The sequence below is a fragment of the Ochotona curzoniae genome, unplaced genomic scaffold (genome assembly GCF_017591425.1).
Source record: "Ochotona curzoniae isolate NIBS_2020 unplaced genomic scaffold, NIBS_Ocur_1.0 contig_3520, whole genome shotgun sequence".
Classification (NCBI taxonomy): Eukaryota; Metazoa; Chordata; class Mammalia; order Lagomorpha; family Ochotonidae; genus Ochotona; species Ochotona curzoniae.
Genome location: NW_024465894.1, coordinates 3,933,915 through 4,074,947, shown reverse-complemented (window position 1 = coordinate 4,074,947; position 141,033 = coordinate 3,933,915). Strand labels below are relative to the sequence as shown.

The window sequence follows — 141,033 nt, the reverse complement described above, 5'->3', positions numbered from 1 at the left end:
GATGAAGACATCAAAGAACGCCACAACCTAAGTGACATGAACAGCAGCAGTGAAAGTGGTCGTCCCAGACCCAGTGCCCTGGCTGACCTCAGGGCAACTCAGACCCCAGACGTGTTTTGTCTGGTCTTCACAGTCTTTACATGGTTTTCAGTTAATTGTCATTATTTCAAAATTAGGAAATTTCACATTAAAATTCTAGAATTCTGGCTTCTCTTGCAAAACCGGGTGGATGAGTGGCCTGGGAAACAACACTGAGAGAGGCCCAGGTCCCTGGGGCCCATGGCTCTGCCACTCCCTGGTGCATCCTGCAGGGGTCGCTGTCCACTGAGGTCGCAGCGTGCTCCCCTGGGGCTCTCATCATCTCAGGACCAGGGCAGTGAAGAGGGGAGAACCCCAGTGGGAGCGGGGCTGGGGAAGGCGCTCCTCCAAGTGAAGGCTGTAGCTGGGGTTGTAGATGCCCGGGCGCTAGCCCCCAGCCGCCACGTGACACCCTGTGACCTTTCTCTCTCCCGGCTTCCTGGGTCAAGCAGAGATGGTGCCTGTCCTGCTACGCAGGGTGCTCAGAAGCGCCTGCATGCGGCACTCCCTAAGTTAACTTGTCACTGCCCTTGCCCAGTCCCTGGGGCCTACAGCAGAGGTTCTCTGCCAAGGGCTAGTATGCTAAAAAACGAACAAAAGCGATGTCTGGGGACATCTTGGGTGGGCCAGGCATGACCCCCTGGTGGAGGGTGGCTGTGCCCCAGTGTGCATGCTAAGGTCTACAGGAACCCAAGCCCCTGGAGGGACCAGGCTGGGGCCAGGCACCCAGCAGGCCCTGAAGGTTGCTGAAGGTGACTCCCTGAGGGGAGACTGAGGCTGAAGAAGGTCCCCCAGGCGTGGCAGGGCACATGCCTTCTCGTCCCGGGTCACTAGCTTTCAGACCATCAGTTGGAGGATTGTCTCAGCTCCAGAGCTTGGGCAGGAATGTGTCCCTAGCGCTTCCTAGTGGCCTGGACTCTACACTACATGAGCTCTCCAGACCGGGACTTTCCCCATGGCTGTTCTTAAGCCCACACTGGCTGGGGCTACCGCGATGACAGAAAGTGGCAGCAGGGCTTCAGAACACAAACTAACAGGAGTTGGAATCTAAGCTTTTCCACGCTGGGAGAGCCAGGACAATTCCTGTGACTCCGCTGGGCCTAAGTTAGCCTGTCTGCAAAATGGGAGAGTAGGGTGATGGATATTACTCAGCCCAGCAAGCTGCTGGGAGGAGGTGAAGGCAGACCCCAAGGCAGCTGTTCCCTCTGAGAGTCAGCTGCCCTGGGGTCCTCACAGCTATTGTATGTTCCTATTAGACAACAGCAATCAGCATTCAGCAACCTCTAGGACACTCAGAGCCATTCTTAAATGAACCCTGTGGCTGCAGAAGTGTTCTAGCAGACAGGAAGGGGGAGTCACGCCACGTGGTCAAACGGCCATGGGACCCCGAAACACTTTGTGGTGGGACTGCATGTCTGTCTGATGTGTCTGTATCTTTTCAAGTATGTACACATGTTAATATGTGAGAAACAAAGATTTCCTTTTTTTTTTTCAATACATAAAGAGCTCTCGTCAATGAATGAAAAGGCCCTGACCCAATAGAGAAACCATAGGGCTGGCATAGTGAAGTAGCAAGCTGAGCCTCTGACTGCAGCACCAGCATCCCCCATGGGCCCCAGTTCAAGTCCTGGCTGTTCTGCTTTTGATCCAGCTCCCTGTTTGTGACGTGGAAAGGTAATAGAGGATGGTTCAAGTCCTCGGGCCCCTGCATCCATGTGGGAGATTGGAAGCTGCTCCTGGCTCTTGACCAGCCCAATTCCGGCCATTGCGGACATTTGGCAAGTGAACCAGCAGGTAAGGATCTCTCTGCCTCTCCTCTCTCTGTAATTTGTCTTTCACGTAAAAATAATCTAAAAAAAAAAAAAAAGGCCCCAGATATGAATATGGTACCATCAGAAAAGAAACACTGATGGTCTCTGGATATATTTTTTAAACTCCAAACCTCACCTAAGAAGAAAGAATACACAGCCTGTGGCAAACACCCTTTTCCTCTCTTGGCAAGATCAGGCAGTCTGAAACTACTTGGCCTTGGTGGCAGTGTGGGGAAACTGCTCACGTAAGTCACCGGTCTGAACGGCAATCGGCCAGCACCACCTCGGAGAGCATTTAGTCAACCCACGTCACACTGCGGAGTGCACCTGCCCTGGGACCACACAGTTCAGCTGCGAAGAATGCGGCCTACCAAAAACACCCCCACGGCCTGACTGCAACTAATTGCAGCATTGTTTGTCACGGCCAAAGACTGGAAATACCTTCATGGCTATCAGCAGGGAGCTGGTTAGATAAATCATTATATTCAGACAATGGGCTATGCAAAGAATGCTCTCCTGGTGCTGAGCTGGAAAGATCGCCAAGGTGTTTTGCTAAGTGAAGAAACACACACAGCACCACCACCGCGCAGATCGGGTGTGTAGCGCGCTGCTATTTAGAGAACTGAGCACAGGAATCCGTGCACACCGCGGCTTATCTGCCCTCCTAATTTCTCCACAAAGATCCCCGAGCTGCTAGGGAGGGAAGGGGTGAAGGATTAGAGAGACACCCAACACGTGGGCTTGGGGCCGCTGCATGGAAGTATGCTTCCTTATTGATCCCTAAAAAGTTGTGGGGTTTTTTGCTCTGTGTGTTTAAGGCACAGACAGACAGACTTCCTGGAAGCGGTGGACAATGCTCTCTTCCTGGGCAGCTGATCTGCAGAAATGGTGCCTTTCGTTTTCCTCCTTTGACTGAAATGGATCTTCTGATTTTAAAATGATAAAGATTAAGGTCATTAAAAGCATTTCTAAAGTAAAACCTTGATATTTTCTTGGTAGTCGGAGGCAAACCAACTTATCGAGAGAAAATCACAAAAGGACATAGGCTTGCCTATTGGGGCTGGTTACTATCCTGCGAACAGTACGGGGCCTGACGCCAGGTGCCTGGGAAGGGAGGATGCAAGCGGCGCTTCCATTACGCACTTGCTGAGCATCCAGGCTTCCAGCTCGTGTCTGGACTGCAGGGCCGACTCCCCCACAGGCGGAGTGTGTCCCTCTGTGGCCTCGGGTCCTGCCCCTGTCCTACTGGGGAGACAGGAGGGGTTGCAGCCTGCTGTGGGTTGATGCTCCAAAGTATTTAGCGCAGAGTGAATGCAGAGAGGGACTAGGCTCAGGAGGGAAAGACACAAAGATTCTGCATGCCCAAGGGTGCTGGGGTGGCAGGAGGACAGAGTAGGATCTCTGCTTCCCTCAGGATTGGTCAGCAACTAACTGCCTGGACTCAGAGTCCCCAGCACGCGGGCTCAACCTGGCTGCCACTTGGCCTTCCGTGAGTTTGCAGAGAGTGACATCTCGTGGCTGATCGTGAGACTGCACGTCCAGCCTGCATGTTCCTCGGACAGAATCTGGATTTTCTCCACTGCCAAGTGGTGATGGTACTGCCTAGCTGGCTCATCAGAGGTGTGCAGTAACCGGGTTGATCCGAGGAAATGCCCTCTGGAGCCGCTGTATCGTCCACCCTCAGGGACCCCCATTACAGCACCCAGCCATCCAGTGCCCCCTGCCCACTGTCCCTGGCACCTGACTGCTGTCATTTTACCTGCAAATCCCAAGCTGCCTTCCCCACTCCCCACAACCAGGATGATTTGAAAGTGGGGTCCCAAAGCCTAGATGTCGTGCCAGGAGGGTCCCTGGATCTATGTGGTCACACAGCACACCACTGTCCTGTCTTCTCTCCAGCGCCCAGGTGTTATCAACTTGGTGTCCATAGGACTTGCATGTCTTGCTGGTGTTTCTGCTCTGCGTCTGGTTTAACAAGAGTAGCCATCGGCCTTAGTGTCTTCAGAAGGCAAGGCTCGGGGATAGGGGCTCATGCAGTCCCCATTCCCATGGTATTGACATGTCACAGTCATCCGCCCCTGGGAGCAAGCAGTCCTCTTCCTGGCATCTCCCTAGCACCCTCCCTGCTGCATGACTTCTTCAGACAAATAGAATGTGAGGGACACTTCCGGCAGGAGATTCCCCATGTGACTGTGCCATTCACCTCTGCCCCACCCCTCCAGGGCCAGGTGGCACCTCCAGCAGGGATCCGAGAGCAGGAGTGCGGGAGACCTTTGGGCCGGAGCTGCGTGCAAAGTAAGAACTGACCCTTCACAGAGGGCAGCTGCCCCAGATCTGGGCTCAGGCATTACCCGATCACAGACGCAGCAGAAAACGCAAAGGTTTCTTTAAAACCAGACTTCCTCAAGTGAAACCAACGTGTCTGTTTTAACAGAAAATATGCCCGCAACGGTGATGCAGGAAGTAGGAGACACACGTGAAGACCAAGTGCTTGGGTGGAAGATGTTGGAAAAGTCTTCCATTTTTTAACTTGGGAAGTAGGCTCAGGCAGAACGGGGGAGGAGAGAGAGAGAGAGAGACTTCCATCTATTGGGTCACCCCCCAGATGCCATCAACAACCACAGCTAGACCAAGCTGAAGCCAGGAACCCAGACCTTAAGCCACATCTCCAAGATGCATGGCAGGGACCCAAGTTCTTGAGCCACCACTGCTGTCCACCAGGGTCTACATTAGCAGGAGACGAGCCAGAGGAAGGACTTAGACCCAGCTCCTCTGGTATGGCAATGCAGGCGTCTTAACTGGAATCTTAACTGCTCAGCACAACAACACCCATCCCTGGCCCCAGGTTTTCAACGTGGAAGTTGTCCCTCCAGCCCCTGTGTGGCTGATTTCAGAGTCCCCAAAGTACCATCAAAGATACATGTTTCGCTCTCCAGTGTGCCTCTCGCTGGGTAATCTGACTGGGTTTTCCAAACATAAATCTGATCTGCAGGTTCCTCGCCTGCTCTAATTTTGCTCCCTGTGCCCCCAGGGTGAAGCCCATACTCACTATAACCCGTTGGGTCTGTCATTGTCATCTGTCCCCTTCCTAGCTCTTCAGCCTCATTACCCTCCTGTCCTCTGTGTTCTAGCTACCCCGACTTTGCTGTCATTCCTCCCACAAGTGTGCCGCTGCCTCAGTTTTGCATATATTGTTCCATCCATCTGGGATGCTGTTCCCAGTCACAGAAATCTCCTCAGGTGTCTGTGTAAATGATACTCCCTCCGGGGGTCTCTCCAGACTGTCCCGTGCCAGGCAGCGGCCCCATGCCTGTGTCCCCACCGGCAGTGTTGTGTTCTTCCGTGTTTTCCCTGACCTCTGGCTAGCTGATGTATTTGTTTGCAGCCCTGGAGGGAAGGAAGTTGTCAATTTTCTCACACATGTCACCCCTGGCCCTGGAGCTTGGCCTGGCCCTGCAGAGGGTCCAGCCAAGTATTTTCTGAGACTAAATGATGGCCAGGGTGGATAGCAGCAACCCTGGGCTCACATGGTGCCAGCTTCAAGTCCAGTTAGAGAAAGGACAGAGCCCCCTTGGGCTGGACCAGGCAGTCCTGGGTCACAGGCTCACAGTTCGGTGGAGAAGGACATTGGAAAGCTCAGTCCCACGCAAGCCATGTGGATGGATTCAGACCCATGAGGGCTCCCCTGGGAGCTGTCCTGCCATGATGGGCAGGCGAGGAAAAGGCACACTGGGGAGACAGGCACCACGTCAGCTGCCACACAGAGGCCAACCAGCTGCCCTGCCAGCTCCTAGGGTGCTGTCCAATCCCACACACGTGGAGAGCCCATTTTCCTCCTGTCCTAATATGGGGTCAGCTTGTATGGGAAATGGGGACTCTATTAATTCCATATAGAGCTTCTAATGCAGGGCGAGGGACTCGGGTGGCCTCTGGGGACCAATATATCCATGGTGGCAAGACATTGCTGGAAGAAAGTAAAAGCCCAGAACCCAGAGCAATCTTCATTTTCAACAGGCAGTGGATTATTACATAATCAACAGAACACTAATGAATCCCTCTTCTGACATCCGTGACAACACCCCTGCAAAGACAGTAAGAATCAATGCTGTTGGCTTTTGTCTGGTGCTGGTGATCCTGGTGACCTACAGGCTTAAGGCATTCCAGAAACCCAAGACCAGCTAAGTGGGACCCCTGAAGTTGGCAGCCATGGTCAGCTGATATCCTGAAACCATATGGCATGAGGCTATTAATGGAATGAGTAATCTGTGCTGTTCCAAACTCTAAGTTCCTTCCTAGTGCCCTCTGTTGGCCCTGGTTTTCCTCTTCTGTTGTGATAAGAACTCCATGGCAACATGGCTGTTTAGAGGAAGGACTACATTTCCCAGACTTCCCTGCATCAAGGAGAGGTCATGTGACTGAAGTTTGGCTAATGAGATGTGAATATGGGAAAGCAAACTTGGTGCCCAGCCACCTGGGCCTTGGGATTGGGACCTCACACTGGTGACAATGGGATGAGAAGCTAGGGGCCCAAACCCATGAAAATACCCTGATGTAGAGCTACTACCCTCAGCTCAGGCTTCTGTAACGTTCATTTTATTTCTGCCTCTTATTTTATGTCTCTGGACTCCACAGATGAAATTATGTCTATACAACAATATCTGTAAATGAGTGCAGCTGCCAACTCCCTGCTTATGGCCTGGGAAAGCAGTAAAGTATGAGTCAAGCTCCTTGGGACCCTGCACTCATGTGGGAGACCTGGAAGACGCTCCTGGGTTGGCTCTGCTCTGGATGTTGTAGCCATTGGGAAGGTAAACCAGCAGGTGGAAGACATTCTCCCAATCTCCCCTTCTCTCTCTGTAAAATCTGCCTTTCAAATCAAAATGAATCCTTTAAAAAAATCAATGAGTAGATCTGGTTTGGAAGATACCATAAACACACCTCAGGAGTAAATCCTCTTTTGTTGTTCTCAACATAAAGAGGGGAACAGATTTAATTCACTTCCATCAGTTTATTCCAGATCCACAAATTCTTGAGCCTACGTAAAATAGGATGCTTCTCTGCCGGCTCCTCTGCCCTGGTGGCTTGAATAAAAGCCCTCTCTGCCTCCAGAGCCCTGACCGCCATGGCTGCTGGCTCACTGTTGGCAAGAGTTGGTGGAATTTCCAAAGTCGATTCCCGGCCTTTGGGCAGCTGGTTTGAAGAAGTGAGACACAGGGGATCTGTCATTCTGCAACACCCCCTCTAACCAGCGGCATGACTGGGCGAGTTGCTGAACTTCCCTGTGTGGCCATTTCCTCAGCAATGCAGAGGGGGCACTCATAGTTGCCCCCACAGGGGACAGGGGCAGGGAAGTGTGCTGGTTCCCACTGCACCAGCTGTCGGGAGGACAGAGGAGGCAAAGTCCTCGGGGATCCTCCACGCCCTCTGCAAGGCACCATGACATGATGGCCAAACACCCAGCCTATGATCCCTCTGCCTCACCTGCTGTACGCTCCAGTGTGCTCCTGGCGGTAGGTGTGGGCTGTGCAAGGATCAGACAGGCGACTGCTGCAGGATCTGACATGGCAGCAACTGAATACACCAAGCGCTTATTCACCTCTGGCTTTCGTATCACTCACTCTGGGCATCAAGTCCCCCTTTTCCATCACATCGCTGTGATCGCCGGTCTTAGAGCTGGACATGGGAGGCGAACAGACAGCAGGATGGTTACATGGAACTTTGATGCAGGCAAGGCCTGGAAGTAGCTTCCATCACCTCTGCATGCTCTGTTGGCCAGAAATAAGTCATGTGGTTTCCATTCAAGTGGTACACATTACAAATCATCCCATCACCTGAACGGCACATAATCCAATCAACTTGCACCACAGACCAATCAGCTAGCAAGCGTGTTGACAGCAGATAGCTGCACTTAGATATGCTCGAAACCTAGTCAAGGAACCAAAATGGAGTCACCTCGGCTCACTGCTACGTGTGGTTGGCTGCACCCAGCCGCAGGGTGCGGTATCGGGGGCTGGATCCCCGCCAGTCTGAGAGGCGAGCCATGATCTCTCTACGCATGTCTGACTCGCGGTCCTCCTCTCACGGAGGAAGCAGAACTTCCTGCCGGGTGTTTACAAGCTCTCTGGTCTTCCTGCTCTGCGAACTGTGCAGTCCTGCCCCTGGACCAGCCGTTACGGAGTCATTGGATCAGGACGTTGACAAAACAAAACAAAACAAAAACCCACAAAGGGACAGAACAGGATGCTCATCAGGATCATTTCTGTTAGAAGCAAAACAGAATCTTGGCACGCAGGCATAAATATCTTGAATAAGCATAAAATGTCCCAGAAGCAAACGCAACATTGCTAATAGGGGGTTAGACTGGGTTTCATTTTCTGTTTGTAAGTTTGAGAGGTTATTAATTTATTAGTTATTTATTTTGTTATTTTAACTCTCTGACTAGAGGGCTGCTCAGTATCCTGCAGTGACAGCTACTTGGGCATATTCTTAAGATTTCTTTATGTATTTGAAAGGCAAGAGAGAGATCTTCCATCTACTGGTTCACTCCCCAAATGACAATGATGGCCAGGCTGGACAGGCTGAGGCCAGAAACCAGGAACTTCTTATGGGTGCAGGGTTCCAAGCACTTATGCCATCTTCTGCTGCTTTTCTTTTTTCTTTTTTTAAAGATTTTTTTTTTTATTGCAAAGTCAAATATACAGAGAGGAGGAGAGGCAGATGGGAAGATCTTCCATCTGCTGAATCACTCCCCAAGTGACTGCAACAGCCGGTGCTGCGCCAATCCAAAGCAAGGAGCCAGAAACTTCCTCCAGGTCTCCCACACGGGTGCGTGATCCAAGGCCTTGGGCCATCCTTGACTGCTTTCCCAGGCCACAAGCAGGGAGCTGGATGGGAAGTGGGATGGCTGGGATTAGAACCAGCACCCATATGGGATCCTGGTGTGTTCAAGGCAAGGACTTTACTTGATGGGCCACTGCACTGGGCCCTTCTGCTGCTTTTCTAAGCCACTAGGAAGGAAATGGATTAGAAGTAGAGCAGCCAGGACTTGAACTGGTGCCCGTGTGGAATGCCAGTTTCGCAGGCAGTAGGTTTATTTGTTATGCCACAGCATTGAGGGCCCTCTGGAGCACTTTCTAACATGGCACATTTTTCCTTTGATTTTAAAATGTTTATCTCGTTTATTTGAAAAGCAGAATAAAAGATACAGACAGAGCTACAGAGAAATCGTTTCCCTCTCTGAATGGCTACAATAGCTGGGGGCTGGGCTAGGCTGAAGCCAAGAGACGGGAACTCCACCTTGGGTCTCCCATGTCAGGGGCAGGGGGCAAAGCACTTGGGCCATGCCCTGCTGCTTTTCTAGGTCTATTAACAGGGCCTGGGGCAGAGGCAGAACAGCTGGACTCAAACGTGTGCTCACATGTGGCATTGACTGCAATGCCAGCCCCCATAATTTACATCTTTAACATCAATCAGCAAGGGCAATTTGGCCTTTTTGGATTTGTCTGTATATTTCTTACATTTTCAAAACTCTGTCACAACAATTCCAAAAAACGTAGCAGCATATATTTTGAGGTTAGCTCCAAAATTCACCTCACATTTAATAAATTGTAAGTGTTCAAGAAACATTTGTTGGATTGAAAATGGAAACTTCTTTTTAACTGCATCACCAAAGACACCAGCTGTGGGATTACAATCTTTCTTTCATTTTCAAGACCAACAAGGGAGAGGCCCAAGTATCTTTGTCCAGAATTTTTCTCCATTTTTCCCCCTAAGCGGGGAAGGCTGGTTCCTGTGAGCCACTGCAGAGACCACCAGCAGGTGCCTTTCTGGGAGGGGCCTCTCTCTCAGGAACATACCTTAGTGGCAAGACTGTATCTCATTGGCTGAGCTCAGGTCACATGTCCAACTCAGCCACTCACTGTTGACCAGGCCATATGGCAACACAGCCCAAACTCAGTGGAGCTAGCGTGATGGGTATAGAGCTTTGTTCAAAGGGAAATCAATGCTAAAAGAGGCAGGGACACTGGAAGACACAACATATACCATCCCCACCCCAACACCTGTGGATTCCATTGAGGACACAGCAGTGACAGCAAATGTGGTGCACACCTGGTGGGGGCCGGGAGGAACACGAAGGTTGGGGAGAGGCAGATTAACAAATATCTTTTTTTGTAAGGCAAAGTGACTCAGAGACAGTATGAGTGAGTGAGAGAAGGCCTTCCATCTGCTGGTTCACTCCCCCAAATAGTCTCAGCAGCTTGGGCTGGGCCAGGATTAAGCTAGAAGCCAGGAATTCAGTCCAAGTCTCCCATGTGGGTGGAAGGAGCCCAAGCCATTGTGCCATCTTCTGCTGCTTTCCCAGGAGTGTTAGCAGGGAGCTGGATTGGAAATGGAGCAGCCAGGACTTAAACCGGTCCCCATAGGGATGGCAGCATTACACACAGCAGCTTAATATGATGTGCCACAAAGTTGGCACAAAATTATACTTGACAATAAATTCCATGAAAAACACAAATAAAGGACTGAAATGGAAAGTTCTTTGAATAAGGCAGTCTGACAGGTGGTGACATTTACATGGAGACAAGAGAGATCAGAAAGAATAACCAGGAAACCAGGAGAAAAACATCCAGTCATGTCCTTCCTTCCTACTGAACAAGGAAGCCATAGAATGCATAGGACAGTAGAATACAACAGGTGCAGAGTCTGATAACTTCTGGCCCTGAAATGAAAGCCATGCTGACAAAAGTCCTAGGAAGAGGTTGGGGTGAGGCTCACACGACTTCAAGTGCTCATAGCCCTCACACCAGCCATTCTGGTTTTTGGGGATTCATCCCATATCCCTTCACCTCTGAAATGACACACGGGCCTTGTGATACAACAAGGTAAGCCAATACCAGGGACACTGGCATCCGGTAGGAGAGCACTAGTTCGAGGCCTGGCTGCTGTGTTTCTGATCCAGCTCCTTGGATCCTAGCCACCCACACCGGGGGACCAGGATGGAGCTCCTGGCTCTTGGCTTTGGCCTGGCCCAGCCCACACCATTACAGCCACTTGGGGGAGTAAGTCAGTGGGTGAAGCTAGCTGTTGCACTCTCTTTCCCTCCTCTAATCGTTTAAAAAAAAATGGGGGAGGGGGCAGCACAGTAGCATAGCAGCTAAAGTCCTTCCCTTGCACATGCTGGGATCCCATATGGGCACCGGTTCTAATCCCAGTGGCCCCACTTCCCATCCAGCTCCCTGCTTGTGGCCTGGGAAAGTAGTCGAGGACAGCCTAAGGCCTTGGATTCCTGCCCCATCATGGGAGATCCAGAAGAGGCTCCTGGTTTCTGGATTCAGATCAGAGCAGCTCTGGCCATCGCGGCTGCTTGGGGAGTGAATCATCAGACAAAATATCTTCCTCTGTCTCTCCTCCTCTTTGTATTACTGACTTTCCAATAAAAATGAAATAAATCTTTAACATATATATATATATATTTAAAATAAATGACACACAGTTATTTGTTGTCACATGGTTGCTAATAGCAAGCAAATTAGAAGCAGTGCCTCCCAGAGGACTGGGTGAGGGACAGTCCCCTCTGTGAGGGAGGCAGCCTCTGCAGAGCACAGCAACACGCAGGGGACAGGTGTACCAGGAGGAGCTGTGGGAGGAGCTGCCTCGACATTCCTAGCTGTTCACACTGCATAAAGTATCCTGGCAGGACGGATAGAGCTGTCACCTGTGGCTGCTGGAGGGGACAGCTTGTGGCCAAGGCCCAAGAGTCATTTCAGAAATGTGTGGAAGACGAGCAGGGACAGGTGACCAGCAGATGTTCAGGGCACTGCGGACCACCGTCTGGCATCTGGTCCCAAGTCCAGGTGCAGCGGAAGCACATTCAGAAGGACATGAGCTGATCCCTCTCTCCAGAGCATCTTGCTGCCATCTGGGGGATCTCGAAGAGGAAGTGGAAGCAGGGCTCCAGTGTGCAGGCTGGGCAGGGCGCTGCTCCAGACCTGGAAAAAGGAAACTCATGGTGGTGCCAAGGCTGCACATGGCGCTGGAGGGCAGCCTGGGCTGCCGGGGGCTCACTTGACTGTGTTGGTGGGTCTGGTGCGCACTGAGTAGGGGAGATGGAGAGAGAGGCCTTAGTTCCGGTTGGGTACTCCAGGGCGGTGCCCGATACAGTTGGGAGGTCAGGAAGACATGCAAGTGGCAAGGTCAAGTACATGGTGGGTGCCTGCACCTGCAGTAGGGGAGTCGGGAGGAACCAAAGCAGCAACACAACAACCAGGGCAGAGCCTGGGAGAACCCTGGTCCCAGAGGGATGTGACCCTAAGCTCACCCAAGGCACAGACAAGGGTGTGTCCAGCAGCTGCACTCAGAACTGGCAAAATCTGGAAATGGCCTGATGTTCTTTGGTGGCAAACTGGATGAAGATGTACTCGATACACGTACACACACACACATACATGTATGCACATCACACACGTGTGATTGCAAATATATAACACCGCTGACTGTAGTTGTAGTTTTCATGTGTGTGTGTACACATAGCCCATAACACTAGCTGATGGTCAGACTCTGCTCACCCAAGACACCCAGGGTGTGTTGTAGATGACTCTTTTAACAGGGGCCTCTGGAGCAGGGATTACCCCAGTGCATGCTGGGGGCCAGAGCAGAGCAGGAAGGAAGCAGGTGTTTCCAGGGGCCGGACATGCTCTCTGCACCTTCTGCTGAGGCTGCCAGGTATAAATGTGCATGAATAACATTTTACCTTCTTGACTTGAAACAATGTTTTAAGGAATAAATGAATGGGTTTCAGACCCAGCTCTGTCTCCACTGAGGTTGGGAAGCCAGGTGGGCCAGTTCCTGTAGGACCCCTGGAGAGACCTACAGCTTCCTCTCTGGAGAACCAGAGGTGGGCCCACCCTGCATGTAGACCAGTCGGGGATGAGTCACGGGACCAACATGGGACAGGTGGTACCTGGCTAGGGGAACTTCTCTGGGGCCTCCTCACAGAAACAGACAGAAATCCCAGGAGCTCCTGGCATCTGAGACACCTTCAATACGAGATGGACACTGGGGTGAACAGAAAGGAATCGGCACAGAGACAGACAAAGAGGCTGCCTGGTAGGAACCTCCAGGCCAGCAGGAGGACCTGCAGCCCAGTTCTGCTGCTAGCTGGGTTTCCAGATACAGTGGTGTGGGTTGTGGACTGCTCAACTGTAGGGGGCACCCTCCACCCTGAGTAGCGTATAGCTCATATCCAAAGGCCTGAATGGCAACGGATCTCTGGATGAGGGCTCTGGCCCACCACCCTACCCTGGAAAGGAGTAACAATAGAATCTCACTTGGGGAACACTAGTATTTTTGGTTCTTTTCCAACCCACCAAGTCTAACGTTCTATTTGATTTGGCTTAGAAAGAAGAAAGTGATACTGAGAGGAATTGGGTAATTTCTTCAAGATCTTACCCAATTCATTCAACAAATGCCGAATACATGCTGACCGCTTGAGCCAGATGGATGGAATAGGACATGGGGCTCTGCTCTTAGGCCACAAAATCAAGTCATCAAAGGCAGCATGCAGGAGGGAGCCCCATCACCATCAACATCACCACTATCATCACTACCAGCACCACTACCTTCATCATCATCACTATCATCCCCATTGTCACTGTCATCACAATACCATCCCCACCACCACTATCATGACCCCATTGCTACGACCCTGCCTACTGGGCAGACACAACCATGGCCCCTTCCCCTCGCTGCACCATCTCATGTGCAGTGGGTGTCCGCCTTCAGCATGCCCCTTCTCACTCTGCCCTCTCTCACGGCCAGTGTTGAGGTGGCCACTGCCTCTGCAGCTACAGCCCTGTGCTCCCTTGGGGAGAAGTGGATTTGGGAAGCTGCTACCTGATGCCTTCACCTCCTGCTTGCCATCACTGTCAGCTCCGTGGGACTATAGGAAAGCAACACTGTGGGCTCTCTGAGGGCCTTTCTAACACGGGATGGGCTGGCTCTCCAGGGAGAAAGGAGGTTAATTCATATTTTATTCAAGCGATCCCAAGAGAAACCATGTTTCTTGGGGTGGGGGAGGGGGGACAGGGGTGAAACAAAAATTGGACAGGAATACACCTACCTGCTCAGAGTGGTCACAGAGAGTGGGGTGTTGCTGGGCAGCCTTTCAATTGAACCTCAAAAACAGCTTTTGAGCTGCTTGCTGGCAGATTGGGCACTGGCTGGGGAATGTTGCTGGTAGGGAGGGTGCTCCTAAAGAACTCAGGCCCCTTCCCCCCTTGACCTCAAGCTCGTGCAGGCTGCACAGTCATGTTAGCAGCAGGAACAATGCTGTAGAGTGGGATGCAGATGCCCACCCAGCCACAGGTCACCTCCTAATGTAGGAACCACACTGAAAGGCCATGTCCCCTTCTCCCTGCCTGCATCTTTTTGGATGACCAGAAGCTTCTTCCATTTTCCCACCAGCCTTCTGTAAGATCCCCACAGACCACAAGACTGTTGGCATACCGCAGTTTGGAACTCCCCCCAGCAGGCAACCTTGAACCTTAATTTAGATCTTCCTGAATACAGACTCAGAGACCAGCGTCAAAAACAAGCAGTTTGGCAGATGCAAGAAGAGGCAGGTGGCCCAGGGCAGAACTGGAGCATAAGGTAGAGGACACCTCACCCGCTAGACACCAGGCTCACCTTCACCCCAGTGGTGACAACCAAAAATGCCTTCAGACATTGCCAAGTGCTGTGGAGGTGGGTGCGGGAAGAGACAGAATTGCCCTCTGCTGAGAACCACTGTGGTAAACGATAATGCAATGTGGGAGGCGCTATGAGACCATGGAACCAGTTGAAACTGGTCCTATAGAAAGTGACTTTAGGAGACTCAAATGACAGCAAACATTGTCCAGGCCAGGGGAAATGAAGGGATCATGAGCAGGCTAGGCAGCCCGTGCAAGGGGCCTGTGGCCACGACAGAAAAACTGGCGAACAGACAAGGGCCCTGGCAGCAGGGTGGCCAGGACTCAGGTCCCATGGGCCTTGTCATCCGACATGAATTCTTAAGTTTTCTTCATCACTATTTTTGGTTCTAGATTATTTTAGGAATGGATAAAATAAAAGTAAACTAAAACAGCTCACAGCCACTACTGAGAGATGTGCAGTGACTGCAGCCCTGACGCATCGCGGTGGGGAGCCCAAGTGTTTTCTTTGGAGAACGTCGGGGCAGTTTTTAAAATCAAGACCCCATCGCCATATAATCCAATCATCCCACTTGTAGAGACATGTCCAAAGGAAGTGAAAACTGCATGTGAAAATTTACACAAGAACTGTCAGAGTGAGCGGTTTTACTCATAATGGGAAGAGCTAGGGAACTCTCTAAAGGCCTCCTTGCTGGGGACTGAATCAGCCAGTCAGGGTGCATTTAGAGTGGACACTGTTCAAAAGAAGGGCCCTCCTCCTTCATCCACACGATGGTACCAAAGAAGCCCCAGAGTACTGGGGCTGGCTCAGACTCCCAAGCTATATGCTGCAGCACCACAGTACCACAGTACGCTGGCAAAGGCTGGACCACAGCCACAGAAAACACGTGCTTGCCCAAAGTCCAGGGGTGATCCACCAGGGAGCTGGAGGCAGGGGGTGGTGGGCTAGAATAGTTATGTGTCTTGTCTGTGTTGATGGCTCCATGACTGTGTGCCTATGCCAAAGCCTGCTGAATCTGCACTAAATACAGGGTAACTTTCACTGCAGCTAAATCATGCCCAAAGGAAAAAAAAAAAGTGAGACAAATTGTTCAGGAGAAGCCACAGCATAACCATCAGCTTTACTGTTGAAAAACAAGTGAAGCCCAGTGCTGGGTGGATGGACGGGGACACACACACACACACACACACCTGGGAACGACAGGAAGCACATGGACGGAGTGCAGCCATGTGGTGTCAAGGGTGAGGATGGACTGTTCCAAACAGGTGCACACCACAGCCACCTGGGGAAGCACAGCCTACCTCACCCCTGCCTTTGTCAGCCTTGTGCTCAGTCAAGTGCTGGCGAGAGGAAAGGAGAGCAGAATCCTGGGACGTTCCACAAATGTCTCAGCAAAAAACAAGCCCCATCTCAAATCAGGGGAGGCTGACACACGAGTCACAGTTCAGGCCTCAGGCCCATCCTAGTTCAGGCCTCAGGCCCAGGCCCAGAGCAAGCTTCATCTTGGAAAATGAAACCTTTGGTGCCAGCAGCAACAGGAACAGCTGTGTGCGAGGCCACTGACCCCTGCCAAGTGAAACTCGAGGATTTCACTTCAGGGCTGGTGGGGACTTCCACAGAAGTCACCACCTTACTACTGGGAAAACAAAATGATTGAAAAAAAAAAAAGTGGTGAGACAATGAGAGCCTAATGCATGTTCATCGGCCCGAGAAGCCCAGTAAATTCTGAACTGGCGGTCTTCTGTGTGCAGCCATGGGGGCAGGGCCGCTGTGTGTCCCTGCCTCTGCATTTGGCCACCATGGGGCTGGAGGATGTCCCTGGCATGTCTGCACCACAGGAGGTGGCAGTATGTGAAGACTACAGGAGATGAGACGTGCAACATGCCCAGGCAGGGTATATGCTGTGCTGCCCTCCTCAACCTGGTACCTGACAATGGCACCCCAGTGGCACCCTATAGTCCTGGCAGTCAGAAATCCAGTATGTGTTTCTCTTGCATTAACATCAAGGTCTGGCCACATTGTGTTCTCATCAATGTTCTCCAACGGCAGCAGCTGTCCCCTGCCCTGTCCAGACCCTAGAAGCCATGGCATCCCTAATTTAATGTCCACACTTGCCCTTGCAAGCTAGCCACACGGCATCTTCTCATCCCACTCTTAGATCTGCTTCCTGCATCCCAGTACCCTTTCCTGAGGACTCTGCAATGTGCCAGGATCATCTCCCATCTTGAAATCCTTCATTATTCATTTCAGAATGAACCTACCTTCTAAAAAAAAAATTACTCAGAGGCAGAAACACAGAGGGAGCTCCAAGCATGTGGTTTACTTCCCAAGTCACCACAACAGCAGGGTTGGGTCAGTCTGAAGTCAGAGGCCAGGAACTCGGTCCCCCTCCCGCATGGGCAGCAGGGACCTGTCACTTCTGTCTCCCAGGGTGCACAGCAGCAGGGAGCTGGACTTGGAACAGGGACTCAAACCCAGGTGCTCCAGAGTCCCCAGGAAGATGTTAACAACACATCCAACGGCTGCTGCCGCAAGCCTTGATCCAATCGCCATAGGCAGTAACACAGGTCCATGGCAGGAGGGAACAGGCCCCCAGGAGAGGACACCCTCATCTGCCACTACAGATGGAAAGGATGACTAACATAGCTGGTGCTTTACCAAATATCTAGCTAGGAAGCAGGACGGAGTAGGCAGGCACTTTCAATCCCTGCACTAACAACCTCCGTGGGATGAAAAGACTGGACGGATGTACAACTAAAGACTAACGGTGAGGGGACCGGTGCCATGGCGTAGTATGTTAAGCCTCTTCCTGTGGTGCAGGTTTCAGTTCAAGGTGCTCCACTTCCCATCCAGCTCCCCAGGAATGTACCTGGAAAATCAGCAAAAGATGGCCCAAGTCGGGCCCTTGCACCCATGTGGGAGACCCAGAAGAGGTTCCAGGCCATTTAGGAAGTAGACCAGCAGATAGAAGAGCCCCTTCTCTCTCTCTCTATAAATCTGTCTCTCAAATAAATATCTTAACCATGATTGACATTAAGTCCTTGACTCTACTATATCAAGGGGTGGAATTTATTTTCTTTTTTCATAATTCTTTTGTATTAGTTTTATAATAAACATGCTAAAAGATAAGTAAACGTCAATACAGATATTTTATATATACTATATACATATAATTATATAACATATACTAACACTGTTCTATCAATTGCTATGCCCCTCAGTGGTTTCATCATAGCCATTTGTGAGTGCCACTCCTGATTCTGTGGCCTGCCTGGCTCCGGTGAATGGCTCTGGCACCTGCTGGTGCCTGTGGCTTTAGGCAGGAGGTTGCTGCGGATGCTACCACCGTGACTTGGGTGCTCGCCGGTAGAGTAGTCAACAGTACTTCTATGCCAGTTGAGGCACACTGGAGGTGAGGAAGCCCAGAACTGACCTGTTGGTCAAAACAGACCCAGGGTCAAGGGCAAGGATAGGGCATAGGAGGAAACCTCAGGTGTCAAGGGGGTGTGGCATACACACATAGTCTGCCTATGAGGTCCAGCTACTCTGTGTCTCCCTTTTTCTCTGCCCAGCCCTGCCTAGCAGGCTTCCAGCAGGTGACCCCCTCTAACAGGGGCATCAGTCACAGCCCTGTGAGAGGCTGCACCACGGGTCTCAGCTTTTTAGAGAAGTTGAGGTGGGCTTCTCTCTCTGCTGGTTTAACGCCTTCTCTCGCTCCCGGGGCCAACAGCCCACACTGCTGCTTGGGGGACAGTGTTGATGAGCTATAGTACACTGCCTTCTGTCAGCCTTTGAGTGGGCGTGAGGCCCCAGCCAGGCCACACAAACCCTCTCCGAAATCTGAATCCTGGCTAGGATAAAAAGAGTTCAGACTTGCAGTGGAAACTGTGGGTGTCTTCCAGCAGCCCTCCTAGCCCCAGGGCAGGGATGTGCCTGGTTTGTCAAAGCCAAGCTTTCCCAACCACAGCGTCATTGACATTCTACAACAGATAATCCTTTGTAGGGACAGGAGGGGGTGGGGAGGAGCCGGTCTGTGCCTTGTGGGAGAATTGGCTGCCTTCTACCCATGGATGCCACCGTAACCAACTCCCCACGCACCTTTCCATGCTGTGATAGCCCAGAGAATCTTCACATGCTGTCAAAGGTCTCCCAAGCCGGAGAGGAAGGGACAGCAGTGAGTGGGGCAGAAACTCCTGTCGTGCCTGTTGTTGATGACTAGCTCAAAGGGGAGTTGACCCAGGCCAGTTTGGACCAATAAGACACCAGGATACATTACCCAGGGACCTCTGGCAGCAAAGATCCTCAGTTACTGAGAGTGCCCCAGCAAGTCATGCCCCTCTCTTTGCCACACTGGAGATGCTAAACAACTGATCCTACCATCCTTATGAGGACTGCTGGCCTCAAGTGTAGCTTTCACCAAAGCCAGCCTGGCACAGGGTGAGAGTGGCAGGCAGTGAGAAAGAGGGTTCTCCCACATTGTTCAACATCCGAATCAACCAACCTTGGAGTTGTCCTTCCTAGCCCTAATCTTTACGGATGTGAGCTGGGTTTTCTGTGAGTGGCATGTGACACACCCTACATGATACATCTCCAGAATTGAAAACACTAGTCAAATGACACCATCCAGACTCCCCTTTGCCCTCACCCATGGCAGCCTGCTTCCAGGCCTTTCCAAGTTTGGTTCTGGAACTTTCTCTGTCCACTTCTCTCCACAGTGCATCACAACCTTCTAGCAAATTCCTTTTCTATTTCTAAAGGCCAGTACCAGTTTCTGGATGATGCAGTGAGAGAATTCCAGTATCATTGAGGCATTATGGCACAGCACGTTAAGCCATCACCTGCAGTGTCAGCATCCCATTTTGGACTGCTGGTTCACGTTCTGACTGATCTAGCTCCCTGCAAATAGGCCTGAGAAGGCAGGAGAAGACAGCCCCAGTACTTGGGCTCCTGCCATCCACGTGGGAGACCTTGAGGGAGTTCTCAACTCCTCTTCAGCCTGGCCCTGGCCTGACTGTTGTGGCCATGCAGGGAATGAACCAGCAGACAGAAGACCTATCTCTGTCTTCCTCTCTCTTTCTGTTGTTCTGCCACTTTAAGTGATCTTAGAGAAAAACTCATCCACTCTAGCCATTGTCTCCAACACCATGGGCTGACCTTGGAACCTGTTTGCTAAGAGCCATTGACTCACCAGCTCTCTCACAAAGGACTCTAATGAGACCACAAGAAGGATTTATACACAAATGATAAAAAAAAAATCAACACGGAAAATATTTCAGTAAGTCCTGAGGCAGCACAACAGAAGGCGGTCACGCCAAGGATATCACCTTGGGGCCACCCCAGTGTACCCCAAAGTCCATAAGGGCCCTACAGGAGATGAGAAGTAAGTAAAAGGGCAAAGAGAACAGCATGCTTCTGGGGTCCCAGAGCCTGGGGGCTCCAGCACCACCTCGCTCTAAGACCTCGGTTTAGCCACAGTGATCTTACACGTCAAGTGAACATCATACTAACAACTTCTTAGGACTGGTGTGACCTTGAACCAAGATAGCACACATCTGACAATTTATGGAACAGTCACTGAGGGGTGACTATGGGATCATTTCATGCTTATGATAATTACTACTAAATACTGTTGAAATCTCTTTCACCCCTCCAGGTGGTCATAAAAAGAGCAGAGTAGTGGTAGTATTCGTAGTAGAGGCAGCAGCGAGCTGGCAAGCAGTACCTCTGTATGCTGGGCACTGGCAAAGCCTTCTGATCAGAACCTTACAGAACAGACAGCAACAGACAGCAAGTGATTGCCCCAAAGGTGTGGTATCATTAAAGGATGGGCTTTGAGGGGACCAGCCTTGTGGCATAGCTCCTTAAGTTGCCGCTTGCTATGCTGACATTCTATATGGGTGCTACCTACAGTCCCAGATGCTGCTCCCTGTTGGTGCATCTGAGAATAAAATCAGAAAATAGCCAAAGTTCTGGGGCACTGCACCAACATAGGAGACTCAGATGAAGTTTCATGGAAAAATATGCATGGATTTCAATTTTTTTGTATTCTTAAATTCCATTTTTCTACTCACTTGGTGAAGCTCCCGTGTGTGTCTAGCTTTTGAGGGATATGTTTTATAACTCAATATGACTCCCTTAAAAATAACTTCAAAATCAGATTTGATTCAGAGTTCTACCCCACTTCCTCTGCCCTCCTCACCAAAGCTGGACTCCTGGCTCAGGGCCTTGGAGCGGGCTGGAGCGTGGAAGGACAAGGCCTGCTCTCATTCTCATGTAGCCACATTTGGTAGGACTAGGGGTGGGCTGTGATTGGGCTGAAGTGAACCCCAGCCAAGCCCTGCAGGGAAAAGTGGGTGGCCTCCTGGGGGAGGCACTCGGACACTACATGTGGAAATGGCCTGGCACAAAGGGGACAAAGGAGCTGTAAGGGGGAGGTGAGGTGACTCCTGGATGGAAACCCAGTATTGCTGCCACCTCAAAGACTGGGAACTGGGAGGGACTGCTCTTTTCAAGATCCCAGGGGTCTGGATTCCTGGAGGTAAAAGCAGACAGTTCCACCAGGAACTTTCAACCAGACACAAGAAACAGCCCAACACATGTCATCTTTGGCTGAGTTGCTCCAGAGACCAACTGGAAGGGTGTGGATGGGAGCAAATGATTGCAGAGGAGATTCAGAAGGCACCTGCTGAGGGCTGCAGAAGGGACATGCAGGAGCAGGTGTCACCGGGGAAGGGGACTGGACATGGCCTCTGAGTTGTACCACCCAAAGAGCAAGGAGCGGAGGAGGCATTTATGCACCATGTCCACTCCTTCACTGGCTGAAGGATGCCTCTGAACTTGTGGCCTGCCCTGGCCAGGCCCTACAGGAGCTAAGATCACTCCAATGCTGGGGGAATGCTCCACCCGTGAGCCGCAGGGGTGAATGCTGAGGGCTGGCAGGTGTAGCAGGCTGTCAGCACGGCCAGTTCACACCTGTCCCCAGTCTTGTTCTCTGGGGAGAAATCCACTTGGATTTGCTTAAGCTGCTGTTAGGTAGGTTGAATGTTACTTGCAGCCAGAAGCACTTCTGAGACATGAACAAGAGGCAGCTGGAGAGCAGAGTGGAGCCAGGAGAGTTTGAGCACAGGGGCTTCACATTTCTTAGAGGCTACTTCAGAGGCCAGGGAGCTGAGCTTCAGCGGCTTGGCAGATAGGACTGGGCCATGTGGATGGATACTACAGGGAGGGCTGCTCTCTCAGAAGACTTGGAGACATAGAAGCTGGATAGAAAGAGACTAGAAGACTGAGCCAGGGAAAAGCAGACAGAACAAAAGTTTTGGAAGGGATCAGACTTAGCAAAAAATAGAAAACAACAGCAAATGAAAAGCTGTTGACTTAAACCTGAACAGTGACCATTACAAGTGGTGTGGCCCAGAAGGAAGATGTGGCCCTTTCCTACAGTTATGATTAGGAAACAAGAAAACTAAAAGTGCTCTTCTTCCAATTTATATGTCTGCCACTTGATACTGCTCCTCTCTTTAATATGCCCATGTTTCTTGAAGCAGTTTAAATATAATTTCCTTCCTGCCTTCCTTCAAGAAGGGCCAGGTCAGAGGTGGCTGAGCACTGACCCAGAGCCACAGTGGACGCTGAAGGACATGGGCACTTAGGTGCAGCTCTGGAGCTGAGACATGGATTCACCTTGTCTTCCTGGCGTGCTCTCTGCAAGAACTGTCTTGTTAGAGAGTTGCGTGGGAGGGTGGTAGAGTTAGGTATGGGCTGGGGGGAGCAGAAGTTGGTTCTGTTTAGGCAGGAGGCAGAGTCAGATTGGGATGATTCACCTTTTTCACATATTCATTTGACAAGCATGCAGGGAACTCCTCCCCTCACACAGGCCCTGATTTAGGTCCCGCAGAGTCTGCTAATGAATACTGGGCAGTCTACACTCAACAGGGTGCCCAGTTGCTGAAGAACACATACACACACAAACACACATGCACGCATGTGAACCTATACCAAGGTTCAACTTCTGCTTTCATCCCCACGTATAGACGCTGCTCCTAAAAAGAAGACGACAGACGTGACGAGGGAAATCCTGGCTTAGAAAGGCAGTGACAGCAAGGTGACGCAGGTGGCTTTCCAAATATCTGGCCTTTCAAAGCAGCTGGCACTCCTGGGAAGAAATGTGGCTTGACTGGGACCCAGGGGGTTGGCGAAGAGGATGTGATCATGTAGCATTTGCTCGTGTGCTCTTAGCTGCCAAGCCCAGGGGCTCCAACACAGCATGCTTCTCTCTCTGCAAACAAGGCTGGGATGGACGGTGCCAGGGAAGGCTCAATAACTCAGGATGCTGCCCAGCACTTGTATACTTTCTGTCTCTCTGTTCTTCCCTCTTGGCCTGCTGGAAAAAGTCCCCTCTCCCACCACCCAAGTCTCCTTCACAAAAGCGATCTTTCCCAGAAGCTCTCAGGAAGTCTTTGTGTTATATCCCCACCAGCCAGGATGGAGCCCAAGTCTGTGCCCGGACTACAGAGGAGGCTGGGGAAAGGGCCTCATGGTCTCAGGCTCCGCGATCATGCTTGCAGGTCTGGGCTCTGTCGGTTCAGAAGAAGAGGAGAGGGGACTGTGAGTAGAGAGGCAAGCAACAGCGTGGGCCTCAGAAGGGAATTCACGTGCACAGGGCCCTTGTTTGTAACCCCAGCCATCCCCAAAATTTCCAGCTTCCCCTTTAACATCTAACAATAGGATCTCATGACTCTAAGAGAATGAGCAGGGCCTAGGTTCTTTCTGCAGGATATTACTCACAAGCTCTAGGGGATGCTCGCCTGTCCTCCTGACACCTCCCACCCCCAGCCCTGCTGTGGTTGCCTGGCAACCACTATGAGGATAGCAGCAGGGGTCTCTAGAGATACAGAGTTCATGGCATGCACACGCAGGTACATAAAGGAGAATTTTTCAGGAGACTTGGCTCCCATGATCATGGCGGCTGAGAAGGAACACCCAGGCTTCTGCAGGCTGGAGACTCAGTGAGGTCTCAGCACGACTCAGTTCAAGTCCAAGAGCCTCAGAACCAGGAGAGCTGAGGTCATGAATCTCAGCTGGAGGCCAAAAGCCTGGGTGGTGCCAGCAAGGGGGCACAGGTGACAAGTCCCAACTCTGAGGTGAGCAGTTGCTGCCGCCAGCAGGAGTTAAGTGTGGCTCAGCTCTTGGGGCAAGGGACCAGATCACCTGCTCTATTCTGATGGTGTCCATCCACCCACAGGGAGGCCCAGTCTTCCCACTTAGACTGCTCAGAGTCATTTGGAAATACCCTCACAGACTGATCTAGAACAAAGTCTTCCGGTCAAGTTCACACCATGTATTACTAGGCATCCTAGGGAGGAATCTCTCTTTGGGCTCTGACTGTCCTATATTAAGTGGCTGCACTAGCTGCTTGTGTTCCTGATGCCATCATGACCTCGGAGTGGTAACCAGTTCCCCAAAACAAGGCTGCACTGAGTAGAACATGGGTTCAGTTACTGCACCTGAGGGCCAACACACAGTGAATGAAACAAATAAGAAAGAAGTATACTCCTAAGCAGGCCAGGGATACCCACAGCATCCACAGTGGACTACCGACCCCTTTAGTCTTTCACTCCTGTAGCCATCAGTGTATCATCAGTCAGGAGCTGCCAGGGCAGATCCACTGGGCCAGGGTCCAAGGCTGGGGCCCTTGTCTACATAAGTTCAAGTTGATGCCACCATGTCATATTCCAGGCAGATGATGGAAAGTAAAAGAGCCCCCAGCTTCCACTCACCCATTACCCTCCAATCTCCAACACTGTTTTGAAAGGAATGATTTAGAAATGGAATGCTGGACTCAGAACCCTAACCAAGAAAAGACAGAAGACAGAACAAGTCAATCAACCACCTCAGCTATATATTGGCAGCGAAATACTAGGCAAACGGAGACTCTATGATGGACTATGTCAATCAGTTGACTCTTCAACAACCTCATCAATGCTTGGAGTGGCAAGATTGGCAGCGAATCATAACTGGTGAACTATCAAAACCACTTGAGCAAGTATTTTGGAGCATGCCCCACATCTGGGACCTGGGGTGGGTAGGAAACTGGGTGGGGCTTCTCCCTCAATATCCCCCTTTATCTCAGATACATGAAGGAAACAATATGGAAATAATAATCGTATCCACTTTCCTATAACCCTTCAACCTTTTTACCCTAATTAACTATATAAAGATTGTAAAAAAAAAAAAAATGTAATAAGGGCCCGGCGCGGTGGCGCAAGTGGTTAAAGGTCCTCGCCTTGCACGCCCGGGATCCCATATGGGCGCCAGTTCTAATCCCGGCAGCCCCGCTTCCCTTCCAGCTTCCCTGGCCCGGGAAGGCAGTTGAGGACAGCCCAAAGCTTTGGGACCCTGCACCCGCGTGGGAGACCCGGAAGAGGCTCCTGGATTCGGATCGGCATTGTATCGGCCCGTTTCGCTCACTTGGGGAGTGAATCATCGGACGGAAGATCTTCCTCTCTGTCTCTCCTCTCTGAATATCCGCCTTTCCAATAAAAAAATAAAAAAAATAAATCTTTTAAAAAAATGTAATAAAAAAAAGAGAGAGAAAAATGGAACTCACCACTTCCACTTGTGTCCTACTGGTCAGCATGAAGTCACATGGAATAGTCACAGTTGCAAAGGATGCTGGGAAATATAGTTTTCAGCTTGGTAGATGTGTTGAGCTACACTAATGTTCCTATGAAAGAGGAGGACAATGGATATTGGGGACAATCAGTATGTGACCTCCAGCTACAACGAGCCCATACCAGTAAACCAGTAAACATCTTGGAACAGCAGGTAAGAATCACAATGCAATTCACTTGCAGTCTTCAGCCTTTTTCTCCAGTGCCACTGTGCTAGGGATGCCAGCCTATTTCCTCAGATGATGGCCGCCTGACCTTTTCTCCTCAGAACACAGGGCCACCTCCTCTGAGTCCCCAAATAAAGCAGAAGGCCATCCGCTTTCCACAGCAAATCTAGCTCCCTCGCCTACCCTTTAGGCAGTGGGGACATCCACAGCCTTTAGAAGAATGCTCCATCGCCACGTGGTTCCCCACTGCACATTTCCCTAGGGCCTGGGGTGAGCCATTATGAGTGCTGAAAGCACATTCACCCAAGTCTGGGGCCATCTGCTTTCAGTCACCCCAATTGACAGCCCTAGCTGGTGGCTCCCAGCTTTCACTCAGCACAAGGGGACAACAGTTCAAACCAGCAGCCTCCTCTTTGCATCATCAGATCTCAAACACAGGATGGGTTCCATCCCCAAAGTCTGAAGCTACCAGAACAAACACTTCATAGAAAAGGTACATGTCTCCCAAGGACTCCAGGAACACTTCTAGATGCATCTACACTTAGCCACTAGGCCCTGTCCTCCACAGGCTACAGTCTTGCTCCAGATCTACCTAACCCACACACATCACCCTGATGCCATTGTGTGATATGGGCCTCAGTCTGTAAAATGGGCTCAACAACAGCCCTCTCACGGGATCGCCAGAAGATGGGCATGGGTTTCACATACAGCCTGGCTCTTAGTTTATGCCCAAGGCATGTAACTATAGTAATGAATCCACAAGCAACTAGGCTACTCCAATGGGAACCAAAGAAACCCTCCCCACCTCCAATTATGGTTCCCAACGAAGGGCCAGGATCCTTTCCATTTTTTTTAATTGGAAAGGCAGATATAAAGAAGAAGATACAGAGAGAAAAATCTTCTATCAGCTGATTCACTCCCCCCAGGTGGCTGCAATAGCCAGAGCTGAGACGATCTGAAGGCAGGAGCCTAGAGCTTCCTCTAGATCTCCCAGGCAGTGCAGGGTCCCAAAGCTTTGGGTCATCCTCAACTGCTTTCCCCGGCCATAAGCAGGGACCTGAATGGGAAGTGGAGCAGCCAGGATACAAACCAGCATGCATATGGGATCCCAGCAGATGCAGGGCAAAGATTTTAGCCACTAGGCTATTGCCCTGTGCCCCATTGGCGAATTTGAAAATGCCCACCTCCCAGTTCAAAATAAATGAATCAGCAGAACTCCCTATTCAAAACTCATTCAGACTTTCAGGGACAATGAGAGCAGGGCACACTACACTATGTGTTGTGCGCTGTATGAGCACTCAGCTTGTATGTACATCCACCAAGCTGCCCTGCTTACCTCCAGCAGCAGCAGGACAGGGGAACAAAAAGATGTAAGACAGCAGATGGCAACATATATTATGAAAACATCTGGGGACAGAATGGTAGCTTCCTTGTTCCACTCAGTGGCCTGCATGGCTGTATTGGTAACTGCCAATGTACTGAGCACTGGCCTTGAACTACCAAGTTGAGTGCTTCATGCACACCATTTTCTTTAACCATCAGGACTCTGCCTCTTATAGAAGATGGAAAATGGAAGAGGACCAGAGAAGGTAAGCAACTTGCCCAAGGGTACAGAGCCTGAGTCAGCCAGACTCCCACACCACATCAGACCACTGTGAAACAACCAAATTCTCCCCACCTCCCAACTACAACCTTGCAAACTGGAGCATGGGGAAGTGGCCTGGCCTCTGGGGGCCCTCCCTGACTTCTTCTTTGCTGGAAGCAAGGACCAGCCATGGTTTCCAACCTTGAGTTCAACTTCCCCCCTTGAGCCTTCCCCCACATCTCTGACGGTCCCTTCTCAGAACACATGTGACTCCCCTAGTCCCTGCTTCCCCCATAACTTCACCACTACCTTCCATCGGGAAGTTGCTCTTGTGAGACAGTCAGCTTGGGATGATATTTATGGCTTTATTTTTGGTTTCTTTTTAATGACTTACAGTCTGCATTGCTCTTGGCAGACGGTAGGAGGAAGCTGGGGCGAATAGAAGCCCCATGGGGACAGCAGGGAGGGGGTTCCAGGTGGCCAGCCTTCCTGCACGTTCGAAAGTGCCGTGGGACTCACACAGGTGTAGAATTTCAAAATCAGAAGCAGCATGCAGAAGGAAACTAGGTTCAAACTTTGGCTCCTCTATCTCTATGTGAGCATGGGTGAGCAGCTCAGCTGCCATGTGCTAGGACTCCAACAGGAGTCAGTGCAGGCCACATGGCCTTCAGCAGTAACCTTTACCATGGACAACCTTGCTGTCAGTTTCAGAGTTCATGGGAGTTCTTGGAGGAAGTTGACAGTGTCATGACTGAGAACTTGCACCTTCAGATCCCCAGCCTATGTCTAAATTTCTCTTCCCTTATAGAGTAGGACTGCAGTTAAGTGATTCCCTCTTCCCAGCCTCCGTTACTCACTGGTCAGAGTCCTCCCTGGACAGAGATGAGCTCAGAGACAGCAGTGGGACCTCCCTTAGCCAATGGGACTCAAGGTCCAGATGAGTGGTGGGACCGGTGGGAAGAAGCAGCTGTGAGTGGTTTAGGTCTGAGTGGTCCTGGCAATCAGCTGCTGGGAGACCAAGTCTTCCTGCCACTGTGGGGAGCTCCTGAACTTCACCATGTCTTCAGCAAGTCACCTTTGTGCATCCCAGGTTCACAAGCCAATAAACTCCCTGCTCTGCAAAAGCCATGGCCAACTGGGTTTTCCTCATTGGAAAGTGTCCAGCCTGCAGGCTCCCACCAGCAGAGGCAACTGGCCCTGCGCATGAATACCAATGAGCCACAGACCATGGGCTGGAAAGCTCTGATGCCCCACCAGCCTGCCAGCCCTCTGTAATGGGTGCTCACCGACCTCACCTAAACAGCCAGCCACTCCTCTGTAAAACAGGTCAACACCAGGCTTGCACCTGTGGGCTGTGACACAGCCAACACTGTCAACTAACACTGTTCATGGCTGTGGGTCCTGTGGGTCGAGCACTCTGGGCCTTGGCATCATCCTGTGAGTGATTCCACCTTGGGGGTGTCTGTGGCTACCCCAAATGAGCCAGCCAGTCACGATGCCCAATTCTATGAGAGGAGAGTAGGTGTGAACTTCAGAAGGAAAAGGTCACCTTTCCTGGTTCTGTGTCCCCAGGAGCAGACAGAGGGAGTTGGATGACCTTGAGGACTCTTGGCTGCTTGAGTCTTTGAGGTGAGGAGAAGCCCTGTCAGCTCAGTTTCTGGAGCCTTGTGGGAGGTGGGGGGCTCTCATGGGCATGACCTGCTGCTCAAGGAAGACAGCACTGAAGCACACCAGCTTGGTCATGTGTCCTCAGGGGGTTTACAGTTGGCAGCAGAGACAGTAGAAAATGCACATGCAACAAGCAGACACCAGGAGACCTGCCTGGCAACACGAGGGACACACCAAGAAGTAGAGATGCAGGGCACTGTGGATGGGGGCAAGCTCAAAGAGGGCTTCTCCGAGGAAGTGACGTTTCACCAGACACCACCCAGTGTGGGTCCTGTGCTGCCTTCGAGGGAAAAGACTGCAACAAGGAGGTGACCTGGAAACACACTGACATTGCCAAGCCCAGAGCCAGAGATTGGCTGCAGGTCCAATAAACAGCCATGCCCTCCATTGACAACCCGTAGGATATTTTTCAAAGTTTAATGGGTCATTGATCTGTAGTGCTGACTTCCTTCTCCATTAGCCAAATCCATGCAGGAGAGGTCGGAGTAGCCGTTTGAGGCCTGCCCGCCAGGAAAGGGCTTTCACCATCATGACAGAGGCCCATTTGTTTTTTCCTCATGGGTCACTACTAATAGATGCCCAAGCCAGCACTGTCCCCTTGCTGGGGGATCCCAGGGTGCAGCTTGTTCCAGCCTTGACCTCAACAGGATCAGTGGGACTTGGCAGCAGAGTCCAGCATCCCAGAGGACCCTGGCACCTGTAGCCCCTCCTCCTGACCTGACAGCAGGTGATGGAACACAGGGAAAAAAGCTGAGGGTGGGAGTTTGGCACAGTAGGTAAGACACTACGTGGGATGCCCACATACCCTCTCCCGAGTTCCTGGGCAAGTCCCGGCTCCTCCAGTGCCACCAGCTTCCTGCTAATGGGCACTCCGGCAGGCAGCAGGAGATAGCTCAAGAACCACACTGAGTTACTGGTTCCTAGCTTCAGCCTGGCCTAGTCCCAACTGCTACGAGCATTTGAGGAGTGAACTAGCAGATGGAAGATATTTCTCTCCCTCCCTGTCTCTCACATAAAATTAACATGAATGAAGATCTAAAAAGTTGAGGTCCCTAATATCAGACAATCTCATAAGGGTGGAGTAAAAAACGAGGCTGCAGGTACTGATACTGTGGCATGGTGGATAAAGCTGCTGCCTGCAGTACCAGCATCCCCTATGGACACTGGTTCGAGTCCTAGCTGCCTTCTGTCCAATTCAGCTCCCTACTAATATGCCTGAGAAAGCAGCAGAAGATGGCCCAGGTGCATGGGCCCCTACACCGATGTGGGAAACCCAGAAGATCCTGGCTCCTGTCTTCAGCCTGGCCCAACCCCAGCCATTGTGGTCATCTAGGGAGTGAACTGTAGACAGCAGATCTCTCTGTCTCTCCCTCTCTCAGTAAATCTGCCTTTCAAATGAATAAATAAATCAAACAACATCTCCCTCTGGCTGCTGTTAGGTGAACAATGGATGTAAAGGTCAGTTAGCTGGAACTTAAATTGGGGGTTTCATTCATAACATTTGTAAACAAGGTTTCATACTCTGTAGTCTTAATACACAATATCTGTGAGCTGACTGTGAGAAGGGTTTCCGCAGAGCTAACTACCTTAATGATCTCACGCTGAGATCATCAGGATTACCTGGAATTGCCCGGTCCATCTGGTTTAGGGTGGGCCCTAATGCCAGCAACAGGTGTCCCTCTAAGAGTGGGGCAGAGGGAGATTAGACAGATGGAAATGAGGAACCACACAGAGCAGGAGGCTGCAGCAGGGCGGGGCCACCACAGCTGCCGCCTCCGAGCTGGGGGACGGAGCACTTCTCCCCAACCCCACAGGGAGAAGGCTTGTGGACACCTTCGGACTCTTGGCTCCAAGAACTGTTGAGAGAATACATTCTGCCATTCGTGGTCATTCATGAAAGCAGCCCAAGGAACCAGTATAACCACTGAACAGCCCAAACCTGATCCTGGCTTGAGTCTTCCCCCCCCCCCGGCTGAGGGTGGCCCCAAAGGCTGAGCTGGTCACTGGTGGCACTTGGGCTCTGGATGGGCACCACATCTATTTACTCATTCAGCTCTGTGTACTGCTTGCTCCACCCAAGCACTCCAAGCAAACCAGCACTCAGAGAACCCAAGGGCCTCAAAGAGCCCTGGGGTCAATCAGGCAGCTGTCTGGTGCCGGGCTCCCACACTTTTCGGCTCTCCCTGGGGGACACTCAGTTTCAAAGGATACCTCCTGGGAATCCATTTACCTACCCACCTGCTATAGTTAGAAAGTCTGTAACTTAGGAGGGTTACAGATCAATCTTCTCACATTTTCATGAGAGATGGGGATTTCTATTAGGGAGAGAGGAGAGGCACAGAGCTTAGCTCGGCTTGCACGAGGCTGCACCCCTAGGACCCAGCAGAGGTAGTCTGGGGACCCATGCAGCAGGTCCCAACGCTAAGTCTTATCCCATCCCCGAGAAATCAGGTTATAATCCTGGTTTCCCTGCCAGTTTTCGGGGGCCACGCTTACCCTTCTGTGTCTCACTTCCCCCCAAAAGGCAAACGGCCTGCCTGTGGCAGAGGGTCGCTGTGGAGATGAAAGCAGAGCAGCATTCTGGGAGCGCCAGGCCCCAGCGCTCAACAACTGAGCTGGAATGCGACCTATAATACCAGGCAGCTGCTAGGCACCGACTGGCTGGCCAGGAGAGCAGGGGCCTCCACAAGCTCCTCGCCACCAGCTAGGCGCAGATGTGGCTGGTCTACACTGGAGCCAAACCCCTCTGCCCCTGTGTGAATGCGAATTAGCTGGGATTGCTTGGGGGCAGGCAGGCAGGTTCCAAATGCTTGGGAGGCAGGTCCTGGGGGTTCAGGTGATTTTCAGGAGCCCCACAGTTTGCTTTGACACTGTAAGCCTGAAAATCGTCCCCCTACACACACGCACACACAAGACCCACCCATTAGCTCCTGCGGTGCCCTAATGGCAGACGCTACCTTGGCCAGGCCCGGTGAGTCAAAGGCGAGGGGTGGCTGGTGGCGGCCCTCTACTCTAAGCCGGGGCGCTCGCGTGGCGGGAAGGTCCCGCACTCTGTCACAGCCGCTTCGCCGCAGCCCCGACTCCCAGAGCCGACCTGCCCTCCGGAGCCCACGCGCCAAGGGCGGGGCCGCCGGGTTGCCAGGCAACGGGCGCGCGCGCCCCGCCCGAACCCGGTCGCCCAGGCCCAAGGGCTGAGGCCGCTTCCCGGAGCACCTCCCCCGGGCTCCGCCCCGCGGAAGTGCTGGCTGACATCCTCGAGCGCTGATTGGCCGTGTCGCGGCGAGGGCGGGGTCCGCGACGGGCGCTGTGCGTACTTCCGGTTGCCGGGTTGACATGAAGAAGCAGCGGCGTCGAGGGCGGCGGTAGCGGCGCGAGTCGCGGGGTGCGGCGGGCCTGGGGCTGGAGAGCGCGACGGCGGCCTAGAGAGGCAGACGGCGGCAGCGGGCCGAGCGGGAGGAGGAGGAGGGAGGAGGCGCGGCAGCCGCCCTGGCCCGGCATGGAGATGGAAAAGGAGTTCGAGCAGATCGACAAGGCCGGGAGCTGGGCGGCCATTTACCAGGTGGGGGAGCGCCCCAGAGCACGCAGGCCCTTCGCTGGGGCCGCCTGGACGTCCCCCTCGGGGCCCGGGAACCGCGTCCTAGCTCGCGATCTCACCCTCTGTCTTCACCCTTCGGCTTGAGGATTCGATCCTTCAGGGGCACGGGTCGTCCCCCCACCCCCACCCCATCCCCGATCCGTTCTCTTTGTCCCTCGCCCCCCCCCTCCAGTCCCCAGTGGGTATGCGTCTCGACCGGATGCCACAGCCCCTCCACCTACCTACCTCCTCTGCTCCTGCTCGGGCGGAGCGCGGACCCCTGGCACGCCGCCCCCGCCTCCTGACGGGTCCCCCCTCTTTGTCTCCCGGGGTCTGGATGGGCCACCCCTGCTGCTAGATGTCCTTTCTTTGTCTCCCCCCACCCCGGAGAGGGAGGGGAAGGGTGACCGCCCCCCTCGCTCCGCTGCGTTTCCTCTCTCCCGGGTCTCCGTGTACGTGGTGTCCCTACTGCCTGATAGCCCCCTTCCCCCGTCCCCGTTCATTCATTTGTGGGATAGCAGTTGGCGTGCCCGTCATCGCATGCTAGGAGCCCGCCCAGGCCCTGGGGTTGGGAGTGTTTGTCGAGTAGGGCAGGCGGGGACCCCCACCCCCCACAACCACCCTGGAACAGGGCAGCCTAGCGCAGACGCGAGTCATTTGACAAGTGCATGGAAACGGGTGGCTGCCCGGCTGGCCAGCTGCCTCGGAGCCGGGGCTGGGGGAGTGCTGTCCGGGAGACACTAGCTCTGTGAGGTTCTGGAGGAGCGGCAGCGGGGCTGGGGCACTTCCTCCCTGCCTGCACACCTGAGACGCACCCCCCATCCCCACCATAGCATCTCTCCCCAGGGAGTGTCATTGGTGGTGGCTGAGATGATCTTTGTCTCGGTAGGGTTATTCATATTATCTCTAAAAACATCAGCTTAAAAACACCAAGGCCTTCCTTCCCGAGCAGTCAAATCCTCTCCCTCTGCCCTCCACCGTTAAATGTCATTGCGGGGGCGGTGAGGATGAGCCCTAACCACGCCAGACTTGTCCCTGGTGTGGAAAGATCTGTTTCCTTGTGTGCAGGCTGAAGGCAGCCTTGGCTGTTTGCAGCTTCCACGCTGGAGCACTGAAATCTATTTTGAGCTCCGCTTGAAAAGGAAAAAGCTTTAAGCAGTTCTTTGGTATGCTCGACTCACAAAAACCTTTTGTGTGTGTGGGGAGGGCAGCCTGCTTCAAAGCCTGTTTGCTAGGATGCTTTTTGCTTGCACTCTAAGGAATAGTAGCTCCTAATAGACTAACATTTATAGTGACTACAACCCAAGTATGACTGCTGCGTGTACAAAACTTGCATTCCAAGTCTGGTCTTGGGGGATTCATTGAATTACTCCCACCATCAGCTTTGAGAATGTGGTCAGACCTTCGGCATTGGATTTTAGTGCTGCAGGGTCTGAAGTGGCTTTAAAGGGAAAAGCATATAGCTCAACATGAGTGGGGGGCTTTAGAGGGCCTCCATGCCAACTGACCAAGTTGGCAGCAAATTGATAGTATGAAGTGCCTGGTTATATTTAATTTCTTACAGTTTTAGACCAAACTGGGCTGACCTGACCATACGCATCACAAAGCGGTGTTATGTGTGCTGTTAGCATGGAGCGAGTGGGTCCTCGGGTGTTATGGACTTCTTTCTGGCACACTCCTACCCCACAAGTGGGTCAGACGTTGATCGAATGTATTGTCTTCTGATCTGAAAAGAACCGTCATTGTGGGTTTTTCTCACCTCTTCTGTGGAGATATTTTTCTTTTCTAAGATCAAAATCAGAAGCTCTTTTGAAGGGTAAAAGTTACTGTCGTACTACTGTGGTATTTTTAAAAACAGAGTTCACGTGACTTCAAGTCCAAAGTAGCTCATTTTCCAAGATGTGTGTCAGTTTTACCAAAACCATTGTTTATATTTTTTCAAGATTTCAGAGATGTTTTTATGATTCGTAGGACACAGAAGTTTAAAGATTCATAATGTTTTGTAGTAGGTGGAACTGAGGGCAACCTGAGAGTGGTATCTTGAGTTTGTCTTGTCTGTTGTGGTAAGAAAGATCATATGTAATTTTTACTTACCACTTTGTAAAAAAAAAAAAAAGGCAATGTAGTGATTCCCTTTTACCCTCTAATTAGAGCAGAAAGATGCAAAGACTTGGAAAACAAATGGGACAGAACGAAGAAGGTAGAGGACTGGTGCCGAGTGTCGGGTGGCTTAGCAAGCCAGTGTCTGAGGCCAAGATTGTGCTAGCTGGGTTTGAGGGAGTGAGCAGAACCGCGTTGTAAATCTTTGATGCTTAGAATTGGCCTGGGTCCCTAGGGAGCCAGCTTTGATGGCTTTGTAGGTGGCATTAGAAACTGCTATTTATTCAGTGTCTGAGTTGCTGTGCTAGAGAACCAGGGTGAGAGGAGGGAGTCTTGCGGGAGGGAGGGGACAGACCAGTAGGTGGGCTGCCCTCCATCAGCCCCACAGGATTTGGCCAGGTTCGCACTGCTTCTCTTGTCTAAATGCTTGGATTCTCTGACCCTGTTTTCTGCCTCTCAGTGTGAATGATTTGATTGTTTCAGATAAAGGAGATTACAACAATAGATTGTGACTTGAAGGCAAGATTTATTCCATGTTAGAGGCAGGCTTTGTAAAATGGGCCACTCTTCCAATTGACATTTGTTTTTGTAAACGGGTTGCGTTTTGAAATACGGTCTCATGCCTGAATAGGTTAAGACTGTGTTATAACAATAATTCCACTAAAATTCCTTCCTGCTATATCCAGCTTAGGTTAGTATATTCCAAGAAGATGAATATTGAAGCTTCCCAGTATTGTTTGTTTAAATGCCATTCTCTTCAGGGGGAAGAAAAGAAAACTTGCATTTTGGGCAGAGGAGAAAGATCTATAAACTATGACTCATTATACTTAACAGCAACAAATAAAGCAGACAAACGGAAATGACATGAAAAGATTGGGAGGCCCTAGTCATCCTCAGTGACCCATTAGATCTCAATGTTCTCCTTTAGCCCTGGTTTGAGCACACTGCATTTAGGTCTCTGATCACCACTTTGTAAATGGCATGAAGGCCTTTGTAGTTGAGAGGACCAATGCTAAATGACCTGGGAGCATAAGCCGACTTAGTGGCGGGAAGAGCCTTTTGCTGTCATTGTTTGACGTCCTGGTGTATTTATAGCAATACTTCTTGAGCACTTTGGGAAGGAAACAGGCCATCAGGTGGTTCGGGGCAGAGAGCGGTTCCAGCTGCCAGCTGTCTGCCCTGGGAGTCCTGTGCCCCTCTTGGTGTTTTGTGTTTCAGCATGAATACCTCCTCAAAACCTCTAACAAAAAATTCCGGGTGTCCATCAAGCTTCCTGATAGGAGTGGCTAAGAACTTTCCTGTGGAAGCCTCCCAGGCTATCAACCATGGAAACAATTGCCTGTCCTGTGTCTTTCTTTCCCTTTCTCTTTATTTAAGAGTGGCCTGTTTCCTGGACTTTTAGGGGGCAGATTCCCTTGTACAGTGTTGAATCTGTGCGGCAGGATTTTTGACTGCAGCTCCTTCTGCCGAGGACCCCCTGAGCCGTGCAATGTCCTACACCGTTTGGCATCTCTTCCCCCAGGGTTTATGTTTGTTCACTGCAGGTAATGACTAATACTGGCAGCGACTGCCCATGTTGTGTCCCCTTAAGGCTACTTGTGATAAGGAAAGTTGGGGCGAATTCTAGCTAGCTCATCATCTCCCAAGTGAAATAGTTGGGCTACAGCCGTGTGTTGTGCAGGTTCTGAATGTCCAGGGGGCTGAGGATTTGGGAGTAGGACAGGATTCTCTTTACTACTTATCATTGGTTGCTCGCCGTGGTGTCCTGACTTCCACTCCTGTGGTCCACATTCTCAGATTTTGCCTATGTAAGGCTATGGTTGTAGCTTCACAGTACAGCAGTGAGTGAAACCAGTTACCATTCAGTGTATTGCCTCAATAGTCCCCACATTCCTCTTCCTCAGTGTTCAAAGGGACTTCAGAAAGTTCATGGAAAATGGAATTCAAAGGTTAAGTTTGTTTTTGGTGCAAAAAAAAAAATCTAAATCCATGCATATGAAGGATCTTCAAAACACTCCTGAAAGTACATATTATGAAAAGGTTATGCACAGATTTCAGATATTGTTTGTACCCAAATGTTTTCATTCCATTTTCCATGAACTGGAGGCAGACGTCTTTTGAAGCCCTGCCCCGATTGTAGCTGCTGCCTCTTAGCCCAGGGTTGTCTCCTCCAGACCTCAAGCTCCCTCACGTTACCTGCTCCATGTCCTCCCTCATCTTGAATTCCTGTGCCCCTGGCACAGAGCCAGTGCCTGGTGCACGTGGAGGTAGAATTGGCTGCCCATGTGTGGCTAGCCTGACAGTGTGAAGATGCACAGGTGGGGAGTGGTAGATAGAAGTGGCCAGGCTCATTTTGGTACCAACAGCAGAGGCCACTCTGGCAAAACCCCATTGCATTTGGAGCGCTGGCCCCAGGAGGTAATTTGGTATTGCTGACTCTGGTGGCTTTGGAAGAAAGCCTTGAATGATGACCAGAAGTTGATCCCATCAGTCCATTTCACAGCAGCTTTAAATTTAACAAGAACTCTTTCCCTGGCCTGAAGGCAAACTGAACAGCAACTTGGAGGGCATGGTCTGTCTCTGTCCTCACAAGCTTTCTTTAAGAGGGAATTTGCTCATAGTTGGTTCATCAAATGCTTTTTTATTGTGGGATATGAAATATGGCTCTCCATAAAGTAGCTCATATTACAAAGTTTGATGCTTTTGGAACTTTGCATGGTAAAGGTAACGCTTGTTTGACCTTTGATCAGACCCCCGTAAGGATCCAAAGAGTAGCTTAACTTTTGCTTTTTCTGGGGTCTTCAGCCATGACCTAACGGTGCCAGATGGGTCTTTTTCTTCCTTTGGCTCCAGTCTCTTCACTAGTAAAAAACACTCCTGGACAAACTGGTCATTAAGTTCATGGCAAGTCATAAACGTCCTCAAAGCACTCACAAAGGTAATTTGAAATTCCTGGAATCCTTCTTGTAAAACTACAGTGGTGACTCAATTTTGTAAGGTATAGGTAGGTACAGTTAGGCTTTAAGAGTGTAGAGGAATTTGGTAATGATTCAAAAGAAATGAGTCTTTTTTTCCCTAAGAGGCATTAAACATTCTAAATAAATAGAGCTCATTCGATTTAGTAATGTGGGAACATGAGTGGCCCTGACACACCAGTCAGGCTTGCAGTTTTTCTCTAACTAGCAATTGGGTGGTTTTTCCTGTAAAAGATAGAGGAACTGATTCTTGAGAACTTACAGAAGATTCAGCCCCAGCTAGGTACATGAAGGGGTAGCTGCCCTTTATGTTGTAATTTTAGAAAGATGCTTACGTGTAACCTAGGCTTCATTTGAATAATATGAGAGTTGACACGTCGGCCATGGCGAAGGAGAAAGTACCCAAGTGCCCAGGGTTCCCGCAGCATGGGGCTGTGTTTTATATGGCCTTCCCAGGCTACTAGCCGCTGCCCAGCATGTAATCATGAGTTTGTGGATTTTGAACGTCTGCAAAAACTGGAAACAAGCCCATTTCACATGGATGGGACCCCCCTCCCCAACACCAGTAAAGAGATTAGCCCCCTTGTTTATTGATAATGGCGTAAATCACACAGCGGACAAAATAGTAGTATGAAAAGGATCTTTTTAATTTGTGGCAGTTCTGAAAGCTGCCCGATGGCAATTGGAGCTAGTGTTCCCAGAAGTCAGCTTCGTGATCCGAGTAAACATAGCTTATCAACAAGGCGACACTCCCGGCCTGCGTTCTCTGGGAGATGTATGTCTTCCTCGCCTGCCCTAGACAAGCGCTGCCAGGAAGCTCTCAGTCCTCAGCCAGGGCTGACCACTCATGGACAGCTAATGTCTGGGTCCAGCTGAGCTTGTGTGCCCGGCTCCCTGCCGTGTACTTCGCAAGTGTCTTTGTGGAGGCTGAGCTAGGTCTTTCAGAGATGAAAAAGGAAAAACCCCAGCTGTGTTTGTGGCTTTTGTGGGTGGGCAGCACCACTAACAGAGATGAGCATAGCAAAACTAGGTTTCCAAAATTGTCGTTGAAAATTTTGTTAGTGATCAGAGAAGGGAAATACTGTTCCATGTTTCTGTTGTGAAACGTTTTTTCCTCTGCCTCCCCCTCCCCCCTTTCTTAATGGATCGCTTACTGGCACATCACTTTTCATTGAAGAATCTTATTTACAAATTGCCACAGCTTAGCTATTTTTTATTCTCATGGGTACTGGTTACTCAGAGGATTATAGCTATTGCCGACTGCTTACAGGAAAGTGAGCAGCAAGTAATGACTGCAAGTTCTCTTAGGAACATGGGTTACTTGAAAATGGCTAAGGATGAGATCACATCTGGCTGTGACTTCACTCAGTAGAACAAATAAGTGAGCTGCATTTAGTGTAACACAGTGAAGTAGCTTCCAGTTCTCAGGGCCGCTGCATGCTCACACTGTTAAGTTTATCTCTGGCAGATTCTGTGCTATTTGACTATTCACATAGTCAGGATGGAATTTGTTTCTGTAAGGATGGAGGCAAAATATTACACTCATGACTACCTTGTGCAGAGAGAAGGCCTGGAAGAAAATATCTGGAGGTCTTTATGAGGGCAGAGTGTTTTGTTTATGTTTCTGTGTTATTGTTTGGCTCTGTTGCTTTTGTCCTGATTGGAACTGAGTTTTAATACACCTTGAATTCAGCATGTTACTAGTGTTTTCCACTACCTAGACATCACCCCCCTCTGGTGTCTGGTGTCTGTTGGGTCATCCCTGAGTGGCATCAGAAGTTGCATTAAAGGCCCCAGGCCAAAATCTAGAGAATTCTCTAGTGTGGTATAGCCACACCTCAGAACCAGCTGGTCCACATGGCTCTGGAACATTCCTAGAAAACCCAAGTACCCATAATGCTATGCTATGCTTTTTAAAATTTGTTGTGTTCATTAAAAAAGATTTGAAAATCAGAGGCAAGGGAGGAATAAATCATTCATCAGTTGGTTCATTCCCTAGATGGCTTCAGTGGCCTAAGTTGGGTTACAGACCGAAGCCAGGAGACTGGGACTCCATCTGGATCTCTCATGTGGGTGACAGATATCTACGTACTTGGGCCATCGTCCACTGCCTTCCCAGGTGCATTAGCAGGGAGCTGGATTGGAAGTGGAGCAGCAGGACTTGAACTGGCACTCTCAAGTGGGATGCTGACATTGCAAGTAGCAGCTGAACCTGTGACACCATAATGCTGGCCTGGATGCTGGGCCCCTTGTGCACCTATCACAGTCCCGTTTCTCAGCGTTTCTGAATAGTCCTTCATGCCCTCTGGGTTTTTTCAAAAAATTAATCCTGGAAATACTGGTCCATTAGCAGTATTTTATTTAGTCTATACGCACTGCCAAAACCTACCCAGGGCTGCTGCCTCTCCTTGTGTGTCAGCCTGGAGGAAGTGCATGCAGGGGACGTCCTGAAAGGTCCACAGTGGCACTTGGTGGGTTCTGAACTCATCCTTAGTCACTTGTGTTTATCCTTGGTGAGCTTCAGTTTTCCTCAGCAAACTTACCACAAAGCAAATCAAAACATGATTATCATGCAGAAAGAATTCCTTTCAAAGTAGCTGAAGACTAGCAAACCTAATGCCTTTATTTTGTTTTTATCATAACTGCATGATTGTCAGCCAAGCCTCTGTTTGCACTCCTTCCACTACAGCGAAAAAAAAAATTTTTTTTAAAGATTTACTTAGTTTTGTTGGAAAGTCAGATATACAGAGAGGAGAAGATATGGAGAGGAAGATCTTCTGTCCATTGATTCACTCCCCAACTGGCCACAATGACAGAAGTTAAGCCGGTCTGAAAGCAGGAGCCAAGAGCCCCTTCTGGTTCTTCCATGCGGGTGCAGGGTCCCAATGCTTTGGATCATCCTTGACTGCTTTCCCAGGCCACAAGCAGGAAGCTGGATGGGAAGTGGGCCTGCCAGTATTAGAACTGGTGCCTGTATGGGATGCTGGCTTTTCTGTTTCTCTGCAGACTTGGTGTGCTGGAGATTTCATTTTCAAGTCTGAATTGAGCAGCACCAGTGGGTGGAGCCTTCAGTGGTTTGAAGTGGGGTTGGCCCCCATCAGTGTGAGAGGCAGCTGGAGACAAACTGGGCAACCGCCAGCCTTGATCTGCACTTTGAGGAGGCGGTTGCCTTTGTCACCGCTTGAGAGCTGCACCTCTGTACTGGCCCCCACTGGGCCTGTGCTTGCCTGTGGACCTGCCTTTAAGTTGATACTGTCATTATGCCAAGTTTGTTTAGAAAGGAAAAAGGATCTGTGCAAAGTTAGAGGAATCACTTGGCATCACACCTGCTGCTGAAAATGCCTTTCTGTTGGAGTTGTAGGTTGATGATAAGGAAATGATAAGAATGTTAGGTTATTGTGGTTGGAGCTAATTTTAGTCTCCTGCTCACAGCTTGCTTTATGGCCTTTGCCATTAACACATGCTTTCTAGAAAGACAGATTTTTAATTTAGGACACAATCTGTTGTTGGCTACGTTGCAAAAAAGTTTTCTCCATTCTTTGAAGTTGGACAGTGTGAAGCATAGTAGCATGACTTTAAACCGTGGATTCTTTTGCGTAATGACATTTCTACTTCTCCAAAGTAAAGTGCATTCTTTCACAAAGGTTTGGAACTTCTACTCAAGGTCAGTAGTTAAAGGGCACGTTATTGGAGGGTTTTGCAAAGATCATGACTAGGGCTTGTGTTGTGGTAAGGCCACTGCTCACAATGGGTACAGGTTCAAGTCCTGACTGCTCCATTTCTCATCTAGCTCCCTCCACTCCCTGCCACCCATTGTGGAGACTTGGATGGAGCACCTAGATCCTACCTGGCCCAGCTCTGGCTGTTGCAGCCATCTGGGGAGCAAACCAGCTTATGAAAGATCTCTCTCCTTCCTTCTCTGTCCCCTTTCTCTGTAACCCTGCCTTTCAAATTAACAAATAAATCTTTTTTAAAGAACTAACATGATTGCTAAGCACCGAGACAAGGCTTCACTGTGGCTGTGTAGGAGCAGTCCCCAGCCCTGTTCCCTTAGCTGATGGAGCATTTGCCCTTAAGGGCAGGCATCTATATCTACTGGTGATACTAATTAGCTTTTTACAGAGTGATTGTGTTTCCAAATCTTAATCCTATGTTGTCCCCCCACCACTCAGCAGCAGCCGCCCCAGGCATACGTGTCTGGGGCTCTGGGGTGTCCTGCGGAGTGGAACACTCAGGAGGCCGGAGCTCAGGGTTGCAGTGTGCCAGGGACCATGTGCAGAATCTGTAAACTGCTCTTGAGACCACATGGCCCTAGACACAGCCAGGAGCCAGCATTAAGCATTAAGCTGCGAGGGTGGGACGACCTTTTGGGGAAAATTGGGGCTTTGTGTTTTGCTCGTGCTGTATTTGGTTCCATTGATTCTGCTTATCTAAAAGTAGGACAGAACTTGAAAATTTCATGTGAACTCAAAATTGTTTAAGAAGCACATTATTATGTCTTTTTGAATAGTAAAATGCCCTGTGAGGGCATAAAGCAGCTTATATTAGAAAAGGACTGAATGCATGAATACTTTTTCCTTTGAAATTCTTATGTCTAAAGAGGATTATTAGGTTGTAACTGGACCAGAATCCCCCAATCAAAGGGGAAGTGCACAGTCTGCCTTTGTTCCATCCTTGTTCAGGATCAAATCCACTGGAAGCTAACAGTTGCTGCTTCTCTCTTGTGCCTCAGGCCCTGTGCAAAGTGCTTTCCAGGTAACTCCATTTATTACATCCCACCAACTGAGCCGTGGTAGCAGGCAGTGTCTTGGGATACAGTTAGGTCAACACCTTAGTCTTCTCTCACCAGGTTCCCCTCAACCCCTCCCAAAGCCAGCTCCACAACAATGCTGTGGCCGAGGGGCATTGCAGCAGCTGGCAGACATGCGACCCACTGCAGCGAGGGCTGAGGGAATGTTCCAGGTCTCCTGGACTTCTAGGACAGATGGAGAGATTGTCATTTTTTACCTTTGCCCAGATTGGCCACCCAGTCATTTTGCTTGATCCATACAGTGGTTTTTTTTTTTTTTTCCCTTAAGGAGTTGAATTTTATGTCTTTGATTATAAATCCGAAGGTGTCACATATAAACCTGACCTTGTGATCTTTCTGGAAAAATCCACCTCACACTCTGAGCATACACTGACAGTGTGCTGCCATGGTCTAGTTTGTCTGCAGTGGCCATGCATGTGTCCCGGAGTTGGCCAAACGTCTGGCAGTGAGCAGCACTGTCTACACTGAGTGTACCCACTGCCCGTCCCTTGAAGGCACCTGAGTTTTCACCCATACTGCCAGCTGGATTTTTCCATCAAACTTAATGTTAGGACTCATTTGCAGAGCCAATGTGATATTCAAGTCTTGTAAGTGATAGGTGTGCTGTCATCAGATAAAATCAAGGAAAACAGTAAGAAGTTGGTGGCTGAGGGGATGCCCTTAACCCGTGAAACCCAGGAGCTCATTAGCAGGCATTGCTTTCTTCTTGCCCTTCCCGTTTTCCTCTTTAGCACCCATTTACTATTTTGAGGAAGTTAAAAGCCACTTCGTGGGTTTTTTCCCCCACCTTGGGAAATGAGTGTGACCCTATTTTTGTCCCATGTTGAGTTATTTCCACGAACTATGTTTTGACCATCTTGGAAGTTCAATTGTTGAACCCTTTGGGAATTGACAAACCAAGTAACATGCACAGATATGCTTGCTTGGAAAAATGTGAGAAGTGGTGTTTTAAATGCCTTGCTTTATAACGTTGGGAATGATGCCTTTTGTCATCTGATGAGCCCCTGGTGAGACTGACGGTCTCTCCACTTCATCCTCAACGCCAAGGAATAAAGCTAGCAATCATTGCGATGAAAAGAATAGGTCTAGAGGAATTGGGGAACGGGGTTAAAGGTCCCTATAATCCTGTTCGCCAACAACAGTGCATGCTATGTTTATAAGGTGGGCTTTCTCTTTGATCCTTCTTGAACTTCTGTTACTCCAAGGGTTGGGTTGTACCTGACAGTTTAGGATGAACACTAGATAAAATTTGTTACCACTGTAAAGCAGTCGAGGACAGAACCAGCGCTGTGCTTGAGTATGTGAAAGCATAACTAGTTTATACTTTTATTTATTTTATTATTATTTGAGAGGCAGAGAGACAGACAGATGGCGCTCCCACTCACTAATATACCTCTCAGGCGCCCGTGATGACTGGGGCTAGCTTGGACCAAAGCCCTGGGTGGCAGGGGCTCACCTATTTAACTCATCACCTGCTGCTGCCCAGGGGCTGGGATCAGGGGCCAGAGCTAATACTGCAGACCAGCTGCTCCAGTATGGAATGCCGGCGTGCTGACTGCTAGGCACATGGCTGCCCCTTTGCTTTTCCTTTGTGTGTTTCTGAATTTAAAATTGACTACTAAAGACTAGCTTCTCCATGAACTGTTGTATCCATCTGTTCCATTTTTCTTTCGTTCTAGAGTGAAGTCTTTCAGGCTGAGTTGGGCTCATTGTGTCTGTCATTCAACAGACACACACATGGGCGATTAGTCCCCAGTGCTAGGCCCCAGCCTCGGCAGTGGTGGCAGCAGCAGGGATAAGTGGTGACAAGACAAGCTCAGCCCCTGCCCTTAAGAGGTAACGTGAGCACATGGCTGGGGCGAGCTGATCCTAGCTCAGAGTGAGTGGCAGGCCTCTGGTAGACCTTGGCCTCCAGCCACTGTGGCTACCCAGGATCGTTAGCAGCCCCCAAGAGATGGGCTAGTTCCTAAAGATAAGGTCCAGGCGGGGGTGAGAGGTCAGGGAGTCTCTCGTCTCCAGTGCGGAGTTTTCTCCTCACCCTCTGTTCCTGCTACGTGCCTTGTGGTCATAGTGCCCTTTCTGGTTCTCTTTGCTCCAGATCCTCCTTTCTCCCTGCTGCCCCCTCCCGCCCTGTTCGTGTGTGTGTCTTTTCTCCCCCATATTTGTACATATATCAATGTGTGTATATATAGTTTCCCCTCCTCGTCTGTTCTCTCTGCCATCACTCTGTCATTCCCTCTCACTTAAACAGCTTCTGAAGCCTCCCAAAGGGGTGCTGTAGTGGAGGTCCTTCCTGGTCTCGCCCTCAGGACACTGTGTAACAAGAGCCCCCTTCACATGGGCGTCCTCTCCACACTGCCCTGGCACTGCTAGCCCTGAGTGCCTGGGCAGTGCAGCAGGCACTGAAGCCACATGAAGCCTTTATGCAGATAAATTTCAGTCTGTGCAAATGGCAGCCTTACCATCTACATTACCATGTAGAGGTTTATGGAAGAATCTTTATATTTCAGTCTGCCTCGCTAAGGACAGACTGAAAATCCAGGGCTGTCCTCCTGGTCTGTAGCTGATTTTGAAGGAAACTAAAGGGCTCATCTGTTCCTTGTGAATTTTACGGGGTATCTCTAGTGATGCTGACCCATTTATCCAGCTGTGTGATCTAATTATTAAGTTCTTAGTACACAGCCAGCTTTGTTTGAATGATTCTTTCAAGTCAGGTACCTTGTAAAGTAACTGTACTGGTAATTATCCCTTTTAAATGGCCAAGTGATAGGTATTTAAGATTTAGACATTTTAGCACTTTGGATATTACAAGCTTTGAGACATTTACAGTTAAACATAAAAATTATCTGAAGTAATTCTGAACCACTTAACAGATTGTTGCCTGTTTACCACTTATGTTTATTAAGCTCAGTGTTTGCCATATAGAGGCATTCAGAAACAGGTGATAGCAAGGCATTAAAGGCACAGAAACAACTGTGCTTTTTCTCCTGTTTCTGGCTGTGAAGGTTTTGTGTAGAAGTGCCCCCCCCCCCCTTAATGGCCGTTGATCAATAATCGCCTATGGGACTGCTACAGGGCCAAGTTCCCTGCAGGTAGACATCAGGAGGGAGCTGGGTGGCTTTGCTTTGATTAGGAGGAGAGGAGGTCGTGGTGGTAGGCGTGGTTTCCCTGTCATCAGGTGGATTGCATAGCAAGGCCCTTCTGGGCCAGCTCTCGCAAGGGAGGTCACTATTGCGAGAAGGGGATGGATTTGAGGAAAGCATCCTTTGTGGAAACCCAGACACTGCAACCGTGCTTGACCATGCTTGGTCCTCCCAGTTGCTGAGGAGGATGGAAACACTTGGGGTGGGGGGACATTTAGGAGTGTGAGTGCTTGTGTATTTTAGGATTCCATCCAGCTTTCCTGGTGACAGTTTGCCATAATTGAGAAACTGTCCACTTGCTTGGGTCTGCCAGTTGTGCTTTATATGGGCATCACTTTCTACTGCTCTGTATGTACCTGGCTCACTTACCTGCCTTCTATTCCAAGGCAGCTGCACCCCAAGACTATGTCTGTGGGCTCCCCTCACAGCCCCTCACAACTTGGGAACTTTGTCCCTCCTCTTGCTGGCCCTGGAATTCCGCCTGCCTCTGAAATACTGTGAACTCAGACCTTCCAGTCCCCGTCCCAGGCTTCTGTGCTTCCGCAGTCCCTCACTTGCTAATTCCCGCTCCCGGGCTGCCTTCCTCCATCCAGATGCCAGCTGGTCCTCTGGCCCGGCCTCTCCCTGCCCTCACTTCTTTCCCTGGGCAGCGAAGACCAGCTGCTTCCCTAAGTGCTGTAGCTCAGGCCTCAGCCAGGTACCTGCCCTCCTCAAGTGGGCCCAGACTCCTCTGGCATGGAGGGGCCGCACAGCGTTGCCACTGGAGCTGCTCGAAGTGTAGGCTCGTGCATGGCTCTGCTCCTGGTTGGCTTACGCCACTCCTGGTCTCATGCAGCTTCAGATGCTTCCAGCCATGGGTTGGCAGCTCATCTGCTGCCCTTTGTGTCTAATTTGTCTCTGAGAGAAAGGAGCTTTCGAGGGCCTCCAAGCAGCATGTGTGCTCCCTGTTGGAGGCTCCTGCCTTGCCAGTTAGTACTGTTCTCCTTGTCCTCGCTGCCCAGCAGGCCTGCTGCGCTCTCCTGATGCTCTGCCCAGCCTCTGCCTAGGATTTGCTTCTCTGGTCAGAACTGTTGAACTCAGCAGATCACTGTGCCCATTTGTCACCCCCAGTCACCCCTTGACCTATGGAAGTTAAACCCTGCCAAGTAGCTGGAGCAGTTCTTTCTTTGCTTGTTTATTTTTGTAAAAGAGAATTAACAGAGAGAGGGGGAGAGACAGAGAAATCTTTGATCTGTCAGTTCACTTCCCAAATGATCACAAAGGCCTGGGCTGGGCCAGGCCACATCATGGAGCTTTAGCAGGATCTCACAAGGGTGGCAGAGAAATAAGCATTTGGGCCGTCTTCCATTTCTTTCCCAAAAATATTAGTGGGGCGTTGGATCAGAAGTAGAACTTGAGCCAGTGTCCATATGGAATGCTAGCATTGCAGGAGGTGGCTTTACCCACTATACCATGGCGGTCCCTGGAACAGTCTGTGTGATAAGATGACTGTAACTTCCTTTTTGCTGATCCAGTGGATGTGTTACATCCTTAATTTAGTGCCATTTAACATGTTGACCTCTACTTGAGTATTGTCTTCATGGTTTCAATGACTCTCCTGTTTCCTGTTCCTTGTCTTCTGTGTCTCCTCCTCTGGTTAGTCCCTGGTCTCACTGGCTCAGGGCTGTCTTGTCCTTCCTCAGCCGGGGCAGTTCCTCAAGGCTTTGCCCCAGCTGGGCCTTTCCTCTGACCCTGTGTTCTTGCTGAGCTGCCCATCTACTCCCCAGGAAGTCGTGCTGGCCTGGGGTGCAGTGGGTGCTCACACTCTGCTCTTGGCCTGCCTGGAGCCTTGTGGGGTCCCTCTCTGCCAGGAGCATTCGCCTCCTACCTAACCCATGCACGTTGTTTTTCCACTCCCCTCTCTGACGTCTTTCTGGATGCTTTCTCATAGCATCCAGAGTTCCCTCTCAGAGCAGCACCTTGTGTGGTTGTATGGTGATTTATTCTCACTGTTGCACAGCTCCATCTTTCTGTACCTGTTGCTGAGTAACCTGTCAGGTCATCAGTGGGCCTGCTTTTCCTTCTGTCATTTGTGCCCATAGAGCCTAGTGTACAGTGCCTCCCATCTAGAAGGTGTCCCGTGAGTAGTCCCCAAGTCAGTGGACGAGCTGTACCCTTTAGCGGGTTCTTGAATTGGGAATTAGCAGTAGGGAGGCTGTGAGCTGTGTGCCACTGTACCTCCACTCCTTAGGTGATTTTCTCTGCGTGACATGTCCTTTGCTGTGAGGTGAGAAGCTCTTTCTGAGCCAGAACAGGATGGAATACTTGATGTGTCCCCACCTGCAGGGCCTTGTGTGTAGTTGGGCTTGCTTCTGGAGGCTGGGCCCTGCAGACTGATGCATGGCAGAATTGTGGAGCTGAGTCTCATTCACAGCCAGTTCTTGTCCACGCAGGGTCCTCTAGTGGGGCTGGCCCCTTGCTGTGCCCGGCCACCCTGCCCTGAGGGGCACATCCTGGCCGTGGAAGAAGAATGCCAGTGGGATGAGTGTCTTCCTCATCCTGCCCTAACAGGCGCAGGTGCTGGGGCTGGCCCGTGCTGACAGGAAGGGGAGGCATTTATTACAAGCCAGAGAGCTGTCAACTTGCAGAAAGCAAAGCTCTTGTTAGCATATGATTTTATGGTTGGTTTGTTAGTCTTGTTTAAAAATACAACTGGACGCACACGGGAAGGGCAGGGTAAAAAGATGGTCATTTTCCCTACAGAATTTGCCTTCAAAGTTTCATTTGTGTGGTATTTTCTGAGATTTTGATCTTGCTAAAAGGTTCATGGCAGAAATTCTGGGCAGTAAAGCCTTCGTTTCTGAGGCTAAATCCTTGTTTCTTTTGGTAACTTGTGGGTCTCCCGGACCAGGAGGAAGTGAAAATAAACCGAAGAGCCGTCCATGTGACCTGTCTTGACTGGGTGAGGTGGGCATTAGAGCTGCAGCCAGAGGGCATGCCAGTTCTTGTGAACTGGGAGATATAAAATCAGCTTGCCTTCGTGTTCCATTGACTTTTTTTTTTTGAGCTTATCTTTTTTGACTAAAATTTTCTTATGTAATGCAGTTTAGAACCAAGGCACATTACCTTTTCTGTGTTAGTGGGGACACACCTGGGAAGAACGTGTTGAAGGGGTCATGTCCAGCGTGCCCTGGGGTCCCCCAGCAGCCCGGCAATGCTCCTCAGAGCTACTGGGTTTAAAGGGAACACACGCCTCTGCCTGTGGCTGCCCCTGCCCAACCAAGCCGTGCCTGAACCCCTGGTGATCCTTACTGAGTGGCTGCAGCTAGAAGCATGCCTGTTATCCCAAAGGAAGGGCAGAGGTAAAACAAAGGAGAACCAAAGCTTTCAGAACAGAGCTGTTGGCAGCAGTCCTGGAAAAGCTGCCGTATGGCTGATGGGAGTAGAGCCTCCGTCACCCAGCTAGGCCGCCTGCAGACTTGTTGAGGCTCTCTGTGATCCCCCAGAGTCCCCACTCAACGTCATACTTTTTATCTTACTGTCTGTCCTGTTTTGCCCTGTCCTTGCCTGCTTCCTTACCATCTTCTCCACCCATGGCCACCACAACTACCAGTAGCAATTACTGATTGGGGGAGGGGTGGAGAGAAGGGCTTGGAGTTGCTTTCCTTTAAAGATACAGGGTAAGTAGTATCAGCACCCCCATGTGTACCATGTCACAATAATTGCTTGCAGGGCACAGCTTGTGCTGTTGAATCTGTCATGGTCCAACCAATGCCAGTTGAGGGCAGATGGTAAGAGCAAGTGCTTAACCAGGTTGGGAGATGGCAAAAAGCAGCAACAAAGTCTTTATGATAGCTTGTGAAATAGCACAGCATCCACTTGCTACAAAATCAGCAAGTTTGTTTGATTTTAAATATCCTTGGATGCTCTGCTTTAAATCTAGAAGCCTTTAAGTCTGGTGTCATGGAGTACCTGGCTCGTGAGGCTCAGAGTCATGTTCAGATGGACTTTTTTTTTTTTTTTGCGTGACATGGAGTCAAAATGGTAATCAAGCTTCAAAGCACAGACAGTCCCCATTGCACAAATGCATTAGTTATGCTTCATGGGTTTGAAAGGTGGCTGTCTGGGACTCTGGGTGTATTTTTCTGTAGAATCAGTGTTGCAAGTGGTGGTCAGGTTCCAGGGTAGCGCTAGAAACTGTATAGTGTGCAGTATGCCTCCCGTCCTCCTGGTTGTCTGCAGTTTTCCCCTGCAAAGTCTGTTTTCTATTCATGTGACACATCTGGTGCTGCTTGGAGGGTGTATGTTGATGTGCACCCTTCCCACTAGAAACGGTTTTCCTCTGTCGGGAGAAGTTGGAGCGTCCCAGATGCTGTGTCTCTGCCGACTGCACTTGCGTTTTGGTTACATCTGCCTTCATCATGTATCATGGTGCAGAAGATAACAGCTGTTAGGGTGTGCGTGCCCTCCCTTGAACCTGCTTCTCATGGAAGAGTAGTCCTGACAAGACTTGGCTTGCCAACACATACAACTTGCATGGCCCACTTGGTATCTCAGAATCCAGAACTTAGTGACCTTGGGGCAGGGGGTCTCAGGGTTCACTGTGACTTCATCCATGGCTTGTGTGGTGCAGAGGAAAGACAGGAGTGGCAGCATAAGGCAGTCACAGTTGAGGGCACCTAGAAGAAAATCTAAATGGCCAAGTGGATTCTGGCCCTGGCAGGGTTGTGAAAAGAAGTTTGCTCTGGAGTTCTCATCTCTCCGGATGTTATATTTCCATCTTTGAATCCACAGTCAGCCCTATTTTGTCTTTAACCAAATAGTGCCACAGTGCCAGAGCATCCGGTTCTTAGCTGCTCAAGATCGCAGGGCTGAGGTATGTCGACCTGGGGAGTGGCTCTGTCTGTGGCTTGCTGGGTGCTGGGAGCCCAGGCTCCCTGCTGGTAACAGGAGGTGTTTTGTCTCGGCCATGGGGGATGCCGCTCTTCCTGTCAGCAGAAAGGGACACCTCTGCCCAACCTTCTGCCAAAAGGAAGACTCCATGTATCCCTTCTAGAAGGTTTTGTCTGGCAGCATTGTAGCTAGGACCTGGACCACCCCCCGTCTCCGTATACCCACCTCCCACCCCCCCGCATGAGAAGTACAGAAGTGGGGCAGGTGGTCCAACCATAGAAGTTGTCATGTTAAGCGGCTCTTTCTGCTTTTAGAAGATTTTATTTAAATGAGGCTTTATTTTTTGCTTTCAGCAAATTTTATCCAAATGAGACTTGAAGTTCTGACTCACTGATAGTTCTTCTGAAAAATGTCTCATTATTTTTGCCAGAAAAATCACTGAAGTGTTAAAGCCTTTTTTTTTGAACCTGTCAAATTATGTCTTTTAAAATACATTAAAGATCAGTCACCAGTTTGACTTTATGTACTTCCTGGTGCAGTATTTTTGTGTGACTTGGGTTTCTGAGTTGCTTGGGGATGTGTTTCATGCTATGGAAGGCTGCTGTGCCTGCTTTGTAAGCTTGGTCTTTCCTTTCACCGCAGTCTGTGTGTATGTTTCTATATTAAAAAAGTGACTGAGTCAGTGGAGTGAAGTTCACATGTTCATGTGTGTATATGTCCTTACTCACACGAACTGAAATGCCACCAGTAATCCTCAAGCTGCAGCTGACTGCAGTTTTCCAGCTTTGCTGTGGACATGGACGTGCCCTGGTTCAGGCCCTGCTCAGCCCTGGCCTTAAGTAGCTGCTGCTGCTGCCACCGCCGCCAGCTTCCAAGGAAGGGGTGTGATGTGTTACGGTTCTGGAAGCTGTGCTCTGGCCACCTGGTGCTGGAGTCCTCTCCCAGTCCTCGGCCTTGCCTGACACGAGCTCGAGGTCTCCCGCAGTCCTGGGCGCCACGCCACAGTTGGCACGTACTGACTGGCACGGGGCTGGTTGTCCGCCTGCTCAGCCCCGCACCTCAAGCTGAACTTTCTATTGGAAGTCCCCTCCCTTTCTTGAACTATGGGAAATGCTTTATTATGAATATTCTCTGTTGTTTCTGAACACATTAACTTTGATCCACCTGAGCAGTTATCTGTCTGGAGGAAACTCAGGGCTTTGTGCCGGGAGCGAAGAGTTTTGGAAAGCAGGCTTCAGTGTCTGACTTGCAAAGAGAATTTTGCAGAAGGCCCTTCTTATTGAACTCTTACTGTTTTACGGCTTTTTTTTTTTTTTTTTTTTTGTAAGTGGACCTTTTTGTTCTGCTTATATTTTATTTTTGTCTCGGCTCAACTGTGACTCCATGATATGGAGCTCTGATCATTGCATTCTCAGGACCTGCCATCTGCCCTGTGGACTTGCAGCATACGAACACTGCACTTTCCTTAATTAGACTGAGTACTGCCTTCCTCTTCCCCCACTCCCTTTCTCTGAAAAAGAGAGAAATTCCCTTAAATACCACATTGTCAGTATCAGCCAGCCTTCCTTGGAAAAGGGAAGCCATAGTAAAAAAGAGAAGGGAGATTTCTGGGGTTAAAGTACCTGAGGCATAGATTCTGCAATGGGAGGTGTTTTAATTGGCATGCATTTGTCCCATGCTGGCTAACTAGGATCCAGCTCTCAGAAGATGGGGTAGCTCTGCAAATCCTCCGTGTGTTTGTGTCGTGGGCCCAAGAGGGAGCTCTCCAGGATGGGTCCTCGGCAGGAGCTCTAGCTTGCCCTCTGAGCACTGCGCAGCCGTCTGTAGGCTCCTGCCGGTAGTTCAGGGTGATTCAAGAAGCAGAGTAGCTTGCATTAAGGAAGAAGTGCTGGGAAAGAGCAAGACAGGTTGGAGTGGAGGTATATCTGGAGTTGCTGAGTGCCAAGACATGGTGTGGGCAAGTTGCACAGCTGGCTTAGCTGTCTTGCCGGGCGGTATGTGCCAGAGTGGTGGTACAGGGTGTGTCACCTCCTGAGAGGCCACACCGTATGCCTCATCCTTGTTCCTCCAGTTCCTGACAATGTCAGGAATTTTTCTGCACTAGAATCATAATTTTTCTCTGTTAAACAGTCTTGGATTATTTAACATTTTATAAATTGTTGTTTGTATGACTCAAGTATTGGTTCTATTTCTTTGTCCTTGCTCTTTTTCTCCCTATCTTGTGTTTTATGTTTGCAGTGGGAAAAAAGAAGTAAATTTATTCTTTATCCCTATTACTATGGTATAAGGACTAAAAATAACTTGATCTGTATTCTGCCAATTACTTTTTTTTTAAAAGATTTATTTTTATTATTTTTTTATTAGAAAGGCGGATATACAGAGAGGAGGAGAGACAGAGAGGAAGATCTTCCGTCCGATGATTCACTCCCTAAGTGAGCGCAACGGCCGATGCTATCCCGATCTGAAGCCAGGAGCCTCTTCCGGATCTCCCACGTGGGTGCAGGGTCCCAAAGCTTTGGGCCGTCCTCGACTGCTTTCCCCGGCCACAGGCAGGGAGCTGGAAGGGAAGCGGGGCTGCCGGGATAGAACTGGCACCCATATGGGATCCCGGGCATGCAAGGCAAGGACCTTAACCACTGCACCACCGCGCCGGGCCCCTGCCAATTACATTTTAACAGAAGTCGTTGGGTCATTGGAGCTCCGGTGTGGGTGTAGGCAGTGCTGCAGAGGGACTCGCTGTGCTTGTCTACCCCTCACCATTTTTGCAGAGCTGTAATCCAGCATCACAGTTTCTTCAGGAGACCTGTGTATTAGTAAGCCTGTTTTTAATTGATTCACTTCTAGTCTTTTAATCCCAATCTCCAAAAAGCATCTCTTCCCCTAGTTGTGTCTCCCTCATGCCCTCATGTGTGTGCTCTGTGTCCACTGAAGACAAGAGCTGCCTGTAAGAGAAGATGGGATGACAAAGAATTGTCCTTTTGTGTGTACTTACTTCATCAGCAACTTGGCTGCTATTATTTAACCAAGGGGTAGGGTTCAGCATCATTCAGAATGGACTGGAATATCAACAGTGTCTGACAAGAACCCATCAGTGATGTGAATGTCAGATTGCCCGTAATTTAAGCACAGTGGAATACGTAGAACACGCCCCGGGGAGCACAGTGACAAGGGCACCTTGGGGGTCTTGCTCATGTTCTTGAGGAAAGCTTGTTCTCAGGTGATGGTGGGTCGCCTGAGCCTCCATCCGCCGACTGCTCCTGTGCAGGAAAGTCACCCAGAGCGAGAGTCTCCACCCCGGCTGGGACACGTGGAGTCTGCTGATTTGTGCTTGCTGGCATGCAGTGTTGCTTGAATTTTCTAAGCAGAAATACAGAACTTTTAGAATCAGAAAGTGCCCCAGCTTTCAGTTTGAGGGTGTAAAAAGAAACAGACATGAGAGATGAAAGGAAGTTGAGAGTAACCACAGCTCAGAGTGCACCAGGAGAGGAGAGGAGCCGCACAGTGACCAGAAAGTTGCTGAAAAAGGTAAAAGCTGAAGGCAAAACTGCCAAGAGCCTATGCATCAAGGACCGAGAAGCAAAGCTGGTCTGGTATAGTGGTGAGATCAGCATTTGGGGAGCCGGAGAAGGGAGCTCTTCCTGTGCGGTGTGGGATCTGAATGTAGGCTAGACTCTCCCTGATACACAACTCAGCCAGGCCTGACCTTACTCGGCACCTCCTCTCAATTCAGGTTTATTTATTTTTTCATTGGAAAGGCAGTTTTTATAGAGGGAAGGAGAGATAGAAAGATCTTCCATCTGCTGGTTCACTCTTAACTGGCTGCAACAGCCAGAGCTAAGCTGATTTGATGCCAGCAGCAGGATTCTTTTCCGGGTCTCCCACACGGGTGCAGGGTGCCAAGACTTTGAGCCATCCTTTACTGCTTTCCCAGGCCATAAGCAGGTATGCAGAGTATTGAAATTAACTAGTAATAATTTCTTCTCCACTCCTCAGAGTCTGATTTGGAGTGTTTTCAGTTGATACCAAAAACACTAGCTAGTGAAATTTTTCTGTTTTAGACCTGCTCCCTGGGCCTCCCACCCCCTTCTTCTGGTAGTGGCATCTCCGTTGTCAGAACAGCTAGCCAGACTGTAGTGGGCTGACCCTGCGGCCTGTGCACTGTCCTGGGCCTGCTTAAGTAAATCCTGGTGCCCCCTGTCAGTTGTCTGACTTCCTAACCTTATCTGGCCTGAAGGGCCTTCTGTCCTGGATTCCTTGGAGAGCTCGTTTTCTGACGTGCCAATGCTCCTGGCTGGCAGGTGGTCCGCAGTTTGTGTGTGAAGACTGCCTGCCTGTCTGCACGTTGGAGCCCATTTGCTTTCTCTAGGTGCCTGGACCTGTTCCATCACTGCTGGCAGGAAGCAGTGCTGGCGGTGTTGTGATCCAATGCTGTCTCCTACACAAGGTGTTTGGGTGTTTCTGCCTGAATGCTCAGAATCACCGTGTTTCAGACTCCAGTCCTTTATTGAATCATATCCGGTGCTGGCCAGTCTGAGCTCTTCTCTCAAAATCAGGATGCCCTTTCTGAATGCAGTTTTGAATGTTGGCATTTCGGGAAATCTTGGATTCGTTTCCCGTGCTTTCCTCTTACGTTGCTTTGGTTTCCTTCCTCGGAGTTCAGTGCGTTGAGTGTCTTTGATCTTGGCCTGGCACCTGTCCCCTTTGCTTCTCAAACTTTAATCTTTATTGGAAGGCAGATCAAATTTACAAAGAGAAGAGGCAGAGAGATCTTCCATTTGTTAGTTCACTCCCCAACTGGCTGCAGTGACCAAAGCTGAGCCGATTTAGAACCAGAAACTTCTTCCGGGTCTCCCATGCAGGTTCAAGGTTCCAAGGCTTTGGACCATCCTCTACTGCTTATTCAGGTCATAAACAGGGAGCTGGCTGGGAAGTGGGAATAGCTGGGACACAAATGGGCACCCACATGGGATTCCAGCACTTAGCTGGAATAGCACTTTAGCTTTTGAGCCCTTGTGTTGGGCCCTAATAATTTGTTATGGCATTTTTTCGATATGATTTTAACCATGGAGAAAAAACAAAATAGCACAGGAATGATTTTTTTACTTTAAAAATTTCCCAGGCCCGGCGCAATAGCGTAATGGCACAGTGGTTAAGGTCCTCGCCTTGCACGCGTGGGATCCCATATGGGTGCTGGTTCTAATCCCGGCAGCTCCATTTCCCATCCAGCTCCCTGCCTGTGGCCTGGGAAAAGTAGTGAAGGACAGCCTTGGGACCCTGCACCCACTTGGGAGACCCGGAAAGAAGTTCCTGGCATCTGGCTTCAGATCGGCGTAGCACCGGCCGTTGTGGTCACTTGGAAAGTGAATCACTGGATGGAAGATCTTCCTCTCTGTCTCTTCTCCTCTCTGTGTATCTGCCTTTCCAATAAAACAAGTTAATCTTAAAAAAAATTTTCCCTTGATTTTTCTTTGAAGGCATTGTATGTTACACTCATCTTCCTGTTTGTCTTCATTTTCACCTATGCTTCAGTCATTAGCCAGGCGTGCTGTTCCTTTGACTCTTTTTCTTCTGTTTTGTGTTGTTGTCATCTCCTGTCATTTGATTTCTCTCCACTGGTTTAGTGAGTTTTCCTCTACATTTGCCTGTATTTTCTGTGCAGATACCATTTTATCCCTGTCTCTTCCGATGAATCTGAATGGAATTTTGCTGCTTCCCACTTGAAGTATTTTTGTTTGAGTGACAGAGGGAGATGAAAGAGAGCTTGCCCCCATCCATTGAGTAAGTCCCCAAATGCCTGCGATGGGTGGGCAGGTCAGAAAGTTCCCAGCCTGGAGTTTGCTCCTGCTCTGGTGACAGGAGCCCTGTGGCTTGAGCCCTCAGCACTGGCTGAGGCTCTCTGTTGACAGGAAGGAGGAGTCAGGAGACAGAACTGGCAGTCAGACCCAGGCAGGAGTGTGGGTCACGGGCTTAGCTGCCTCCCTTCACCATCCACTTTGAAGCCTGCAGATTCCCTGGAGTTCCGGGGTATGGGGACAGCTCTTCTAGCTCCAGGCACTCGGGCTCCCTCTGCAGTTGTCTTTGTGAAGTGATTTGGAAAGGCCCCTGCATTTTCCACCTTTGTCTCAGCCTTTTTGCTTTGCCACTCACCCATCCACTCACCCACACAGCACCATTGTCCATTTCTTGCTTAGTTTGTTCTGCACCCTGAAATTTCTCCATAGTGCAGGGCTTCGCATCATGTGAGGCAAGCTCATGGGAGTACAGTGAGAGGTCAAGCTTGGGCAAATCTTGCTTCCTAACAGCCCTCTACCACAGGCACTCTTGCGGCCCCCCCAAGACCCTGTGTGCTCCCTGGATACCTAATCCAACCCCAAGAGCCCTCTCCCAGAAAGATCAGGATCCAGTCCTGGGGGGAGCCCCAGCCCCTGAGGGTCTTTGAACACTGTTACTGTGGAGGTCATGTTGCAGTGTTCACTTCTTGGTGAGACAGCCACATCCCGAGCGGAGTAGTGGGACCAATCGTAGGTGTCTGCTGCTGTCATTGCCGTGGGCTTTTCTGGAGTGCTCCGGAACAGACTGCTTTCTATCACTTCCCTCTTCTTTAAAGAAATAATCCTGGTTAAGACTCTTTCGTGAAAGCTTGGAAATTGTAGAAGCAGAGTATACTAAATATCTCTGTGCCTGCCACTCAGTTTCAGCAGTTGTAAGCTCGTGGCCCATCTTCCCTCCGTCCTCTTCCCTTTAGCTCTGATTTGTTTTGATGGAAATCTCAGCATCACAACAAATACTTTCCTTCAAAGTTGTCGAATGTTCAGGGACCAGAGGAATCACGGTGCTTCTACTTTGGACACCAAGAAGGAGACAGAATGTCAAAGACGAGGTAAGGTGCCATCAGCTTGCAGCATCTGGTCAGCTGGTCAGTGGAATAAGCTCTGCTGGGCACACGGAGCAAGTGAAACACTGTTAATCACCCCAGCCTGAGCAGGGCTTGCAGAAGCTGGCCTGGGAACACTGTACTGCATTCTGTTGGGTTGGCGTCAGGCCTTCATGAGAACTGTTCTTAGTGTCCCAGCCACTGGCCTCTCCTTCCTTCGTTTGTAGAGAAGCTGCTGGGCTTCCTTGGGAAGGAACGAAGCCATCCCAAGAACTGTAGCACATCAGAAAATGGTGCTTCCTGCAGAGGGGAGGGACACAGTCTCACCCCCAGGATTCCCTGGGTGTCAGAGCAGGAAATTGCTCACTACCGGAAATAACCCACGGGCTGGCTCTCAAAGAGGTCAGGATAGAGTTCTCAGTGAGTTGCTCCTTACTGAGGCGGTTGTTATCCTCATGCTGCAGCTGTTTGTTTAACTCAGATGCACACTTGACCTCGGCCGTCTCCGAACTGTTCAGCACAGTCCTTTAGGAACCGATTGCTGAGGGCCCCCTGCCTGCAGGCCTGGTGCTGTGCCCTGCTCTGGACCTGTGAGATAAGTGGGGAGGCTCGTGCGTCATCTCCGGGGAAGCCACGCCAGCCCAGTGACGCGATGGCGAGAGAGTAATGGTTGTGTATGTGCCTCGGGCCTCCCGGGGCCTGGGCACACAGATGGCAGTCGCAGGTGGAAAGTGGCACCAGCTTGCTCTCTTCTCTCTGTTCATGTAATGGCCAGGGCTTGTTACAGAGCCGCATGCTCAGCAAGCTAGAGTGTGCTTCATCAGATAGTCATCCCCTCGCCACTCCGGCCCTCGCTGCTGAGGCTTCCTTATAAGCAGCAGTGCTGGAACAGATGGGGGAGGCAGCTCAGCCGTGGCCGTGAGATGGCTGTCCGCCCTGTGTGCCCAGCTGAGCCAGCAAGGACAGCTGAGTGGTACCACCTTTCCTCGGCACCAGATGTGGCTGCCTGGTGGTTACGCTCTCCTGATTTTCACTGGTTTGTCTTGATGTCTTCTTCTTCCTGTATAACGGATTTCCCTTCAATGAGGACTTTGTATTTGGCAGTGTTAGTGGCCGAGGTGGTCTTGCCCTCCCCAGTGAGAGCTCATTAAGAACAGGGTCTGTGACATAACTACTTGGCCATCAACATGTGACACAACTTGAAACACAAGTCCAGAAGCTGTCCGTGGGCCTGGCTGTGGGAGGCATTGGGTTAAACCGTTGATTCAAGTCTTGCTGCTCTGCTGATCCAACTCCCTGCCAGAGTGCCTGAGAAAGCAATGGGCAACGGTCCCTGCCACCCATGTGGGAGACCCAGCTGGGGCTCCTGGGCTCTGCCTGGCTGTTGAGCCATTGTAGGGGTAAATCAGCAGATGGAAGATAGACCTCGCATTGTCTCTCTATTGCTCTACCTTTCAAATACTTATTTTATGAAATGTGTCTGCAAACACAATGCTAATATTGTGACCTTGATTCTAAAGGTGATTCTTAAAACTTGGCTTTGACATCTAATCACCTATAAGAATATGCTTGGTAGTAAAACTGATTACTAGTGAAAGTCACACTTGGATTTTTCAACTTTCCCGCCTACAGATGAACATATCCAAGTGAAATTGTTGGCTGTGTGCTTCTGTTTTTTAGCATGATAGCAAAAACACATTCTGTTGGTGATTGTTTTTCAAGTTTGTGTGTTGGCATTGTGCTAAAATGTACACTGATTTGATGTTCTTAGAATTCTGTTGATCCTGACTTTTGCAGCTTGTGTGTGTTCAGTTCAGTGCAAATTGTGCAATGTCCCGAAAGGATGTGACAGTCTGGGTATTGTGTGTGATCATCAAGACCCTGGCTTATATCTAGCAGTGTATAGACAGATCTTGGTCCCTATATAGCTGTGGTTGTGTGTTGAGATATTGAACAGACCCCCTTAAGGCAGGATTTGGCATCTGTCAGCCTTCAGAAGTCTCTAAAAGTTGATCATACATTATTAGCAAAGGTTTACTGCCCGCATCCATTGTATTGAATATTCATTTCTTGTGCAACTGTGAGAATGCAGATGGCTAGAGATGAGGGCCAGAGCCCTTTCAAAGAGTCCTGTCTTACATAACATAGAAGATAGTCTAAAAGTGTACTGAGAGTGTGTATTTTGGAGAAACCGCATAGATTTCAAAATATATATACCAAAATAATCACTTAATTCCACTTTTCCACAAGCTTGTTGAATACCCTTATGTTAAAGAAGTAGTAAGGCATACTGGTTGCTTGAGATTGTGGTATCTTATGCTAATATTACTTAAAGTATTTGCTGCTTTTTGATTAAATATACTTCATAAAATAAATTTGTTTCTGAAGTTAGAAAGTAACTAATGGAAAATTTTTAAAAATTAACTTATTTGAAAGGAAAGAAAAATGTACAGAGTGGTCTTCCATCTGCTGATTACTCTCAACATGGCTGCAATAGCCAGCACTTAACCAGGTACCAGAAGCTCCTTCCAGGTTTCCCACATGGGTGCTAGGGCACAGGACTGTCTTCCACTGCCTTCCCACGCACATTAGCATAGAGCTAGACTGGAATTGGAACAGTGGGACTTGAACCGGTGCCCATAAGGACTGCCAGTCCTTTAGGTGGCAGCTTTACTTGCTATGCCACAGCAACAGCCATGATATAATAAACATATATATGCACACATACATACACACATTTTTTTTAAAGATTTATTTATTTATTGGGAAGTCAGATATACAGAGAGGAGGAGAGACAGAGAGGAAGATCCTCCGTCCGATGACTCACTCCCCAAGTGAGTGCAAAGGCCGATGCTATACCGATCCGAAGCCAGGATCCAGGAACCTCTTCCGGGTTTCCCACACGGGGGCAGGGTCCCAAAGCTCCGGAGGACCATCCTCTCCGGCTTTCCCAGGCCACAAGCAGGGAGCTGGACGGGAAGTGGAGCTGCCGGGATTAGAACCGGTGCCCATATGGGATCCTGGCGCATTGAAGGCGAGGACTTTAGCCGCTAGGCCATGCCGCCGGGCCCACACACATGTTTTTTAAAAGATGTATACATTTGTGTAAAGGAGTTAAAGAGGGAGAGGGAGGGACAAAGAGACCTGCCATCTGCTGGTTTACTTCCACATGACTATAACAAGACTGGGCCAAGTTGAAGCCAGGAACCTGGGATTCCATTAAGTTCTCCCACATGGGTGTTGAGAGCGAGTATTTGGGCCATCGCTTGTAGTTTTTCCAGGTGCATTAGCAGGGAGCTAGATCAGAAGCAGAGCAGCCAGTGCTTGGATCAGTACACAATGTCCAACACCAGTGTTGTGGGTGGCCACTTGACTCACTGTGCTGCAACACCAGGCCTTGTACTAGTCTTTTATAAAATCTGCTGCTGGCCATGGTGAATAGAAGCAGTTTAATGGTTTAATCTGTCCTTTTATTTCACAAGTTTATGTACTAAATAATTAAGACCTGGTAACTATGACTGGGAGGAGATGTGTATGCAGAGGCATTCTGCTCATTCTTTCCTTGCAGAAGAGCAAAGTAACTGTTCATTTTAACTACGGAAATACTATTGTGGGTTTTTCAATTCCCCCATTTTAATCTCTTATGTTCCTCTTGGTCCTTCATTTGTAAGGAATTGTCGAGAGTGAGCATAACCTGTGTCACTTCCTTCCAAAGCAGCTGTGTGTGCACTGTGATGGTGAGTGTGTCTCGGGCTCTGAGGTCAGCATTGCCTGGCAGCTGCGTTTTGTTACTGCTGAGATTTGCAAGGGGGGCTTGATGGCGCAGCCCTTTGAGCTGTGTGGCGTTGAGCCTCAGAGGTGACAGTCCCGGCAGGGGCTTAGCCACCCCGTGATCCAGCAGAGACTCCTGCTCTCGGGTGGGACACAAGACTTCATGGCTGTGCAGTGGGCATGGCTGGAATGTGTAGAAGGAAATAAATGGATGCCAGGTGGAGTACAGTTCAGTATATTTTTCTTTTTTTTGAAGTGGCAGCCCCATGTTGAGGAAGAGAAATTTCTGCCCTAGGAGCAATAAAGGGGGTTGCAGAGGAAAGGGTCAATAGATTAGAACACATAAAAATTTAAAGCTGCTCTAAAGCATTTTTATTACTCAGGTAATGCGTATTTGGTGTAGAAACAATTGGAAAACAATGGAAAGTAAAACCACTGCTCCTGCCAAGTCCTGGCAGAGGCCCCATAGCTGCGCTGTGTGGGCGCTTCTTGTCCTTCCTCCCACACTTCCTGGATTCCCCACCTCTGACATTTTTGAAATATGAAGATGATGAAGTTGGATAAGTGATTTCAGCAAGGGCAGAGTTAGTGACATTAGAATGTAGAAAGAGACCATTTGGATCAGAAAAGCATGAATATTCTAGAAGATTAGAAGGCAAGAGACAGGGTCCAGCGCAACAGCGTAACGGTTCAAGTCCTCACCTTGAGTGTGCCAGGATCCCATATGGGCGCCGATTCTAATCCCAGTAGCTCCACTTCCCATCCAGCATCCTGCCTGTGGCCTGGGAATGCAGTTGAGGATGGCCTAAAGCTTTGGGACCCTGCACCCACGTGGGAGACCTGAAAGAAACTCCTGGCTCCTAGCTTCAGATTAGCTCAGCTCCGGTCATTGCGGCCACTTAGGAAGTGAATCATCGGACATAGGATCTTCCTCTTTGTCTCTCCTCCTCTCTGTGTATCTGCCTTTCCAATAAACATAAATAAATCTTTAAAAAAAAAATGGCAAAAGATAGCACATGGCTCCCATGCGTGTGTGATCCAACCACGGTCATGCTTGCTGTCCATGCTGCATGTGGGTGAGAGCTGTGCCTCCTGTATGTGTCAGCAACCGTTAAGACATACTTTCCATTTTTGTTGGTTTTGTTTGTAAAATTTAGAGGCATAGTATAATTATAAAAATAACAAATGTGCAGAAAACATTTTACTTCTTTGGTGATCTTTCCAAAGATGTTGTAAGGGTATATGGTTTTAAATTTAGGTTGGACAGTATTAAAGGAGGGCATTGATAACCTGAACCACATATCCTTGAAGAACCTGTGTTCGTCAGTGTTGGGTTGTTTGCAGATTTCTCCCACCCTTGTCCACAAGTTTCTTTGAGTGTAGCTCAAATCAAGAGGTAGAGCCTTTTTTTAGCAGGTTGTGTGTTTGACCACATGACCCTCTTTGACCAATAAAATACCAGTTTTGTATGGTTGGGCAGGGGCGGGGGAGCTTGCCCTCTTTGGCTGCTCTTGAGAATTCCTCAGTCATTGCGTGTGAGCAAGGCATGTTGGAGGAGCCCATTCAGCACCATGTGAGCTGGCAGCCATGTGCCAGATGTGTGAGGCCACTGGAACACCACCTGACACAGAGCTCATGTATGAGCCCAGCTACCATTACATGGAACAGAGACAAGCCATCCCAGCCAACCCAGCCCCATCAGACATCTCTGGAACGTGAGCTCATGAGTAGTTGTAAGCCACTGTGTTGGGGCTAATTTGAATTCCTAATAAAAGCTGACCGGTATTGAAAAAGATACCATATTTGCAATAAATGACCCCAAGAAAGACTCATCCCAGACTATAAAGGGAACACTTGTATGTCATTTAAGAAAAATATGGACCATTTAGGTGCACGAGGGGACAGAGGCTGTGCATGGTAGCATTCCGACTTTCTGATGTCCTTGAGAAGAGGTAACTGTGCAGATAGTAAAAGCTCTGTGATTGCCCAGCAGGTGGGAGAGCACACTGTGTCTCAGTACACATCTGTACACATCTGTCACAACCCATCCAAAGTATAACATGCCTGCCCCAAAGAGCCCCTCCAGCACTGCCCCCGAGACAGTGGCATGGTGTCCAGATGTCTCCTGAGCAGGTGTGACATACTGCCAGCTGTTCTTACATGCCAGTGTTTGTGAACAAGTTACTTAAAAAAAAAATTAGAATGGCTGTAAAGTCATAATATTGATATAACTTGATTATATTTAGATGTTTTCTTGAGCCCCGTTGTCAGATAATCCTGAATGTTCCATGGCTTTTAATTGGGCAAACAAAACTAGGCTAAAGTGAGTTTCATCTTTTTTTTTTTTAAAGATTTATTTTTATTATTTTTTATTGGAAAGGCAGATATACAGAGAGGAGAGACAGAGAGGGAGATCTTCCGTCCGATGATTCACTCCCCAAGTGAGCGCAACGGGTCAATACTATGCTGATCCGAAGCCAGGAGCCTCTTCCGGGTCTCCCATCTTTTTTTTTTTTTCAAAGATTTATTTTTTATTGCAAAGTCAGATATATACAGAGGAGGAGAGACATAGAGAAACATCTTCCATCCAATAAATCACTCCTCAAGTAACCAGAAGAGCCAGTGCTGTGCCAATCCAAAGCCAGGAATCAGGAGTTCTTCCGGGTCTCCCACGCAGGTGCAGGAACCCAAGGCATAGGGCCGTCCTCAACTGCTTTCTCAGGCCACAGTCAGGGCACTGGATGGAAAGCGGAGCTGCCAAGATTAGAACTGGTGCCCATATGAGATCCTGGCACATGCAAGGGAAGGACTTTAGCTGCTAGGCCACGGTGCCGGACCCAAGTTTCATCTCTTAATCTCATTATAAGACATAGCGCACCCTTGGCATGGTAAATAGTAGATGTTCACTAAATTGATAAATCTTAGCTTTTGTCCATAAGCACTCTTGGCCAAATTGGCCCCAGGATATTTTTCTTCTGAAGCTCTGAACTTTTTGTTTGTTTGTTTTTAAAGTTTTTGCTTGTTTATTCCAACAGCATGCTAGAGTAATTTTGTTAATGGAGTTATACCTTACTCATGGAGTAGAGTGTAGACAAGGTGAGAAACGTGTGTGAACCAGGATTTCTTTAAATCATCCAGGGTGCATGATGCGTGGTGCTTTCTGTACACATCCTGCTTCCCTTATTCTTCAGCACAGCTCATGGCTAGAACCCCTGATTTAATTCCCCACAAGAAGCAGAAAACAAGGTGCCCCACAGGTCTCACATTGGTGGGGAGGAGCAGGTGTTCTGGTCGCTTGGTGGCTTGAATCCATTATTTGATGTGAGTCCTGGGTAACCTTGCTGAATTGTTCTAGAGGTTCCTCACTGGGATCCTGGTGCCCAGAAAGCAAGCCCCTGGGAGACAAGGTTCCTTCTCCATTTATCTTCCTATCTTCTTGCCCTGCCCCGTGGTAAGTGCTCTGTCAGCATTTGGGTGGCATTTGGATGAATCTGAGGGGCTAGAGCTAGTCTAAAGCTTGTCCATAGTTCTTGGGTAAGCCACATAGAAGAGTGTGGCTGTCTGTCTCCCCGACCCCAGTGTTTGGTTTATTTTTGCAGTCTGAGAGCTGCTGCCACACGTGCTGTTGGGCAGTGGCAGTGTCCTGTTCTGTCTATCCTCGACCCCTCAAACGGCATGCAGAAAGGTGCATCCCATCTGGGAAGCACTTCCTGAACTCACTGGGTCATGACAGCTAGGCCCGGGTCTTTCCCTGGGTTCTGGGAACGTGACCTTCTCCATCAAAGTGTTTCACTTTGATGTTCAGTTTGCTTCCCATTTGTACTCCGGAATTGTGTGCAGAGGCTTGCCAACAGATGCCACTTAATTGGAGAGTTGGCATCTCATGTGGACTCGTGTGGGAGGAAGCTGGCAGGTGGGAGCAGGGCTCCTGTCGGGAACTGGGGGCCTGCCTTGCAAAAGTGAGCCAGCCTATGTCCCCAGCCAGCTGTGCTGCTGTTCCTGGGGCGGCCGGGCCCAAAACCCTCACATCCTTTTGGAAAGCAGAAGGTAAACAGGGAAGAAATGAAAGTCATGGAATTTTTTAGACGGGTCTCTTACAGGAATAGTTTTGTGGTTCTCAGCATTTAAGAAGATACTGATTCCGATATGTTTTATTGACATCAGTTACTGTAAATATGATTCATTTTCTGCCTTACTGATGTCTGCCCAACGTGGAATTCATGCCATTTAACAGAAAACAAATGATTTTTTTAAAGACACTATTAAGGATGGCAAAAATAAAGTTTCAAGTTAGGGACATGAAAAATTGCAACTTTGAGACTTCACTGTTAATGACCCCATCCTAATTCTCTATGTAAATCATATAAACAAAGGCTCCAGTACTCACTATAAGGAGTTAGAATATCATTTCTGAGGTGGGGCCCGAAGGCGCTTTGCTGTGTTCTCGTTTGCACATCAACCACTGTGTCAGTAAGCCACTGGATGCCAGGCTGCTCCCTTGGCAGGTGAATGAGATCACTGCAGCTGTAAGAGAACACTCAGTTCTGAAACTGCAGCAACCTTAGGGACAAGGCTAACTTCATCCTGCGCTGAGTTAGGGTCACCACCAATGACTGTGCTCCCTTTTTTATATTTTTAAGAATTTCTGGGGCTAGCACAGTGGTATAACATGCTAATCTTCTGCCTGTGGCACTGGCATTCATATGGATGCCAGTTCATAATCCTGGCTGCTTGTGATCTAACTCCCAGCTACAGCCTGGTAAAGCATTGGAAGATGACCCAAGTACGTGGGACTCTACACCCACGTGGGAGACCTGGAAGAAACTCCTGGCTTGAGATGATGACACAAGTGTTGGGACCCCTGCACCTGTATGAGAGACCCGGAAGAAGCTCTTGGCTCCTGACTTTGGACCAGCCCACCTCTGACCATCCATGGCTTTTTGGGGAGTCAACAAGCAGATAGAAGATTGATAATCTAACTCTGCCTTTCAAATAAACAAGCAAATCTTAAGAAAAAAAGATAGGCAAACTGCTCCATTGATGCTGTGTTAAGCTTCCCAACAATCTCCTCCTTAAGCCCTCAGTGCTGGCCTTCCATGTCCTCTGCCATGTCTGGGTGCTGAGTAGCATTTGAATAAAGGCTGCCCTGTGTCCCTGCGGACAGGGCTTACTCTGAACCTGGGCTGTCCCCCACTCAGAGCAAACCACAAAGGCCATTCAGGCTCAAAAACAGAACAAGAAGGAGAAATGAAAATGAAACAAAAAGACTTCCTGCTCAGAGTGACCTGCAAGCCAGGTGATCCCCAACAGAGAAAAAGGTCCTTAAAAAATCAAACTTCCCATCAACTAAAACAAAAGAGAATCTGGGAAGTGAAACCCATCACCACAGAATGGGGAGTCTCCACAGGCAGGATCCAGGGTGGATTCAGAAGCCGGAGCTGAGTGAACTGACCTGCAGGGCACTCCAGAGGCTACTGTCCAGGCGGCAGTGTGGAGACCTGCACACAGAAGCACAGGCAGCCGCAGGGACACAGGGCAGTGGTGTGACTCTAGCCCAGCTAAGCCATCGTTTTGGAAGAGCTCGCTTGCCTTTAGCTCCCATGCAAATGGTTGAACCTGAATGTGATTCATATTTTGTGAGTGCCTGTTGCTTATGTAAAATGATGCGGCAAATTATGCATGATGAACACATAAGCTTTTACCAAACAGAGGCCTACTTTGGTTGTAAACTTATCCTCAAGGAAAGCAGGCACCTGTGACTTCATTCCACACTGGGACAAGCAAGGAGGTACTTGAAAAGCCCCTGAGGGAATGAGCGGGCCAGGGGAGGAGGGAGGGACCAGCATCCGTTCAGTGTGTGTTGGTACAGTTCCTTTTCCGCAGGTGAGGTCTCCCTCTGGGGAGGGTGCTCAACCATGGAATGATGAACTACACAGGGCGAGATGGGCTCAGTGGGCACCTCTGCGAGCCTGTGTCTTGGCCACTTGGCTTGCTCCTTGGCTCCGCTCTGAAGAATCCCCTAGCCGTCAGCATCTCTTTATCTTATTTTGTTTTCTCTGCAGAGATTCTAACACAGTGCTTAATTCATTTTTGGTCAGCCTAATACAAGAGTTAGGGAAGCCGTATGCTTGCCACGGAGGTCTGGGGGTCACTGTGAGCCGTCTCCTGCGGCTGCTGGGAAATTGGCTCATCCTTGCTAATCCATCTAACAAAGTGCTCTGATGGTGGAGTTGTGGTGGGTTTCATGGTTCGGGAGTCGGCTTACTTTATTCAGTTACCTGTAGGCATGTAGGTAGTCAGTGCCCCGTTTTAAGACCTAGTCCTAGCATGTTCCATGTCTCTGTACACTCAGAGCATGCATGTGTTTCCAGAAGCCAGCGTGAGCCAGGAAGGCATGAAGGATTGACACTGTAAGACGCCCAGACAGGACTCCTGCTCGCCTCCTGTCACCATTGCTGTGGGTTAGACCTGAATACTGTGTCTGCCTCCTGTGTCAGTCCTTTAGCCGCTGGCCCCTGCCATCTCTGCTACGTGTCGCAGCCACCAGAGACCTTGTTACTGCCTTGCTCAGAAGCTCTCCGTGCCTTCCCAGGAGACTCGCAGTGAAAGCCGCCACTGGGCCCTGCTTGCAGGTGCTGCCACACTGGCCTGGCCTCCTCACGCTCGTGTTAGGCCCCACGCCCTGTCCGGGCCCCGCGACCCTCTTGCCCCTGCTCAGGCCCCCCCACCCATGTCTCGTGGCTCATTTGTACCCTTGGCTGCTCCAGCGATGCCTTCACCGGGAGGTCTTCTGATGTCATCCTAACGTGATCAGCCCAACTCACCGCCTTCTCTGCTTTAGTTCAGTCCTCAGCATTTGGCGTGTGAGATATGTTATTTGCTTTGTCTCTCCTTTGTAGAAAGCACTTTTTTTTTCTTCTTCTTTTTTTTTTTTTTTTGAAGATTTATTTATTGGAAAGAGATATACAGAGAGGAGGAGAGACAGAGAGGAAGATCTTCCATCCAATGAATCACTCCCCAAGTGAGCGCAACGGCCGGTGCTATGCCGATCCGAAGCAGGATCCAGGAACTTCTTCCGGGTCTTCCATGCAGGTGCAGGGTCCCGAAGCTTTGGGCCATCCTCTCCTGCTTTCCCAGGCTGCAAGCAGGGAGCTGGATGGGAAGTGGAGCTGCCAGGATTAGAACTGGCACCCATATGGGATCCCGGCATGTTCAAGATGAGGACTTTAGCCACTAGGCCACGCCGCCAGGCCCTCTTCTTTTTTTTTTTTTATTATGAAAAAACATGAAATGCTTCACATTTTTATGCCATCCTTGCACAGGGCTGTGCTGGTCTTAGCTGCGTTGGTCCACTGTTAGTGTGTGCTGCCGCAGCAAGCACAGAAGTAAATTCTGTGAAGGCAGAAAGGCTTCTTTTTTTGGTTCTTTGCTGTAGGCCTAATATCCAAGACAGTGCCCGGCACGCAGTAGGCCCTTTGTACTTAAATCAATGCTAACTATCCTGATACCTGGTCATGTCTTATGCCATCCCACGCGTTGACTCTGCCTGGGAAGGTCTGTCAGGGGCGCCCTGTGGTTGCTTCCCGCCTGGCAGTCTCCCCAGCCTAGAGCTGCAGAATGGAGGCCAGCGAGGCCCAGCTGCCTGGGGCTTGTGGCACAGCACACTGCAGATGAGAGAGCCGTGGCAGGGGAAGCAGCGCCAGAGAGCTGCAAAGGGCACCTTGAGCCTTTGGCTGACTCAGAATGTGCCTCTTAGGGCTAGACTCATGGAGTGGCTGGGGAAAGGCAGTGCCTTTCCCTGAGACACAGAATTCTGCCAGCTGCTGGTTCATGTCCCAAATCACTGCAACAGCTGAAAGTGTACCGCAGGCAGTAGCACCAGCTCTGTCCTTCCTGGTCTCCCACAGGGGAGTCGCGGGCCGATCGTCAGCTACCTCCTCATGGGTGTTGGGAGCTGGTTCAGGAGCATAGCAGTTGGGACTCAACCGGAACAGCAGTATGGAATATTACTGCGACTGGTGGCTTAACGTGCTGTGCCACTCCACCAGCCTCACAAATCTCTCTCTTTTTACTCTGTGTGCTCTCTCTCTGTTGTTCAAATGCCTTTATTAAGTGACATCTCCAGGTTGTGTTTCCCACCTCTTTCTCCCTTTCTCTACCAAGTGCAGGTGTTTATAACTGTTGGCCCTTATTTGCTCAGCGTACATCATTAGCCCAGTAGCTTATCCTCAGTGGTTATTTCTTCTCTGTTCACTCCACTGTACCGGCTGGGAGTGAGTGGATGACTTCACTTCATAGGGCAGGCTGCTGAGTGCGGAATAGAGCAACACGTTCTAGCCTCAGTTAGTTGTCTGAGCTCTCGGTTTGGCTGCAGGCTCGCCCTTGCCCATATGCCTGATGAGGTGGGTGCAGTGCAGCAGCACGCCTGCTGGGTGGCGCTGTTTGGTTGTGTTTACAAGCTGGCAGGGTGCCTTTCACTCACTAGCTAGTCTCTAGTAGGTGTCAGAAACTCTTCATAGAAATAAACTAGTAGCAAAGCAGGCTGTGGGTGCTCCTTCTGAAAACCTGCAGTGACTTTGCAAACGGTTTGCCAGGTCATTGGCACGAGGGGTTTACGATGAGCTGGCTGGCCGTGCTACAGAGCCTTGCCGCTCCTTGCTCTTTGTGGGCACTGCCAGCTCCAGATTGTCTATACCTCTGAACTTCTAAGTAAAATGCTTTTATTCTGATCCATTTATTTAGTCTTTTATTAAGATAGAGGGCTCATTTTTTTGCGTTTTATGCTGTGTGCTTCCTCTCCCACTTAGTCCTCCCGGTGTTAGGTCACTTGCTGCTGTTGATATTGTTTGCTTTTGTCCATAGTCACAGGTAGTGTGCTGCTTCCTTCATGTCTGTGTGCGCATGTGCGGACACTTTTCTCCAGATTTATTTATGTATATACTTGAAAGGCAGTTACACAGGAAGTATGTGCTCTTCCAACCAGGGGCTCCCACTCACCAGATGGCTGCAACAGCTAGGGCTTGGCCATCTCCCGCTGTCTTCCCAGGTCCGATTAGCAGGGAGCTGGATTAGAAGGGGAGCAACTGGGACTAGAACCCATGCTCGTGTGGGATCTTAGCATTACAGGCAGTGGCCTAACTGGCGCCACCACAATGCCTGCCCTTTGCACTTTGTTCTTGTTGTTAACAATTGCATTTTTTTTGTAGTTTTTGTTATGCCTGTTGCTAATTCTTCCCATATTTTCTTGTAGCTTTAGAGCAGTTTTCCATAATGTATGTGAATGTTGTCCATTGGAAATGTAGTTTTATTTTTTCTAGTAGCCACTGCAAAATAAATAAATAAATAAATAAATAAATAAATAACCAAAGTAAGAAGGCCATGCTGTCACCAGGTGGTGGATCTGAGACCGCCTTCCGTGGACTCAGACTGTGTCTGTGGCCGCATCATTTGCATAACCCCATCTGCTCCAAGTGGTACCCAGGAAATAACATGTTAACGTATCTGAAATGCTTCTGCTTCTTTTGTACCAAGTTTTCCCGAATGGATGTATGTTTTACACTTACAGGATGCCTCTTTTCAGACTGGCCAGGTGCTGCAATGGGCCAGTCTCCAACAGCCACCCCACTAGCACCTTATGGGCCTGGGTGGTGCCCTGCCTTCTGCTACACGTTGTCAACTTGTGACTTTCTTGCTGGTGCTTTTTGAGTAGACACTGCTTCCTGGATGTCAGGTCTCCATCCCCCGCCCCTCGCCCCCCGGCAGCTTAGCAGGGTCACAGCTGGCGTGTCAGAAGGAGGCGGGGTGCTGGCATGCTCTCCCGAGTCATCCTGGCCGGAAGCTCTCAGTGTCTAAGTGTTCGTGGAAATTTCCTTTGCCTTAACTCTTCCCTTGGATCATTTTTAACCTGCGCGTCCTCTCTTGGTCCTCAGTTTCCTTCTCCACTCTCGTGGGTTGCTGAGGACAGGAGCACAGTGTCGGAGAGGTTGCTCTTGTCCTTCATACCTGGTGACTGTTGAGCTGAGTATGGAATTCTAGCAGGGAGTCATTTTTCTGCAAAATCTGTAAGGCTTGCCCATGACTGGCCAACTCTCTGGGTTTTTCCTACAAAGTTTGAAGATGTAATCACCTCATCCCTTGAAAGTGAATAGATTTTTTTCTTCCTGGAAACTTACAGTACATTCCATGGGGTTCTGGAATTGCACATTAATGTGCCTTAGAGCAGGTCTGCTTCTGTCATTATGGGAAGCACTTGATGGTCTGAGAAATCTTGAGTTATTTTTTTGATGATTTCTTTTCCTTATATTTTAATTTTGCTTAATTTTCTGAATTTTTCTCCCCCTTTGGCTCTACTTCCCCACCCACTGATCCCCAAGTTTCATTTATTTGAAAAGCAGATCAATAGAGAGTGAGAGACCTTCTATTTACTGATTTGCTCCCCAGATGTCCACAAGAGTCAATGTGGGGCCAGCCGAAGGCCAGGGAATGCATTTGCGTCTCCCACGTGGGTGACGAGGACCCCAGCACTTGGCCATCACCCACTGACCTCCCAGGTGCAATAGCAGGAAGGCGGAGGTAGAAGGACTTGAACTCAAACCCACACTGCCATATGGGATGCGAGCAGCCCGTGCGTGCGGCTGCTCACCCCCGTTGCACCACGGAGCCCACCCCAGCTTACTTTATCCTACTTTGCTTTTAAACTTCTCATCTTTGTTGTCTTCAGTTCTAAGAGACATTACTCTGTGTGTATGTTTTTATTACATCCTGTTTGTAATTAGTAGATATAAATAACAAGCCTTTTCCTGTCTGAATATCTTAATGGCACATATTTTAAATCCTTCTGTTCTGTAGCTTGTTCCCCTCCCGTTGGACTCGTTACACTGGTTTTTATTCCTAGAGACTTTGTTAGGATGTCCTCCCCTCAGTGGAGTATGTGCTGTGGGAGTGGAGGCCCACAAGGACAGCGAGAGCCCTGAGTGGGTGTCAGGGACCTGTGGCTGTTGTTCAGCCCGCAGGCCTATGGGTGGGCTGTCTGTTGTAGACCGGCAAGTCCCCCAGAGGGTGCTCAGCCTGCTGGGATGATCCAGCTGCCAGCCATGTGAATGTATAATGGGGACAGAAGACTGATGGGCCCAGTGTCCACTTGTATGTGGCCACTTGAGTTAGTGAAGCACACACACTCCACTGTGCCAGCCAGCACCGAGGCTCTCCCATGTGTGGTTCTCAAGCACATCTCAAGGTGCTGCAGAGCAGCGGGGTGTGGGGCGTGGGACGTCAGCCTGGCTCCTGGGGCAGCACCACCCTGCCTTTGCGCAGAATTAAGTCTCCCTACGTGTGTCTTGAGCCCATGGAGGGCGCCGGGTGGGGACCTGGGGGGCTTGGCATTGGGCGATCCCACCTATGTGCCTCGAGAGTCTGATTGTCAGCTTGTCGCCTACTGTCCCCACCTTGTGGGTCCCTCTGGTGCGTTGATGTGATCAAATGCACCGTTGTAACCATGTCAGGCAGGGAGTCTGTTCAGTTCTTGTTTCTCTTTGCAGGGCAAAGGCATTTTATGGGTTCTAACGGTGATCAGAGAACAGCCCTGAACCCAGATAGCGGGTCTGTCAGGAGGTCTGGTGATCGGGCATCTATAACTCTGGGGCAGGGGTTTCATTTGCTACGCCCAAGGAGAGCAGCAGGATGGATTGCCAACAGGAAGCTGTGTTTTGTCAGTTCTGCTCCCTGTAACTCTATAAAAGGTGGTGGTTGGTACTGCTGGACCTGGCATTCAGGGGTCTCGAGGGGCTGGCCTGATCACTCCTGCCTACCCCCCGCTGCTGTTCTTGGCCCAGGACCAACTCTCTAGGCTACCTTGCCTTGGCCATGCCATGGAGTTCCAGAAATGCCCCGCTTTCTCGCATCATTGCTGCCCACCCAAGTGGGTGGTGCTTCCTCCATGACCAGGTGCACGCCTCTGCGCAACTCGGGGGATTTGCTGTGCTGCCGGGCCCTCAGTGAAGATTGTCTCGGCGCTGGGTCTTCCTGCCCTGTGCCTGGCCTGCCGCCTATGCTCTGTTTAATGGTGGATGAGTTCCTACTGCCAGGAACTTCAGGAGAGAACTCTGCTTTTTTGCAGGACATCCGGCATGAAGCCAGTGACTTCCCTTGTCGAGTGGCCAAACTTCCTAAGAACAAAAACCGCAACAGGTACAGAGATGTCAGCCCTTGTAAGTATCCACATGACCGCTCCCGTCTCACTCCCCCTCACTACTGGCCTCTGGGTCAGGGCCTGGTCCTAGCATGGCAGTGTGGGCAGCGGACTCCAGCCTGAGTGCTCCCTATCATAAAGGCGTTGGAGACTGGGCACATGTCCATCATGGTAATGGTCCAGTTCCAGTTTCTGGAAAATAGACTTCAAAGCACTTTTCAGCTTTGACTGTTTATGGGATGAATCCAGCACTAGCGGACACAGTGTGGCCTCTGCTGAGTAACTCAGCCAGGTGTGGTTGGTCCCAGCACTGTGGCCATGTGCGGTGACTCCCTACAGGATCTCAGGCAGGGCAGGTGGCAGGCTCTGCCAGAGTCTGCCCACCCACACCCCACTCCACCATGGCCCCTGTCTCCCTCTGTCCTGCCACTTTGGGTCTGTAGGGTCCAGGTGGCTGCCAGTTACCCTCCATCAGCCTTCTCTGCATCCCGAGTGATGGACAAACTGGTAGGGTTTCTGTAAAGCCAGAAAAACGGGGGCTGATCACAGGACTAGATGGGGCATCTCGTCTCGGCCACCGGGGCCTGGGGGACTCACTTGAGGCCCATCGGACACTGGGTGTCACTGAATGTCATGGCTGCCAGCTGCGCAGAAGATTCCAGGGTCAGATTCACTCCCTCGAGGCCCTTGCTCATGGCTCTGAGTGGTGGCTGTCACTGCCTGCTTCAGAAGAGACACAGTGTGTCTTGCTCACCTTGTAGGACACACAGGGGCCTTGGAGCTGGTGTGGAGCCTGTGCTTCTGGGACTACCCCACGGTTCCCGTGTGGATTTGCATCTAAGTGGCGCCTCCTCTCAGCTGTATGGCTTTGGGCAAATTATGCCTGTCAGTGATCTGCCATAAAGTAGGAGCCAGGGCTTTCTCTCCAGAAAGTGAAGATGAAGTGAATCAACCTAAGCCACTTAACCCTATGTCTCACTCAAACATAGCAAATACCTGTTAATTGCTGGCCATTGTAGAGACAGTTGTCAACCAGAGCACCTGAAGTGTACTTGGAAGTGGCCAGGTGACTCACAATTGCACCTGCTGCGTGCTTGACCTAGCATGTCCAGGCTGAGGCATTTGTTTCAAAAACAAAAATCTTGGAGAGCCAGCTGTGAAGTCCTGTCTGGAGACTGCTGGGCAGCTGATGGGACAGGACAGTTCCTGTATTCCTGAGAGCTTTTCACCTAAATGGTTTTGTGAACCCCACTAAAATGATGCTAAAATAATACACCAAAATAATGCTTTAAGGGGAACTGTTCCCAACTGTTCACCCCCAGTGCCATCCCAATAGTTTCCAGAAGAAAAGAGATTTCCTGTGGAGCCTATGTGACCTGCTGCCCACTTCCCTGCTTCCCTGGGATTCCGAGAGCAGCGCTCCCGAGGCACCTGGCTCACACTGAGCTGAGCTGGGCGCTCACATTTGCTTGTTCACTCATGCCCTCGCAGTATGCCCACTGGCTCAGTGAAAGTGCCCAAGCCCAGAGCACGTGTTGCTTGCCCAAGGTCACCCTGTACTGTTTGCACCATTCCCTCATAACCCACCAATGACAGTCACATGTGGCTTTTGAGATCCTTTATCTCTGTGGGCCACTTGAAAATCATCCAAGAATCTCGATTTGTATGAAGCCTCGACGGTGTGGAAACAGCTTTCCAGGGGGTGGCTAGTTTTTAAGACCCTTCTCTTGGAATCCTTCCTTGGGACCGACCGAATGTGTGAGTGCCCTCAGTGCTGGCAAGTCGTCCTATTTGCTTTCCTGTGTGAGGGGGCACTGCCTGTGTGGCCTGCTGTCCTCCGGGATTAACCTCTGGGTTCTGCTTGCCTTCCAGTTGACCACAGTCGGATTAAGCTGCATCAGGAGGATAATGACTATATCAATGCTAGCCTGATAAAAATGGAAGAAGCTCAAAGGAGTTACATCCTTACTCAGGTAAAGAGCTTGAACTTTGCTTAATGGTTTATAAATTGTCTGTTTATTTCATTTGAGAGGGGCAGGTAGCTCTGCCATCTGTTGATGGAAATGTATAGAGACAGGTCTGGGCAGAGGATCATTTCCAGTGCTGTTTTTGTTTTTAATTAATTAATTTACTTGAGAGGCACAAAGAGAGGGAGGGAGGGAGAGAGAGAGAGAGAGAGAGAGAGAGAGAGAAAGAGAGAGAGATCCATCTTTCATGTAGTGGTTCATTCCTCAAAAGGCTGCAAGGGCTGAAGCTGGGCCGGTCAGGAGCCAGGAGCCTCCTCTGGGTCTCCTACGCTGGTGCAGGAGTCCTGGGCCACATCCTCACCCAGGGACCCCAGGAGGAAGCTGCATCAGAAGTAGAGAAGCCAGGACTCAAACTGTTGCCCATATGCTGATGCCTATGGCGCCAGCATCACCCACAATGCCACAGCCCTGGCCCCTTAGTGCGGTTAACTAAGCAAATGTACAAATCCATACTCTGTAAAAAGAGAAACAGAAGAGTCTAGAATAGTGTTATGTCCCATGTTTCACCGTCCTGTGAGGCATCAGCCAAGTTGGATGTGTATTTAAGTCCGGTGATTTAAGTCCTGTTCTGTACCAGGGTGTGCTGACAGGTGGGGAAGGTGGTGCTGAGTGATGGAGCCTGGCCTGGGGGAGTTCTTTGGTGTCATGTGACATGTTAGTGGTTGCTTACTGCACTCCAGCTGCTGGCTAAGTTCTTGAGTTGGAGGAAGGCAGTTAATTCTCACAACCCTGCGAGTGGCTACTCAGACTAGTCAAGTGAGAGTAGAGGCGGCTGCAGTAGTGAAGTGACTGCACAAGGGCACGAGAGAAGTGACTGGCCTCCTGTCCTCACCTACACGCAACAGTTTGGTCCCATACTCCACCTGCCCTTGGGACAGGAGGTCTTGGTCAGCAAGGACAGAACAGTGGTTTCTGTCCCTGGCTGGCCTGAGATGTGAACACAGCTCTTCCATGTGCGGGGAAGAGCTGTGCGCTTGGCTCAGGCCCAAGAGTGCTGTTCCCGCTTCGGCCGCCCTCTGTCTGCACTGTGAGAAACCAAAGGATGAGCTCATTGCGAGTCTGCATAAATTGTATAAATTGTGTGTTTGCAGGGCCCCCTGCCTAACACATGTGGGCACTTCTGGGAGATGGTGTGGGAGCAGAAGAGCCGGGGCGTGGTCATGCTCAACCGCGTGATGGAGAAAGGCTCGGTGAGTGACAGGCAACGCATTGACATCCCTGTGGTGAATGTCAGGTGCTCCTGAAAGTGGCCGTGTTTCCTTCTGAATTTTGTTATACCCTTCTTAGTAAACGCATGTGGTCACAAGTCCGTGAAGCAAAGCAGAGGGGATTCAGGTCCAGCCATCTTGGCCTGTGCTGGCCGTGGCCATGCTCCCTGCAGCGAGTGTGTGTTCCAGTCCTGTCCCTGTCGCAGGGGGTGACCTCACCCTTCCAGCCCCCCAGGATGATCTTTCTCAGCCTTGGTTTCTCGGCTTCCCGCTGACAGCCCTTCTTGGCCCATAATTACACAACGTGGCAGACAGCACCCTGCCCAGCTGGCATGAGGCCCTTGGCCCATCTCCCACCCTCCAGACTCCAGCCAGGGCAAACGCTTCTTTCTTTTTCCATTTTCTGTCCTGTTCTCTGCGCAAGAGTCGGAATCACAGCGCCACCCTGAGCCCACATCCTCCGGCTGCTGCCCTGTGGTCAGCCAGCAGCCGAGCTCTCCCCCGCCACTCTCCTGCAGTTCCCACAGAGGGTAGGTCCCAGGAGACGAGCTGGCAGTCATGGAGAGCGGTAGGAATGTGTGGCCGGGAACTGGGTGTCCCTGGCGCTGGGCTCTGGGGAGTCGTTGTGACCGCCTTGGGACAGGCGTGGCTTTCCGGGAGCACCACGGGTTCCTATGAAAGCGCAGCCATGGCCTTCGACAGTACCAGGCAGAGCAGGCCACAGCAAAGCCACGTCAGCAGTGAGGATGGAATGCGAGCCTGTACAGGTCATGCCTCCTGCCTCCCGAGATGGACGACAGCACTCCAGGACAGCATGTGCTGTCAGCTTTGTTGCCTCTGGCACATTTTTTTGAAAATGAAAGTGTGAATTTTCCCAGAGCTTGGGTTGTGATCACTTGATGAAATAGCACCATTTTGTCTTAGAAAATATTTTGTTAGTGAGAGGGAATGCAAATTTTGATCTTGGTGCTTCTGGCTTGGCCTCTGCCTCCACCGCCCTTATCAGCAAGTTGGGACGAAGTCGCCGGACGCTAGCTTCCCGCACACACACTGGCTGTGTGCTAGGAAACTGCACTGCAGCCCATGCCTGTGGTGGGGGCTGGCCTCTGAGCTGTGGGGTGCTTGGCTGACAGCTGGCCAGCAGCACCCCACCCCAGCTGTGGCAGTCTGATACAGCCCGTGTTGGTCTCTGCACTTTGTCCAGTGTCCACTAGCGGGCAGTCGCCCCTGCTGAGAACCACTACTCCAGGGCTTTTAGGGGTTTTCACTCAAGACATTCTTTCAGAAACTGCTTGCTGTGGCTGCGTTGGCTTTTCATTTCCTTCCTTGCTTGTTGTTGAAAGATCCAGCAAAGCCCACAGTCGGCTTTAGCAACTGTTGTCACAGTACAGCAGGGAGCAGTGCCCAGCACTGGCACCGGGTGTCTGTCACCAGGTCCAGCTCTTGGTTGTGCCCTGCCTAAGGCTGCCCATCAATAGGCCTGAGGCCCACAGTGACAGCAGCCCCTCTGTGCCATTCTGCCCAGGCTCATGAACTCCCAAGGTGGGTGGGGGTATTCAGAGTCTCCCTGGGATCAGCAGTTACAGTTCTGTGTCAGCCCTGTCACTCCTGGAGGAGCCTCAGGGAAGCTGCAGGGTCTGATGGACTCAGGCTAATTCCACCCTGTGGGGCAGCCCTGGAACAGCCAGCTGGTCAAGAGCTTGCATTTTGTGCACACTTATTACCTGGTTCCCTGCCTTCACCCAAGAGTGCAAGGCACCCTCCTTGGCCCCCTTGCCCAGTCAACAGCCCCGTGCAGGGCCTTCTCTGATCTCTTCCCTGTAACCGTGGCAGGCACAGAGCAGCTGCCCCTTCCAGATGCCATGTACATCTGCAGCAGTTCCAGGCTTCTCTGACACTGCTGGGCACCATGAACTCCCGGCACATACAGGGCTGGCCCCGAAGCTGCCCCCCTCCCTCACCTTGGCCCCAGAGGAGGCATCCGAGGCTCAGTGCAGATAAACTTCAAGAGGCATTTGCCAAAGGGTTGGTGACACACCGAGAGCCACGTGACAGCTCTCTCAGCTCGCTGGGTGTATGGACATGCAGGCTCTCCCTGCCACCTGCTGCTCTGCCCACAGCAGTCAGTCATCTGTAAACAGACAGCTGAGCGAAGGAGGCCCCAAGCTGCACCTGTTTGCTTGCTTTTTCTTTTCTCTTTTTAAAAAGATTTATTTATTTTTATTGGAAAGACAGATATACAGAAAGGAGAGACAGAGAAAGATCTATCTGCTGGTTTATTCCCTAAGTGGCCACAATGGCCAGAGCTGAGCCGATCCAAAGCAGGAGCCAGGAGCCAGGGGCCTCTTCTGGATCTCCTACATGGGTGCATGGTCCCAAGGCCTTGGACCATCCTCTGCTGCTTTCCCAAGTCATAGCAGGGAACTAGATGGGAAGTGGAGCAGCCAGGACATGAACCAGCACCCATATGGGATCCTGGTGCATGCAAGGTGAAGATTAGCCACTAGGCTACCACACCAGAGCCCTGTTTGCTTTCTTAAACGCCAGATGAAGCCCAGTCTTTGCATGTGCTTGTCCAGTGGTTTCTGAAATCACCAAAACAGAGCACCCAGAGTCTTTTGCTGAACTGAACCAAATCCAATGGGAAAGGCGGCCCCCATCCGGGGACCCCTTCTCCCAGTCCCCACGCCCACTGGTGTCTGGTGCCTTTCCATAGGACCTTGAGTGGCTGACCATAGCTCTTGGCAGGGCGACGGCCCACAGCTCACAGTAACATGGTATCCTTCCTGCCCTAGTTGAAGTGCGCACAGTACTGGCCACAAAGAGAAGAGAAAGAAATGGTGTTTGATGACACGAATTTGAAGTTGACCTTGGTCTCTGAAGACATCAAGTCCTACTACACAGTACGACAGCTAGAATTGGAAAACCTTACGGTGAGTATGGCACGCACCCGAGTACTGGGAGCTGCCTCTCCCCCGCTGTGTTGGCCCCACACGCAGGGTCTCCACGTTTGGTGTGTCCTGCACAAGCCCTGGCATTGTGCCTGTGAAGGGGGCACGCAGGCTTGCCACAGAGCTCTGTCTCACCTGTGCTGCTCCTTGCCTGACAGTGGCCTTGCCCCACAGCAGGGCACGCCTCCACCTTGTGCTTCTGGGACTTGTCAAGAGCAAGTGAGGCCCCCCGCCGTGCGCTGGCATCGCAGCCCAGGCATTGCAGGTGGGATCCTGCCTTGGCCTGTAGCAGGAGGAGTTTGACCCCAGCCACTCACCATCCCTCCAACATGAGGGATGTGGTGAGGTACCTGCTAACAGCAGCACCAAAGGCCCTGCCCACGGGAGACCCTTGGGAGTCATGCCAGGCCTGGGACCCTGGCAGCACCTGGGAGGGCCATTTAACGTAGTGGTCAGCCCCAGGGTCACTTCTGGAACCACCTGCCTGGGCCGGGATGCTTGCCCTGCCTTCTCAGGCTGTCAGATTGGAGGGCTGGAGTACCACCTCTACATACTGTTTCCTGTTTTGCTTTTTAAAACTTGTTTCTTTGGAAGGCTGAGGCAGGGACAAAAGGAGAAACAGATCTTTGATCTTCTAGATGACCCCCACAGTGACCAGGGCTGGGCCAGGCCAGGAGCTCCAGCCACGTGTCCCAGGCAGGTGCAGAAGCCTAAGCACTTAAGCCATCTTCCGCTTTCCCAGGTGGATCGCAAGTGGAGCAGCCATGTCTCAACAGTATTCATAAGGATGCTAGTCTTGCAGACGGCAGCTTAGCCCTCCCCTCTTTCCTCTGTGTCAGATGGGGTTCAAGGGTTTCTGGGAGACTGAGGAAGAGTTGGCAGGTGGTGTGGAATGAAATAGCTTGGGATTCCAGAGGAGCACTCCAGTAGCAGCCTGGTGGGAAGACGGGACCATAGGGGCACAAGATGCAGGCTTTGGGCAGCCCAGGGCTAGGCCAGGCTGAAGCCAGGCTGAAGCCAGGAGCTCCCAAAGGAGACGCCCCTTGGGTGGCAGGGACCCAAGCACTTGGACCATCATCAGCTGCCATCCCAGGCACACGAGCAGGAAGCTGGATCGGCAGTGAGCAGCCAGGGCTTGAACTGGTGCTCAGTTGGGATACCAACATCAGTGGCTACAGCTTAGCCACTGCGCTGCAGCTCAGCCACGGGCAGTCGGGGGGTTGCCCTGCTCCAGCATTGTTCTCAGTCTGTTCTCTGCCCTGGGGAGGGCTGGTGCCGGGGAGCCCACCCCTTAGCAGGGATCAACAGAAAACACTGTTGACATGTTGTCTCTTTGCTCCTTTTTTTTTTTAAAAAAAGATTTATTATTATTATTATTATTATTATTATTATTATTATTGGAAAGACAGATATACAGAGAGAGAAAAATCTTCTGTCCGCTGGTTCACTTCCCAAGCGGCTGCAATGGCCAAAGCTGAGCCAATCCAAAGCCAGGAGCCAGGAGCTTCTTCTGGGTCTCCCACGTGGGTGCAGGGTCCCAAGGCTTTGGGCCATCTTCTACTGCTTTCCCAGGCCACAGGCAGGGAGAAAAAGCAGCTGGGGTATGAACCAGCATGCATATGCGATCCTGGCACATGTAAGGCGAGGACTTTAGTCACTAGGGTATCATGCCAGACCCCCTGGCTCCTGTTTTAAAATGAACTTTAAATGCTTTCCTTCTTCCTCCCACTTGTGTTTCTCTTTAATTCTATTACCAAAGAGGGTAGAGTTGCTTAGGATGACTCCACAATGAGCTGCAGGCCTGCGAGTTCTCCCCGGCTGGTGGCAAGACCCCGGGCGATGCTGGAGCAAGGAAGGCAGGTCTTGTTCATGGTGTGTTTTCATTGGCTTACAGGAGGCTAGGACAATGACACTGTGAGCCTTTGGAGGGCACAGCGTTTCCTGTGGCCTCACCGTGCCTGGCACCCCTGGCTGGTATAGATTGGTGCTTGCTTGGCTTCAGCCAGAAAAGAGTCCCAGTTTGAAGTAGCTTTGCTGTCGGCTCTCCAGGTGATATAGGCCCTGGCCTGGCCCCTGGCGTCAGTGGCAGGGAGAATGTCAGGGCTGGCGTGGTGGTCTGTGTTGAGGTCCTGCTTACCACATGGCTCAGGGTAGCCAGAGACCCCAGAGCTGCAAATAGCACAGGGACCCTCCAGCCCCACGGGACACACCCCAGGGCAGGGCCCCTCCTGGTGGGACAGCCTGCAGCAGGCTCTGCCCCTGCCAACCTCAGTGCTCCCAGGCCGTGTGTGGCCTTGGCGCAGCCTGCACGTGGCCACCCTCGCCGTCTGGGGCTGCTGGTCCTGCCCCCTGCCATCCATCTCCGCCTCCTTCCTTGGTCATCTCCTGAGTTGCTGCTGAACCTTGCGTGGCAGCCACTGGACTGACTGAGCCGCCTGCATTTTCCCTGAGGTGAGGTGACACAGTGTCCCTGAAACCTCCAACTTGTCTCCTAAGGCTCCCCCCACTGGCACCCCAATAAGCTCCTCTGCCCTACACAGGCCCTGCCCACCTGTACGTGAGGCAGCATGGCATCATGTGACTTGAGAGCAGCTGTAACCCTGCGGACAAACGTTGGACATAGTGGGACATGGGAGCAGAAAGTCGCCGTGTGGTCTGGGGTTGGACAGTGTAGTTCCAAACACCTGAGACCCTGGAAATCCTCACAAATGTTCCTTCTCTTTCAGACTCAGGAAACACGAGAGATCTTGCATTTCCACTATACCACGTGGCCTGACTTTGGAGTCCCCGAATCACCAGCCTCCTTCTTGAACTTTCTTTTCAAAGTCCGAGAGTCTGGCTCACTCAACCCGGAGCATGGCCCCGTGGTGGTGCACTGCAGCGCCGGCATCGGCAGGTCGGGAACCTTCTGCCTGGCCGACACCTGCCTCTTGCTGGTACGGAGCCTGGCAGGTGCCCGGGAGGAGAAGGAAGCACATGGGAAACCCTGGCCTGGCACCTCCTCCCTTTGACCCACATGACTCCCAGTTTCTCCCCTTGGAGTGTCATTGGCTCCAGCTGTACAGCCCTGACTGATCACAAACAAGCTCCCCTCTCCTCGGCCATAGCTCTCGCACCCCTGTGTCCAGGGGCTAACCTGCGGCACATTCTGGCACGTTCTGGACCCATCTGGGGTTCCCCTGCCCCAGAATGGCCACTCTGATGGCACCAGAGGCTTGGGCGCCAGCAGAGCTTGTGTCTTTGGCTTTCAGATGGACAAAAGGAAAGACCCCTCATCTGTGGACATCAAGAAGGTGCTGCTGGAGATGAGAAAGTTCCGGATGGGGCTGATCCAGACAGCTGATCAGCTGCGCTTCTCCTACCTGGCCGTCATTGAAGGGGCCAAGTTCATCCTGGGAGACGCTTCGGTGCAGGTTAGTTCACCCTGGGAGACGCCTCGGGGCAGGTCAGCACTGCCTCTGCCCAGCGGGCCCCAGGCAGATGCTGACGGGACCCCTCTGCCACCTCCAGCATCAGTGGAAGGAGCTCTCCCATGAGGACCTTGAGCCCCCGCCAGAGCACACACCGCCCCCTCCCCGGCCTCCCAAGCGGATCCTGGAGCCCCACAACGGCAAGTGCAAGGAGTTCTTCCCCAACCACCAGTGGGTGAAGGATGCGGCCGGGGAGAGCACTGACAGCCCGGCCAAGGAGGACAGCAGAACCTCCCTGAGCGCCCCCTACAGCTTGGAAAGGTAATACGGGTTCCTGGCTGCTGGGCATAGGGCTCCCAGCCCCAGGCTGCCTGCTGCAGCCCTAGGCACTGCGTGGATGCAAGGTGGCCCTGGGAGGGACTGACTTCAGTGGGACTCTAGCTCCACCTAGTGGTGCTCCTTGGACTTGGTGGTGACAGTGCACATCCTCAGGTGGGCTTGGCTCTGTGTCCAGACTAGACCACACAGTTTAATCCCCACAGCACCCCTTGGGGAAACAACCTTGTCGTGTAATTGTGTGGCCTTGATGATGTTCTTGACCTGTGTTCGTGAGGCTGCACTACCAGCAATGAGCTGTTGAGGACTGTGGAGCTCCGAGCCGCTGGAACACAGCTTTTGGCCTGTGTGCTAAGCCATCCCATGGGAAAGGGCCCACCCACAGTACATTGTGGCAGGAGCTGTGGGCAGTGATGAGACAGATGTGCCTGTAGAGATGACCAGCACAGGCTGCCTGCAAGCCACGGCACACATGGAAGCACGGAGAATGAGTAGGAATTAGCCTGAGCCCGACACTGCTGGGGAAGGTGCTCTGGGCCTCGAAGGGGTGTCCAGATGTGGGTGCCTGCTGAAAGTTTAACCTGCAGTGATGCTCCACCAAGCATGCAGGGCGTTGCTGGTGACAGATATGTGGGGTGCCAGTGCCAGGCCGGGGTGAGATGCTCAGGGCATCCCCCTGGAGTCGGGGAGCACTGCAGCTGTGCACAGCCTGTGGCCCCTCCAATGACCGCAGGTATCACCCCTGCTCCTGGGGCTGACGAGTGGCCTTGAGACTGGTGTCAGCATAGGCCTGGCTCTGCTCTCATTCTGCACATGTGGCTCTGTGCTAACAGCATCTTGGCCAGCCCCATCCCATACCCCCATGAGTAACCCATCTCTGCCCTTCTGATCCCCCAGCACGAGTCAAGACACTGAAGTTAGAAGGCGAGTCATGGGGAGCAGTATGCGAGGCCCCCAGGCTGTATCCCCCGCCCCGGAGGAGCCGTCGTCATCCATGGAGGAAGAGGGCTCCCACGCACTGACTCCCTGGAAGCCCTTCTTGGTCAACATGTGCATGGCCACGGTCCTCACAGCCGGCGCCTACCTCTGCTACAGGGTGTGCTTCCACTGACGGCTCGCTGCGGGACGCGCACAGGCGAGCGTGGCCTCCGCCGGCCCCGCAACAGGATTGGGCTCTGCGGAGCCCTGGAGCCCGCCTGGGAAGCAGCACCCAGAGCCGGCTGTCTGGACCACGGCAGGGTGGATGCGCTGGGTGGCGAGGAGCCCTCTGGTCCCAGGAACATAAGAGTCTATCTCAGGGCCTTCAACTATTCAGGAGTAAGTAGAGAAATGCCAAATACGTCGCACGCCCATTCTCTCTCTCTCTCTCTGCTCGGTTGTTTTGGGGAAAAGTTGAATTACAACACATTGTTGTTTTTAACCTTTATAAGCAGCAGCTTTTTGTTATTTCTGGAGGAGAAAAGAAAAAAAAAAAAAAAAACAAGCCAAACAGGCACTTAGGAACCTCTTGTTACATAGCTTGCATTTGGTTTCCCAGGGGAGGATCTCAAACTTGGACTTGAGGCAGAAGGCTGGGAGGTGGGTGGTGGGTGCCCACCTCCCGCCGTGAGCAGAAGTGGTAACAGTCTGCAGCAGGCAAGGCTGGCTCCTGCCTCGCTAAGGCGTCCCCACAGGCTGGCCTCCTTGGGACAGTCATCTTGCTTGGGTGCCAGGCCTCATCATCGTGTCTCCACAGAGGGGTTTTCTTGAGGCTCCTGCCTCAGGGTCAGGGCTGCGCCCAAGCTGAGCTCAGCCTTCCCAGGCAGCCAGGGCTCCCCGGGCAGTGTGCCAGCTGCAGGCCGGGCAGCAGCAGCCTAGAGCCTCTGGTCCTGACCCGGCCTCACCAGCCACCTCCCTCTCATACCTGCTTCCCCTCTGTCTAGGCGGCCTGGCAGTGCAGCGACGGTTTACTGAAAGCAGTTTCCCCCATTGTGGGTGATTTTTGGGGTGAGAGGGCACACCTGTACTGGTGGTGTGCGTGAGTGGGTCAGCTCTGCGGGCCAGGACTCGGCCCACCATGCTTGGCTTCAATATGATTCCTGCGCCAACTCCTAGCCTCCCCTCTGCCCGCTCCCCCAGGCCTGCCAAGGCAGGTGTGGAGTGCCGGCCAGGCCAGGAGGTGCTGCAGATGGCTGCTTGGGCTGCACCACAGCCACCCTCCCAGACCCCAAGCCTCTCCTCCTTGGCTTCTCTTGCCCCTGAGCCCACAGCCCAGTCCGTGAGGAGCACAGTGCAAGTCGGGGCTGCCCCATCCCGTGAGTCTCGAGGATGGCATGGGGCCCTCTGCGTGTGTGACTGTCCCTGCTACATGAGCAACTTAAACCAACAATGTCTTCAAACGGCTTGTTGTTAGCCTTGCATCCAGGGCTTGATCACCAAGCACGGTGATGCCTCAGGTCATCCTGGGAGCAAGGCTGCTGTGGTGGCTCAGGACCGGCCGGGAGGGTACGCACCCAGCAGAGACCCCGGCTAGACTGTAGCCGACTCTGGGCTGTTTAATGACGTGAGAGGGCTGGGTCTGAGCTGGTCTCCCTCCACTCCGTCCCGCCCCATGACCTGCTGGACCCTGGCTGTCACCCCCCTCCGTGTATGAAAATGCATGGACGCTCTCTGTCCTGACGAAAAGCCCATGTGCTTGAACTCAGATTTCTGCTTACTAACATGTCCCGGGGGAGTTCAGGCCTCATCCTGCTCCGATCCCCACAAGGCTGTGGCAGCCCGGGCCACTAGGCTAGAGGGGCTGAAGCTTTCCAGTTCCTGAGCTGCCCGGTTGCTAGCCTGGCACTCGGCCTGCCCCAGTCCAACTGGGGCCTGCCCCAGTCCAACTGGGGCCTGCCATTACTCAGACATTCCAAGAGTATGGGAAGCCATGGTCGAGCCTCAGGCTCCGCTCAGTGACCCCTCGGGGTCAGCCTCCACTACTCCACCTTCACACTGTGCCTGAGCAAGCCACGGCTTAGAGCAGGGTGATGCCAGGAGCCACACCTCTCAAAACCACCTGGGGGCAGCAGCCCCTTTGCCTGCAGCCATTGCACCCCTGAACCCTGTGGGGACCAATGGTGCTCACGACTTCCTGGAAGGGAACGGCAGACCTCTCCCAGCTGGTAGCTTTTCCATAAAAAAGGCACCTCTGGCTGCCGAGCCACCCCTTCGCCAGCATTTTCACATTTTGCCTTTCACAGGTGGGAGCTCAACCAGAAAGTTTCAGGTGGGTGCACAGGGTGCCCCCCTGTGGAGCCGTGGCAAGGCGTGGGCAGGGCTCGGGCACCAGACTGTGAGGGCTGTGGAGTCGGGCTTATTGTGTTCCGGACTCCTGTACCCGTATGTAGTAGTCTCGGGGTGTATATACAGTAGCATTTCAAAACGGACATGGCGGTGCGGCCCCTGTCCAGGAGAGCCGGTGGCAGTGTGTGTTGTCACACGCGTGTTAGGGAGGTAGCGAGCTGCTCTGCTGTATGCCTTAAGCCAATATTTACTCGTTGGGTCATTCTTTTTCTATGGTGGCCGTGGAAGAAACCGTTTGTACAAAATAAAGAGAGAAAAACGGCGAAGCGTTTCAGGCGTGTGTGGGGGTGCATGGCTGCGGGTGGGGTGGGCATGCCTCAGGGTCTTGGGTGACCTCACAAAGCTGTCAGAGTGTGCGGTTTCCTGGCGGGCCATATAAACAATGGTTTGCATTTTAGTTGCAAAAATAGTGTTTCTAACGAATACGTTCTGGGGTGCTGAGCAGCTCTGCCAGAGCAGGCCAGGGGTCACCTGTCAGGTGAGCTGGCATCTTCATGCAGAAGGGGCCGGCAGAATGTGCCCTAATGCTGCCAGCCTCCACATGCCTCCTTTGCGGAGCACCACCCTCGGGGCACATGGGAATCTGGGACGGTGGACTCCACCAGGCCCAGATGTAGAGGTGAGCTAGAAGGACCCAGCACGACACCCCTCCTGTGCCAAGGGCAACAGCAGAGCCCTCCCGAGCAAGCACTTGGTTCTGCAGCAGTTTCAGACCTGCCTGCCCAGCACCATAAGTTCCCTTCTATCCTTCAGGGTTGCCTGGCAGATCCAGAGCTGACAGTGGGGTGAGTGGTCCATGCCGTGGCTGTGGCCAGGAAGATAAATTCAGACACTGCCACACCTGGGGACCAGGACATGAGCAAGCTGTGGTCCTGCAGCTGCACCAAGCTACCTACCCTCCCCCACCACACACACACCGTGCTTAAGCTGTAAAAAATGTGAAATGTGTCACTTTGGAACCAAGTCAGGTGGAGCACAGGGCCGGGCAGAGTCTTTTGTGCATCCCCCAGCAGGGACTGGGACAGATGCCCCCAACTGGTGACTCGGTGGAGCATCAGTGACCACTCGGGGTCAGCGGAGCAGCCATCACCACAACTTTCATTGCAGTTTCAGAAAGTGGAACATGCACCAGACAAATAAATACGGAGCAAAACCAAAACAGCAAACACCCACCAACTACACAGGAAAGTAGCAGGACAGCACTGCCCGCCTCGTCTCTGTGCTTCCACACACGCACCTCAGGACTCGTAATCTCGTTCTTGAGTGGACTGCAGAGCGGCCTCCTTTCCCATCACCGATCTGGCCTGGCTTGATTTTGTCCCAGAGCCAGATTCCTCTTTGATTCCTTTTTGAGACATGTGGCCACAGCGAAGGGCGTCCCGGCCCCAGCGGCTGGCTTTGTGCTGTCAGACACGGTGGCCCATGGCCAGCCGGCCAGGGTGCAGCTCAGGCTGCAGAAATAGCGTCAAGCCCTTCCATCTGCCAGGGTGAAGCGACGGGAGCCACCCAGTGGGCCCAGACTGGGCCAGCACACAGGGAGCCTCATGTTCCTCCCACGCACTCGCAGCTTCTGACTCGGGGCCTCCACCTGCTGGCGCTGGGACAGTCAGCTTCACAGGACCAGCCAGAGGCTGGGCTCTCACTGAAGGCCAGGCAGTCCCACTTGTCCTACCTCTGCAGGTGCTCAGCTGCAGCCTGGGTCTGCAGCTTCAGGTGACAGGGCTGGACTACACACACACGCGCGCGCAATTCTAAGAGGACCTTCATGAGCTGGGACTTTTAAAATATAGTGATTTCAACCTCGTCGTCCTGGCAGGAGACTTCTGGGTCTGCACTAAGTCGGTCCATCTTCTCAAAAGCCAGGCGTCCCTTCTCACCTGCAACAGTGAGGCCACGTGTCAGTGGGTACTTCCTGCTGTGGTGAGCCCGGGTAGCCTCTGCTGGCCACCTTGGCATGCATCTGCCTGGTGACCCTCAAGGCCTGAGACCCTCCCCTGCACAGTGAAGTGTCCCCTCGCCTTGTTCTGAAGGGATGATAAGGAGGGAAGCCTGCCTCGGCCAGGATGTTGGCAAACATGACTGCTAGCACTGCAGCAGGCTCACAGGCAGGACCCCGGGCACTGTCCTGTCTCCTGCCCAGGCTGGGTCTGGCGCCTCTAACATCTAGGGCCCCGACAGCCCTGCTACCCTCACCAACATGTGTTGCACCACTTTACCGAATGACAGCGTGGCTTCTTGAGCTGCTGTGCGCACAGCCTCCACGTCAGACTGGCACAGGCGGGCAATGTCATCAATGCTCTCGATACCCTGTTGGAAACGGGAGGAAAAGAGCTCCCTTAGGGAGCTTTCTGAATGGCAAGTGATGTCCACTTTGATCAGCCCTGGTGGCACTGCGGTTCCCTTTCCCTTTTTCTTGAAGCTTCCAGGTGCAGCCTCTTACTTCATCAAACAGCCAGGGAGGAAGCTCCTGTTGACAAACCCAACACCTGCCCACGAGCCAGGCCATGAGCAGAGCTGGTGCTTAGGAATGCCTGCTGAAGGCCCAGATTGGAAGAGACCCTTCTGTTCCTGGACCTCCCTCCCTCCTTCCCCAGCCCCCCGCGTCCTGACCCTGCACTCCAGAGCAGGATGTGCCAGGGTCCTACTCGGGCAGCTTGTCCTCAGGACCCTGGACCATGTGTGCTGCAGTGCCCTCTGCTGGGCTCCCCACTCAAGCCAAGAATGGGGTTGGAGGTCTGTTGGTTCATCCAAGAATGGATAAAGGAATGAATGGCTCATCGGGGCTGGGCACACTGACCCACATGAACAACATGAGGTGGGCACCCCTCATTTCTGGGCATGCAGCGCATGGGGGTGTCAGGAGCTGACTGGAGCCGCACGAGTGAGAACTCTGACCTCATATGTGTTCCCATGCCCAGAAGTGCTCTTGGTGATGTGAAGGTTTCTTAAAAACTGAGCTGACAGCAGAGTATGGCCACAGGCCCTGCATCCATGTGGCAGACCTGGAAGAAGTTCCTGGCTCCTGGATTTAGCCCCATTCCAGCCATTATAGCCAACAGCGGAGTGAACCAGTGGATGGAAGACCTCTGTCTCTCCCTTCTCTCTCTGTAAACCTGTCTTTCAGTGTAAAGTATTACAAAAAGAAAGAATCCTGGTTCCTGGCCCAGTCTTGGCTGTTGAAGGCCTGCCTGTCAGAAGTGAGCCAGCAGTTAGAAGGTCTCTACTTTTCAAATTAAATTTAACTTGAATTTTTGTTTTAAAATGGAGTGGAAATGCATGGGTTTTTCTTAACATGCATTTTTCATCAGCTTGAAGATGCCTCAGAATTCAGGAGCTCTGAAGTGGCTCCCTGAGGCCACCCACCTTTCACCCAGAGCTGAATACTACTGGGGGCTCCCTGCCATCAGATCCACTCCTCTGAAAGCACCTGTTAGGGGCCTTACAGCTATGTCATTTTTCTCATGCTCCATCCACTGGTTCACTCCCCATAGACTCCAGACAACAGCTGGGGCTGGGCCAGGCTGAAGCCAGGAGCTAGGAACTCCATCCAGGTCTGTCATGTAGGTAGCAGAGGTCCACTGGAGCCATCATCTGTTGTTTTCCTGGGCACATTAGCAAGGAGCTGGGCTGGAGGAAGAGCAGCTGGGACTTGAACCAATGCTCACATGGGTTATGGGTGTCCCAAGTGGCAATCTAACCTGCTGCACCACAATACAGACCCCAAGAGGTGGTAATTACCACCACCCCCCTTTTTTCTTGGTCTAGGTGGAATCCTATAGAGCAGTGTTGGCATCAGCCACAGTGGCTGGCTCCCACGTTGGTCATTGGCCAGGGCTCATGGACTCACCCGGAGCTGTTGGAGTGCCACACACGCAGCCTGCTGCAGCTTGGCATCACTCTCAGCCAGGGTGTGGGTGTAGAAGATCAGAGCCTGGGGACGAGGAGACCCCGTGTGGGGAATGGGCAGGGGCAGAAGTTGCTGTTCCGCTGTGCCCTTGAGCTGACAGGAAGTTGAACTCTTCCCACTTTCCCAGTGCAACTCAGCACCCAGGCCTGTTGGCCTTGAGCAGGTGACCCCAGTCACGAGATGGACTGCAGAGGACCCTGAGTGCAGGGCAGTAGGAAGATGGGGGACGTTCTTTGGTGCCCGCTGTTTGAGAATGCCCCCGTAGCACGCCTCCCACCCTGAGTCCTGCGCCTTGGGCGTGTAGCAGTCACACCCAGGAAGACCCAGCAGAGTGTGGCTTCAGGAACACTGCAATGAGGGGGTGACAGTCACACAGGTCCTTTGTGGCCTGGTGGTCCCTGCTCAAAAAAAAAAATGCTCCTACCTTCTCCCGGAAGCTTGCATTGCGGGCTGCGCCAGCCAGGCGTACCCTGGCCGCCCTGCACACCCGCGGGGACCCGTCCAGCTGGAGCAGCGCCCAGGCACGCAGGGTCTGGGGCAGGGGCTGGAGCTGGCCCAGCCGCTTCCCCTGAAGCTTCTTGATGGCCTTGAGCTGTGCAGAGCTGTGCAGCTCCTCGATGAGTTTGACTAGGAAGCGGGAGTGGGAGAGACGTGAGCCCAAGCCACAGAGAAGCAAACCCTGGAGTGAGCGAAGGATCAGTGTGGACAGTCTTAGAGGGATCAAGCATGAACGTTCAGCCCAGCTCAGGCCACTCTGCTCCTCAGAGCCACCTGCCCTGCAAGCTGATCTACACGTGAGAGCTTGTTAAATCTGGGTTCCCGAAGAACAGCAGGAGGGGAAGCAGAGAGCCCGGCCGGGACTGTGGCCCCTACCTTCCTTGGCCAGCTGGGCCAAGTGCTCCTCCAGGTCCCTCACACCGTGCCTCTGCAGGTAGCCGAGGAACTGGAACCAGGTGAGCGTCTCTTCCTCCAAGAGCCCGGGCCCCCGGAGCAGCCCACTACAGCTGACCACCTGCTCCAGAAGCTGGTGGCACACTAGCCACACGGGGGCAGCAGTGAGCCTCTAAGTGCCCCTGGGCCAGTTCCTAACCACCTCCCCCCAGGGAGCCCCTGGAGCTGGTGCCTGCTGGCCCTGACTCCTGCCACCAACCCAACCCAGGTGGTGGGTAGCGGGGAGGGACAAGGTGCTGAAGTTAAGGCCACCGTGCAGTGCACCTGTGGCCCTGCACTTGCTCAACAGAGCAAATGGCCAGATGCATGTAGCCAGCCTCATAAGGCACCCTCCTGTGTCCCTGCCTGTCGCTTTAAGGTTCTGGCTGAAGGCATGGGGTTTGGCCCTAGCCCACAGACAATTGAGAAGTCCCCATGTGGAGGCCCCTGCTCCCCAGGAAGACAAACACTGTGGGTGGGCTAGGGGAGCGCAGGAGTGAGGCAGGTGGGCTTAAACTGAGGGCCCCCCAACCAGGGAGTGGAGCTCGGCCCATGGGGCAGGGCTGACACCTGCTTCCAGCTGTCCCAGGTGCTTCCCTCTGAGCTGGTGCAGGAACGTCCTCTTGAGCTGGCTCAGCAGTGTGGAGGCGGGGCAGGTCAGTGCCACATGGGGGGCTGTGCACGCCCTCCACAGCGCCTGGCACCCCTTCCCACACATGGCCTGTGAAAGGACTGAGACCCAGGGTCAGCCACCTGAGTGACTTGTGCGGAAGCAGAGGTAACAGGGGGCCCAAAAATGTCCCTCCCCTGTGATCCAAGGGGCCGGGGAAGTGACAGGTGACTTAGCTGTTGTGAGCTCCTATCTGATGCTCCCACATGACAGCTCCAAGTGCCCCTCACCTGGTCACCACTGGCAGGCCTCATACGACCCTCTACCCAGGGAGAAGCAGGAACCTGGGCACCCAGAGGGCCAGTCCTGGGGTGGATAAGATGGGCAGAGGTAGAGCTGGTTGTTTGCTCGTGGCATGCCTTATGTGACCTCTGCCCATTATACAGATGGGGAAGCCGAGGCTCAGAGAGGTAGACCATTTGCCCAGAGCTTACCAAAGTGCATGTGCAGGACACTCCAAGGCCATCCCACCTCTCCTAGCGGACGCCTCTGGTCCCAGCCAAGCCAGTGGCCCACGCCGGCCTCCAGCTAACTTGGGGCGTCGGGGAGGCAAGGCTCCCCATCACTTACACAAGGAGGGAGCTGCAGGCACTTACCCGCTTCAGCGGCTGCTGCCTGTGTGACTTTGTCCGAGTCGAGGCCAGAAAGCGTCTCCAAGACACGCCTCTGCTGCACTGCTTCCTCCAGCAGTCGCTCCTGGACCACCCGCGACACAAGTGGGGATAACAGCTTCTGGAAGCACCCCATCCGACCCCAGGCAGCAAGTCAGAGTGGGCTGAGGCTGCCCTGGCCTGGGCCTGTCCCCTCGCTCCCAGAGGCAGCTCCCTGGCCATCTAGGGTTCTTCCAGTTTTCCGAGATGGCTGAGCCTCCAGGAACTGCCTTTGCCAACAAAAGGGCCCAGCCTGAATATGAAGTCGACCCAACTACAAAGCAGAGCTCAGAGTGGGCAGGGCAGTCCTCACAGCAGCAGAACCCTGGACCCAGCCCCCTCCAGTCCCTCAGTGCTGAGCTGGTTGGGCCAGAGTTCAGCGTGTTTCCAACCGGAACCCCATGGCCACTCACCCAGACACAGCCTACTCGCCCAACAGAGAATCTGTCTCACTGGCCCTCAGGCCAAGGCCTCTCATCCCATACCACGTGCCCCAGCCAGGAGCACTGCCCCAACCCTGCCTGGCCTCAGCCACCTTCAGCACAGCTCTGCACACACGCAGGTGCACAGCCAGCAGCTCGTCCAGCTCCCAGGCCCCAGCCGTCAGCTCCCAGGATGGCCCCTGTGGTGATGGTGATGGCGACGAGGTCCTGTCCCTTCTGGCTTGAATCAAAAGGGACAGTGTGACCGCTTTGGTCAGCAGCTCTGCTCCCTTGGAGCTGGGATGAAGGTGGAATGGGGAGCAGGTAAAACCAAGAGAAAGGAGATGGCGCAGAGGGGAACGCAGAACGGGTACAGCAGGGCCATGTGGCCCCCAGAGGCAAACAAGCTCAGCAGGAAGCCAGGCTCAAACATGCCAGGTACCCTGGAGCCACAGCCGACTCAACTACAGAGTGGGGCTAAGACCCCAGGGCCACGAGAGGCTGGCAGAACACCACGGCCAAGGGGTCAGGCCCAGCTGGCTCTCAGTGTCCTGAGTGTGAGCCTAACAGCAGTGCAGGCAGCAGCATGGGCCCCTGGGCACCCCACCATCCATCTTTGTGCCATCATCAGAGAAGGCACGGGGCCACCTGCCCTCCCTCTGTGGACAGCAGCACACAGAGGAATCAACCTTGAGTGGGAATTGACCTGGGGCAATGGCAGAAGCAGACCAGGAGACCAGTGGGAAACAGGAAGTTGGGGTGTGCTCACCGGGGACTCTGGGAGTCCCCCGCCAGAGACAGCTGGTCCGGGGTGAAGTGCGCATTGAGGAAGGCAAAGCTATCCAGGACGCACTTGGTCAGGCTCTCAGCCGAGGCGTGCTCCTGCCGCCGGGCTCCACGGGGCTGTAGATGGAGTAGCCAGACCTGAGACAGCGCCAAGAGCCTCGCCCAGTCAGGACCCCCACCAAGGCTCTCTCAGGCCTTCACAGGGTCTGGCCACAGGTCCCACCTCCCCCTCTGTCCCTCAGCACTGCCCCAGCTGTTGGTCCTGTGGCCCCGAACCAGGGCAGCAACAGGTGTGGCATGTGGCACTCTCTGGTCCCTCCCAGGTGGCCTGTGAAAGGCATGGTGCAGGCCTGTTACAGTAGCCTAGTGGCAAAAGTCCTCGCCTTGCATACTCCAGGATCCCACATGGGGACTGGTTCTAATCCCGGCAGCCCCGCTTCCCATCCAACTCCCTGCTTGTGGCCTGGGAAAGCAGTCAAGGACGGCCCAAAGCCTTGGGACCCTGAATCTGCATGGGAGACCTGAAGAAGTTCCTGGCTCCTGGCTTCAGATTGGCTCAGCTACAGCCATAGCAGCCGCTTGGGGAGTGAATCAATAGACAGAAGATCTTCCTGTCTGTATATCTGACTTTCCAATTAAAATAAGTAAGTCTTAAAAGAAAAAAACCATGGAGCAAAACCATCTGGCTCTGTGGTGGCAAAGTGGGTAAAGCCACTGCCTACAATGCTGACAACTCAGATTGCCAGTTGGTATAGAGCCTATGTGTGTGTTAGCTCACTTAGGAGACAGAGCAAGTCAGACCTAAATGCCACGCATGAAAGCCATGTGCTTCCTCCATGGGGAATGGTACAGCTGAAGCACTCAGGACCTTAGCCCATGCTGAGGCGGTCTACTGGGGGCACAGTGATACCACGAGCATGGCGCCAGGCAGCCTGGAGAGGAGCCTTGCTGACAGGCCGAGGCGGAGGTGCACACTGCACCACTCACTCTGTTCACCACTCCACACATCCCGAGGTGACTGGGGGTGGGGGAGAGACTCCAGCGAGCTGGCGCCTCAGCAAATACAGGTTACCCAAGGAGTGAGGATCTGCTGGATGAATCCATGACACCCACATGAATGTGTGTGTGATTTCTCCTTAAATTACAGGGACCAGCATCACGGCATGTGGGCTGAGCTTGTAGTGCTGGCATCCCATATGAATGCAGGGTCAAGACCCAGCTGCTCTACTTCCCATCCAGCTCCCTGCTTGTGGCCTGGGAAAATAGCAGAGAATATTTCAAATCCTTGGGACCCTGCACCTGCGTGGGAGACCCAGAAGAAGCTTCTGGCTCCTGGCTTTGGATCAGATTAGGTCAGCACCAGCCTTTGTGGCCTTTTGGGGAGTGAACCAGCAGATGAGAGATCTGTCTCTCCTTCTCCCTGTAACTCTGCCTTTCACATAAAAATAAAATACATCTTTAGAAAAAAACAAAAACATTAAATTTGTAAGGATTGTCAAAATTAAAAAAAAAAAAAAAAACTAGAAACCACAGCCTAGAATTGTTTTTGTTGTTCTCCCTTTGGGGGAAAAATCCCTGAAAGTGTCTGACTATTGCAGCCTTGGGATTTTCAGCATGTAGATACGTGATGGTCCTGTCCACACAGACTCACACTGTTCTACACACACACACACAGGGGTGGCCTTGTGGCACACTGGGCTAAGCCATTCCCTGGGACACTAGCATCCCATTTGAGGACCAGTTTGAGTCCTGGCTGCTGCACTTCCAATCCAGCTCCCTGCTAATGTGCCTGAGAAAGTAATAGAAGATGGCCCAGGTGCTTGGGCTCCTGTCACCTATGTGAGCTCCAGACTCCTGGCTTCTGCCTGGCCCAGCCCACACCATTTCGGCCCTTTAGGGAGTGAGCTAGTGGGTAGGGTACCTGTGTCCTTCCAGTCACTCCTTCAAAAAAATTCATGAGTCTTAAAAAAAAATACCCCCAAAAGGTGACATGATGTCTTTAGTTTTTGAACTATTTTAAAAGATTTATTATATTTATTTGATAGGCAGAATTACTGAAAGAGAGAGAGAGAGAGACCTTCCATCTGCTGGCTCACCCCCCAAATGACTGCAACAGTCGGAGCTGGGCTAAGCTGAACTTCTTCTGGGTATCCCACATGGGTAGCAGGGGCCCAAGCACTTGGACCATGTTCCATTGCCTTCCCAGTTGTGATGGCAGGTAGCTGGATCAGAATTGGAACATCTGTGACTCAACCCGGCCTTGCAGGCTGGGGCTTTACCTGCCACACCAGCCCTGAATCGTTCCTTAAGGATTTTCCCTGAGATTTTTCAGGCATAAAGGGCTGATGAGCTAAGACTGTGATAGCCACGCAGAGTGACCGCGTCGTGCTCGCTTCGGCAGCACATATACTAAAAAAGAAGAGTGACCGTGTTGTACAGAGTCATTGGGTTACACGGGAGTCTCAGCCCTGTCCAACATGATTCATTCTGCCAGGTGCTGCAGAAGTGTCCTCACAGATGACAGAGGGGTCATGAGTGTCGGCAGGTGCTGGGCTCTGATGTAAATGCCAACCTGAGGTAGGCTAGAATAACACTCCCTGGTCAGAGAGCCATCTGCCACCCTTGTACCTGCCACTCTGTGAACCAAGAATGATGTCTGGCTAAGCCATGTTGTGGGGGGATGTGGATGAGGCAGACCAATATCTGGATGGGGCTTCCATGGGCCCTTCCCAAGGCTGGGGACCCAAGATGGAGCCAGAATCCACAAGCCCCAGCTTCCTCCAACCACTCCCCATCCCCGCTGGTCCCGTGAAGGCCGTGAGTATCCCCACTCACCAGGTGAGGAGACTGAGACCTGGAGGGACACAGCCCCTCCCTGGACCCCCGCACCCAGCCATAGCCATGCCTTCAGCAGGGGAGTCATACCTTCAGCCGCTCCCTGAGATGGACAACCTGGTGCTCCAGTACCCAGAGCTGCGGCCACCAGGTGGGGTGTGGGGCCCTTAGCAACTCCAGGACCTCCTGCAGCGGTTGCTCCAGGGCTGGACCAGGACCCTCCATGCTGTCCCCTGCTTCTCCATCAGCCTGGCCCTCCTGGTTGGGCCGTGGGTTTGTGCCACTGTGGCTCAGGACACCCCAGGCCAGATCTGGGCTGTCTTCCCCAAGGCTCCGCCAACCTGGCGGCTCCACTGGGGAGTTCCCTGCCAGGCAGGCCACCTCTGGCAGCAGGCCCTGGGGCAGCAGGGGCCCCTGCTCCTCAGTGGAGGCAGGGGGGGCGATGGCCAAGGGCAAGAAGCCCATGTCTGAAGCAGACGCTGATGCAATGGTCTCGGCATCTCGGGGGTCCTCGGAACTGAAGGAGTCCATTTCGGGCAGCTCCTGACTCCAGCTCCAGGGGCCCCGGCCATGCAGATCGCCGTCCGACAGGTAGCTGAGGATGGAAGGTACCCTAGGCCTGCCCGGCGACCAGGGCTGTGGCACTGGCTGCTGCAGCACAGACTGAAGAGAGGTGACCAGCCTCAGCAGCCACCCCTGGGGCCAGGTGGGACTCCCAGAGGGGCCGCTCTCCAGACGCCCACCCTGCACAGCCACATCATCAGGTGACAGCTCTGCCAGGGTGACTGGCATCCCCAAGGTGCTGAGAGGACCTTGTCCCCCCAACACTACCTCCGTAGGAGCCTCCTGGCTCTTCACCCCAGGGGCTCACACACCTGTTCCTGCCTCAGGCCTCTGCCCCTCAGCTCTTTGCCTGGATGGCACTGATGGCACTATTTCTGGGATCCCTTGTCGCAACAGCCCATCCCTTCTGCTCACTCTCTTTGCGCCCCGCAGACGGGGCTGTGGAAGCTCGGCTTCCAGCAGGCACAGCCCTTGTCTTCCAGGGAGTAGAGCCGGGCATGTAGCCCTGAGTGAGTGAACGATGGATGTCAGGGCTGACATGCCACACGAGAGCTGACTGTCATGCAGGGGCCCGCAGCTGCCTCACGTGTTCTGTGCTCGCTCTCTGCTTGCCCGTGCCACACGCACAACAGGGGTGTGGACACTCAGCACTCCCGTCACTCAGCCTAGCAGCTCACACAGTGGCAAGTGGGCTTTGAAGCACTGGGTCCCTCCAGGAACCGATCTAACAGTCCCCCCTTGGGGTGCTACCAGCACTCTCTCTTCTCCAATAAAGACTGAAGCCCAGAGGGGCTGAAGGACTTGCCCAAACTCACACAGCAGGGGAAGGGCAGTGGCAGGCCTGCCATCTGGCTGCAGAGCCCACACTCTAGCTCACAGATAGGTCTAGTTTACTGGGCCCAGGGGGCCAGGCGAGAAAGTGGCCTCAGATGCCCACTAGCTATATTCCTGGAGCTCCTTACTGAGAAAGAAGCTGTGCAGTAACTTCCCTGTGCCAGTCCCCAAGTGCAGCCAAGAGGGGACCAAGATCCCCAGAATATCAGTACCCCCACTGGGGAGATGCTTTGCGTGCACAGGTTGTTACCCATGCCCTGGTGCTGGCAGCAGCGAACACAGCCTGACATGATGATGCAGCCAAATGTGGGCCTGTCCTGCCAGGCAGAGCTGCCTGCAGACATGTGACCAAGTACAAAAGGTCCCCGAGGAGCAGAGACTAGAGGGGACATACTTGGGCCTCCAGCTGGCACAAAGTAGCTCTGGACTCTAAGGGGACCCCAAGAAAAGGGCTCTCTCACTGTGCAACATGGCAAATGTCCTGGGGGCATGCATTGATTCTGGAATAAGAGAAAGAGGCTGAGGCTGAAGCCAAGGCCAAGACCGACCCAGAGGGGATAGAGTCGTCTGAACAGCACAGTTTGAAAATCGTGAAGGCCAGGACTAATCCTGGGGGTCCCCAGGAGGGAGTGGCCCAGGAGGGAAAGACATCAAAAAACATCCAGAGTAAGCCCAGTACAAGCAGAGCCCAAAGCTGGAGCATCTGGGGTACCCAACCAACCAGTCAGCTGCCCCCCAGCTTCCACGGCCCTCCTGCCCACTCACCAGGCAGTATCTCTCCCGGAAGCTGGGGGTGCTTGGGGGAGTCCAGGCATACAAGGAGCCCTTCCTGCTGTTCACTGAGAACTTGCCCAAGGGGCTGGAAGATGACAGCTGGCTTTCGGAATCAAGTGGGCTAGGGGTAGGGGGAGAGTAGGGAGCGGACGTCAGGGGGTCCCACAGGTATTGAGTGTCCATCTCCTTCGTCCGAGACACCCATGGCTGTCCAGAGCACATGCCAGGAGCTAGGAGCATGCCAGGACCCCACTGGCCACCTGCCCAACCATATTAACAGAACAAGAGGTCAGAAGGGCATGGCGGGCATATAGCACAGAGGGTAAGACACTGCTCAGGCCACCTGCCTCCATGCCAGAGTGCCTGGACTGGGGTTCAAGCTCCACTCCCAACCCCAGCTTCCTGGGAGGCAGGAGAAGGTGGTGCTAGTGCCGGGCAAGTATCTGACACCCGGGTGGGAGTCCCAGGTGGAGTTCTGGGATCCTGGTTTCAACCCAACCCAACCTTGGTTGCTGCTCAAATCTGAGGAATGAACCGACAGCTGGGCGTGCACTGTCTCCATCTCCTGCCCTCCTTCTCTCCACCTCCTTCCCTCCCTCCCTCCCTCCCTTCCCTTCCTCATCATTTCTCTCTCTACCCCCTTGAGTTCCTTCCATCTTAATCTTTCCCTGGACCTTTTTCTCCCCACATCTACCACTCCCCCACCCCCCACTTCACTCTCTCTCCCTCCCCTGTCCCTGTCTGCCTTCTGCAAGAACAGAACACTCGGAGGCTTGGGGCAGGGTGGGGCAGGAAGGCAGTGGCTGTGAGGCACTGTGGGCCCTTAACGCAGTGATCACCACAGTGGATACCAGGCCAGGATGGGATCAACTGGCAGTCAGGGTGGGACCCCAAGGCGGGCACAGGGAACAATGGAGCCACATGGCAGGCACCACGGGAGCTGGCATTTCCCACAGTGGGCAGTGGGGTGGGCGCTGCCCCACTGACCTCCACAGCACCTCGAGCTGCAACTTGATGGTGCCCAGCTCCGTGATATCTACCACAATGACCTGCGGCCGCGTGCAGAAGAAGTCGGCGATGTCACACGTCACGACACCCACTGTCAGCGAGCTCAGGCCCCTCAGCTCAGTCACCTGGGGCCGGGTGGGGAGGGGGCATCAGAGGGCAGTGTCAGAGCCAAGCACCGAGGGAGCGCTGGCCCCATCCTGGCCCTCACCTTGATCTCCAAATCCTCATGCAGGGTGGGGATGAAGGCCTTCTCCTCTTCGTCCCATGTCTGGCTGTCGTCTGACTCAATCCGGCCCTTCAGCTTCCAACGCTGGCGGCCCAGGCGCATGAGCACCTGTCGGGGAAGGGCTACGTCAGCTGCCCCCCACACCACCTGCCAGGGAGCCCTCCTAGCTATTCACAACCCCAGCAGGGTGGCCATACCTCATACTGGTCTCCAGGACAGAGGCGTGCATAGCCCACCAAGCCTGGAACATAAAGACAGATGCTCTCCCTTTGCTCCAGCGATCACAGGCTCCCCAATACACACAGGACACCCCAAAGTGCAGGACTCAGCTTTGTTCAGGGGAGTGAGCCATGATGAAGGACAATGGACAGCAGGTACCACATCCATGGCTCAGAGATGGGTGGCCTTGCCTGAGGACACGGACCATCAAGCACAAAAACCAGCACTGCTCCCGACCCTGGGGCTCTGGCCAGCACCCCCACACCCGCCCCGCCCCACAATCCACAGCAGTCCCAGGAAGCACCTGCTCATGTGGGTCGTACCTTTCATCCGGACATGGAACTCGCCCAGGTGAACCTCCAGGGCTCCCTCAATGAGCCACATGTCCTGTGAAGCCCCAGCAGGTGTATCAGTCACGTGCCCTACCCCTCCTCCCGACACCAGGGGTGAACGTGTCCTGCACCTCCCAGCCAGAGGCTGCCTCCTCTTGGCTCCCAGCAGCACCCTGGCCTGAGCCTAAGCCCCAGCCTACCTCGGTGCACTCGTGCAGGCTGCGGCCCAACTCCTGCAGGCTCTCGCGGGAGGCACGGCTTGGCGGACCCCTGGAGAAGGCCCGCTGCATGTTGCAGGCGCCATCGTGCAGGCGGCACTGGATACAGTAGCCCTCGTAGAGCTCATCTACCTGGAGGGGCATACAGCTGCCAGCCACTCTTGTGCCAACCCTTGGGAGCCGCTAGCCTGAACAGCATGCCCTTCACTATATCCCAATACCCACAGCCACAAATACCTGCCACAGCAGGAGCTAAGGAAATGGGCAGGGAGCATCCCCTCCCCTCTCGGCCTGGCTTTTAACCCTAGGTCAGGAGGCACATTTGCCCTCTGGCCACCAAGGGGACTGGGCACAAAGACAGAGGTGTGGACTCATGCTTAAGGGACTTCCCATATGGCCCAGCACATCTCCTTTCGCTTATCTGGGCCTCATTTTCCTGTCTGTATAATGGAACACTTGAGTCAGCTTCCAAGCCTTCTAGAATTAAGCCCAAGGTTCTTCTGGACCAACTTTGGTCCTGATAGTGGCCTGGCCCCCTCGACCTCAGGGTCCTGTGCCTGCCCCAGGCCAGGAGGTCACCTGCAGTCCCAGCCCACTCACCCCACACAGCCCCCAGCACTGCTGACCTTGCTAATGTGAAACTCCATCTTCCGGATGTGCCTTTCCACGGAGCGCATTTGCTTCTCCCAACACACGACAAGGAACGCTGCTTTAGCAGAAGCCAGGGCCCCTGGCCAGCTCTGCCTTCCCCTGCCTCCCACCCTCTGCCAGATGTGGTGCCCAGCAGAGCTCACCACCCTGGGGAAAGCTCTCATGGAACCCCCATCCCCACTGGGCAGTCAGGGAGGAGACTCAGGGACACCCACAGAGCAGCCAGCATCCCCATGCCTGGCGCCACCACCCTGCCTTCCATGTGTATGTGCATGCATGCTGCGGGCGGGCTCTTGCTCACCTTGTCCAGATCATAGTAGAAAGCCTATGAGAGGAAGAGAAGCAGGTGTCAGGGATTCTGAGTTCAGAGTGTGAAGGCAGACTCTTGTGACATAATGCTGTGAGCAGTGGGGGAGGTCCCTGGGCCATGTAAGGCCCACAGAATCATGTGATCTAGACCAGCCAAGGCAATCACAGGCGGGACCAGAAAGTCAATAGATTGAGGCAGCGCTGTGATGCAGCAGGTAGGGCCACCACCTGCAGTGCCAGCATCCCTTAGAAGCACAGGTTCATGTTCCAGCTGCTCTACCTCCCATCCAGCTCCCTGCTTGTGGCCTGGGAAAGCAGTCAAGGATGGCCCAAAGCCTGGGGATCTACATGGGAGACCCGGAAGAAGCTCATGGCTTCAGATTGGCTCAGTTCCAGCCATTGTGACCATTTGGGGAGTGGAACAGCAGATGGAAAATCTTTCTGTCTCTCCTCCTTTTGGTAAATCTGCCTTTCCAATACAAATAAATAAATAAGTTTTTTTTTTTAAAAAAAGGATTTATTGGGCCTGGCGCGGTGGCACAGTGGTTAAGGTCCTCGCCTTGCACACCCGGGATCCCATATGGGCGCCGTTTCTAATCCCGGCGGCCCCTCTTCCCATCCAGCTCCCTGCTTGTGGCCTGGGAAAGCAGTCGAGGACGGCCCAAAGCTTTGGGAACCTGCACCCGTGTGGGAGACCCGGAAGAGCCTCCTGGCTTCGGATTGGCATAGCATCGACCGTTGCGCTCACTTGGGGAGTGAATCATCGGACGGAAGATCTTCCTCTCTGTCTCTCCTCTCTCTGTATATCCGCCTTTCCAATAAAAATAATTTAAAAAAAAAGGATTTATCTATTTTTATTGCAATACCAGATATAAAGAGAGGAGGAGAGACAGAGAGGAAGATCTTCCATCCAATGATTCACTCCCCAAGTGATCGCAACAGCTGGTGCTGCGCCGATCTGAAGCCAGGAGCCAGAAACTTTCTCCAGGTCTCCCACATGGGTGCAGGGTCCCAAGGCTTTGGGCCGTCCTCAACTGCTTTCCCAGGCCACAAGCAGGGAGCTGGATGGGAAGCGGGGGTGCCAGGACTAGAACCGGTGCCCATATAGGATCCCAGCATATACAAGGCAAGGAGTTTCGCTGCTAGGACAACGTGCCAAGCCCAATAAATAAATTCTTAAAAAAAAAAAAATAAGCTCCACAGGAGAAAGCATGCATGGCGGGGCGGGGGATGTAGGACAAGGAGGTGCCAGGCAGCCAACTGAAGGGAAGAAAGGAACAAACCAGAAGCAGGGGGCCTGTGTCTTCCTGCCCATACAAGTGAGACCGTGAAAGCTAAAATGCTGTTTCCTAGAGACGAGGAGAGGAGGGTGGCTGGAGTGGCACACAGGGAAGCAGAGGCCCTTCCCTCAGTGTGCCCATCTATGAAATGGGGCAGCTCAGACACACACCTCTGTCCGCCCTTAGAGGGACTTCTGGAACCAGAGGATGAGGGGAGGAGTCCAGTATGGGAACTGTGGTCCTCCAAGGCAGTGCAAGGGCCTTGGCAGAAACTCCCCCTCAGTAAGCACTGGAACTGCCCGACCAGGGGAAGGCCAGAGAGCAGAATAGGCCAGGCCTTGCCTCCCCACATGGGCTGCAGGCCCTTATTTCCCCTGCTGTGCCCACCTTCTGGGAGCCAGCTGGGCCCTCTGCTCCCTTCCCCACAGCTGTCCTGCACTTGGGCTCTGGGGAGGAGAACCACAGAGAACAAGGCCCCAGGCCTCATTTCCAACTGTGAGTCAGCACAGCGTGGGCGTGAGGCTTCCTCAAGGCACCAGAAGGGTGCAGAGAAGACTGGGAAGAGAAGGAACCCCAGAACCAGAGAGCCTCAGCCACGCCATCCGGGAAAATACAGGAATCCCCATTAGAATTATGTCTCCCACAAACAATCAAGACTTAACTTACCCTAAGTATAGCCCCGAGGTTACATGAGATCTACTTAAAAATTAACTTTTCTGAACTGGACATCTTATTCTTTTTGGTCATGACTTTGGCTAAATTTGGTTCCGCCTAAGAGGGTGGCAGAAGCCCTGAGCTAGTGGGCAATGGCTCAGCAGGTCTGGGGCCAGCCTCAAAGACAGAATGATGGCACCAAACTGTATATTGGCCAGGTGTCAAGGGCCAACTGTGATGCACTGAGCCTTGATGCCAGACACACCCACTTGGCATTGCACAGGCAGGTCTCATTCCAGGTGCCCCAGCCTAGGGTTCCAGACAAGCCCCATCTTACTCACCTCCACCCCTGCTGGGCACTTCTAGGACAGAGGGGACATGAGAGGCTGCCCTTGAGGTCAGGCCATCCAGGGTCAAGGTTAAGACTTGCTCATCTCAGGGGTCTGCTCCCTGCACTGACCTGGGTTGGGGGGCATTTGGCAGCAGGTGCAGTCTCAATGGGGAGTGTAGGGGGTGGGTGTCTCACCAGCCTGGAGCTCCTGTGGGTATCCGTGTGGCACCCACACAGGTAATCCAGCTCGGCCTGCTGCACAAACAGATACTCCCTGTGGGGAGAGCAGGAGGAGGAGATGTAGGTTGAAAAATGAGGAAGAACAGTCCACAGTGTCCCACGCCCCAGGCAGTGCCTTCTCAAAGATCAGCTCATGGGGTCTCAGGGTACAGCCTGTGCCTCCCCCTAGAGGCCGCGTGCTGCCCTGGCTCGGCAAGTTCTTCCCAGCCAGCACCACTATTTTTTGCTGCATCTTAAAGATGGGCAAATGGACCCCCAGAATCTGTAGGTGACCACGTCAGGCCACCTGACAGGAAGGAGGCTGGACTCACTCAGGCCATTCCCAGCCCCAGCCTCATTCCCCAGGGGGAAGTGTGAATTATGTGCCTCTGAGAGCACCCTGGCATCCTTACTTGAGCCCTTTCTTCAACGCCTCGAAGATCTTCTTGACCTGCTGAGGCTTGGGGTCCACGCAGCTAGAGCCCTTGCGTAGTGTGGCATAGGCCTTGGGCACTCTGCCAGGTGTCCGAGACCTCATGGAGCTCCTGATGCTGCTGCCCTTTCTGCAAGAAGGGATGGAGAGTGAGCAAGTTCAGAGCAGGCCGATGGACACAGCCCTCCAGGTGTCGCCCCCTTCAGTGACCAGGGCCTCAGGGAATCGGGAGTCCCAGCCCCACTCCTCTGGGCCTCCCACCTAAAATGAGGGGCCCAGACTTGAAGATTACAACAGCAGCAGCAGAAGCCTGGTACAAGAACACACTCAGAGAATCACGACCAAGTCACCCAAACACCAAGGTCTCCCGATAAAAATCCGTTCTGTCTGTGCAGGCAAAGCTACCTTGAAGGCTGAATTATAACCCTGCTGTTTGCCTGGCACCCGTGGGCCTGACCTGCCAGCAGCCACAGCATCTCCATCTTTGGGACTTCTCCCAAGCTCTGCTCCAGAAATGTGCAGTTTGGGCCTGCCCACATATGCACACTTACCTGTGTACACACGGGCATCCTAAGGCCACCCCTCACCCCAAAACCAGGGAGAAGCAGAGGGCACAAAGGCTGGTCAGGAAGCAGCTGGAACTTGGACTGAGAATTCACAGAACCAGCAAACAATTCTCCCTACTGGGCCTGCTCAACTGGTAAACCCCCCTGGGATTCTAAACTTCTGCTGCTGGGTGGAAGAACAGAGACAACATGGAGACAGAAGGCTTCAGGCTCAATCCACAGGACAGTGAGCGCCTGGATGCAGCTTTGCCTGCAGCTGCCCACGGCCTTGCATTCTACAAGCCTGTTGCTTCTTTTTAGCTTAGGAGTTGGGATCCTTAAGAACTCAAATCTTTCCTGCAGTGACTAGCTTCACCAATTCTTAATGTGGAGCTGCCAGCCCTTCTCTCCGACTTCCCTACCAGGGGTCAGGGGTAGGAAAGCCAGTGCACCAGGAGCAGCAAGCCTGAGTCCAAGAAGGGGTCCTGCACGGCCTTGAGGGGGAGTCCCCCCCACCCCACCATGCACACCCACCTGCCTGCACTTTGAACTGGCCCCACTAGGCCAGGTGACTTCAGCCCTCCCCAGATCCCTCCCCAAACCTCAGGCTTTCAAATGTAAAATGCAAACAACAGGACCCCCATCTGAGGGGTGGGTGCAGGGGGCGGGGGGGGGGGGTCCATTGGACTCCAGACGCCCTGCCAGCACAATACAGTGCTTTATAGATGTCAGCTTGTGTCCTGGCAGCCCTCCCTCTCCTCACAGGGCATTGGAGCAGAGTGCCATGACTCGCACCTGGATCTGGAAGGAAGGAATGGGACATAGGGCACGGCACACCAGGGGTTCCTGAGCAGGGACAGAGTGTGCCAGGCTGCACAGAGGGAGGAGGGGCCTATGAGGGGCCAGAAAGGCAGGAGGGGAACCAAGGTGAACAAGGCACAGAGAAGTCAGTTCCCAGCTCCTTTGCAGTGACAACCAGGTGTCCCCAGCATGTGCAGGCCTCACCTTGAGCCCAAGGGTTGTAAGAGCATAATGAGGGTGCATCCACTGAGGGAAATGCCAGGAAGCAGGGAGTGGGGAAGGAAGAGCTTGTGGGTACTGAATGAGGACCCCTCCGCACCCTGGGGTGGGGCCAGAGAATTTGTATTCCTAATGTGTTCTCAGATGCCAGCAATGCTGTGGGTTAATGGACCACTTTGGGGGCCATTGCCTTCTGAGGTCCCCCCATTTCTGCTTTTCTCAAGAGACCTCTGTGTACCGGAGGACCCAGCTCTGAGCAAAACCTGGTGATACCCAAGGCTGAAGCTCAAGGTCGAGAGCAGGACTTTCACTCCCACTATGAGATCCCGAAGCCTGACTTTAGGGGAGGCCACAGGGAACAGGCGGGGGACATGCAGGATACAGGTCCAGGTTCCTGGCCAAGCTGAAGGGTGTGGGAGGCTCGGCCCCGCCTTAGGCCCCAGAAATCTCAGTCATGGCCAGGCTGTCTTTCCAGCCAGGCCAGATGCTGTGCATTCCACATGCAAATGAGGCACCTGACTACTCAGCATAGAGGAGTTATTAGGGAACCAAGCCCCACACCCCAGGGTGTCCCCAGGCTATGCAGCATGGTCACAAACCAAAACAACACAGGGCCTATGCCCCTGCCCAGGACTCTCAGGGGCCCTGGCAGCCTGAGCACTCTTCCAGTATAGTGGCAGAACCCAGGCTGCAGGCGAGCCACAACCTCCAAACTCCAGCTCCAGTGGCTCCTGGCACTTAAGCCCATGAACCTCAGTCTCCTGATCTGCAAAAGCAACCCAAGATTCCTGCAGGAGATCATCATTCTCCAGCACACACATGGAGTACCTCCTGGGTGCCCTGTGGTGGGGACCAACCACGTGAGGGCATCACCCCTGGAAAACTGGCAGACAGGAGGCAGCCATAACCAGAGCCGACTCCAGAGCCCCCTGCCAAGCACTGGGTCCAGCCCCACTCCCTTTGGGGGCTGTGTGAGCCTCTCTGGGTGCCTGTGCTTCTCTGGGAAGATAGGACAGAGCGAAGTTACTGGGAGGGTTCCCCTGGCTAACAAAGGCCAAGGGCTCCCAGGGGAGCCTGGCAAAGAGGGGTCCCACCCACTCAGCCAGGACCAGACAGGCTGGCACCTGGTGCAAGGCATAATCAGGAAAGTGGGAAGGGGCCAGTATGTCCAAGGAGGCTCCACAGGGCAGGCTTGTAGTCGTGCTGGAGTGAAGGTCACAGCCAGAGCCCTGGATAAAAAAAAAACTGTCGTATCCTTAACATTTAACCCCTGCCAGCTGCAGTTGCTTAACCCTGCCCCCCGTCCAGGTCCCTGAAGCCACATCTCTCACCTCTTAGAACAGGCCCTCCATAAGGTGGTCATCTCCAAGCCAGCAGACGGGACAGGCTCAGTGGCACCAGACAGGCAGCTCAGAGGCAGAGCTGTGGGAACTCCCACACCCTCAACCTGGCCACCGGCCCATCTACCTGGAAACCTCCATCCCTCACGGCTGCCACCGCCACTGTCACCACCAGCACTACCATCACAGTCGCTGTCCCTGCGCTTGGAGACACCAGCTCCCAGAGCAGCTTGGGACCTCTGCTTCCTGCTGAGATCCAGTAGGACCGGCACGTCGCCCACTCCCGTGCAGCCTCTGGATGGTGAAATCAGGCTGAGCGTCTGGCCCGGTGTCACACATGCCGGGGCAGGGAGCAGCTTCTGGGGGCGGATGTTTCCCCAGCTCCTGGAGGAGGACCCAGCAAACACCCAACAGCCCTGGCCAGCCTGCCAGATGGGCATGGAAATGGGCACATGCGATCCTGTGGCCCCATACCCTGAGGACAGCTGCCTGGTATGGCTGGGCAGGAGCCCATGTGTTACAGGTGCCAACGGGGCAAGATCTGGAAGCCTATGAGGTTGGGCTTGTATCCACACCTGTCCTCTGGTCCCAGGTGGGCAGAGGTAGGACTGAGTGGGGGGTGCGTGGCTTCCGGGAGGGCCTGAGGCGTCACGAGCCACTGGGTGACAGTGACAGGCAGGCCCGGTTTTGTCCTTGGTGCTTTAAATGCACTGCCTGCTTCCTCCTGACAGGAGTGCAAGGTTCCCTTCTTGGTCCAGCCTAGGAACCAGAGCTCAGGGACCCTGCCCATGGCCCGAGCCTGTGCCCAAGCTGCCATAGAAGCAGGGGGCTGAGTTTGAGCCACACCTTTCTGGCTTCCCAGCCCCTCCAGTCTCCTTTCTGGAAAGCCAAGGGTGAAGCCTCAGTTTCTACATCTGCATTTTTCAGCCATGCCAGCACAGGACCTCCTTGAAGGCATTCCACAGGCTCCTGGCCCAGGGGGTCACTGCCTGGCTGAGCAGGGGTCAAGGGCAGCCATGGCTGGCTGTCTGGGCAGAATAGGACAGACTCAGGACCTAAGCTCTGTTCTCCCTCATTCCTTAGGTCTGTATCTCAGTCCCACTGCCCAGAAAATGGAAACGACCCTATTTTAGCAATCATTTACACTTTAGTATCGAGTTGTCCCATCAAGTCCCCCCACACTCACATACTTAAATCCTCTGGCAGTGGACTGCAAGGCCCCCTCTCAAGGTGAGCCCGGACATCAGGAGCACCCAAGACCCTGCTTTAGAGGCCCTCATCTCATGTCAGAGGATCTGGGTTCAAGTGCCGGCTCCACTTGATTCCAGCTCCCTGCTTATGCGCACCCTGGGAGGCAGCAGGCAACAGCTCAAGCACTTGGTCCCCTGGCACCCACATGGGAGACCTGGACTGAGTTCCCAACTCTGGCTTTGCAGTGCCTGGTCGAGTCCTGGCTGCTGCGGGTGTTGGGAAGCGAATCTCTCTCTCTGCCTTTAAGTGAAAAATGAATTATGGGTCCGGCAGCGTGGCCTAGCGGCTAAACTCCTCACCTTGAACGTGCCGGGATCCCATATGGACACCAGTTCTAATCCCGGCAGCTCCACTTCCCATCCAGCTCCCTGCTTGTGGCCTGGGAAAGCAGTCGAGGATGGCCCAATGCTTTGGAACCCTGCACCCTGTGGGAGACCTGGAAGAGGTTCCTGGTTCCCGGCTTCGGATCGGCACACCCAACCTATGGGCCTGTTGTGCGGAGGGCAGATCCCTGCAAGGGGCAGGTAGCCTGAGGACCTACAATCCCACCTCCTCCTGGGGGACTTGCTGTGAGGCAGTGGCAATGGCCTAGTACAGGCGGCACCTCCCAGGAGGAAGAGCCTGGCTAGAGAGACTGACACAGCCAGACCCAACCCTACACAGGCGAGAGTGCCCACAGCCCGGACCCTGTGCAGCTGCCTGGCACCATCGCCTTCACCACCTCTGCCTTCATGATGCCTTCGACTTCTGACCCCCACTGACCCTCCTTCTGTGTTGCAGGGGCCCTCCAAGTCCCATTTATCAAAGGAGGAAATGCAGGTTCAGAAAGGTGACATCACTTGCCCCAGGCTGTAGAGCAGGGTAGGTGGTCTCACTGCCCCCCCAGTCTATCTAACAGAAAGAGCATTCCTCCCCAGTACCACTCCTAGGAGACTGAGTCCCAGCCCCAGGCTGGTTTTGCTGTGTAACCTCAGGTGAGGAATCCACCTTTCTGAACTTCTGTTCTCTGATCTGCCGAGCCCAGACTAATCAGACCAGAACCTTGGAAAGGATCCCTGTTCCAGAGGCTTCTCCAGGCACTCCCACTGGAGGGCAGGCCACAGGTCACTCACAGCAGGAAGGGGTGCTCCAACCCTCCCCAGCAGAACTTACGCCATCCGCCGGCTCTGTGCGCTGCTGAAGCCGGCGAAGGAGGCGCTGCGCCCCACGGCCCCCACGGCGGCCGTGTCCCTGGGGGACAGGAACCGCACCCTCACCGACATGGCCGTCACCTGCAGGGACAGGACAGAAGAGTCAGGTTTGCAGCGTCGCCTCCTGGGATTGCCCTGCTGGCTCCCAGATGGACAGACTGAGGCTGTGGGGCTAGGACGTCTGTTGGCACCAAGAGGAAGGAACCAGTTTCAAACTCTGAACTTGCTCTAACACTGAGCAAGGCTGACTTGCTCCTTCACCTCCCCACGAGGGTCCTCTCCACAGGCCTCTACAAACCCTCACGAGCACCTCTTGGGCACCACGCACCAGGCTGGGGCCATACACCATGTGAGACAGCAGGTGGCCCTCGGGCCGAGGTCAGCCAGAAGGTGTGGGGTCTGATATGAAACCACTGGGAGCCTGGACGCTGCCCACCCAGCCATGGAGACGGCACCAGATCTCAGGAGCCAGGGAGGAGGTGGTGAGCAGGGGAGGGAAGAGTGTCCATGGGACCAGCATGGGCAAAGACCCCAGAGAGTTGCCACATGACCCACACATGGAGACTCAGCAGGCTAGGCATAGGAGAGCAGCCTTGAGGACCCCAGGAGGACTCTGGCCTTGTTGCCCAGTAGGCAAGGGTAGCTGGGAGCCACTGCCAGCCCCAGAGGACTGCTATCACCCCCAATTTATCCACCAGACTCCAAGGAGGCCAGTCCAGAACTTCTTTCCTGAAACATTTCTAGATTGGAACAATGCAGTAGCATCTCTAAGGAACACTGCCAGGCATTTCCAACCTGGGCAGTTGGTAAGTTCTCCTTCATATCTAGCCTACACCTTGGCCATTACAGCCAAGGCAGTGTGCAGCCAAGGACACTGGGGTCCAGGCCTGCAGAATCCCTACCACCAAGACCCCCACATCCGGCATGCTGCAGCCCGACTCCCCTCCATCCACACCCTCGCTCATGCCAGGTCTTGGCTGGGATACACACTCTTGGAAAATGATGAAAGCCAGCTGTGACTCAGCCCCTGCCAGGTGCTCCAGCCCCTGCTCCACCCCACCCCCCATGAGCCTCCTCTTCCTCTATCCACCACCTGATGGCCCAACAGGCACCATCCACAGCAAAGAAACAGACCTGGCTCAAGTGCCCCACTCTGTGGTTCTGGGCTTCCATGATTCTAACTGCAAAGTGGGACTTCAGAAAGGACCTCCCCCAAATGCAGAAGGCCCCTACCCCCAGCATGCAGGTGACACCCCAGAGAGCTCAGTGCCTGCACCGGGCTGAGTGAGTGCCGGCCCAGAAGATGAGGGTGGTGGAGCAGGTGAGGCAGATGCAACCTCTTGTTCCAACAGAGGAAGTTGGCAAGGCCTTGCTGAGCGGCCAGCCCAGTGACAGCGGCCATGGGCTGCTCCGAGTCCAGGAGCAGCACGCTGTGTTGCAGGTGGGAGGATGGAAGAGACGTGGAGATGCAGGTGACATCTACCCAGTGCAGCTTACTGAGCAAGTTCTCAGCAAACTGCTTAATAAAATCCCCTAGAAGCTCCTGCTGGCCCCATTTGATGGGAGAGGCAAGACTCAGCAAAAGTGCAGTGTGCCTGACCCCAAAGACCTGGGGGAGGAGGAAGTGACAGAACCCGGCCTGTCAGCCACAGTCAGTACTGTCCACTGTCCATGGTCTCACCTGATGTGCTGTACCCTCGGTCCCTGGGGAGGCCCCCACAATCCCCAGCAAGCGAGGGCCAGCTGTGACTTTTCCGGATGTTCTGCACTGGCTGCTGTCACGTGGGAAGCTCTGAAGCAGCCACCTTGGGGGGACCCTGACACTTGGTGACTTTGACCAGTTCCCCTTAACCCCTGCACCTGGGGGCAACTTCTCCAACTGTGGCGGTGGCTCCCTCCCCTGCAGGGAGAGAAACCCTGAGAACCAATGCCTGCATCCCGTGTCAGCAGTGTAAACAAAAGGAAGGTGGTAAGTGGGAGCAGAGGCTCCATGTGAAGCCAGGTTGAGGGCCAGGACCAGACCCATGGTTCATGCTAACCATCATACATCATTTCTCAGAAGATGAGGGAGCCTGTGAGGAGTAAAAAGGAGGCTCAAGTGAAAGTCTGTCTCCTTCCCCCGTCCCAGCTGCCACAAAGAGACCGGCTCCCAGGTGAACACCTGTCCTCCAGCTCAGAGGACACCTCCCCAAAAAGCTTTCCCAGACACTTCACTGTTCTTCCAAAAAAAAGTACTCATTTATTTCAAGGGAAAAAGGGATGAAGGAGGAATCTGGCTGCTGGTTCAATCCCCAGATGCCCATGACAGCTAGGACTGGGCCAGGCTGAAGCTGGGAGCCCAGGGTTAACATAAGGGTTCAACAGGATTTTTTTTTTAATTGCCCCCATTCAGCACCAGCATTCCATATGGGCACCAGTTCATACCCCAGTTGCTCCATTTCCCATCCAGCTCCCTGTTCTTGGCTTGGGAAAGCAACAGAGGATGGCCTAAGTCCTTGGACCCCTGCATCCACATGGGAGACTGGAAGAAACTTCTGACTCCTGGCTCCCAGCTTTGGATTAACTCAGCTCTGCTGTTGCAGCTGTTTGTGGAATGAACCAGCAGATGGAAGACCTTCTCTATATTCCCTTCCCCCTTTGAATCTGCCTTTCAAATAAATAAATCTTTTTTAAAAGGAGGAGGAGGAGAAGCAGCAGCAGCAGGGAGTCCGAATCTCATTCTGTCTCTGTGGGTTTCAGGTGCTCAGCCACCTGTGTCATCATGTGCTGCCTCCCAGGGTGCATGTTAGCAGTGGAGCTCACACCAGGTACCCGGATATGACAGAGGCATCCCAGGTAGCACATTACCTGCTGTGCCAGACACCCACCCCCACCATGACCTTCACCGGGTTGGGTATCCCCTACCCCCAGGTTCCCTGGAGTTCTAGCAGGGCTCAGGGGTGTTCTCTAGTGCATAGAAAGGTCTTCCCACATCCCTGGAGCTGGAGGACAAGGGCTAGAAAGTTGAGCCATGCCTACCTGCTGCAGGCTGCGCAGCTGGCAACACCACCAGCAGTGATTACTGTGTGCTCTAAAACAGAGCAGGCATGCACAAACACATATAAAGAACCAGGTAGGGCCTGGTGCAGTAGCCTAGTGGCTAAAGTCCTCGCCCTGCACACGCCAGGATCCCATATGGGTGCTGGTTCATGTCCCAGCGGCTCTGCATCCCATCCAGCTCCCTGCTTGTGGCCTGGGAAAGCAGTCAAAGACAGCCCAAAGTCTTGGGACCCTTTCTCTAGAAACCCAGAAAAAGCTCTTGGCTTCTGGCTTTGGATCGGCTCAGCTCTGACTGTTGCGACCACTTGGGGAGTGAATTAATAGATGGAAGATCTTCCTGTCTCTCCTCTCTGTATATCTGATGTTCCAATGAAAGTAAATAAATCTTAAAAAAAAAAAAAAAGAAGAAAGAAAAGAACCAGATACTTTTAGTCATAATTCTGCACTATCTTTTTGGAGCAAAAACAGCCACAGATGGTACAGGAGCAATGGGGCACAGCTGTATCTCTCTAGAAGTTCATTTGCAAAAGCAGCAGCTACTGAGGCGGGGTGGGTAGGCTCCGCCTCTGAATCCTGAGCAATCAATACTCAGCCTGCCTTCTGCCTTGCCAGCACCACGGGGCAAGCACAGTCATGCCCATTTTACAGATAGAGAAACTGGCTCCAGGAGGCCAGCAATGACTCCTCCAAGGAACTACTGGGATCAGCACTTGAGCCTGGCCATTAGGGCTGGGGCTGCTCCCCCAGCTGTGCTAAGGATACGCCCACCCCTCCTGGAAGCCAGTCCCCGGCAGAGAAGGGTGGGGGCCCAAAAGGGAAGCAGCTGAAAGGGGCCTGGTAAGGGATGGGTGAGAAAAACCAAGCAGGCACAGGATGTGGGAAGCCAGGTCCTTTGACCCTTTGGACAGGCCAGCAGTGCCCCTTTCTGGATGGGTCTGGTAGAGCTGAACCCCTATGACTGCCTGCCACAGTCCCACCTGCCTGGCTGGGCTCCCAATGGGAGACCTGGAGAACCAGGAGCCCCAGCAGGCAGCTGCATACAAGTGCCAAACAAAACTGACCTCCTGCCACTGTGGGTGATGTTCCCACCGTCCAAGCCCTCGCCCAGCCCCGGCATGACTGCTGCAAACAGCCTGAACACTGAGATGCCTTGAAACTCCTGCCCTTCTGCCAGTCCCCTCCAGAGCTGGCACTGCCCGTTCAGCAACCGAATAGTGGGCTGGGATGCCCAGAGCAGTGAGTGAGGAGACTCTTGGGGGGTTTGGGGAGCCCCAGCAGACGACAGTACATGAGATGCACCAAGACCCCATTGCACCCCCAGAGAGACCCAGCAGGCATGCAGGTCCCAAACCTTTTTGGCAGACAGGATGGCCGCTTCCTCTCTCGTGTCCCTCACTGTCTCTCTCCAGAGGATACCCTAGGCAGTGCACGCTGGCACAGATGTCTCCCGGACCCCCAGGGGCTTGCAGGGAGAATGGGCCAGCAGGAGGAGGCTTCTCGCGTAGACGGTCGCTCCCGATGCTACAGCAAAACACCGTGCCCACTCCCAGCAAATCTGTTCTGCTCACTGCTGGTTGACTCTGGCCCCCAGCTGCCTCCCCGCCGGCCAGGAGCAACCTGCAATTTCACCTCATTTGGAGGTAAGGCTTCTAAATTTAACGTCGTGGGATTTGGGGGCTGGGTGGCTTTTATGCCCAAGTACCCTTACTTAGGGCTCTTTTCTGTCCGCTCAAATGCCAGCCAGGGCTTAGTTTGCTCATTGGAGTTTCCAAAATAGCTCCCTTGGGTTAGCATGAAAGGAAATGGTAAAATAGCCCAGGATGGGACAGGGCGGGGCTCCCTGGAACCAGGATGTCTGCACCAGCAAGCACCCTGGGGAGCTGGGAGCCCGGTGCCCCCTCAGCCAGGGTGGTCACTTGACCTGCTGGGAGTCCCCCAACGGTGAAGCAGAAGAGCTGAAAACACCCCAATCCTTTCTGCCTGCCAATGCAACGCCCCTCAGCCTCCAGGAGGAGCCACCTCCAAGGCTTTGCACCTGCAACCCACCCTCACCCACCCTTCACTCAACTCCTCACAAACCATCTACAGGAGCAGTCCCTCATAACTAGAGAACAGTGCAGGTGATTAGGTGGTCCCCCGTTGCACAGTCCCCAAGCCTCAAGCTGCATGGTCTCTAATACAGAGAACACTGCTTTCCAGGAAGGACCTGGCAGTGAAGGAGAAAACGGCCTCCTAAAAGCAGCTCTGTAAAGGTGCCCGCGAACCGCCCGCAGCCCCGCCGACTCCACCGGGGTTTTACGAGGCAAGCATGACTCACGGCTTTCCGCACACCGTCCAGAGGCACTCTGATTGAAATGGCCCCTTCACTGCCCTGGCCAGTGCAGAGCCCCTCCCACCAGCCCACGCTCAGGTCAGCCAGGGGTCACCTGGAAGACAGGCGAGTCCCAGGGAACCAGCCTCTGTGGCCCCCACAGGGTCACGCGTGGGGATCCGGGTGGAAGGGCAGCCAGGGCGTGCAGGGATGTGGGAGAGAGAGCCTAGGGAAACAATGCAAAGATGGGGCGAGGAAGAGGTGGGAGAGAGGGGACAAAGCCAGGCCTGTGGGAAGCGCAGAAGGGGCTTCTGCATCTACCATCCCCTCCCCCATCTCGAGCTGCGAAGACAGCAATTAAGAGGGGACAGAGGTAGAACCAGGGGCAGTTGTCTGGTGCCATGATGTCAACACCAACCTGGGCTGTCTGCAAGCCGTCTCAGGGTGCCTGGGTCTGAACTTGGTTCCAGCTCCTAGCTCTGCTGGCCTTGGGAGGGGGAGGTCATGGCTCAAGTGATTAGGTCATTGCCCCCCCACATGGGATACCGGGGTTGTGTGTGTGACCCTCAGCTTTAGCCTGGTGGGGTGCGGGGTGGAGTCTTTGTGGACATTTAGTGGCTGAATCAGCGAATGCAGCTTCTCATTTTCTTTTTTTTTTTTTTTAACATTTATTTATTTTTATTGCAAAGTCTGATATACAGAGAGGAGGAGAGACAGAGAGGAGGATCTTCTGTCCAATGACTCACTCCCCAAGTAATCGCAACAGCCGGTGCTGAGCTAATCTGAAGCCAGGAGCCAGGAACTCTAACGGGTCTCCCATGTGGGTGCAGGGTCCCAAGGCTTTGGACCTTCCTTGACTGCTTTCCCAGGCCACAAGCAGGGAGCTGGATGGGAAGTAGGGCTGCTGGGATTAGAACCAGCACCCATGTAGGATCCCGGCGCGTTCAAGCCAAGCACTTTAGCTGCTAAGCCACTGCACTGGGCCCAGCTTCTCATTTTCAAATCATCAAGACAATAATGATAGAGACTTGCCCCCATGAAGCTCCTGGTTTCCAGAAGCCTTGGAGCCTGCACTCTGGGCCCTCTGGCCACACCCCTTGCTATGTCCTGGCACCTCCCTCTCACTCCACACAGCACTGAGCATGGCGCAGTGGGCACCCCCATTTTTACATCTGGGGTGAGAGAAGCCCATATCCTGCCAGGCCCTCTGGAGTTGGTTATAGAAGGCCTCTTAACTTCAGCACCACTGGCAATTTGGGCCTAATAATTCTTGGGATGGGGCAAAGAATGTCCCCAGACACTGTGAAATGTCCCTGTAGAGCAGAAAGGCCCAGAACACTACAATGAAGGCAGCTCTCCGAGTCTGGACTAGAGGGTTTCCTCTAACCTTACCATGGCCAGGGTCAGGGACACGAGTGCATGGTAGATGAGAGACATGGAAATGCTGTGTGACCAGCTCTGACCCTGTGTGGTGTCCCTGCTCCTGAGCAGGGCCTGGGCGACACTACAGCGCCCACAGCTCACCCACACACACTTGCACGGCAGTCACGTGCTTGTCTGGGATTTGAACAGAAGCCAGCCCATAGGCCTGAGAGCAAGGACTTGACCTTGGAGGAACAGCTGGTTCCTGCCACCTAGGAGGATTGCACTAGAACTGTGGAACCTTACGTGAACCCAGCTGCATGGCAGCCTCTGCCTGGCTACAGCGAGGAGAGATGGCTCCAAGGGCTTCCACTCCACCCTTCTCATCCAAATGAACTTGACCATGGCTGGACACACCCTGCTGCAGGCAGATATTGAATCCAGACCCAGGGCCTCTGAGCCCCACTCTGCCTCCCACTCCTCACAGCAGGGGCTCACCTCGATGCACTGCCTCAGGACCTGGACCCTCCCCTCTGTGTGGCCCCGGGCTGTCCCCTCTGGTGTCTGTGGAAGGACACAGGTTCCTTTCCTGGGCAACCTCTCCACTGCTCACGGAGCACGCACATCACAGAGATGTTGGAATCACTTCCAGATTCAGAGGCCAAACAATGAGCTCTTAGGTCAAAGAAAGCATTCTGTAACATGATATTAGCACATTCACAGCACAGCTGTAATACACAAGAGTTCTCCATAAAGTTCATGGGAGAGTAGAAGTAAAAGCATAGGGGGCCGACATTGTGGCACCATGGGTTAAGCTGTGGCCTGCAGTGACCGCATCCCATGTGTTCCAGTCCCGGCTGCTCCACTTCTTTTCCAGCTCCCTGCTCAAACATCTGGGAAAGTAGCAGAACATAGCCTGAATGCTGGGGTCCCCACACCCACAAAGAAGGCGTGGAGTTCAGGTGCCTGGCTTCAGCCTTGCCCATGTCCACAACTGTGGCCATCTACGGAGTGAACGCGGCTAGAAGATCCCTCTAAATCTCTCCCTCTCTCCATAGTTCTGCATTTCACATAAATATATATTTTTAAAAGATAGGTTTAAGGCCCAGAATGGTAGCCTAGTGGCTAAAGTCCTCACCTTGCATGTGCTAGGATCCTATATGGATGCTGGTACATGTCCTGGGCTGCCCCACTTCCCTTCCAGCTCCCTGCTTGTGGCCTGGGAAAGCAGTCGAGGATGGCCCAAAGCCTTGGGACCCTTTCTCTGGAGACCCAGGAAAAATTCCTGGCTCCTGGCTTCAGATCAGCTCAGTTCTGACTGTTGCGGCCACTTGGAGAGTGAATCAGCCAACAGAAGATCTTTCTGTTTCTCCTTCTCTCTGCAAATCTGACTTTCTAATAAAAATAAATAAATCTTAAAAAGAAAAGGTTTGTTTTGGTGCCAAAAATTTGAAATCCATGCATACTTTCTTCATACTATGCATTTCTCATGAATATTTTGGAAAATCTCTCATCTTCATAATTTAAAAAAATTTTTTGCACCAAAATAAATTTATCTTAATTCCATTTCTACAAGTTGTTCTTAAGGGTTTTTTTTTCCAGTTATTTAAAAGAGAGACAGTCCTTCCATCTGCGGATGGATGGTTCTCCTTTCCTCAGGGAGAGGTGCCAGTTCCTCTTCCTTCCGGTGTTAGCTCCAAGCATCCCAGCTGCAGGGGATTCTCACATCTGTTTTTGCTCCATGCCTGGGATTGAGCCGCTTCATGCCAGAGGGCTCACCCACATCCTAAAGCAAGCGTATTTCCTCCCAAAGGCACAGACTTATTTTCTAAAACCCAAAAGCCTTGAATTTCAATAATCTGCTGCCTTGGACAATTTTCCGTTGCATTAAGTCCCCACTGGTCATCCAAGGTATTGCATCCCTGCTGTATCAGCCACTATTGTGCCCCTACCCCAGGGCAGAGTGGGATTCTGCCAGGCTCAGGGTTAAGGCGTTGGGGGATTCTCAGGCGTGTGAGCTGGGCCTGTGGCTTAGCAGACCGAGATAAACAGCTCGTGCTGGCGTGGTCATCCCGGAGTTTCCGAAAGTGTTGCAAAACGTTTTAGGCCGATGCTGGAGTCTGTGTACTACAAGCTGTTTATCAATTAATCACTCCTTTGCCAAACATTCCTATTCGGGCCTCCTGGGAGCTGCTTTTGGTGGGAACAGTTCTCCAGTTTTGCAAGGAGAATTGCCAAGCACAAAAAGGCTCAGTCCAGAAAATGTGGCTGCAGCAGGTGGCTCCACAAAGTACTGAATTCTGAGCACATGTGCAAACAAGAAAAAAGTGGCTGCCAGGGATTGCAGTTTGGGGAAGCTGTGTAAACAGTCACCTGTGAGACATGCATGCAATGGACAGTGTGAGGATAAGCCCTTGGATCAGAAACACGAATCCAGTCGTCACCACGTTCCAGCTACATGACCTGGGATGAGTCAGAGCCGAACTGGACTTACCTGACCAGGGCTCTTTCCTCGTGGAAAGAAGTCACACACATGATTGACAGCATCTCGTGTCGTGCCACTGAGGTTAACACCTGGGATGGCACCCTGGCAGACTGATGCCTGTGGGAAGGTGTCGTCTTACAGCCCTGGAGCTCAGGAGACCACAGCTAAGGTGTTCTCCAGGTTGGCAGGGGCGGCCGTCAGTGCTCCAGCTTCCTTGGCTGGCAGCTGCACAGCTGGCTCTGCCATCCACTTCTGCCACCACGGGGGTTCTCCCCCTTCCCCATGCTGTTCTGATTCTGTGGGCCTCATAGCTCTCCCTGCATCGCAAGGCTGCCCCTGCCCCAGCTTCACTGACCACTACACTGAGTCACAGGGAAGCACTTCCTGGGCCTAGTCAGGCTGGAAGCAGACACCTGCACCCTCCAAGGACCCAGTGAGGTCCCAAGCTTCCAATGGAAGGCAGGATCTGCCAGAATGCTAAGAGCCTTGCCGGTTAGCCAGCCACATCCTGCTTGAGGCAGTTGGGCCAAGGTCCATCCATCTGCCCTGCGGAATCTATCTGTCCAAATGCCTGCTTGAGCCATGTTCATTGCAGAATAGAGAGCAGCTTAAAACCTGCAGACCCTCTACCCTGCAGTTCTAGGGGTGGGGGTGTCCAAGGCCAGGATGCCAGCAAGGCCATGGGGAGGGCTTCTTCCAGGCAGCAGACTGTGGTCCTCTCATTGCATCCGCAAGTAGAGAATAGCATCCCCCCAATCTTGGGCAGCTTTTGGAAGGTGCTAGTCCTGCTCCCCAGATCTAACTACCTCCCCAAGACCCAAGACGGGAATTTGGGGTGGCACAGAGAGAGATGGGTCCAGGCTCCCAGTCCTTGCCATGTGTCCATCCTAGGCCCTAAACCTCCCAGACTCTGTACTCAGTCACCCCTGGAGACCCTTCCTGTCCTCCCTCCTGTAGAAAAAGGCGCTCCACATTCAGCCTCAGTGCAACAGCTGCTCAACATGCAGATCACATCTGTGGTAGGAAGCCAGGTCCCACTCCCTGGGACAGGCATCCCCACACAGACAGACAGTGAGCTGGTATGGCCCTGCAGCTGAGGCTCCCACCTCCTGCGTCACAGAACCTGCTGTAAGGCCCAGCCCCAGCTGCCGATTCCGGCTTCCTGCTAACACTCACTGCATGAAGCAGCAGGCAATGACTCTACCAGCTGGGGCCCTGCCACCCACACAAGAAACCCAGACTGAGTTCCCAGCTGCCTGCTTTGCTTTGGCCCCGCCCCAGCTGCTACAGTTGAGCAGTAAGCCAATGGATGAGGACCCTGTCTCTCAGATACAAAAAGAAAAAAGGCAATAGCCCATTCTCATGTTGGTGCAGGTCTGGAGCACTTGAACACTGCCTGCCTGCAGGTGCCGTGCAAGATGGGGAAGCAGCTCCTCAGACAGCTGCACGCAGAGTGACCCTGCAAGCAGCAATTCCACCCCTAAAGCCTGCACTTTAAGGAGCCACAAATGTGGTCCAAAGCCTAGCCTTATTCACAAGAGCAAAGAAATCACAGCACCTGAATGGTCAGCTGCTGACCACCTCACAGATCTGCCTCAAAGCCGCATCCCAGGCCTGGCAGGCCCACCTGCTTGCTGACCCACTGCGTGCCCTGCTCGGGATCATGAACCATCAATGCAGCCTCCCCACAAACAGAGCCCTGCGCAGTGTGACCAGGGCTGAAAGATAACTCATAACTAGTATGACCCATGAGTACTTGTCATTTAATGACCTGCCCGCGTCATCCAAGAGTGGTGACTTAAATGTCACCTTCTCAGGGGGTCTTTCCTAGCCTGTGGCCACTTTTCCACACCCTCTTCCCAGGCTCCCTCTTCTGCAATGTCTGGCCCTATCTGACCCAGCACTCCCTGCACTTCTCTTGTGTGCCATCTGCATGAGACCACAATGCACACGTGCCTGACGGGGCAGGGCCCTCATCCACATGGTTGCGTGGAGGCAAGCAGCTGTGGAAGGCAGCCACAGACACCTGCTGGAGGAATGAAGGGCAGATGATTGAGTGCTTATCTCAGACAGCCTTGTGTGCTCCATGACCAGCTTTGAGCCAAACCTCATACCTCTGAGACGGCTGGAGCGCCCGTGGCTGAGCCAGCAAGAAAGTGAATGAGTTCATCAAACAGTACATTTCTGTCTACAGAGCAAAGCGTGCTGGGGCTGTGGAAATCCAGACATGTGTTGGATCCCAAGTCCCAGCCGACCAGCTCCTCCTGTGTGGTACCTCTAGGACAAACAGCACCAAGCCCTTTGCCAAGAAGTTGAATTCTCAGGGTCTGGTGCAGGAAACACAGAGGCCCCTCCACCGAAAAAGTCATGGGGAGTCCGGAGGCAAAGCAAGAGCCCCATGAGGGATAGGCTTCTGTCTTCTGGCCCAGCAGCCCAGGCCCAGTGCCTGGGGGAGGGTGGCCAAAGACCTGGGCTGTGGCAGTTTCTGAGCTGCAATAAGCACATAAGGCAGGGCGTGCTGACGCCAGCCCTCCGAGCCAGCGGGTCTGGAAGGAATTGGGAGTTGTTAAGATCACCGGCTCAAGCCTCTTCTCATAGGAGAAATATTTATTTCCTTGAGCTCTGTGCTCTGGAAAGCTGTGCCTGTAGCCAGCTGCAGCCATCTAGCAGAGCTGTGGCTACTGCTGGGCGTTGTCTCCTTCCAGCCTCTGCCAGCCTGCTGGTGTGTGTGTGTGTGTGTGTACAACACATGCTTCCATCACAAAATGATCTCCCAGCAGCAGGGTTTGCACACTGTGCTCTTGTTCAATCAGGAGAAAGGACGCTGACTGTGCTTGTGGCACAAGGCACAAGAAACGGCCCTTGGAAGATGCCAGCTCCTAGATGGTGGCTTCTTTCCTCCCATTCTCATCTACTAGGTCTCTTCCTGCCACCCAGCTCCAACCCCACCTTATGAACAAGTGGGAGGAAGAAAGCACACATCACTTCCACTCCTCCATGGCCATAGTAAGCCCCAGCACAGGATCTTCCCATCCCTTTATATACTCTGCAGCCAAGGGTTCGAGGTTTGAACGCCAGCTCTGCCACCTGCTGCCAAGAGTCACATCAGCACTTGGGTCTCCGGTGCCTCATCGGTACAATAGCAGCGCCCACCTCTTTGGACTGTTCGGAGGAGACAGAGAGAAATGACCTAGAGAGCTCGGGAGAGTTCCAACCCAGCCAGAGCTCTCCACAAATGACACATGCTTTTAAAAGAGAGAGGAGCAGGCAAAGAGATCCTCCACTGCTTCATTCCCCAGATGTCGGCAACAATCAAGTCTGAAGCCAAGAGCCAAGGGACTCCATGTGGATGGCAGGGATCCCACTACTGGGGAGGGTGGGAGGGTGCTGGCGGCTGCACAGGGTTGGATTTAATCCAACAGAACTGAGCATGTGAAAATGGCCCATTTTATATTAAAGATTCTCTACCATGACACAAATACCTTATCTAACCTCCATGAGCTACTATGAGGGAGATATAATTGCTTTTCCCATTTGTCTAAAAATTATGTATTATTTGAAAGGCAGAGAGAGAACTTCCTCCATCAGCTGGTTCGCTCTAGTAGTGGCTGCAATGGGATTGAGCCAGGTAGGAGCCAAGAGTTCCATCCAGGTCTCCCTTGTGGATGGCAGTGACCCAAGCATTTGGGACATCTGCTGCTGCTTTCCCTGCATAAGCAGGAAGCTGGATCAGAAGCAGAGGAGGTGGGACTCGAACAGCACTTGGATGTATCTGCAACTCCATGCTCACTTCTTGGAATGAGAGTAAGACTCTGAGCAGCTAAACAGCATACCAGGTGGTGAAGGTGGGTCGAGACCACAGGCCTTAGCTCTTCAGGGCTGGAATCCTGGAGGGCCCAGGAGCCAGGGCACAAACCCAGCCAACATCAAGGTGCAGATGGAATTAGCAAGTGCACGGTGCCCAGCAGAACCCTCAGCCCTGGAGGCTAAGAGTTCAGATCTAAATTTATTCTCTCTGGCCTTCTTGTGGATTCTAAATTTGGCCAAACAAGTTCTTCCAGCCTAGTGGGTGACGTGGGCACATTGTGTGGAAGAGCAGGACTCCGTTCCTGGTATGACAGTATAAGCAGAAATCTACAGTGGTTCGGGGATATACGGCTGCCACCTCGCCACCCTCTGACACCCACCCTCACCTGCCCACCGGCCACAGACCCTTGAGCCCAGCAACCAGAGCCATTTCCTGAACCCAAGTCTAAATGTCTCTTCTTACAGGGACCAGAAACAAAACCTTGGGAAATGTCCAAGCACAAAGATTCTAACCACACTGTATCTTAGAAATTTCTTAAAAAGGCAAAATTAACACCACCAAGGGCCCCACCACGGGGTGGTCTCTAGGCCAGAGGGTACTTCCTGGCTGAGTCCTGGCTTTCCTGGGAAGTAACTGCACCCATGTGAGAGACCCAGAAGAAGCTCCTGGCTTCAGACAGGCTCAGCTCTGGCCTTTGAGGCCATCTTTAGAGTGATCCAATGAGTGGAAGACTGATATCTGTCTCTCTCTCTCTAACTCTGCCTTTCAAATAAACACATCAAAAAACCCTGATCCTGGAACTGCCACTCCCCCAGGGACCCCTTTCCCAGACTGTGGGGAGGCTCTGCCGGCTGTGGGGGCCACGTCTACCCTCACATATCCCTTCCTCCGGCTGCTTCTGCCATCAGGAGCCGGGACAGAGGAGGAAGCCCGTCAGCTGCAAAATGAGTCTTCCTCCAGCTGTGTCCAGAGGCAGGGAGGCATGAGCATGTCCCAGCTGACCTGCGAGCCTCTGCTCTCGCCATCAGACACAGCCTGATGTCTCTCAAGGATGAAGGGGAAAGAGGAGGAGGATGGAAGCTGTAAGCAACTGGCACTGGGTGAAAGGGCAGAAGAGGGGCATGGGTGCCAGGCACCAAGCCCTTGGGACACCCCCTTGGGCTCTGGGCCATGCTCCCGGGAAGGTGCTAAGGCACGGAGTGGTAGCCGGCCATGCTCAAGGTCACAGGCAGGTAGCAGTGGGGCTAGATTTGAGCCCAGGTAGACTTGGTGGGGCAGCCGGTATAGGAAGTGTGGCCTGGCTCCCTCAGCTGTCTCTCCCTCCCCATGCATCAGGGTGTCCTCTGCCGCCTGGGGCTCCTCTTGGATGTCCCCCTTTCCCACCCAAACTGCTCTTCTTACTGGGTTCTACTGGACTGCCTATTGGGTCCACTACACCAGAGTGTGGAGGGGTCAGTGGGTTTCTGTCCCTTGACTCACTGACCATGCAACTCAGTGGAAAGCAGTTCTCCTTTTTTTATTTAAAAGATGTTCTTAGTTTTTATCTGTTGGAAAGGGAGAGTTGCAGAGAGAGGAAGAGACATAGAAAGAGATCTTTCATCTGTTGATTCACTTCCCAAATGGCCAGGGCTGGATTATGCTGAAACCAGGAACTTTCTCCAAGTCTTCCCATATGGGTGCAGGACTCCAAGCACTTGTCCCATCTTCTGCTGCCTTCCCAGGTGCATTAGCAGGGAATCTGGTGGGAAGTGAAGCAGCCATATGGGATGCGGATGGCACAGGTGGACGTAACCTGCTTTACCACAGCTCTGGCCCCCAGCTCTCCTTTCTGAGCCACAGCCTTCTCAGCCTTACAATGGGAGCCTGTGCTGGACAGGAAGTCTTCCAAGTGCTGACTGTACCTGTGCGGGGGCTGCATGCTCAGCTGAAAGGCAGACACTGATGTCATCCTGCCTCAGGGCCATTGCCCTGAGTCCTGCCCCAAGTTTCCAGGAAGACCTGACCCTCTGCTGTCACACAGAGCTTGTGAGGTGCTACCAACACAAGCACTTAGCAGTTCTTCCTCTCTGCTCCTCCTGAAATGGCTGCCAGTCAGTGAGTCTTAGCCCAGTGGCCAGGAGCCAGGATCAGTCAGTGCCTGCTCTACCTCTACAACTCTGAATCCCATGTCTGCTCCCCTGAGCCAGCTCCACATGGTAAAACCTCATGGGTTATACTTATTAACCAGGGTGGTAAAGTTCTTAGCAACACAAGGGGCAGGATCGCAACACACCATCTCCCTACCAACACAGCCCCATTCATGTCACATACATCACCCTATACTCAGGGTCCCCCATGCCCTCCCAACACCTGTTCATGGACTTGTCACATACTACACATACTGGGCACCCATTTCTTGTTCTGAGTGGATGAGGCTGGGAGGGAGAACAAGGACTGGGCTGGGAACTCCATGATTCCCTGGACCAGCTGCCAGGCATCTGTCCCCAATCTGTGTCAGCCCTGACCCCACCCCCTTAGGGAATAATGTCAGCCACAGTCCCTGTTCCAGAGTGGCTGTCCAGGACAGCGAGTGGTCAGGGTTGTGCGTCCTGGGAGCAGGACACCACGGAGTCTGACGATGTCACCACAGTCCCCATCTCTCACTCCACCAACCCTGCCACGTGGCACTCAACACAGCATTCCTATCTACAGCCACACCATCTGGCTTCCTTCCAACAGATGCTGTGCATGCAAGAGAAATGGGAGTGCAAATCATTACTGTCGGAGAGCCTGAACTGCCTGGCCTGGGTCCCTGCCTGGCCACCCTCCCAGCAGCCTGGCGCTGTCCCTCAGAGCCCCTGAACTCCTGAGGAGCCTCCCCACTGCCTGCCAGCTGCCCATTCCATGCCCAGCTCACAGTTCCCAGAGCTTCTAACTCTACATGCCTTACACCAGTCGACGCAAATGGTCAGTTGTGACCCGGGCACTGGAAATGGAAACTGTCGTGCATCACTGGCCACATGGCCATTGACTCTGTCAGGCCCCTTGATGTCTGAGAAACAGCCCAACCTGACCCAAGCACTAGGGCCTCGCTAATCCAACACAGCAACATAGCCCATGTTTTAAGCTCGAGCCACTCATCCAGAATCCCCAAATGTTTCCAATGTCAGGACAAGATGTGAGTCTCTAGCACACCCTTCCATGAGCAGGGTGCATACCAGGTCTCTCCCTGCCAGGGCTGGGCTCAGTGCAAGACACAACACTGTGCGGCTTGCTGTAAAACATGATTTCCTACCCCAAACTTTTCCTTTTGAAGATCCATTTATTTATTTGAAAGTCATACAGATAGAAGAGACAGATCTTCCACCCATTGGCTCATTCTCTAAATGGCCACAACTGCCAGGGCTGACCCAGGCTGAAGTCAGAAGCTTCTTTGGGGTCTCCCATGTAGATGGCTGGAGACCAAGCATGGGGACCATCCTCTGCTGCTTTCCCAGGCAGGTTAGCAAGGGGAAAAATGGGAAGTGGAGTAGATGAGTCACAAACTGGTACCCATAGGGGATGCCAGTATCCTGGACTGCAGCTTAACCTATTAGAACCACCACGTGGGCCCCTCTCCTGCCTACTTTGATAGGTCCCATGAGGCAGGTGTGGCCCAAGAGAGGACTAATCTGATGTGCCTGAGGCTCTGGGACAGAAAGCACAACCAACTGGACAGGGCTAGGGAGGCTCAAAGCCTGGCCAGCCTGAGTTGAAAGGAAAAGCCCAAAGTGTAGATCTACTAGTTCTGTGACCATGGCAAGCCCCTTGACCTGTGCGGTCTTCTGAGAGGATTGTGGCACCCACTGCCAGAGCTGTGGGTGGGATAAAGGAGAGGAAGAAATCAGAAAGTGACCAGCACACAGCTCATGGGGAACATGCACAGCAGCACAGGTGCATTGAGCAGACTGGGACAAAGGGCGAAGAAACTCAGATGACACAAGGCACTGTGTCCCCTCATGTTCACAAAGCACCCAGGGAATCAGACTGTGATTGCTTCTGCAGACATGGGTCTCTGTAACTGCAAGGAAGATGAGACTACATTGGCATTGGGGGGCATGACTGCCATCCTTGCCAGAGAACCAGAGGGCACACAGAAGGTGGAGGTTGGAGCCATGAGGACTCCTGGCCCTTCCCTGTCCCTGACTTGGGCACCTGACATGTTGCAGAGGTAATTTTGGTCACTTTGCCATTGGGTTTTTGCTTTGCTGTACCAGGCCTTCCTGTCAACGTCTGCTCCATTCCTGCTACCTGTGAGCTCCCGTCAGTCCTAAACGTGGCTATGAACGGTGAGTTTCAACACCGTCATCCCACCCTACCCAGCAGTAGTCAGGGACTTTCAGAGGGTAAAAGGCCTGGGGTGAGGGTTGGATTCGGATTTGGTTCCCTGGCCCAAGCCAGTCTCTGTACACCCAGCACAAGAGCCACTTCCAGGATTGACACAGATGCTGCCCTGAAACACAGTGGGCTGACGATGAGGCGTGACAATGTCTTGCTTAGGCCGCACGGTTCGGAGGCTGATGTGGACTCCAGCACCAGGGTCAGTGCTGCTGATCACCCATTCCTGGACCCAGTTCTCAGCACGCTTTGAGGGGCTCTGGAAGTCAGCAGGTATGCACTCTGCACACAGGGCAGGCAGTCCCTGCCTACTAGAAGCCCCTAGACCATCCCCAAGGTCATTGATGGCTTTGTCTTGCCTAGAAAGACAGCTGGGGGCAATGGGGAACAGGGTGCAGGCAAAGCACACTATAGCCCAGGCCCCCACCTCAGATCAGGAGGGTTTTTCCACCAGGAAACCAGAACAGTTCATCTGAGTTTCTTCACCCTTTGTCCCAGTGCAAAAATGTCAGCAATGTGCAAGGGCTCTGGCCCCCACCCCCTGCCTGCTTCCTGCCTGGGTCGGAGAGTCAGGGTAAAGAACCCCCACTCAGAGTCAGGGCCACGGGTCTGACTCCCGCTGCGTACACTGGCCTCCCTCCAGGCCTTGGCTTTCACATCTGTGCAATGGGATTGATAACCCATGATCCCTCATCGCCCAGAGCTCAGCTGTGGCACACACAAAGCTACAAAAAAGTCCTATCAGATGTTTCCCTTGCTTTCCCTAAGGGTCAGCCATGTGAGACGCATGCACTCTCAGCAACTCCTCAGAGTTGGCCTTAGCACAGACAAGCCTGGTCCTGTCCATCAACCTATCTGTACTAAGCACCTATTTCACATACCATATGGTGCCAGGCCCTGGGAGAACATCTCCACCCATCACACAGTACCACTGAGCACCCACTGTGTACGTGGTGTGGTGCCAGGCCCTGGCAGTTTGTCCCCAGCCGTCAGCTCTGAGCATGGCCACCATCACAGAAGTGCACGCTTGCCAAGCACAGTGTACAAAGCAGCAATGCTTTGGGCCCGTCTAATTCCCAGCATGGTCCTGGTAGACCCCACCCCATGAGTCTCCTTATTTTTCTGAGAGAATTCAGCCCAGAGGGAACATGACCAGTCGGGGCCACACAGTCGGATGACTCCCTCTGCCCTAGGCATTGCAGCCTACTGGCCCCTGAGGCCCAAATGTTCTCACTGGTATTTTTCACTCTGGGCTTGGGTTTCTCATGCCAGATACAGGGTCCCACATCAGGCAAGCCTTACATCTCTGCAATGTGCTAAGGGGCAAAGCCAGCCTTCCTGACTCCATCCCCAGGGTCTGTCATCCCCACTGGGAGCCAGTGACCATGGTGCTAAGTTGCTGCCTGGTACAGGGAGGGTTGCTAGAGCCAAGAGCCCAAGCCACAAAGGACAGAAGCTTTGACACAGATTTCCTCTCTGCCAACCACACAAAGGTGCGGCCAGTAGCCCAGGGACCACATGGACCAACCTTCTCCAACTCACCTCATGGCGCCTCACTTGCCCCTGGGACTCAGGGGGTATCTCTCTGGTCTAGCTGCCCCACTCACAGCCAGGCCAGGGCCAGTCATGTGCTCTCACATCTCTTTTCACTCTGTAGGTAAAGTCCAGAGCCAAGCTCACCTATCCGAGCGACAGGGTGGAGGGGCTTGCACACAGAGCTTCGAAATGCTCACAAAAGACCGGAACAAACGCACGTCCATCAATGAGCCACTGGGTCCAGATCCTCTGACTCAAAAGCGATGGGCCTCCAACATCAACAGAGGGAGACTTGGGGCTGAGTGACAAAAGCTGATGTTGTGGGAAGGATCTGGCATGGTGTCAGGGCTGCTTTTAATTCCCTCATCCCCTTTGGGTGATCATCCCTGTGAAATGAGGAAACAGGCAGCGAGAGGGTAAAGCCCTCACCTGTGGCTTATAGCCAGCAGCAGTGAAACGAGGTCTAATGCAGGCTGCAGGACCAAGGCCATGCTCGGACTGCACTCCAGCCTCCCCAGTCTTCCAGCAGGGACTCCCTGGAACCTTCCAGACACGCCACCCAATGTGCCCCAGCCCTGTGTGGTCTCCAGGAAGCAGATGCGACTGGCACAGGCCCCATGGCAGCTGTCATAGCCTCTGCTGGAGCCATGATGGTCCCCTGAATCCCCTGCACCCCAAGTGGCCAGGTGACGCTGGCAGGGAGCCAGAGGTGGGAGGAAGGAAGGAACAGAAATCACTCCCCTTCCCCCTGTTGGCCCCCAACCAGGTGCTAGTCTCATAGCTCATGTTGAGAAAAGCAGAACTAATTGGCAACAGCGATGGAATTCCATTCCCACCCCCCCACTAAAGAAAAGCCATAAACACGATTTATCCAGAAAATTACGCCTTTGAATGGGTATTACAGACTTGCAGTGGCCGCTCGTGGCTGGCAGGCTCACCCGGACATGGCCGAAGGCGGCCTGGGCCCAGTTGAGCCAGGTCAGCCTCTTGCGCAAGAGCATAGCCAGTGACAAAGGCTGATGACCCAGAGTGGACATTTGCTTCCCGAGAGCCCCACGCCCACGGCTTGGCAGAGCTGGCTGCGGGAAGAACCTACTGTCCCCGGCCATCAGGCGTGGGCCCTGCCAGCATAGACCACAGCACCTACTGTGGGATGTTCTGTCTGAGCCAAGCACGGACAGAGAGGCTCAAGGCCAAACACTTGGTGTAGCTTCCAGAGAGGACAGTGCTTCCCCTTCCCAAGAAATGGGAGTTCAGAGAGGTGACATGACCTGCTCATAATTGCACAGCATGATGCCAGGGTAACAGGACTGAGCGGTCTGTGAAGCCCTACCACGGAAGGAAACCACACGAAGCGGGGGTCAAACCTTGTTCTGCTGGGAATCCCCCATCCGGCTCCAGGCAGGGCCCCGGCCCCCTCCGTTTCCGGGTCTGTGAGGTGGATATGAGCGGCTCCAGCTGCGTGGTCTCCCCATAAATGAGTTAGCAGCACGTGAGGTGCCACGGGCTGCACCTGATGGACTCGCCTGCACAAGGTGAGAACCAGAGGAAGTAAAAGCCGGCAGCAGGGAAGAATAGGGGCAGGTGGTCTCAGCACTTGAGTCTCCACCCTGCGCGGAGCCCTGCCCTGGGAGTGGCTGCCCACGGTGACGTGGGACATCACAGCAGCACTGGGCTGTTCCATCGAGAGGCCACCACTGAGCACCACAGAAACCAAATCCCTTGCTAGAGCCGCCTTCCCTGCAGGTTCACCTGGGCTCCGGTAAGGAAGAGGGCGTTGTTCTTGTCTCTGAATCAGACCTCAAGGGTGCACGAGCTCAGGGCCTCAGTCTGAGCTGTCATCTGCTTTCATCTCTCACAGCTGCCTCAGGCCCTTGATCCTAAAGGCGATTTCAGGAGGTGGCACTGGTTAAGCCTACCCTAGCACAATGCCTGAGATCAAGTTCCACCTCTGCTTCCAAGCCAGCTGCCTGCTAATGTGCCTGGGGGGCAGCACATGATGACCCAAGTCCTCGGGTCACTGACATCCATGGGAGAGAGCCGCGGGACAGTCCAGGTTCCTTGCTCCCTATAGCGAATTTTGCTTTGTTCTCTGATTAAGATGGGAACCCAGGATGAGAGAGCAGGTTGTTTCAAACAGAGGAGGGGCCAGGATATGCTATCCTTTCCTCAGCCCTGGCTGGCTGCAGATGGTTAAGCTGAGCAGCAGGCAGGCAAGAGGAGCAGAGCCATGAACAGAGGCAGGCTCTGGAGAGACACGCCAGGGACCCACTCCCACCAGGTGGGGATGGTGTAGGTCCCAGCCACCTGGAGGCCCTGATGGAATTTCTTCATTGAAGACTTAAAGGCAGCTGGGCTCTGCTCCACTACTCCGGGGTCAAGAATGTTTGAGACCTGGATTAGCACAGAAACTTGTCACCATCAGGCCAGTCCCTCCCTGCAGCCGTCTAGAACTTCTGGCTCACAGGCCATGAATGGAATGTCTGCAGGCTCAGCGTGTCAACAGGGGCTCACGTGGATAAACATCCAGGACTGTGAAGTGAAGGAAAGAGGAATGTGTACAGAATGGCCCTGCTTGAGGGCTGGCACTGTGACATAGGCAGCGAAGTCTCGGCTTGCAGCGCTGGTACCCTTATCAAAGTGCTGATTCAAGTCCTGGCTGCTCCGTTTCTGATGCAGCACCTTGCTAACACACTTGAAATGTTAATGATGGTGGTTCAAGTCCTTGGGTCCCAGTCACCCACATGGGAGGAGGCCCAGGCAGAGTTCCCGGCTCCTGGCTTTAGCCTGGCCCAGCTCAGACTTACTGCAGGCCTTGATGGAGTGAACCAGCAGGTGGAAGATCAATCTCTCTCTCCCATTCTCCCACTGCATTTCAAATAATAAATAAATAAATCTTAGAAAAGAATGATCCTGCTTTGACATGAAAATCACAAAGTCCCCAGGCAAGCATTTCACTGACAGCCAAGATGCCATATACCATATCTGCCACACCCAGCTCTGGCTCCTGACCCCGACTTTCCCTTAATGGAACCCTGGGAGGCAGCAGCAGGTGGCTCAAAGACTAGCATCCCAAACTCTCTCATGGGAATACATCCCTCTCCCAGTTTTGGTCTGTGCCAAGCCAAGTCATGGCAGGCATTTCGGGGAGTGAACCAGCAGATAGAAGATCTTTCTCCTTTTCTCTGTAAATCTGATTTACCTTTCCAATAAAAATAAATAAAAATAAAAATAAAAATAAATAAATGTTGAAAGAAAGAACACCTGATTTGTTTTTAATTAATTTTAATTTTATTTGAAAGGCACACACACACACACACACAGAGAAGAGAGTATGCTGGTTCACTCCCCAAATGCCCACATTAGCCAAGGTTGGGGCAAGCAGAAGGTGGGACCCATTCGGGTTCCCCATGTGAGTCGATAGGGGATTGAACACTTGAGCCAGTACTTCCTGTCCCCAGGGTGCATATCAGCAGGGGGCTGGGTCCAAGTGGAGGAGCAGGATCAGAAGCCAGGCCGGCAGACACGGGAGGCAGTTGGCCCAGGGAGCTTCTCAGCTGCAGCCCTAGACACTGCCCTGAGACACTTGCTATGTAAAGGAGGCTCTCCGAGGTGAGTACAGGAGCCTTGAGGTTTAAACTTGAGATGGCCTCTCCCAGCACACAACACAGGACAGCAGGCACAGCCAGGCTGAGGGCAAAGCCTGCTGCCTGGGTCACAGCGGCACTTCTCTTGGCTGAGCCCTTTCTTCACCCACTCACCCCCATCCCAGCCCCTCTTTGGCCCAGACCATGAGAGAGGTAGAACTTGGGAAGGAGAAACATTTTCCTCCCATGGTTGCTTGGCCTGGGAGAACTGGAAAAGACCCACCTGGCTCCTTGGGTTTCTAAAACCGGCACATTGCCTGAGCTCCCCCCAGCCTTGGCTCAGCAGCGATGGCGTTCATTTGTTCCAAGATGCCATTTCTATGAGAGCATCCTTTGCTGTATGAGAAAGACGAGGATGGCGGGAGCGAGACCTGACACAGAATGCAATTAACAGGGAGCTGCCTTGGTGGAGATGGCCAACTTGGTGAAGAGTGTGACCCCGGCCTCCACCGCCGGCTGAGAGAGGCCAGGATGCTGCAAGTGGAGATGACGCTTCTACCCTGCTGGGTCTCTGCACTGTGCTGGGGCAGGACCGTGGCACTTGACTGCTTGCAGTGCAGTCTCACCAAGAGGAAGAAGCTGATAGATCTGTGTCCAGGTTCTGTAACCATAGAGTGTGGGAGGACAGTCTGTGTCTGGATCTGACAACCAAGACACAAGTGTGTTTGCTGGGTTCGGGGCCGGGGAGGCAGTCATGTGCTGGAAAGGGTTTAATAACCAGCTCTCCTGAGGAGACCATGTGTGTATACACACATGTGTTCATAGATTGGCACTTACAGGAAGTCAGCGCTCCTTACTCGCTGGGTTCAAGGCCACAGGTTCAATCACCGATAGATGGAAGACATTCTGAAAGAAGCACATTTGGGCCTGACCGCAGTCCCTGACTGGTGCAGTGTCACAGCTCCTGAGCTGGCATTCTGTACTGAGCAATGTCAAGAGGCCTCTAGAGGCATGCAGACCATGGAGGGTGTCGGCCACACTGCCTGCACCATCCACAGAGGGACTTGAGTCTCTAGGGGTCCTGAAGCCTGTCCCCCTCGGCGACCAGGAGACCACCGCACTCAGGCTTATTGCAAAGGGCACCAAGATTAAGGGTGTATAATGCACAATTTACAACCCAGGAGGAAATTTGCAATATTCCCTACTTGGGTAAGTTTCATAGAAGCAGCTCATCTGTATGAAAATTTTGGTGCATTTACCTCCAACCCTCGTATCTCTGCAGACCCTGGTTACAATCCATGAAGTAGCTCACTTCTGCAGGAAGATGGGTTGAGACTTTCCTTTATCTTGAGGACTATGAGTCCGGCAATAGAGAGCACATGGGCACGTCACTCAGTGGGGGTGACGTCAGCAGTGTCCTCAGCCTGAGGTGCTAAGTCACAGTGTCACGGCTGCAGGCAACATGCGGCTGCTGGACTGGCTCTCCCTTCCCAGTTCAATCAACAGGACAATAAATCAAGCCCCAAATCATGCCATTTGCCAGTTTCCAGCCACAGATTCGCCCACAAGAGCTGGTTTCAAGCTCCTAAGGAAGAATTGCTGGTCACATACCTAAGAAGAGACGCACAATTGCCCACCACAATTGATGCATTGGTACAGATGGCCTAGGCAGCAGGGAAAAGAGCAAAATGTGGGCTTTTTGGTATTGTTTTGTTTTAAAGTTTTACTTATTTTCATTGGAAAGACAGAGTTGATAGAGGAGGAAAGATAGAGATCGCCCATCCACTGGTTCACTCCCCAAATGGCCACAACAGCCAGAGCTGGGTCAGTCCAAAGCCAGGAACCAGGAGCTTCTTCCAGTCTCCCACATGGGTGCAGGGGCCCAAACAGACCATCCTCTGCTTCTTCCCCAGTCCATAAACAGGGGGCTGGATCAGAAATGGAGTGGCCGGCACGCAAACAGGCGCCCATATGCAATACCAGCACCACAGAAGGAGTCTTAGCTTACCACGCCATGGCACCCTCCCCAAAATATGATTTAAACACAGAAAGTGGTGAGCTCCAACTATTTGTTCCCTTTGCTTTTAATAGAGTTTATTTCCTTGTAATTTTACATTGTTTAATGTATAATGATGACCACCACTTCACCAAGTCCCGAACATATGACATTAGATACAGGCTGGCTCCACCATACCACCCAGTGGGGAACCACATTGGCCAAGGATGCTGCCGAGCTGGGGAGAAAGCTGTCCTTCCCACATCAAACCCTGGAGCAGTCCAGTGCAGGGACAGCTGTGTGGACACTGGCAGTGCTGGCTGGGCGGGAACCCACGTGTGACACCCTGTTGGAGCTCCCCAGAGAGAGCTGGACACCTACTGAGGTCTTGTCCGACAGGAGTGGGACATCTGGCTCTGATCATTCAGCCACAAGACCAAGCCGAGCTTTCAGCAACTCATTAAGCCTTTCAGAAGCTGCAGGGGCCCAGGCTTGTCACGGCAGTGCCTTTAGTGATGGTGGGCCCTGCAGCTTTAGGCAGCGCCTCCCCAACCCATCCCATCCAGAGCCATGAGGGGAACATCTTCCCTTAACTCTGCTTCTGTCTGATCCCTAACCTGTGTAGAACCTGCAAGCACATAACCCAGGACCTTAGAGTTGAGAGACAAATTGAAAGAATCCCTTGGCCATGTGGCCCAGTTGGAGGGAAGAGAACTGACTTGCTCAAGGCTATCAAGGACACTCAGGGAGGAACTGGGCAAGGTGCTCAGCTGCCCTGGTTTACCCAGGTGCCTAGGACAACTTGCTACCCCAGAGCTGGGACTGTAACTGTAGTCTCAGTTTGTCCTCTTCAGGGCAAGAGGCCCAAGTCAGTCCAGAGCTGCCGTAACATGGAATTTTCCAAGGGAAGACAAAGGATTCCAGATGTGGGTGCTGAAACCTTCAGTGCTGGCCCGATGCCTGGCACCCCAGGGATCTCCCACCTGCCTTACCGTGTGCTTCCTGGCCCTAGGGCACAAGCTGCCTCCTCCTTGCCAGTGCCCCAGGGTACTCTGGCAGGCTTAATCTGCCTTGGATCTTCTGGCCACTGCCAGCCCCAGCTGCAGGGGTGTATATGCAAATAGTCTGGGATAATATTAATATGTGATTCCCCCCAGGGGAGCCACATGGAAAGCTCAGTCTGTTTCACAATGCTGCTGCATCCAAAGGGGCTGCACGGGCCCAAGAATGATTTGAAACAGATTTTTGAGAAGGCAAAACAAAATTGGAACAAGACCCAGGAGAGGCACGTGCCACTCTCTCCGCCCCATCTCTCCAGCCCTGAAGTTAACCCTCTTCTCTCTTGCCCCAGGAGCTTTGATACCAAGCTGGGAGCTCCTGTCCCACTCTCTGGGCACAGTCAGGTATAGCATTCAAGGAGGTGTCTTGCTGGGGTTTTAAGAGTGGCTTCCTCTGCTCAGTCTCCCTACCTCCCTCCGGGAGGCACAGCTCCCTGCCTCCTCGTCCCCTACTCCAAGCACTGAGTGTAAACCCCTACAGCTCACAGAGGGTTCGCCAAAGTACAGTCACAAAGACACTGGTCTGGGAGTCATCTCTACTGCATGTGTAGCTGTGGGTCCTTGGACCAGTCACAGCAGCCCTCGGAACCTCTCTCCTCTTAGCAAACAAGGCAGATAACAGGAGCTGCTCCACAGCGGAGTTGGGGATAGAAGGCTCTCCCAGAGCTAAAAAGTTTCAAGTCTGTCTAGGAGCCCCTGGCTACAGACCACCTCATTCAACTGCTCCATTTTTAAGGCAGATACATGGAGGTCCAGAGAGGGATAGAATCTTCCCAAGGCCACCCAGTAAGATACAGCAACGGAGCACCTCTCAGTCTCGCCCCAGGATCCCCTCTCCTGCCGAAGCCTGGCCCCTTGCCAGCTGGCCCCAGCTGTACAGTGGCCCACATAGGGAGCAGCGCTGTGCACTTACCGTAGGACAGATCAGAACATGCGGTCTGAGATGCGTTGTCCTCCCTGCTGTCTCACTGTTGCTGTCCAGGCAAACTGGCGTCAGCTCCCATGCACGGTCTCGAGCTAGGGCTGGGAGAAGCCCACCCCGAGGAGATGCCCCAGCTTCCTGTCGGTGCAGGGGACAGTGCTCTGCCGGGTTCTGATAGTGCAGTCCCAGCTGTTATCTCCCCCGTGTCAGGGTGCAGGCAGCTGCTGAGCCGGGGTTCCCCCCGGATGCCAAATGCTGCTCTGGACAAGCCAGTGTCACTCTGAGCTCTGCCAGGAAGAATTCCATGCTGGCCCCCAGCAGGCGGGGCCCCAACCCCTTCGTGTCCCACCCCCCACTCCCATCTTGGCAAGGGGACTGGGAAAAGGCTGCTACTTCCAAGTCCACGCAGCGTCTGTGGTCGTGTCCTGAATCCTCCACGATTAATCACAAAGCAACTGATTCCTGCTCTGCCTCCCGGGGGCGGAGGGGACGCCTGCAAGTTTCTGTTTATTCCATTCCACACCGGGCTGTGCACTAATCACTAACAGGCAGGGCAGCCTACCCCTCCCAGCTGTGCTCCCCCGCCCCAGCCTTCCCTCCTCCTTCTACCTCGCCCCTCCCATCCGCCCCTTCGCACACCCCTGCCCCTAGTGCTGGTTCCCCTCAGCCCCATCCCAGAACCTCCCACTTCTCCAGGGTTGCAGTTTAGCCCCTTTCCTTTCCATCGTGGAGGGAAGGATCTGGCTTTCCTTTTTTTGAGCTCATTTTCTCAGGGTTGGGGTTGGCCTCTTGCCCCAAGCCCCCGTGTAGACAGCTCATACAACTGTAACAGCACCTTGCAACCAAGGGGGACAAGAGGGGACCTTGTCATGGCCGCCTCGGTTTTCCGATTTTGCTCAGAAGAGGACCTGAGCACAAAACACTGGCTTTCCACCACAGTAGTAGAGACCAAAGGGCGACACAGCCCAAGCCTGTGACACATGGAAAGGGTCTCTCTTTCCTTCTGCTCAGCCTGTCCAGCTACACCCAGAGCAGTGAAGAAGAGGGAACAAGTAGCCGCAAAGTTGATCACCCTTGCATGCTGAAGGGCAATGTGACAAAACCTTTAAAAGCCAAACCTGAGCATCTCCACCCCTGGCATGTGTTCCCGGCGGCGCACAGAGGGAAGCTCACCAAGTGGGCAGATCACAGGAAACGGCAGTAACTTCCATGTCCCCCATGTGACCTGCTGGCTAAACTGGAAGAGATCCCAGCCCTGGCCCCTTGGCAGCACCTTAAGAAGAGCTCTGTCTGGTGTGGCAGTTGGTTAGGGCGCCATCTGGAACCCCTACATCCTATTATCACAGTGCCTGGGTTCAAGTCCTTGCTCTGCTTTGGATTCAGCTTCCTGTTACTGCACCTTGGAGGCAGTAGGTGATGGCTCAAGTACTTGATTTCCTGACAGCCACCGGGAACACCCAGATTGAGTCCTGGGCTCCTGGCTTTGTGGGCTGCAGGGGAATGAAGCAGTGGATAGAACATGTCTCTGCGAGCCTCTCTGTGCTGCTCTGCCTTTCAAATACACAATAAGTGAGTTTTTAAAACTCCTTAAGAAGATGGGGTTAGCACTACAGTATAGTAGGCTTAAGCCTACACCCATACCACTGGCATCCCATATGAGTACAGATTCCAGTCTCAGCTACTCAACATCCAATTCAGCTCCCTGCTAATGTGCTTAGAAAAGCAGTAAAAGATGGCCCAAGTCCTTGGGCCCCTGCACCAGAGGATGCTCCTGATGCCTGGATTTGGACTGGCTCAACTCCAGCCATTGCACTCGTTTGGGGAGTGAACCAGCAGATTATAGCCTCTGTAATTCTGTCTTTGAAATAAAAACAAAATATATCTTTATTATTATTTTTTTAATTCTAAGGAACGAGTATGATGGCTCAATTGGCTTCCTGTATGGCCTGTATGGCCTGCTTGTGGCCTGGGAAGGCAGTAGAAAGTGTTTCAAAGCCTTGGGACCCTGTACCAATATGGGAGACCAGGAAGAAGCTCCTGGCTCGGAGCTTCGGATCAGCTCAGCTCCAGCCATTGTTGTGGACATTTGGGGAGTGAGTCAGTGGATGGAAGATCTTTCTGTCTCTCCTTCTCTCTGTAAATCCTCCTTTCTAATTAAATAAATTTGTTAAGAGAACTATAACTGTACTTAACAAGTCAGGATTTTCAAATCACATTACTGAGTCCGTGTCAGAGGGGTACCTTGAGAACCATCCTGGGTGACACTGCCCCCTTGTGTGCTTTCAGAATGAAATGCCACAGAGAGGCGTAGAAAGCCGGAAAGTCACCTAGGATGTCACCTGAGTGTCACCCAGACTGCCTTGTCCCCTCACCTGCAACAGCTTCCTCTGTCACACCCCGGAGGTCCCCATCATCTGTTGCCAGCCGGCTTCCTGCTTTAGGAAGGTCGAATGCCAGTCACAGAGGCGAATCCATCCCAAACATTTGCTGCCTTGGTCTCCCTCGGAGGACACTGTGCATGCCAGTCTGAAACAAACAGGAGTGAATTCAGGAATGTTGTGAGCACTGGTGTCAGTGCCACCTTCCACGTGGGGCTGGCTGTCCTGAGCTGGCAATAAGCGCTCTCAGAGGGGGCATGGCAGCCCAGCCATCTGGGGAGAGCTGTCCCAGCCACTGCAGGGTGGGCCAGGGTCTTAGGGAAATGGGGACCAGAGGTGTGTGGTTGACAACAGAGAACTGGGAGGTAAGAGCCTGCTTCAGGAAGCACTGTCACCCACTCTAGCATTCTCAAGGAATGAGACAACCCAGGTGCCCTGTTGAGAAAGCCAGGTCATCACCTTCCTCCTGAGCGGCCCTGGGTCCCTGACAAAGGGGCTTGTTCCCAGTCATCCTGTGCCTGGAATTCTCTATTGTGTTGTTACTTGTCTGATGCCTGCGGCTTTGGGCAAGCAGCCGGGGCAGTCTCTGCACAGAAGAGCAGTGACACTTTCCACAGTGCCCGGTGGCTGGGCAGCCTGGCCCTCTGGGAATGCCAGGCAACTGTGCAGGGTGCCAGGCGCAGCTCCCCGGGTTGCTGCCCATGCCAGCGTCAGGATAGGCAGCCTGGGCACTCAGCACCCACTCTTACGGGAATACTGCTTGGCTCCTATGGTGATTCTTTCAGTCCCACTAGACCAAAAAGTAAGTCTCATCTGGGGCCAGCCTGCCTGCAACATCTTTCCTCCACAAACAGCTCCAACCCAGGGCTGAGGGCACTGGGCAGCAAGCATCTGGCTGGCACTGCATTAGACCCATGACTGGAGTTTGCCAGGATATTTTTCCTAAGCTTGATTTTGAACAGTTTCAAAGTGACTCCCCCACCGGCTCAGGAAAGGGCCCAAAGAAATCCTAATAAAGCAAGGAAGTTGATGCAAAGACCAGCCTCAGCTCCTTGTTGTAACACACGTATCATGGAAATGTAAGTGAAGAGACACAGTCAGAAGTCAGTGTCAGGCATACAGGAGCTGTCTCTTCACTGTAACCTTCCTGTGTGTCTGCACTAATTCTCAAGTTCAACACTTACTCACCAATCTGTAATGGACCCAAAAGAAGCTCATCTGAATATGTGTGTATTTATTTGGAAGCAGAGTAACAGAGAGAGGGAGGGAGGGGCACAGAGAAAAAGAGAGCTCTTCTGCCCACTGGTTTACTCTCCAAATGTGTATGATAGCCAGTGGCTGAGCCAAGCCAAAGCCAGGAACTGCATCTAGGTCTCCCACATGAGTGTCAGGGACCAAGGGCCTCAGCCATCACCTGCTGCCTTCCAGGGAGCTGCGGGATAACACACACGCGGAGAGAAATAAGCATGCAAAAGTGCTAACATCTGGCAAATCTGGGAGAGGAGCAATCTGGATTTTTTTTTTTTTACATTATTCTTCCAGCTTTCCTATGGGTTTGAAGCTAAAATTAAAAATCAGGGGATGGGAAAGTGAATCCAGTTAAATACAAATCTTAGGCACATAAAAACCCAGGAGGCAAATGAACGTTGCCAAGGAGTTTTGCTAGCATCTGGGGACATGGAGGTAAGACATGGCAAACTGTAGGAACAGCTGGGATCACCTCCAAGTTAACTTCCAAGTCCCTGAGTGCCCATGCTCACTGTCCCAGAAGGGTGGGCATTTTGAAGAGCCAGAAAGCACTCGCCGGCCTTGAGGTGAGTGGAGGGACACTGCGCATGGTTGGCCCCAAAGCCATGGGCCACAGGGTCCTGCTCCCTCTCGCAAGCCCCAGCATCACCATCATCAATTTCCACATCTCTGTCCCCATTTCCCTCCAGCACCCTCATGATGTCAGCAGGCACGGATTGCATCCCTGATGCCAGGACAAGGAGGAAACATGGGAGACAGATGTATAAACACAGCCTGTAAGGCCAATTGCTGAGTGCAGGGGTGGGGCAGCCCAGGCAGCCAGCTGGGGCCCCAGCCTTTGACCTTCTGGGTCTGGAAGGCTGGGAACACAGCAGCACCTCTGGGACTTTCTTTACTCTTTTGATTTTTTTTTTTTTAATTTTTACTTAAAAAGAGAGATTGATTTGCCTCCCACTGGTTCGCTCGCTCCCCAAACGCCCACTATAGTTGAGGCTGGGCCAAGCCAAAACCAGGAGCCAGGAACTCATGCAGGTGGCAGGCACCCAAGCACAGGAGCCCTCACCTGCTCCCTCCCAGATGTGCAATGGCAGGAAGCTGGGATCAGAAACTGGGCTGGGACT

General features: G+C 52.8%; 2 protein-coding genes across 4 annotated transcripts; one reads left to right on the top strand and one right to left on the bottom strand.

The window, feature by feature from the left end:
* The first annotated feature begins 32,023 nt into the window (after nucleotides 1-32,023).
* Nucleotides 32,024-86,490, top strand: PTPN1 (protein tyrosine phosphatase non-receptor type 1). Its single transcript, XM_040981319.1, has 9 exons — nucleotides 32,024-32,225; nucleotides 72,901-72,991; nucleotides 74,845-74,945; nucleotides 76,091-76,189; nucleotides 79,003-79,140; nucleotides 81,885-82,094; nucleotides 82,410-82,571; nucleotides 82,669-82,889; nucleotides 83,802-86,490. Exons 1-9 carry the CDS (start codon nucleotides 32,163-32,165, stop codon nucleotides 84,013-84,015), a joined length of 1,299 nt encoding a protein of 432 aa, XP_040837253.1. The 5' UTR covers nucleotides 32,024-32,162; the 3' UTR covers nucleotides 84,016-86,490.
* An 819-nt stretch (nucleotides 86,491-87,309) lies between these two features.
* On the bottom strand, nucleotides 87,310-136,445 carry RIPOR3 (RIPOR family member 3). Of its 3 annotated transcripts, XM_040981318.1 has the most exons (22): nucleotides 136,278-136,445; nucleotides 109,789-109,907; nucleotides 104,461-104,610; nucleotides 104,024-104,102; nucleotides 101,556-101,579; nucleotides 101,230-101,283; nucleotides 100,586-100,735; nucleotides 100,377-100,440; nucleotides 100,032-100,075; nucleotides 99,817-99,942; nucleotides 99,588-99,733; nucleotides 98,592-98,721; nucleotides 96,519-97,091; nucleotides 93,577-93,710; nucleotides 92,921-93,044; nucleotides 92,332-92,467; nucleotides 91,636-91,797; nucleotides 91,009-91,170; nucleotides 90,560-90,762; nucleotides 90,076-90,159; nucleotides 88,445-88,535; nucleotides 87,310-88,105 (listed from the first exon to the last, which is right to left on the bottom strand). In XM_040981318.1, the coding sequence occupies exons 2-22, from the start codon at nucleotides 109,896-109,898 to the stop codon at nucleotides 88,008-88,010; spliced, it is 2,844 nt and encodes a 947-aa protein (XP_040837252.1). In that variant the 5' UTR covers nucleotides 109,899-109,907; nucleotides 136,278-136,445; the 3' UTR covers nucleotides 87,310-88,007. The 3 variants fall into 3 exon arrangements, with proteins under 3 accessions (XP_040837252.1, XP_040837250.1, XP_040837251.1); XM_040981316.1 differs by lacking the exon at nucleotides 91,636-91,797 and having other exon boundaries at nucleotides 136,278-136,336; XM_040981317.1 differs by lacking the exons at nucleotides 91,009-91,170; nucleotides 91,636-91,797 and having other exon boundaries at nucleotides 136,278-136,336.
* Between the last annotated feature and the right edge of the window lie 4,588 nt (nucleotides 136,446-141,033).

Excerpts from the sequence above, each read along its gene's own strand:
- PTPN1 (XM_040981319.1), top strand. The coding sequence starts at position 32,163 with ATGGAGATGGAAAAGGAGTTCGAGCAGATCGACAAGGCCGGGAGCTGG. Across the intron at positions 72,992-74,844 it reads GTACAGAGATGTCAGCCCTT|TTGACCACAGTCGGATTAAG; the intron begins GTAAGTATCCAC and ends CTTGCCTTCCAG. Across the intron at positions 76,190-79,002 it reads GCGTGATGGAGAAAGGCTCG|TTGAAGTGCGCACAGTACTG; the intron begins GTGAGTGACAGG and ends TTCCTGCCCTAG.
- RIPOR3 (XM_040981318.1), bottom strand. The coding sequence starts at position 109,898 with ATGTCGGTGAGGGTGCGGTTCCTGTCCCCCAGGGACACGGCCGCCGTG. Across the intron at positions 99,943-100,031 it reads GTCCTGGAGACCAGTATGAG|GTGCTCATGCGCCTGGGCCG; the intron begins GTATGGCCACCC and ends CTTCCCCGACAG. Across the intron at positions 90,763-91,008 it reads GGCCCAGCTGGCCAAGGAAG|TCAAACTCATCGAGGAGCTG; the intron begins GTAGGGGCCACA and ends CCCGCTTCCTAG.